Consider the following 105,605-nt stretch of genomic DNA (forward strand, 5'->3'; position numbering starts at 1 on the left):
AGGTCCTCTAGTCCACCTCCTGCCCAAGTAGGACTCCTTATACCACCATGGACAAATGGATGTCCAGTCTTCTCTTGAAAACCTCCAGTGATGGAGCACCTTGTTGATCAAAGAACCTGAACACCATTTTGGCTTCCAAATTGTTTTGGGGTTGGTTGGGTCCTTCATGGTGGACATTCTGCATGCACACACACAGCCTGCATTCAACATTTAATGCGATGCGATGCGATGCAATGCGATGCAATGCAATGCAATGCAATGCAATGATATTAATTAATATTATATTAACATAATAGTAAAAGTGCTCTGGGCTTTAGAATTCTGGCAGAAATCCCTAGGAAAGCTGGATAAAAATGCCAAAATCCAGTCTAAACATCTGGCTGACTGGGCGACAAACCATAATAGCCATGATAGCATTTCAAAATCTGCCCCTTGAATAAGAGGAAAGAACAAGAATTGCCTGCAAAACACATCAGAAGAACCAGCAATGGAGTCAGCACATGTCCTTTATTGACGAGGGTCCCCAACCTTGGCAACTTTTAAGACCTGTGGACTTCAACTCCCAGAATTCCCCAGCCAGCCATGCTGGCTGGGGAATTCTGGGAGTTGAAGTCCACAGGTCTTAAAGTTGCCAAGGTTGGGGACCCCTGCTTTACGAGGTTTCACTTCTGATCCGATGAAGGCCTCTAAGAAACACCTCTAATTTCTCCACTGTCTCATTGTTTACCGACAGGATGAGCAGACAGACACATCTTAAGACAAAGCTTGCCAAATGCAATATTTATTTATTTTTCTTAATAAGGGCTTGCATCAAAACCAAGCTTTTAAAAAGGGACGCCACAAATTCAAATGAGCTGTCAGGTTGAATTGGATCCACCGTGTTAATGAATTAAGAATGGGCTTAATTGGCTCACTCCGGCCAATTTCTCAGCTGACAGGTTGATCTTTTGTCGACTCAAAAATAGGTCTCTGCTGATTTTAACAGGGTTCGTTTTCCAAGAGAACGTGGGAAAAGCACGACCAGCATGCACAGTAATCTGGCAGAACTAAATCTTCCTTATCAGCTTCAGGCAGTCCTCGAGTTATGACAATACATTTAGTCACCATTCAAAATTCAGACGCTTGGCCACTGGCTCATATTTATGACGGTTGGAGAGTCCCAGGGTCATGCGATCCCCTTTTGCGACCTTGTGACAAGCGATTCATGCAACGGAAACTTTGGGCTCGATTGTGGTCGTAAGATGGGGACTACCTGTAGTCCCCGTTTTACGACCGTGGTTGGGGTCCGAATTTCCATTGCTGAGCCAGAGCGTTGTTAATTGAGTTGATGTCCACAAGTCACAAAAGGGCCAAGTTTGAAGTCCCCTGCCCTAAACCAATGGTTGTTTTAAGTCAAGGACTTCCTGTAATGTACAATACATCTGGTATAATGTATGCATTTATACATGTTTGGACATTACAGCATATGTTAGGTAGGAACAAAATGGCGCCCGGCAACTCCAGTGTAATCTAAAACAGTTGCTTTGGTACCCATCAAGCGCCAGACGCATCCGGGTTCTTGTAAAAATAACTTTTACCTAAAAAAAAATATCTTTAGGCAATAGCTCTTTAGCAAAGCAAGCTGTCTCTAGTATCCTAATTATTTGCAAGGAAGCTGTTTGAAAAGGGGTGGGGGGGGAAAGCATCTAGAGAGTCAAACTTGCCTTCTAGAAAATGGGCTGTTTAGTAACAGGAGACGGCAACCGTGGTGGTTTGCAAAATCCTGGCAGACATTTTGTGAATTTGCTCACTGGATGCTCTTGAAATCTGAAATGTGACCCAGCCATCCCCCCAAAAAATTACAACATGCAACTCTTTGGGCTATGCTTCTGGCTATCCCAGTTCATCCAACCCAGGAAGAAATAAAATATTCAAAATTTCTAGAGAGGTAAGTTTTGTCTACTGGAGAGTGGAAACTGACTTGATGGCCCCTGATCAATCAAATAACCATCTTTTGACAGGGAAAACTTTCTGCTCTCTTGATTTCTTTCTTTTGTACTTAATACAGTGAGTACTAGAGGTTCACATGCAGAATATTAGAAGTGAAAGCTATCAATAAATTGATTTATATTGGCTGGTGTTTCCACAGCTTCATTGCTGTTTGGGACTAGGAAAGGGGGAAAAAAACCTTTAAAGTCATCCCTTGGCTAGAAAATTACTTATCAAATCATCCAATCAAATTCCTTAATCAAGGAATGGAAGGATGGAATTGATCAAGGTGAAATTGACCAAGGGTCTGATTTTAAAGGCTGAATGATGTTTGGGAGTTTTGTTTTTGCCTATCTTTTAAAACAAACAAACAGACAAAAAAGAACTGGATCAAATCTACTTTAGAAGTCACGTTACGATTTTTGTGTTAAGGTCCGTCATCCTGACCAACAAAACCGCAAGACGTGGGCACCATTGTTTAACAATACCCAGCGGAGTTGGGAAGTTTCCTGGAGGCAGTGGTGGGAATTGCCAAAGGAAAGAAAGAAAGAAAGAAAGAAAGAAAGAAAGAAAGAAAGAAAGAAAGAAAGAAAGAAAGAAAGAAAGAAAGAAAGGAAGGAAGGAAGGAAGGAAGGGGGCTTTTTGGTTCTGCACACCCTCCTCCAACACAAGGCTGTCCTTTGAGGTCAAAAAAGTCAAGATGGTAGCTGACACCATGTCTTTTTTTTTTTTAACAAGTTTTGGTTATTTGGACAGCTAGGAGCAGGGAGAAGGTTGAAGAAAGGCAAGCATTTCCCAAAGAAAAATCCGTTTATTTTGCATTTTTCTTCCAGGAGTCCCAGCTGATTTCTCCCAGTCTCTCTCTACAATAAACCTGGAGGCAGCCCAAGCTCTCTTTTGCAGGTGAGTGGATTCCACCCTAACCCTCCCCAATCCTTGTTGAGCACTCTAACCACGATGGCAGCTCTGCTCTTAATGGGACGTGGGCCCCAACTTCGCACGGCTGGATGGGACTTCATGCCCAGAGGCAGCTGACCTCCGAAGGTCCCTTGATTTTAGAAAAGAAACAGGACAAAGATGTCACCTTTACACCCTGCTTTCTGGAGCATCTGTCCGGCCATCTGCCTGGACTTGGAGGCCCTTTGCGTAGCTCATTAATCCTCCATAAAAAAGCATGGAACTTCCCCACGCACCTTGATCTAGAGCAACGGTGCATAAAATACTATCCTCCTCCTCCTCCTAAAAAAAAAATGGAATTACGCTTTCTTAGGGACACAAGGATGCAAAGGTTTTCAAAGTGCAACCTGAAAAGCAAATGCAACTGTCACTTCCCTGCAAAGACCCGTGTTCCCTTGTTTGGCTACAGGCCCTTGAGCTTTTAATGTCTCTCCCATCCCTATCTATGCGCTTCTCACCATGGACCAGTATACGCATTTGCCTTTCTGTCACCTGGGGTTAGCCTGGAGGAGAGCATCTCTACGTCTTTGGCAGGCAGCTATGCACCAGTGTATTGCACATATGCGCGCAGTGGGGAAACCTGCTGTGTATTATTGTTCCGGGGTTGGTGTTTTTTTTTGCCCGCCACTCCTTCCAAAGATGCCAACGCTTTAAGGTGGAATTCCGAAGTTTACTGCAATAAACTCGTCCTGGGTGACTAATGAATAGAGAATGCCATTCTTCCTTTCCTTTCTTCCCTGCTGCTCGCAAGACTGGCAGCCTGAATTTAAAATAGGCATAACGGACTCCCAGGAGGAGGAAAAAAATCCCTCGTTCCCCGTGGCCTTTCAGGAAAGCAAAAACAACACTAGAATGCGCTGGTGGAAAAGAGAGAGAAATTAAAAAATAAATAAAATAAAGTTAGGTGAGGAAACCATCCCCCTTGCAGTCGGAAGATGGAGACAGGTATCTCCGGGTCAGAACTGAAGCTGCTTTTCTATAAATTCCCCCCCAGGGGGGAGGAAGCAAAAGGAAATCTGGCTTTCCAAAATGATGCAACATTTCAAAGCGGAGAGGGGGCTCTAGAGATGGCCAAACGACAACTTCCAGCAGCTCCAACAGCATGGCTGCTGGAGAGGGATGCTGGGAATTGTAGTTCAACAACTTTGAGAGGGTATCTCTCTGGGGGGAAGCTTGTTCAGACCGGGAGGTTGGGAATTTTGCAGCCGGGATGGCTTTAGAGTAGGGGTCTCCAACCTTGCCAACCTTAAAGTTTGTGGACTTCCACTCCCAGAATTCCTCAGCCAGGCATGCTGACTGGGGGATTCTGGGAGTTGAAGTCCACCCATCTTAAAGCATGGTGGCTGGGGGATTCTGGGAGCGGAAGTCCACAAGTCTTAAGGTTGCCAAAGTTGGAGACCCCGGCTTTACAGCATGTTTTGCAAACTTAGCGACTTGCTGGCTGAGGAATTCTGGGAGTTGAAGTCCACAAGTTTAAAAAAAACATCGTTTAGGAGAGATAAGTATACAAAAAAAAAAGATTAGCTGTTGCACCCTTTGCCATAAAGCAGGTTAAAGAAATAGAGGGAGATGGGAGGAAAGAAATGTGAAGGAACTTCTCAAGGACACCGAGAATAAAGCAGAAAAACAGAAGCCTCTTTTTTCAGGGAAGAAATGGCAAGTTCGATTTCGGGACTGCAATTATTGGGAGAGATGGTGGTATTGAACAAGCCGGGTTGGTCTTCTCTCCTTGTGTAACAAAGGGATCCAACTAATCCACAAGGAAAGCTGATCAATGGCTGTTAGCAGTCCTGCTAATTGCAAAGCGAGCTATTGGCAAAAGAAATGGAAAGAGGGTGAGGCTGGTAGATGGGCAACTGGATTTCCAGTCATCGTTCCCCATTGATCCTAAGATCAAGACTGGAATGAACATCCCTTCCCCTTCCTTCCTTCCTTCCTTCCTTCCTTCCTTCCTTCCTTCCTTCCTTCCCATTTCTCTTCTTCCTGCCTTTCTTCTTTTCCTTCTAATTTTTTTCTTCCTTGATCCCCTCCCTCTCTCCCCCCCCCCAGTCCATCCCCAAATTTCTCTATAAGGTACCAAAAATTATCAGAGGGAATCTGGGCAGCAAATGTTTCAGCTAGCAAATTTTGTTAAAGGCAGCTGCAGCTGACAAACTCGTATTTCTTTTCCCAAACACTGTATGTCGGAAAAGGTGTTTCCAAACTCCTCTTAATTTGGGGCTACAGTACCACTGACAAATGCAGCTCTCTTTCTACAATCTATACTATACCATACACGCATCTTGATGGCAGTTAAATTTTGATTGCCATCTCTCCCTCCCCAACTCCCGCCCCTGGCTCCTCGTTGTTATAATCTATTTTATTAAAAATAAGTGTCCAAATGTTTGCTTGCTTGAGAAGCCAAAAAGGAGGGGGGGCACTCAGGAGAGGGGAGGGAATTGACTCCAGAGCAAGAATGCATTTTTTTTTAAAAAAAAAAAAGCACATTCACCTAATCCATTTCATTTTTACTTCTTTTTTCCTCGTTCCATCTGGCCAGAAGCCCATATTAAATCAGTGCTTCTCAATTTTGGCAGCTTTAATAAGAGTAGACCTCATTTCCCAGAATTCCCCAGCCAGAATTGTAAAACAACAACAACAACAAAAAACCCATCTAATTGAATTAGGTGATGGATGAGATAATTAGATTAGCTCTTTTTTTAAAAAAAACAAACCAGCAACAACAAATTGGAGCTTCCGAGTCTGCCCATTTTCACAAGTAGAAATCCTACTAGGCTTGTTTCACAGTTGTATCCTAGTATTTCATTCCCCACCACCACCACCTCTTCTACACCACACAGGGATAACTTTAGCTGCACTGGATGTTGACAGACTGTCGCTTTAATTCTAAACTATCTTGGGGTGGGGATGTTCATCCCCTTCCACATCTTTGTCGTGGTCTATAAAGGTAGTTAATAACATCTGAAACCTGTTTCGACTCTGGTGCCCCCTGCAGGCAGTCTGAGCCTTATTTATTTATTTATTTATTTATTTATTTATTAGTTTTTATAAACCGCCCTTCTCCCGAGGGACTCGGGGCGGTGTACAGAGGAAGGTATACAGATGAACAATAAAAAGTAATAAAAACAATAGTGAAAACAAACTGGGACCCCAATTAACGCTATCATGCCAGGCCGGACTGCTGGAACAGGAAAGTTTTTAAGTCGCGACGGAAGGTACGGAGGTCGGGGGCCATCCGGATTTCGGTTGGTAAACTGTTCCAGAGGGCCGGCGCACCCACTGAGAATGCCCTCCCCCTGGGGGCCACCAGCCGACATTCCTTGAGCGGTGGCACCCTGAGGAGGCCCTCTCTGTGGGAGCGCACAGGACGGTGGGGTGCTGACATCGGCAGAAGGTGCTCCCGTAGGTAGTCCGGACCCATGCCATGTAGGGCTTTGTATGTCATTGTTAGCACCTTGAACTTCACTCGGAAGGCAACCGGAAGCCAGTGCAGCGCACGGAGGAGAGGTGTGATATGGGAGTATCGGGAGGCTCCCAAGAGTGTCCGTGCCGCCGCACTTTGCACCAGCTGAAGCTTCCGAGTGGATCTCAAGGGCAGCCCCATGTAGAGAGCGTTACAATAGTCTAGGCGAGAGGTCACAAGGGCATGGGTGACTGTACGTAAGGAATCCAGGTCTAGATAAGGCCGTAGTTGGCGAACTAGTCGAACCCGGGAGAAGGCCCCCTTGGTCACAACTCCTATGTGGTCTTCTAGGGAGAGCTGCGAGTCTAGGAGGACACCCAGGTTGCGGGCCCTATCAACAGGGGTAGTAACATGTCCCCGATGTTAAGCAATGGGACATTCTGAATATCCTGGTTTGCCGGAACGTACAGCCATTCAGTCTTGTCCGGGTTCAGTTGAAGCCTGTTCCTCCCCATCCATTCCCGGACCGCTTTCAGGCAGCGGGACATCACGTCTAGGGCATCACTGATATTGTTTGGAGTTGAGATAAAAAGCTGGGTGTCATCAGCATACTGATGGAACCCTACTCCAAAACTGCGAATGATCTCACCCAGCGGTTTCATGTAGCATGAAGGCTTGGCAAGGGTGGGGTTCATTCCCGGATTCTCTCATCCCTTGAATTCCAATGAGTTGTATGGGGGGGGGGCGGTGTTGTTGTTGTTGTTGCTTTGTTGTCATTGTGAATTTTCATCTGGAAAATTAGTGCAAGCCCGTTCGAGGGGGCTCGTTGGGAGAAACAGCCCTGATATCACTCACTTCTAATAAGCTGGCAAAGGGATGTGGTTAAGGAAAAGGCTGGGACAAGCCAGCATCAAGCCTTGATTGGGGAGCACCCTCATTTGTGTCACACCTCTCCATCTTACAATCTAGCTTTGTAGGGGAGATTCCCATTAAGTTAGCCTTGAACCCTTTGAGCAGGGGTCTTCAAACCCAAGCCCTTTTATGACTCGTGGACTTCAACTCCCAGAATTCCTCAGCCAGGCACGCTGGCTGAGGAATTCTGGGAGTTGAAGTCCACGAGTCATAAAAGGGCCACGTTTTGAAGACCCCCTGGTTTAGTGAGTGTCTGAAGTTATGACAAATTCTCTCCCCCAAAAAAAGAACTTACAACCCAGATTCAAAGTTCCAGTGTCGGGGACTGCCCCATGGATATGTGGCTGCATTTTTTGGCACTCGGCAATGGGCCCACACTTTTGACCCTTTTGCAGCATTGGCTTTGGGTTCACCCCATAGCAAACAATGGGTTTGCTTAACGGCCACCGCAAAAGAGATTGTAAAATTGGGATGTAGTCACTTGGGGATCCACTTTATGACCATCACAACCCACGACCAAACTTGTGGGCTCCATGAAAGCTGTTAAGCTGAGGATTCTCTGTACTTCTTTATAAAACGCCTGTAGTCCGTGGCTAGATTCCAACTGGTCCCCTGCAGCTTAGACAGAGGAATCAACAATTGACAGGTGATCTGATGTCCCACTTGTCTTTTTTAAACAGGTGGGACCTTGATCCCATGGGCACGGCTGCCATCTTGACTTTTTTGACCCACCGATGCCCTGGGCATACAGCCTAGAAGTTTTAAAAAACACAAAGCTGCGTCAACCAATCTTGAATCTATAGAATAGAATAGAATAGAATAGAATAGAATAGAATAGAATAGAATAGAATAGAATAGAATAGAATAGAATAGAATAGAAAAGAGAAATAAAAATAGAATATAATAGAAATAAGAATAGAATAAAATAGAGAATGGATGAGAATAGGATAGGATAGGATAGGATAGGATAGGATAGGATAGGATAGGATAGGATAGAATAGAATAGAATAGAAATAAAAATAGAATAGAAATAAGAATAGAATAGAGAATAGAATAGAAATAAGAATAGAATAGAGAATAGAATAGAAATAAGAATAGAATAGAATAGAATAGAATAGAATATAGAATAGAATAGAATAGAAATAAAAATAGAATAGAAATAAGAATAGAATAGAGAATAGAATAGAAATAAGAATAGAATAGAGAATAGAATAGAAATAAGAATAGAATAGAATAGAATAGAATAGAATATAGAATAGAATAGAATAGAATAGAGAATGGATGAGAATAGAATAGGATAGGATAGGATAGGATAGGATAGGATAGAATAGAATAGAATAGAATAGAAATAAAAATAGAATAGAAATAAGAATAGAATAGAGAATAGAATAGAAATAAGAATAGAATAGAGAATAGAATAGAAATAAGAATAGAAATAAGAATAGAAATAAGAATAGAATAGAATAGAATAGAATAGAAATAAAAATAGAATAGAATAGAATAGAATAGGAGCTGGAAGGGACCTTAGAGGTCTTCTAGTCCAGCCCCCTGCTCAAGCAGGAGAACCTATACTGTCTCAGGCAGGTGAATGTCCAGTCTCCTCTTGAAAAATCTCCAGTGACGGAGCGCCCACAGGTATCATCCCACCTGGATCAAGGTTCCCATTGGCCCAAGCCTCAATCCCACCATCCGGATGGATGGGTCATCTCAAACCAGGACCCTCTTACCCATCATCCCCCTCAAGACGCATGCATGAGAATGATTCCTATCGGTGCCGTGTTTTGCAACCCGGGGGTGGGTGGGAGGCATGGCACCCCTCCCAGCACCCCCCCTCCCGTTGCTTTCCCCCCCAACGTCCAGCAGCAACATTAACTCCCAATCTTAATACTGGCTGTAGCTTCCCCCTCCCTGGGGGGGGGGGAAGGTTAACGGAGCCATCTGGACTGCACCAAGTCTGCACTCAGCGAGGGAGGCGAGCTTCTCTTCTCTTCTCTTCTCTTCCCCCCCCCCCGCGCCACCTCCCTCCCCCTCCCAAACCTGGCTGAGCGTGGCTTGCCAAGCCGGGACACCCCACCTGGCCCGGGCATCGCCCACCTGCCGCCTCCGCCTCTCCCCTCCCGCCCCACCTGGCCTGGGAGGACCCTCCCCCATTTGCATAGAAGAGGGTGGGCTGATGCATAAAACTCCCACCCACCCACCCTTTCTCTCTCTCTTCTCTCTCTCTCTTCTCTCTCTCTCTTTCTTTCTTTCTTTCACACTCCCCCCCCCGTCGCCTCTCCCTTTCGGCGTTCCGACTGGCTCCGTCCTCCCCTCTCCGCCGCGGCCCAATGGTCTCTCCCGGGTGCTCTATTTAATCCCAGGCACTGCAGCATCCTCGGCTTTTCTGCTGGAGACCCCCCCCCCCATCACCACTTCGGCGGCGTCCTCCTTCGGGTCCGGCCCGCTTCGCGCCACTGCGGTGCCGCTTTGGAGGCGGGGTCGGGGCCAAAGGTCGAGACCCCCCCCCTTTGCTTTCTCTGCGACCCCCCTTCTTTTTTTTTCTTCCCTCCCCCCCCAACGGCGGGGAGGGGGCAAGGACGAAGTTTGCCAGCCACCCGCCAGGGGGGAGGCATCGGATTCCCCCTCTCCTCCTCCTCCTCCTCCACCCTCCATCCTCCTCCTCCTCCTCCCCGCTGCCCTCCTTTCCTTCCTTCCTCCTTTCCTCCTTTCCTTCCTTCCTTCCTTCCTTCCTTCCTTCCTTCCTTCCTTCCTTCCTTCCTTCCTTCCTTCCTTCCTTCCTTCCTTCCTTCCTTCCTTCCTTCCTTCCTTCCTCTTTTCTCCCCACCTGCCCACCATGCTGCCTCTGTGGCTCCTGGTCAGCTCGGGCTTGATCGCCGCCAGCCGTGGAAATCTCTCGCACGACCGTGAGTCCACGCCTCGGCTGGGAGATGGGTCGCGGGGAAGGAGGGAGGAGGGAGGGGGTCGTCAGTGCGGTGGGAAGGGGAGACGGAGGCGAAGTGCCCTGCAAGGCGCCGGAGGGAGGGAGCGAGCTGAGCCTGGCTGGCTGGCTGCTATTTTATTTATCCGTCGTTGCAAGGAAGCCTGGGGGGGGGGCGGCGGAGGGGTGGGTGGGTTTCCAGGCGCTCCGAGGTGGGATGTTTTGCACGGGAGGGGAAGGGGCGAGCGGCGGGTATCCCACCGGAGTCCAAAGCCAGCCGGGAAAGCCAAGCCAAGCGAAAGACTTCCTTGCAAGGCACCCAAGTCTCCTTTCCCCCCCCCCCCACACACACACCACCTCTTTCTCTCTCTCTGCTCTCTCGGGCAGGGGGAGGACCCCTCCCCACCAAGCCGCCCCCTCCCCAATCTCTAAAAGATCGATCCGGGGGAGGGGTCGCTTTAAGAAGAGCGGCAGCGCAAAAAAAAGGGGGGGTCTTCCCAAAGGGGCGTCCTGCATTTGAAATTAGGGAGCAGCCCTTGGAAAGGAAACGGCTGGCGAAGAAGGGAGGAGAGAGGGGGGGGGATTCGCTGCTGCTTGCTTGCGATGGAAGGAAGACTGGGGGGGGTGGGGAGAAGAAAGCCCCCAGGATAGCAACTCGGCTGGTTGGTGTTGATGTGTCTGACTGGGGGAGGAGGAGGAGGAGGAGGAGGAGGAGGAAGAGGAGGCGACTGCAGGAATCTTTGCCAGCTCTAATGTATGCAAACAGAGCCACCTTGGGAGGGAGCAGCCCTTAAGTGGGGGGGGGGCTGAGGGAGGAGCTGGAGGCTGCTGCTATCCTTTGCAAGGAACACAACAGGCTGGCCGTCTGGCTGGGAGGGGGGGGGGCGGCGGAGAGAAACTGGGCAACTGCTGCGGCAAGGCACCCCCCATCCGCCTGGCAAGGCTAGAAGGCAAGCAGAGCGCGGGCACTGCCATTCCCTTCTCTTGCCAAGGCGAGAGAGGTTGGCGGATGCCAGAGCAGCAATTCTCTGAAACGGCTTTTGTTTGCACAAGTGGCAGGCGTTGTTGGATGCTTTCGTGTGCCCCCCCCCCGTCCCTCCCTCCCCGAGAAGGAGGCTGGGGCAATGCTGCTGCCCAACCCTATTTAAAAAATAATAAATCTGGGTGCAGTGACCGGTTGGGTTCTTCAAGGTCTGTTGAGGTAGAAAGGTGCGTGCGTGGTGGTTGGTTTTTTGCTTTGTTGTTTGTGGGGTGTTTTTTTTTTTTGCAAGAATAAATAAAAACACATGCTTTTTGCAGTCTTGTCTGCCCCTCGAGTGGTCCTGAGCCTGGCCGTTCTCATCCTAGGTAGAGAGAAGTTAGCTTACTGCTTTTCAAGCAACGTTCTCCTTTGCCCTGTTGGAAGCGGGGGAATGCCTGGTCTGCTTGCTGTTGTGTGGACTCGCCTTGTTGCGTAAGAACCGGAAGGAGAGAATTTATATATTTGCAAACGTTCAAAGCCAAACAAACGCAGCTACTGTCAGTCGTGAAGGCCGACTTTTACAGAACGGCCTCTCTCCTGGGGGGGATGTGGGGAAGACGGCTTTTGAGAGTCTCGTGATGAAACTCTCTGGGCGATGTCCAAAAGTTGGCTTCCTTTGAAGTGGCCATGGCTGGATCCTTTCTGCAACTCTGTTCTCTAAGCCAGGGGTCCAGTTGGGTTGGGCCTTCCCCTTATAAAAACCTGTCGGGGTTGAATTACTAACCAAACACGAGCTGAAGTTACTGGACAATTCTTAGCAGCGGAGAACTTTAGAAGGTTTCTCTTGTTAGATCTGTGTCAGAGCCCTAGTTTCAGGGGTAGGCAGCCTTGGCTCTTTTATGACTGGTGGACTTCAGCTCCCAGAATTCCTGAGCCGGCACGGCTCAGCTTGGAAACCTCTCCCTTTTCCCTCAGCGTGGCTGGCTCAGGAATTCTGGGAGTTGAAGTCCACCAGTCCTAAAAGAGCCAACTACCCCTGCCCTAGTTCATCTCACGTTCTTCTGCCAAGCCTTGGGAGATGTTTGCTCAAGCTTCCCGCTCTTATTCCCTAATCTTCGGCTTCAGAGGTGGGCTGCCTTTGAACCTGGAGTCTAGCAACCAAGAGCATCAGAACCCCACTGGGTTAGGTCAAAGTCCTTGAGCCAAGCGCCACAGTAGGTCTCTTCTGTTTTCAAGCCATCTAAATTGGTGGCTTCTCTCCAGTAACATGCTAGCCGCTTCCTTGGCGTGGCCAAGTGCCCTGGTTGGAAACTTGGACCCCGTCCTCAGCTTTACTTGAGAGCAAAAAAGTTTGACATCCTACTTCCTAGGTGTGAGTACTCCAGCTGGCAAAGCCACCGCCGCCCAGAACATAACACCATGACTGTGCAGTCTTGCCATTTCCTGTCTTCTGGAGAACTCACAGGAGCAAGAGTGACGAACTTCTTTGGAACTGGAAGCAGAGAAAGGAGGCCTTTGTTTTTCCCAGGAGACCTGGGGAAGAGATCGATCAGAATAGAAGCTGGAAGGGACCTTGGAGGTCATCTAGTCCAACCCTTAGCTCAAGCAGGAGACCCTATACCATTTCAGACAAGTGGCTGTCCGGTTTTTTTCTTTAAAAACCTCCAGTGATGAAGCACCTGGGATCCTCACCAGACACTGGGACTCTCACCAGATCTTCTAATCCTAACACACACACACACACACACACACCCCAACCTTACAAAATGGGTTTTCTTCTCAGTAATGGACTACTGTACTCATAAAAAAATCTCCGTCGCAAGGAACAAGGCTGAAAGGGCATTTTTCTGGGCTCAGCTTTAGACGCTCTTGGTTTGATGCTGCTGGATGATTATCAAGTCTTTGTTGACTTCCCCAACCATTGTTGCGTCTCTTTGTCAGATGTTTGCATTGACAGACTTTGGACTTGGCAGAGAGAGGCTTGGTTCACACCACACACTTAACCAGGTCAGTGGAAAAGCTAGCGGATGCATTTGTGCAAACGTGTGGTTAGCTTTTAACCCTGGTTTTGAAATTAGTGTGTTGGGCAGGCTCAACTTCTTCAATTAGTTTATGCTTCGATAGATGGCCTGGCCGTGAAAGATGGATTAACTCAGGAACCAAGTTTGATATGCTGTCCTAACTAATGGATTACTCTAATTGCTCTGTAAGGTTCAAGAAAGGTTAAGGGAGAAATGAAGAACCTACTTGAATCGGGGTTAGAACTGTCCTGCGAACCCCTAATAGACCACTAGATGGCAGCAGAGGATATTATTTATTTTTTTGTATCTCTTTGCTGCTACCTGGGCTTCTTTCTAGTGTATTGCAGTCTGGAACAAGATAAGATTCATTTTCTAGTGAACTTAACCAGCACAGGAGATCTTGTGAATCATGGACTCTTTTGTGAGTCAGTCTTTCTCATGAAAATAACTTTTTGCTGAAGGAATGGAAAGTTTCAAATTTTCCCCACCCACATGGAATTTTATTTCGGTTTGATCACCTGGCATGCATTTTGCAAAAACTTTGATCTCAAACGTGCATGTTTTATGTGCTAGCTAGCGTGTATTTTCTGAATTAGCGTCAGTTGCCTCCTGACATTTGGGGAGGCTTTGAATCTGATGATATTCTGAATCAAAGCTGTGTAAAACTTTTCCATTTGGAAAATGGAACATTCAAGAAGAATCTAGAACCTTCCATTAGCACCGCATCAGCCCACGCATGCTGGGGCTGATCTGGTGGGTTTTTCAGACGTTTGTCCTGCATACTGGAAGTCAATACAGGTAGTCCTCGATTCATTCATTTAACGACCAAAGTTAGAACGGCATTGAAAAAAGTACCTTATGGCCGTTTTTCATACGACCATTGCAGCATCCCCAGGGTCACGTGACGCTTGGCAACTGACTCATATTTATGACGGTTGCCGTGTCTCCCAGGGTCATGTGATCCCCTTTTGCGACCTTCTAACATCGAAGTCAATGGGGGAAGCCGGATTCCTTAACCAGGTGACTAACTTATCAACTGTGCTGTTTCACTTAACAACTGTGGCATGAAAGGTCGTAAAAATGGGGCAAGGCTCCACTTAAGAACTGTCTTGCTTAGCAATGGAAATTTTGGGCTCTGTGGCGGTTGCACAGTTGAGGACTGCCTGTACCAACAGACCTCCCGAGAATGGATTGCTGAGGTTGAGAACCACCTGGATTTTTCCAGAATGTTCTCTTCCTGCGTGAGCAGGGGGCTGGACTAGAAGACCTCCACGGTCCCTTCCCTATTCTATTTATTCTATTCTATTCTATTCTATTCTATTCTATTCTATTCTATTCTATTCTATTCTATTCTATTCTATTCTATTCTATTCTATTCTATTCCATTCCATTCCATTCCATTCCATTCCATTCCATTCCATTCCATTCCATTCCTTCTATTCTATTCTATTCTATTCTATTCTATTCTATTCTATTCTATTCTATTCTATTCTATTCTATTCTATTAATAGTAAAGTTGGAAAGGACCTCGGAGGTCATCTAGTCCAACCCCCTGCTCAGGCAGGAAACCCTATACCATTTCAGACAAACGGCTGTCCAGTCTCTTCTTAAAAACTTCCAGTGTTGGAGCATTCACCACTTCTGGAGGCAGGTTGTTCCACTGGTTAATTGTTCTCACTGTCAGGAAGTTTCTCCTTATTCTATTCTATTCTGTTCATTTTACTCTATATTCTATATTCTGAGGCCTCGGATGCTTGTTTGGAGAATCCTGGTTGAAGTTAATGAAATTCATAGGTTGGCTTCTCCTGGACAGCTATTCCAGCATCACCATTCTCATTGGCCAGAGGTCTGGAGAGAGTCCTACAGAAATTGCTTGGTTGAATTACCTGCCTGTGCTTGAAATGCCATTAATTTAAATATTAATAAGGGAGTGCGTATGTATAATTTAGGCACCCACCGTGCCCTTTCTTGTTCCTTCTGTACAGCTGCCTCTTAGGCTTGCAGGAAGAGGAGACATTGGACAGACTTAGTGTTCTCTGGCATGGGGCCACCAGAGTTGAACAGAGGCTGCTAGAAAAAGGACAGAGGGATGAAAATCAGGACATTCACACGTATCCTGGGACCACCTCCTTGATAAGTGCAAGAATGGAGATTTTTCACATTTGAAAAGCAAATTTCTTTCAACAACCAATAGGAGGGGTGAAAAATCTCTGACTCTCCAATCAGAATAGAGTTGGAAGGGACCTTTGAGGTCTTCTAGTCCAACCCCACGCTCAGGCAGGAAACCCTATACCATTTCAGGCAAATGGTTATCCAGTCTTTTCTTAAAAACCTCCAGTGATGGAGCATTTGCCACTTCTGGAGGCAGGTGGTTCCGCTGATTAATTGTTCTCACCGTTAGGAAATTCCTCCTTAGTTCCAGGTTGCTTCTCTCCTTGATGAGTTTCCACCCATTATTTCTTGTCTTGCCTTCTGGTGCTCCAATGAAGGTCTTAAACCTGTTTTTCAAGCAATGTTAGACAGACAGACAGACAGACATTGACCCGGCAAAGTCACCCCACACTTGCTTCTGGCACATGGCAGAATGTTCCAGGCATTCCTTCAACATACTTACTTTCGATACAGGCTCATGCAAATGCAATGAGTTCCTGAAGCTGAACCGAGGCGGGAGGATTTTGCATCTTTAAGCGCACAGCTTCAGTCAATTTTTGAGCGCTGGGTTGCTCTGAACCAGAATTACAGAAAAGAGATGGTGGTGGTGGGAAATATTCCCCAAGTCCCTTTGCTAATCCTCTCTCCGTTCGATGCAGAATCCGCTCGGCAAAGAATGGCGGCGAGTGTCTCGTTTTCAAGAGGCCACCTGGGGACGTGAGAAGTTCTAGACTGGATCCATAGCTTGGCCGACAGGGTGATGTCAGAAAGACAGTGAGGAAGAAGGGCAGCGCATTCGGGTTCAAAACTGCCCTTTCATGCCATTGTGGTGAAATGTGTAGTTGGAGAAGGTGGGGGGGAGAGAAGAATGCCAGCAGTGGCACCATTGTTTCCTAGGAAAAGAGGGCAGCAGATTCCAGAGTGGGGCCCATAGCAAGAGACTGCACAATCAATCCTAAACTGGATGGGGGAGTAGGAAGAGATTCCCCTTGGAATCTCCTAAAGATATATTTATTATCTTAGAACAGCCTTTCTCAACGTTGGCAGCTAGAACATGGGTGGACTTCAGCTCCCAGAATTCCCCAGCCAACCATACCCAAAGTCAGCCATCTGGCTTTCCGGCCTTAAGGCAGGACTGGAACTCAGGATCCCCTGGTGATCAGCCCAAAGTCACCCATCTGACTTTCATGCCTGAGGCGGGTCTAGAACTCAACGTCTCCTGGTGATTGGCCTAAAGTCACCCGTGCTGGCTAGGGAATTCTGGGAGCTGAAGTCCACCCGTCTTCAAGCTGCCAAGGTTCAAAAACACTGTGTTACAAGCTTATAGCTTTAGCCTGGCAAGATTCAGTCTATTGTCTATAAGCGAATAAAGAACTGGACACGAGTGGATCTCACTGTGTCATCTTTGGGCTTAGACCTGACCACCTAGGCACGGAGTTTGGATGGTTCTCTCGAAAAATAACTGACACGACGCTACACTGGTTTCGTGCTTAAGGAACTATACTTACGATATAATGCTCCCCCTTACATTCGCTTGAGTCATCCCTGGCAACAGTTAGATGGATGTGCTTGGATTAAGTAGGCAGGTGGTGCTTTAGAAGATCCATTTAATGCTGGCCGGCGTATTATTGGCCTTCCGATCTTTGCTTATTTGCCTCCCAACCCCTCTCGCTCCAGTTGCCTCGTGTTCGTTCTCCCTCTCTCTCCCTCTCTGGATCCATCTGTCTTATCCATTAAGCCAGTACAGCAAGTGCCTCAATTAAGTCAGGTTTCCAAAGTTGCAGCAGAAGGCTGTGATGAGGTCACAGAACACGGAAGAGTCAAATTGTTCCTTCTTCTGAGCTGGGACCAACAGGGTCACCTTCCTGAGACATCTCGATTCTATTCTGGTGTCTCACTTCTTCTAGTTTCTAGACCTACTAGAGAGAGATTCTCGGTGATCCTGTGTTCTATCCTTGAATATTGCATGTCTCTCAACCTTAAGGATGGGTGGACAGTGTTTCTCAGCTTGAAGATGGGTGGACAGTGTTTCTCAGCCTTGAAGATGGGTGGACCTCGACTCCTAGTATTCCTCGGCCAGCTTCTGAGAGTTGAAGTCCATCCCTCTTCAAGTTGCCCAAGGCTGAGAAACACTTGTTGTGGAAGCTATGATGGGAATACGGAGCTGGGCCCAACGAAATCCTGAGACTGTAGAGTTGAGATCTTTGATGGTATCTAGTACATCTGTGAAAGATTGAGGGCAATAGAAGAAGAGAATAAGGTGGCTGAATGGAGTCACTGAAGCAGTAGGTGTGAGCTTAAATGGACTCCAGAAGATGGTAGAGGACAGGAAGGCCTGGAGGAACGTTGTCCATGGGGTAGCGATGGGTCGGACATGACTTTGCAACTCACAACAACAAGTCCATCTGTGTCATTCCATGCATGCTCTGGTCAAGATCCACAGTGCAACTATGGTACCCCCCTGACAAGTGGTCACCCAGTTTTGGCTTCTACCTGATCGATTCTTTAAAAATGGATGGTGGTGCCATCAAGTTGGATCAAACCTCTAGCAACCACAGAGTACTGCAGATTTTCCACGTGATAATCTGTCCCTGACCTGGCTTTCCGTTGGTGCCGCACAATTACTGAAGTTACACAGTACCCTTGACTTTCCTTTGTTCAATGTTCTCCATTCCTTGCTCAAAATGGACCACAGGGCTAACATTGATTTTGGGCTCTAGAAACAGTGTATCTGCGAATCGTATCAAATGCTGGAGGATCAATAATAAGGAAGGGAGCTGCTGTTAAGATTGATTGGTGGACTTTCCAAAGAGAGAGGAAGAGATTTGAAATATCACTTGGCTTTATTGATCTTCCCCCCACCCCCCGCCTTCATTCCCCGACCCATGCCTATTCCCCTGGAGACCTCCATCTACGTAGGGTTTTGTTGACTGAGCATTGGATTGGAATTCAACCCATCTAAGAGTTCAACCCAACAAGGCAACTTAGAATTATTCCCAGCCGTGAGCAGGGAATTAAACCTGAAGCGGAATCTGTGCATGTTGGAATTTAGCTTCTCCCCCTTCGTTGTCAGCTGATGAGTCCTTTGCTAGGTTTTCACATTTGTTGTACTTCAAAATGGGATGGTGTTGATGCTGTCCATTCAGCCGTGTCCCACACTCGGGCAGTTCTCTGAGCCGGCTCTCTCCACATCTTCTGATCTTGCGCTGCTGCTTCGAGTCGTTCTCTGCTCTGGCCGGCGTCGGCTTCGATGGCGTGTCCAACCACCGTGCTCTTTGCCAGCTCAATTTTCCTTTTTACCGCAAACTCTTCCCAACATAAGGGCTTCCTCCCGCGAATTCCCCCCACATGACGTGGCCGAAGTGAGCGAGAGAGGCAGTTTTGTGGTTTACTTCCCAATTTACCAGATTTCTAACCCGCCTTTCATTTAGGGGTTCAAGACATAGGGTCCCTCCTCCTATTTCCCCCCCCCAAAAAAATAGAAGCCCCGTGGGAGTAGGCTGGACTGAGAAGAAAGGTCTGACCTGGGTCTTTCCATTCCTAAGCCTTCACCGAGGTACCATCTTGACTCTCCTCCTGCCTTTCGCCAGAAGCCCTTGAGTCGATGCAGAGTTCCTAAAACGCAACCCACCACCCACCTCCGTGAAGTGTGTCTGAAGTTAAACGCCGTAATGTGGGTTAGGGTGATGGAGCCAGGAAGGGCTTCAGATGTCATGTGAGGGGTCCTTGGTGCTCTCTGAGTTTGGTTGTTTTCTTGCAGATGTTTCATGACCCAAACTAGGTAACATCATCAGTGCTAGAAGGAAGGAAGGAAGGAAGGAAGGAAGGAAGGAGGGAGGGAGGGAGGGAGGGAGGAGGAGGAGGAGGAGGAGGAGGAGGAGGAGGAGGAGGAGGAGGACGACTGTGGGGTCCTTGATGCTCTCTGAGAGTTTGGTTGTTTTCTTGCAGATGTTTCATGACCCAAACTAGGTAACATCTTCAGTGCTAGAAGGAAGGAAGGAAGGAAGGAAGGAAGGAAGGAAGGAAGGAAGGAAGGAAGGAAGGAAGGAAGGAAGGAAGGAAGGGGAGGAGGAGGGGGGAGGAGGAGGAGGAGGAGGAGGAGGAGGAGGACTGTGGGGTCCTTGATGCTCTCTGAGAGTTTGGTTGTTTTCTTGCAGATGTTTCATGACCCAAACTAGGTAACATCTTCAGTGCTAGAAGGAAGGAAGGAAGGAAGGAAGGAAGGAAGGAAGGAAGGAAGGAAGGAAGGAAGGAAGGAAGGAAGGAAGGAAGGAAGGGGAGGAGGAGGGGGAGGAGGAGGAGGAGGAGGAGGAGGAGGACTGTGGGGTCCTTGATGCTTTCTGAGTTTGGTTGTTTTCTTGCAGACATTTCATGACCCAAACTAGGTAACATCAGTACCAGATGGTGATTTGGCCCATTGCAAATGATTTCTCTCCCCTGAAGAGTAGCCTTTCCCAACCTTGGCAACCTTAAGATGGTTGGACTTCAATTCCCAGGATTCCCCAGCCAGCCTTGCTTTTATACCAAGTCCCTGCTTTCATATATTAAATAGTGCTTTAAAGACTCAGTGCTGAGACTTGGTTCAAGGAAGCTACCGTTGGACGTTGGAGTCCAATCTGATTTGCCGGCTGGATTTAAAACGTCAACACTGGATTTCTCCAGATTGATAGGAGCAACTTAGGGGCTCTTTGTAAGTTGAATAAACCTCCCTCCCCAAATCTATTCATTTGAATTCGGCTGATTTTTCTCTCTCTCAGAAGTCTGGGTTAAATTGGGATGGCGGATCTGAACTGTACGGACCGTTGAGATCAGAATTTTGCCTGATTCGGACAGCCTTGTTAAAGATGATAGACAAGTTTTCTTCACTCCTGATTCAGACAGAAATACACAGCTGGAGACCTTTTGAAAACCTCGGTGTGTGATCCCCCGGGGCCTCTCTGGAAGTTGGGACAGAATCGTAATCTTTCATGCGAAGGAAGAGGCATATTCTTAGCAGGTTGGGTGAAAAATCGTATTTTAATTGACGGCAATGGATTTTATCACTTGGCCTTACCTGCTTTGTGCACACGGCCCATGTGTGTGCAAAACAGTTGAGCATCTTGGTTTCAAATAATATCTGTTTGCAACTAAGGAACAGAGGGAACATTTATACCCATGAAAATGCAGGTTGTGGGAATGCTGTTTCGTATCTGTAACCTTTCAGAAAACACACACAGCCAGCAGCTGTCAGCTAGTAGTCTTTCGTACAGGTCATCAAACTGTATTGTATAAACCACAAGCAGACAAACTTATCTCAGGAAGCAAGGTTTAGAGCAAGCTGGCTTTTTCCGAATTTAGCCTAAAGCTGAACAAAAATTCATCTGTCTTTAGAACGTGCGAGTCCTGAATTTTTCCTGCAGTGCTATCAGATTGAAGAGTTATTGGGGAACTAAAAAACTACAACAACCCACCAACTCAGGTTGAATCCAAGCTTGGATCTAGAGAATAGTAATGATGTATAAGGGATAAAACAAGGAATATTTAGTCTAGGAGTGACATATATCTGAGCTGCAAACACCCAGACAGCCACTAGGTGGCGGCAAAGCATCACAATTCTCTACCTGCTGCTGCCCTCTTTTGGTTTTCTGGAGGATTACAACCCAGATATAATCTGCTTACTTTTGCAAATTGCCCAGGCCTGGCACTTGCCCAAGGTTGCCAGGTGCTGCCGCTGAGCCGGTCTGAAATGCAGTCCTGATATCTGTTCCAAACTATGAAGCATCCCTTTGGCTCTTTTCCTTGAGGGAAACCCTGCAAAACAAAGCAGACCCACAGTTTGAATCCATGGCTGCCGTGCTGGTAAAGGGCAGGTAACTAAGCCAAATTCCGGTCCTGGCAAGATTTGAGCAGTCCCTTTTGCACACGGGAACAAATAAAGGAGATGTGAAGACAAGGCCGCAGCACCCCATCCTGCTTTTAGCAATGAGCCCCCAATCTGGCGAGCGTGCAGAAAGTGGCAGTGAGTCACCCATACTCTACTGAGTAATTGGAATGGTAGAGCTTTGCATTAAAAAGCATTTAGGCTCTAAATATCGATCCCTTGCTGAATTTTGCTTGTTCGCAGTTACATTTATTCGGTTTGCCTTTTCCCTCCGAGGAGAACAAAAGGTCAGTAAAAAATATCACATCAACCCTGCGAGGCGGATTAGGTGGAAATCCAGCTACCAAAAAATAAAATAAAAGGCTGCAACGATCAGTGTGAAAAATGGTCATAGTTCCCACTTTTTTCCCGATGCTGTTGTAACTTCGAAATGGTCACTAAAAGAGAGGTAACAAGTCCAGGACTATTCAAGACAATTCAAGACTTACTGGCTCAAGGTTGACTCAGCCTTCCATCTTTATGAGTTCGTTGGGGGGAAGAGGCTGACTCTTATAGAGGGGTTATAACGTACTGTGAAGCGGTATATAAATCTAAGTGATATTGCTATTGGCCTTCCTTCCTTCCTTCCTTCCTTCCTTCCTTCCTTCCTTCCTTCCTTCCTTCCTTCCTTCCTTCCTTCTTTCCTTCCTTCCTTCCTTCCCAGTGATTAGAATGCAATATTGCAGGCTAACTCTGCCCACAGCCAGGAGTTCAATCCTGGCCGGCTCAAAGTCGACTCAGCCTTCCATCCTTCCGATGTTGGTAAAATGAGGACCCAGATTGTTGTTGTTGTTGTTGTTGGGGGGGGGCAAGATGCTGACTCTGTAACCTGCTTAAAGGCGGCTGTCGAGCGGTGTGAAGCAGCATATAAGTCTAAGTGCTCTTGCTACCTGCACAATAGTTGTAGGGACTATCCAGATTCTGATGCTCAGGGGGTGTCGCATTTAGAATCTATGACTGTGTTCTTTGCTGCCTGTTGTCCTTCGTCTCTGGGGGAAAGAGAAGTAACGCAGCTGTTATCTCCTGCCACTTGTGTAGGTGGTTTTACACATCTCCCCCATACATTGGGGGGGGGAAGAGGAAGCATGGGTCCTCCCGCAGAAACAGAGCAAAAAGAGACAGGCCCCTCCCTCCAAGGCCATTCACCAGCCTGCCTGGGCACTGCAGTGTTCCCTGACACGGCATTTTTGCCTGCAGCGTTCAAGGATATCGGACAAAAAGGTGGAGAAAGCCTCTTTGCTAAATAGCCGGCTTCAAAAGCAGCCACTCAGCTATCTGGCAAATCTCATTAGCATCAGCAGGTTAGGCCTCTTTCAGAAAAGCAAATAATCCACCCCATTGGCATTTGTAGAATAGGGTATATTTTGCCCGCCAGCAATTGCACACCACGTGGAGCTACAGAAGGGCTGAGTGGGAGCAGGGTTAGAGCTTAGCGGTGTGTGTGTGTGTGTGTGTGTGTGTCTGTGTGTGGGGCGGGGAGAAAGACTAAGACTGCAGTTTGGGGGTGCAGGAAGGCCAGAAAAGCTTGCAAGCACACCCGTTGGATTTATTGCACCCCGGAGAGCGAGCTGATGCGATTGGGGCAGAGGTGGTGGTGGCGGCAGCGGCGGCAGCAGGGATATGTCGTATCTGAGCTTTTGCTGTAGGCTTCCTCGTGCGGCTCCCTTCGCCAGGTTGGCTGAGACTGTCTGAAAAATTGACCCAGGCTTTGGGTTGGTGGGCTTGTAGGCCCCCTTGCATGAAAGGGAAACACAGCATGACAAACAGAAACGGATGCCTTGGCTCCGAAAAAGCATTCACCCCGGTTGGCTCTATGACATCATTGGAGGAAATCAATCAGTCTCGTTATTCCCGAATGGAGCATCGTCCGATGGCTCTCGGCTCTCCGATTGGCTGGACCATGTCATCAGCCAGAAGAACAGAGTCGGCAGGGACTTTGGAGGCCTTCTGGTCCAACCCCCTGCTGAAACAGGAGACCCTAACGCAGGTAGTCCTCAATGTTTGGCCACAATTGAGCCCCAAATTTATGTTGCTAAGCGAGACATTTGTGAAGGGATCTTTCTGGCCAGAGTTGCTATAAAGTGAATCCCTGCAGTCGTTAAGCGAGTTAAGATGGTTGGTTGTTCAGTGGATCTCCGTGGACTTGGCTTGTCAGAAGGCAATCACGTGACCCCGGGACATTGCAACTAAGCCAATTGCCAAGCATCTGAATTTGGATCACTTGACCATGGGGAGGCTGCCGTGGTCATAAGTGTGAAGGATGGTCATCAGTCATTTTTTCCAGGGCTGTTGTAACTTTGGTCACTAAATGAATTGTTGTAAGTCAAGGACTACCTGCAGTCAAATAGTTGTCCAATCCTTTCTTGAAAAAGGATTCCCACAACTTCTGAAGACAACTCATTTCCATTGATTGATTGTCCTCACTGGCAGGAGGTTTCTCCTTAGTTCCACGTTGCTTCTCTCCTTGATTAGTTTCCATCTGTTTCTTCTCGTCCTTCCCTCTGGTGCTTTGGAGAAGAGCTTGACTCCCTCCAAACAAAACCCCAATCTCTCTTCCCATCCAAATGAGATAAAACCAGCCCAAAGCACCCATTCGGGTGAAGTAAGAAGATGGATCCGAATTGTTTCAAACCCAACTGGCAAAGTTCCGTTATATTTTTAAAAAATTCAGCCGTCTTCTGAAATTTGCAAACCCTCTCATCGCTCCAAAGGCAAGCTGTTCCACCGGCTATGTCAGCAGTATGTCCTGGTTCTCTCCCCCCCACCACCACCACCCTTCTTGGCATTGTGACAGTCCATTGTGATCACTTCCTCGCCGTTTCACTCAAGTCATCACTTTCTCAACTTGTTTGCTAAAGAGATTGAGCTTGCTAACAGCAGGCCTCCATGGTCTGCCGTTCGGTGTCTGCTGATGCCGAAATTCAGGTAACGGATGAACAAGCCAGGGAGAGCATCTTTTTTTTAAAATAAATAAATAAATCCAGATTTCCCAGATCCCTCTCTCTTGTTTGCTTTGACAGAGCAGAGTTATGCAGCTATGGTAACTGAACCGGGTCCTCGTTCACACACATTCATAGCCCTCAGATCCAGTAGCAAACGATATGTGCAAAGGAAGCCTTTAAAAAAAAATTAAAAAAATATAAAATCAGGCAGCCACCCAGACAGAGACAGATGGCTCCATTCCCCCCCGGAGGCATGACAATGGAGCACACGCATTTTCTATCACCCCTGGTCAAAATGGAAAGCTTTTGTTTTTGTTGTGTTTTCAAAAAACCTTTCGAAAACCCGCCTCGGTCCAGAGAAAACAGCAGAATCCAAGCAAAGTGCACAGTTTTGGCTCACGATTATAGACGGGGCGGATTGTTAGTTGGGTTATATATATTTTTTTACATCCAAACAACCTCATTTGCACTAATATGTGGATGGGAACATTTATTCTCCAAATCACATCCTTTTTCCCCCCCCCCAAAAAAATGTTGCCATACAGTTCTTGGCTTGGGGAAAGGCGCACACAATTTTTGTATTTTAGAGGGTCGTTTTGCATACAATTTAAATGCAAATGTCGGGGCTTTTTTATTGTTTTGCAGAAAATAAAAGAGAGGGAGGAAAATGTAACTGACTTATGATTAAATGCAGGCTTTAATCTGGTGCTGTTTTTCCGTTGCTTAACGGTGCAAATGGTTGCTGAGGGTAAAGAAACTTGGAAACTTGGATCCTGCCCAGGATTGGAGAAAATTAAGTTCAGCTGTTACGTGCTTTTATCTCCATCTCTGACTGAAATTCACACCTTTCTTGGCAGGTGGAAAAAAAAAGAGCATTCTGTGTCGGTTGGTGATACGTTCTAGCCAATCGGAGAACAACTAGTGACTTTGAGGTTGCAAACTTGATATAACGTTCACATCAAATCTCGTGAGGGCGAGGCAGAAAAACCAAGAAAATGGCTTGCCTCAAGACGGGAGACAAAAATCGAAAAAAGACTCGGTAGCCTTTGTTTAATTTTTTTTAATTTTAATTCCATTTATATCCCGCCCTTCTCCGAAGACTCAGGGCGGCTTACAAGCTTAGCAGTAGCCTTCATTCTATGTATATGCCTGCTTGTTAGGGCTTTCACACACCCCCTAAGCGGCATTATTACAAAGTCAGCTTAATTGCCCCCAACAATCTGGGTCCTTGTTCAAAAGCAGTATAGCTTTGGACGGTGTTTGCTGGAGGCTGCACAAAATGGCAGCTGGCACTGTAGTGGCTGACGTCCCGTGAAAAACGGACCATTTATGAAAACATACAGGTAGTCCTCGGCTTATGACCATAATCGGGGTGAGAATTTTCACCGATGTGCAAGGCAGTTGTTCAACGAGTCGTGCCCAATCTTAACGAGCTTTTGTTGTTGTTGTTGACGTTGCCACGGATGTCAAATGAATCACACTGTGACCTCCCCATTGACTTTGCTTGTTGGAAGCTGTCTGGGAAAGTTGCAGAGGGCGATCACGTGACCCAACCCCCTGCTCAAGCCCATTTCAGACAAGTGGCTGTCCAGTCTCTTCTTTAAAAACCTCCAGTGATGGAGCACCCACAACTTCTGGTGGCAAGCTGTTCCACTGGTGAATTGTTCTCGCTGTCAGGAAATTTCTCCTTAGTTCTAAGTTGCTTCTTGATGAGTTTCCATCCGTTGCTTCTCGTCCTGCTTTCAGGCGCTTTGGAGAATTGCTTGACTCCCTCTTCTTTGGGGCAGCCCCTGAGATACTGGAACACTGATACACACACACACACACACACACCTCAGCAGCTAGGCAAGCCTCCTCTTTCCACTTGGCATCTAAACAACTCCAGGACCCAAACAGGGTTTTCTGATCCCTAGTCAATTTCAGCTGCCCGAGATGGATGATGATGCTACGTCTGGTTTGCAATAATGAGAGTCACCCTCCACCACTTATCTGGAGCAGTGTCAAGGCAATGAGATTAAGATGATGCATGAAAAGAAAGGGGAACTGTTTCTCTTCCCTCCTCATTTTGCACCAGCTAAAGCTTGTGGCTGTTTTGTTAATTGTGTTCAAGGCTCCCCGGTCCAAAGGCTTCTTCCCCTCCCTCTCCGCGCACAGCCCAGACCCCAATTTTAGAGGCATACAGTTTTTTTAAAAGAAAAGCCCCCCAAATCCTCAGCAGTGGATTGAACCATTTTAGCCTAGTCGGAGGGAGATCCGTTTTTAGAATAATTTCCCACAGGTTTAAAAGAAGTGGAAAATGACATAGAGAAATGGGTCCAATACAGGACTCTCCCTCACGTCTAGGTGTGCGTTCTGCAAGTGGACACACATAGTAACTGAAATGACTGCTTTGTTGCCTCTTCACCCATGTATCAAACATATCATCTATATCTATATATCTCTGCCGTCTATCATCTCTATATTTATATATCGATATATGTCAGAGATGTCAAACTCGCAACGTCACGTGATGTCGCGCAACGTATCGGGATGGTTTTGCCATTGCCAGCAATGGGGTGGGCGTGGCTTCCGGGTTGGCAGTTTGACACCCCTGATCTATCTATCTATCTATCTATCTATCTATCTATCTATCTATCTATCTATCTATCTATCTATCTATCATCATCTATATCTAATTTCTATCTAATTATATCATCTATCTAATTTATCTATCTAATCTATCTATCTGTCTGTCTGTCTGTCTGTCTGTCTGTCTCTCCCTATCTCTCTATATCTCTAGCAACTCTGTCTCTATATATACATCTCTATATCTCTCGGATGCGGTGGCTCAGTGGGCTAGGACGCTGAGCTTGTCAATCAGAAGGTTGGCAGTTTGGCGGGTTGAATCCTGCGCCTGTTACTCGTCCCAGCTTCTGCCAACCTAGCAGTTTGAAAGCACATAAAAATGCAAGTACAAAAATAGGGATCACTACGGTGGGAAGGTAACAGCGTTCCGTGCATCTTTGGCGTCCAGTCATGCCGGCCACATGACCACGGAGACGTCCTCGGACAAGCGCTGGCTCTTCGGCTTTGAAACGGAGATGAGCACCGGCCCCTAGAGTCAGAAACGACTAGCACGCATGTGCGGGGGAACCTTTACCTTTACCTTATATCTCTCTACTATACCAACTTTAGTCTCTCCATTTTGGCATCCCCATTATAAGAAACATCAGACCCCCTTTCAGAATCTGGTTAGCATCAGCCATGCTTCATTGAAGGAGGCTCTTAAAAATCTCCATCTATGGACCTTTGGCCTACCTTGAAGGAAGACTTTGTAAACACCCATTTGGCAGAGCGCCATTGCCCATATGGGGCTGGCCGAGGCGATGGCATTATGGATTGCATCCTCTAGGACGATAGATGCCTTGTCCTAGGCTTTCTGCCCATCTGGTAGGATTGGGCAGAGTTGATCATGAACTCTCTGGGTCTCCTTGACCAAACTATGCCATCTCTAAGGACCCAAGTATTGTGCCTCCTCCGTCGTGGCACCTGCCCAGTGGCACAACATTCCCCAGAGATCTGTTTGGCTCCTGTCCTGATGAGGATGCTCTGGAAGTCTTTAAAAACTTGGCTGTTCTCCCAGACCTTGGAGTAAGGTGTTTGTAGAGCCCTGTCAGTTGTGTTTTATGGTTGGTGAAGCATGCGTTGTCCAGATGCTTGCGCATTTCTTCATGTTGTTTCCTATTTTTTAAGTCTACACCCAGTGTCGTCGTTCTAAAAGAGAGGCAACTTTTAAATAACAATGGATGGTGGGGATGTTGATGATGAAGAAAAAGAATGAGGGGGAGGAGGAGAATGAGATGATGATGGAGGAGAAGAAAAAGATGATGGAGAAGGAGGATGAGATGATGGAGATGATGTTGGAGGAAGAGAAGATGAATGGAGGAGGAGGAGAGCATGGGGATGAGGAGGAGGAGGAGGAGAAGGAGAAGGAGGTGAAGCTGATGGAGGAGGAGGAGGAGATGGTGGAGAAGGTGGAGGAGATGATGATAATGATGGAGATCAGAAGATGGAGGAGGAGGAAGAAGAGATGAAGTGGAGGAGGAGGAGAATAAGATGAAGCTGGTGGAGGTGATGGAGGAGGAGATGATGAAGAAGAAGAATAGATGATGGAGAAGAAAAGGTTGGAGAAGGAGGAGAATGAGATGAGGATGAGGTTGGAGGAAGAGAAGATGGAGGGGGAGGAGGAAGAGGAAGAGATGAAGTGGTGGAGGAGGAGAAGGCGATGAAGCTGATGGAGGAGGAGAAAGAAAAGGAGACGATGGTGGAGGAGATGATGACGATAATGATGGAGGAGGAGACGATGAGAAGTTGATGATGGAGGAGGATTAGGAGGAGGTGAAGCCGAGGGAGGAGGACGTGATGGTGATGGTGATGACGGAGAAGAAGAAAGAAAACAAAAGTGATAAAGGAATCAGATACCCAACAATCAAACTGCCTTGTTTATTTATTTTTTTTAATCCCATTTATATCCCGCCCTTCTCCGAAGACTCAGGGCGGCTCACAAGCTTAGCAGTAGCCTTCATTCTATGTATATGCCTGCTTATTAGGGCTTTCACACAACCCCCAAGCGGCATTATTACAAAGTCAGCCTAATTGCCCCCAACAATCTGGGTCCTCATTTTACCTACCTGGGAAGGATGGAAGGCTGAGTCAACCTTGAGCCTGGTGGGACTCGAACCTGCACTAATGGCAGGCATCTGGTGTTCCATCTTCAGTTAGATCTTGGTCTTGCTTCCTTTTACCCTGAGGCATCGCCAACCTCTCGATCCTAACGTTTGTTCCGTCTTAACTCCATTCCCTTGCCTGCTGTTTCCTCCTTTTTTCGTTCTTTCTTAATTACCCCTCTTTTCAATCGTTTTAAAAGGTTGCGAACAACCCGTAACCGGAGCCACGGATTGAACTGACATCTAGGTTAAATCTGTCCCTTCTAGTACAAGGGTTTCACAAGAGATCGGCTGGCAAATTATCCCACCGGGGTGGTGGGGGGAAATCCTGGCATTGACGTTCGGGAAAGGAACTTGGGGGTTCAGCCCCCCCCTTTCCAGATAGGGTTCCTTGGGGGGGGGCGGTGTGTCGGAGCTTGAACTTCCCACGGTGCCTGGAGAGTCGATACGCTGCAAGAGGTGATGAAGGAGGAACAAATATAGCACATTTGCTTGCCGGGAATGATACTTGGCTAAAAAGCTCTGTTCCGACTGCCCCCCCCTCCCCAGTCTCCTCCCCCCTCCCCACTTCTGGCCTGCCTGGAATCAGCTTGCAATACCGCTGTGTTTTGTTCAGCTAATTGACATCAAGAAGTGTAAACACAACAGAGACTCCAGGCCAGCACAGATGATCTGCCAAGACACCACAGGCTGCTGACAGCAAAAGGGGATGGTGTTGCTCGCTCCCTGGCCTGTAGAGTCCCCAAAGGCGGAAGGGATCTCGGAGGTCATCTAGTCCATCTCCTGGAAGAGAGAGAGAGAGAGAGAGAGAGAGAGAGAGAGAGAGAGAGAGAGAGAGAGAGAGAGAGAGATGGACTTCACCTCCCAGAATTCCCCAGCCAGTATGCTTTAAGATGGGTGGACTTCAACTCCCAGAATTCTCCAGCCAGCATGCTTTAAAGTGAGGACTTCAATTCCCAGAATTCCCCAGCCAGCATGCTTTTAAGAGGGGTGGACTTCAACTCCCAGAATTCCCCAGCCAGCATGCTTTTAAGAGGGGTGGACTTCAACTCCCAGAATCCCCCAGCCAGCCTGCTTTAAGAGGGGTGGGCTTCCAGTCCCAGAATTCCCCAGCCAGCATGCTTTTAAGAGGGGTGGACTTCAGCTCCCAGAATCCCCCAGCCAGCCTGCTTTAAGACAGATCCAGAGGAGTGGCAGTTAGAACTTCTTCAAAGCTTAGAACTTGCAGGGCATAAAGGAATCCATCCCCTTTTCTCTCTTTTTTTTTAATTTTGCTTATCCCCTAACATCTGTTCAAAGATAGACTGTGAGTAAACCTGGAGGTTCCATTTAGCTCTGCCACTGAACAAACGTGGCTGATTTTCTCCCCATCTGACTCTTTGTCCTGTGGGAGCCAATAACCCTAACCGTATGTTGCCGCTGTACAATATTGGCATTCAGGAAACTCCTTGACTTAACGAGCGTTTCTTTAGTGACCCTTAGAAGTGACAACAAAGCTGAAAAAAGTGACTTGCAACCGGTCCTTGCACTTACGGCCGTCACAGCAATCCCCGCGTATTGATGACGGTTGCAGCTGGTTCTGAATCTAGCCAAGCTTTGGGCAGAATTCCCTCTTCCCCCACCCCAATTGTCCAGATTTTTTCCTCCCCCCTTTCTCCACTCCCTTCCATCTCCTAACACCTTCCGCTGGGCTGCTAATTGCCTATTGATTGCTAATTACCAGCCGGTTTCCAATCGTTTAATTCTTATAGGCCAGCATCTCTTAGCAGCTGGCGTTTTGTGCTGGGCCCTGCAGAACTGAGGAGAATTGCAGTTCTTTGCCTGGAACTTTGTAGGTGTGCAATGGCAATACTGACCCTCTCAGCTAGGTGCAATTAATTTAATTTAGTTTAGTTTATTAGACTTATATACCGCCCTTCTCCCATAGGACTCAGGGCGGTTCACAAGGTTTTTTTAAAAGAAAACAATACAACAATTACAAAAATTAAAAACAAAATGATTAAAGGTAAAGGTAAAGGTTCCCCCGCACATGCGTGCTAGTCGTTTCCGACTCTAGGGGCCGGTGCTCATCTCCGTTTCAAAGCCGAAGAGCCAGCGCTTGTCCGAGGACGTCTCCGTGGTCATGTGGCCGGCATGACTAGATGCCAAAGGCGCACGGAACGCTGTTACCTTCCCACCGGAGTGGTCCCTATTTTTCTACTTGCATTTTTACGTGCTTTCGAACTGCTAGGTTGGCAGAAGCTGGGATGAGTAACAGGCGCTCACTCTGCTACGCGGCACTCGGGATTCGACCCGCCAAACTGCCGACCTTCCGGTCGACAAGTTCAGCGTCCTAACCCACTGAGCCACAAAATGATTACATTAACCTTAAATATAAAATCCCAATGATTTCATAGCTTCCCTTCCCCCCCCCATCCTCCTTTTCCTAGGGAAAAAGTTTGGAGACCGAGCAGAATAGCAGAGTTGGAAGGGACCCTTGGGAGGTCATCTAGTCCAGCCCCCTGCTCAAGCAGGAAACCCTATACCAGCGACGGCGAACCTTTTAGAGACCGAGGGCCCAAACCGCAACCCAAAACCCACTTACGTATCGTCGGGTGCCGGCTGGGCGTGGCCCACTGGGTGAGCGTGGCTGCGGTGGTAACGGCAGACTGGGTGGGACTAAAACGTTCGATCAGTTCCAACTTTGCGAGGTCTTCCCCCCCCCCTGAGAGAAGTTGAAATTGATTGATTGAACCTTTTCTCCTTTTTTTTTTTTTTGCACACGGAGGCGGAGGCCTAAAGCGAAAAGGTTTTATAAAACCCAGCTGAAGGCCTAGGACTGGGGTGATGGCGCACGTGCCCACAGAGAGGGCTCTGCGTGCCTCCTGTTGCACGCCTGCCACAGGTTCGCCACCACGGCCCTATACCCTTCCAATCTCTTCTTGAAAACCTCCAGTGCTGGAGCACCCAGAACGTCTGAAGACGGGTTTTCCCCACTGATTAATTGTTCTGTCTGGGAATTTCTCCTTAAGGTCTAGGATGGTCTTCTGACAAGGTGAGATAAATTACCTGCCTGTTCTCTTTCTAAAAAGCTCGTTTTTATTTGCCCTCCTCTGCACTTTTTTTGCTCCACTCAGTTTTTCAGCGTGGGCCGTTTCGATCTTCTCCAGATAAAGATGCACCGGGGAATGAAATAAAATTTCCTGCCTTTAGCAGCCCAGATTTAAACACTCCGAAGATCCAGCTTGAGGATCTTCAGCCAGGCGGAGAACTGGCTGGGAAGACCGAAAAACGACGGATTATAAATTTTTGCAAGCTCCATGTGACACCACGGTCTATTTTGCAGCAGCTGCTGGCTTGCCCCCCCCCCCCGAATTGTGCCAGCTCATCATTATTATCTGTTGTGGTGGTGATGGGAAGTAATAGCATTTGGCTTAACCCTAACCCTCCAAAAAAGCAGAGAAGGGATGCAATTCTCCCCTTCTCTTTCTGACATCAGCTCCGTGCCCAGTCGAAGCCAAAACGGATAATGAAAAAGTCTCTAATCCCAGGCTGAGAAAAAGGTGGTCCCTGTCAAATTGCCTGCTGGCCAAAGCTGTGTAGAAGAATTGCAAGCATCCAATGGAGGGATTGTAGGTTGAGGAAACATCTGGAGATCTTTCAGACCGGACAGAAAAAAAGAGGCACATGTCAGAATCCATTTATATCATATTCATAAATGGAATGTTTCAAACATTATTCCATGGATTCTGCCATCTCCCGAAGAGAAGAGAATGGATGTGTATTGAACCTGTATTGAACTGGTATTAGGCATTTCAAAGGAAAGGAGAAGCCTTTTGAACTGGGGAAACAAAAGGGGGGGGCTAGCATCTGGCTTTTGTCACGGAAGAGAGCAATAAACATGAAGGGTCCTAAGTTCCTTTTTCCCACGAGATGGTTGATACGAGAGAAAGGATGGGGGACTGACCAAATGGGGTTAAGGGGGGTTAAACCGGGAACTCTTTATAAGGGTTTACTTCGTGGAATAATATTAAGTCCTGTCTCGTTTCCTACAACCAAGCATGTCATAGTAAAGATTCTTTTTGGAATAGATTTGACTCCAAGAATTTTGTCTTCCTAAGACGTGGTTTGGGGTGGGTCCTGACAGCACAAATGAAAATAGCAATAAGCCCTTAGACTTATATATTTTTTATTTTTATTTATTTATTTTAATTCCATTTATATCCCGCCCTTCTCCGAAGACTCAGGGCGGCTTACACTTCATGGTGCTTTGCACCCTGTCTAAGCGGTTTAATAGAGTCGGCCTTTTGCCCCTAACAATCCAAGTCCTCGCGATGATACGAAATTCAGGGAGTTCTCAACTTATGACCGCAGTTGAGCCCAAATTTCCTGTCGCTAAGCGAGACACCTGTTGAGGTTTTCCCACCCCCCCACCCCCATTTTGACAATCTTTCCTTCCACCGTTATTAAGCGAATCGCTACGGCTGTTAACAACACGGTTGTTAAGCGAACCTGGCTTGACTTTGCTGGTCAGAAGATGGCAAAGAGCGAATCGCGCGTCCTCAAAACACTGCAAACCATCATAAATATATGGGTCGGTTGAGTTTTGACCCTGTGACCGCGGGGATGCTGCAATGGTCCTAAGTGTGAAAAACGGTCCTAATTCACTTTTTTCCCAGTGCTGTTGTAACTTCAAACCGTCAGTAAATGAACTGTCGCACGTCGAGGACTTACCTGTATGCTTTTTCCTGCTGTTTATCTTTGCTCTCTCAGCATCCTTTCTATAATAATAATAATAATAATAATAATAATAATAATAATAATAATAATAATAATAATAATAATAATAATAATAATAAATAGTGGTGGAAGGGACCTTGGAGGTCATCTAGTCCAACCCCCTGCTCAGGCAGGAAACCCTATACCATTTCAGACAAATGGCTGTCCAGTCTCTTCTTAAAAACTTCCAGTGTTGGAGCATCCACCGCTTCTGGAGGCAGGTTGTTCCACTGGATAATTGTTCTAACTGTCAGGAAGTTTCTCCTTACTTCTAGCTTGCTTCTCTCTTTGTTTGGTTTCCATCCGTTGCTTCTTGTCCTGTCCTTCGGGTGCTTTGGAGAAGAGCTTGACTCCCTCTTCTTTGGGGCAGCCCCTGAGAGATTGGAAGGCTGCTATCATGTCACCCCTGGTCTTTCTTTTCATTAAACTAGACATCCCCAATTCCAGCAACCGTTCCTTATATGTTTTAGCCTCCAGTCCCCTGATCATCTTTGTTGTCTCTCTGGATTTCTTTTAATTTTTTTTGGCGGGGGGGTTGTTTGGGAGAAAAAAGAAACCCGGTCCAAATCCACCTCCCTGGCCTTGTCTTCTCGAAAAATAGATGTTGAAGAACGATTTAAGGAGACGCCAACGACAAAGGCACCCTCACCGGGGCACTGAGTCATTTGAATATTGTTGAACCACAAAATCAGCTGAGGCTGCAGTGTTCCGACTGGACTGGCTGCTTCTTGGCTCGGTCGGAGGGTCTCGGTCATCACGCACAACGTTTGGCAACACGGCTCTTTTCACAACGCTTCTCCGGAGACCTGAGTCCAGACTTTTGTTGTGCTGAAACCTCAGCCACGCAGGAAGGGTGGTTCAAAGCGGCTTGATTTTGCGACGGTCCAGGATTGAGGCAAAAGTCTCGGTCGCCCTCCGAGATGGAGGGGACACACACACACACACACACACACACACACACACACGCACACACACACACACGGTTTGCTATTCTGCGCCCTTTTAACCGAGGCAGATGCGAGTCTTTGAATGGTTGAGCTGGAGGATGTTTGTAGAGGAATCTGAAAATAACCTTGTTGGAAGTATAGAGGAAGAACAACAGTTTAGTCCCGGGGAGGGCATGAGAAAGACACAGCTGATTTTCCAACCTTGATTTTCTTGGGTGTAAGGGGAGACCGGGGGGGGGGGGAATCAGCTTTCAAAATCCTGCCATTGATTTATTTGTAACTTGCTTTTACTACGTTCACAATATTTTGACAGTGTTTCACAAATCTCTTGAGGAGGCAAACATATCCAGCACACTTTCCTCCCATTTTACCCACAACGACAGTCCTGTGAGGTGGGTTGGGGTGAGAGAGAGGGGCTGGCCCAACATCTCCCAGCTGGCTTTCATGGCTAAGGTGGGACTAGAACTCGCGTGTCTCCTGGTGATTGGCTCAAGTCACTCAGCCAGCTTTCATCGCTCAGGCGGAACTAGAGCTCACCGTCTCCTGGCGATCGGCCCAAAGTCACCCAGCCGGCTTTCATGACTTAAAGCAGGACTAGAACTCACTGTCTCCTGGTGGTTGGTCCAGAATCACCCAACGGACTTTCATGGCTAAGGTGGGACTAGAACTCACTGTCTCCTAGTGATTGGCCCAAAGTCAACCATCTGGCTTAAGGCAGGACTAGAACTCACTGTCTCCTAGTGATTGGCCCAAAGTCAACCATCTGGCTTAAGGCAGGACTAGAACTCATAGTCTCCTGCTTTCGGGTCTGGCACCTTAATCCTTAGGCCAGGGGTCGTCAACCTTGGCAACTCTATGACTTGTGGACTTCAACTCCCAGAATTCCACAAGTCTTAAAAGTTGCCAAGGTTGAGGACCCCTGCCTTAGACCAAACTATTGCATCTTACAAACTACAGCATTAAAGCAGAGTTCCCATAATCCTTGTGGTGCCTTTTTCCTGGCCAACCTTGAAGGGCTGGCCCCCCCATACTCCCAAATATTCAGTCTGATCTCAATCTCTGAAGTCAAATTGCTTGTGGATTGAACGTGAGCTTCTGCGCGGGTTGATCAGTTGATTTTCTGTCACTGCCTGTTCAACGACAACTCCGGGAACCTAGCGTTCCTTATTTTCACTTTTCTTCCCCGTTCTCTACTTTAGCCAAATGTTGGCGATTTCTGATGATCTCCTGTCCAGTCCAAATTCAGTTAGGGGTCTCTGCCCATTGAGGGTCAATTTCATTTACCCTGAATTGCAATTCGGTCCACTAGTCCTCAACTTTCCACCATTCGCTTAGCAACCGTTCAGAGTTACAACAGCACTTTTTTTAAAAAAAAAAAGATTTGCGAGGGGTCCTCACGCTTACAACCATTGCAGCGTCCCTGCGGTCCCGTGATCAAAAATCCGGCGCCTTGGCAACCCACAACTATTTACGAGGGTTGCAACATCCCAGACTCACAGGATATCCCAACAAGCTTCTGGATTCCCTTAATGTCCATGTGGTTCATTTTAACCACAGCACGGATTCGTTTAACAACCATTGGTAAATAAGGCCGTAAAACCGGACATGAGTCACTTAAACAATAGCCACGGGAATTCCAGTCCCCATTGCGGTCGTTGGTTGAGAACTCTCATTATAAATCCCCTCGTCCACAGCACGCGATACCTGGACATTTTCATCCTTGCGGACAACCCAATTACCAAAATCCTTGGCAGGTATGGCTGAAAAACATCTCTTAGCTGCATGCCTTCGCCCCAATCCCTTTTCTCTTATGACTGCCTGATAAATATTCACAGTGAGTCCTGCAAAGGAGTGCAAAATAGTTTAATTAAGGAAATATTGATTTCCCCCCCCCTCCCTTTCCCTTCCCACCTTACCCAGTGGTGCGCAGTACAAGAAGAGTTGCTTTAATTTGCCTGCAATGGGATTTTTTTCTGAACACTTGGTTTAACCGACCACGGAGAGATCAGGATTGGAGCAGAAATGCCAAGTATGGTATATTGTCTAGATTGCGGGAGACGCTTAAGGAATTAGCTGCTTGATAAAGGACGGCGAGCAGATCATTCCTCTTTCCGTGGCAAAAGGGGTTAACTTTTAAGATGGAGCAATCGGTTTAAGATTGTCCAATGGATTAACTAATTGGACAAAAGTGTCCCCTTTCAGACTTTTGACTGGGCATATATTTGACTGGAGATATTGGACAAGTACCTAAAATGATGTTTCTTAATCTCGGTACCTGTAAGAGGTGAAGACCAACTCCCACCCTTCCCCAGCTGTGCACGTATCTTTGAACGCTCGCTAAGCAATCAGTCGTAAATGGAGCACTATTTGTAGTGCTTTTGCCTCCCACAACATTGGTGTTTCTGAGCCTGTGTAGCTTGAAGATACATGTGGACTTCAACTCCCAGAATCCCCCAGCCTAGCTTGGCTGGCTAGGGAATTCTGGGAGCTGAAGTCAATCCGTCTTAAAGCATACTGGCTGGGGAATTCTGGGAGCTGGTCAGTCCGTCTTATAGCATACTGGCTGGGGTATTCTGGGAGTTGATGACCACCCATCTTAAAGCATGATAGCTGGGGAATTCTGGGAGTTGAAGTCCACCCATCTTAAAGCATACTGGCTGGGGAATTCTGGGAGTTGAAGTCCACCCATCTTAAAGCATACTGGCTGGGGAATTCTGGGAGTTGAAGTCCACCCATCTTAAAGCATACTGGCTGGGGAATTCTGGGAGTTGAAGTCCACCCATCTTAAAGCATACAGGCTGGGGAATTCTGGGAGCTGAAGTCAATCCGTCTTAAAGCATACTGGCTGGAGAATTCTGGGAGTTGAAGTCCACCCATCTTAAAGCATGATGGCTAGGGAATTCTGGGAGTTGATGTCCACCCATCTTAAAGCATGATGGCTGGGAATTCTGGGAGTCGAAACCAGAAACACTGGTCTAGAATCTTAACCACTGCAGCTGGCTGTTGAATTCTGGGAGCTGAAGTCCACCCATCTTAAAGCATGATGGCTGGGGAATTCTGGGAGTTGAGGTCCACATATGTTTAAGGTACCAAGGTTAAGAAACGCTGGTCTAGAATCTTAACCACCGCAGCTGGCTGTTGAATTCTGGGAGCTGAAGTAGGAAACGTCTTCCAGTTGCCAACGTTGAATAACACTGCCTTAAAGGCTAGGCCTGGATAAATTGAATTTTCCATAATTATATATTATTTTCTTCTAAACAACATCCCCGTATTGTTCTTCATTATTTTTAATGGACTGAAAATAGCTTGCGAGATTTGAAGCAGCCTAGGGGGGGTTTTAAACCTATGTTTAATTTTTTTTTTTAAAAAAAAGATATATATACAATGAGATCTATTTTACGAAACTAAGTGGGCAGGAGAGGGGTTTGTTGCCCCCCCCCAAATATCTACTAAATGCAAAAGGATGTCATTGCCGCATTTGATACCGTTTCCCTGATTTATGTCGTCTTGAAAATGATGTAGATAAAGTGCACAGACAGCATGACAATAAATTGAAATTTGATGGACGGGCGGCCTTGCCGTCTATAATCAACTTTTTCCGGCTTGGCAAGATACACAGTCAGGCGTTGCCCAGAAATTGTCATAAAGGCCCCATTTGACAGCCGTGTGCTTCTCCAAAAGAGGAGACGCGTCGCTTTGCCACAACCTCAGTTTGTGACGCCCGGGGTTTGTGCCTGCAAAGCAGCGTAAATTGATTAAGTTCTAGAACGGAGGAGAAGAGTTGAAAGGGACCTTGGAGGTCATCTAGTCCAGCCCCCTGCTCATGCAGGAGACCCTCTACCGTTTCAGACAAACGGCTGTCCAGTCTCTTCTTAAAAACTTCCAGGGTTGAAGCATTCACAACGTCTGGAGACGCGTTGTTGTGAATATAAGCTCCCCTAGCCTATTACAGTTAATCCTCCACTTACAGCGCTTCATTTAGTCACCGACATTACAACAGCACTGAAAAACAGGACTTAGGACTGTTTTTTCCATTGCAGCATCTTTTAGGATGCATTTTTAGGACAGAAATGAACCCAGCACAATTTAAACGCCGTCTAACCTGCGGCGTAGCTCGCCTTAAACATGGGCAGCTACGTTTGCCCTCACGCCCACCGGAGCAGGAAAAATGGCTGAGAAACGAGATCCGTTTTGAGGGAAAGATGTGTTATATCTATAAATTATCACCTTATGACTTGGGGCTAATTCTGTGAAAAATTAGGCTGGTGAAAAGCAAGTGATAAAAGAATAAAGGGAGCGTTGCAGATCTGGTACAAATCTCGTGGGACGGAAACACTGTGATGCAAGTTTTAAAAAAAATTAGCTGAGAAAATTCATAAAACCTGGAGGCAGAGCTGGTTGCTCAATGTATAGATAATCCTCAATTTACAACCATTCATTTAGCGGCCGTTTGAAACCACAACGTGAGTTACGACTGCTTTTCACACAGATCTGGCAGCACCACCACCACCCCGGTCACATGATCAAAAGTTGGATGCTTGGCAACTGCCTCCTGTTTATGATGGTTGCAGGGTCCCGGGGTCATAAAGCAAGCAGTCGCTAATTGAGGACTACCTGCAGTGTTTCTTCCTCCTGCTATATCAGCGTTTATGAACCTGGCCAGCTTGAAGATGTGTAGACTTCAATTCCCAGAATTCCCCAGCCACATGCTGGCTGAGGAATTCTGGGACTCGGAGTCCACACATCTTAACACGTGCTGATTGAGGAATTCTGGGAATTGAAGTCCACACATCTTCAAGTGTGCTGGCTGAGGAATTCTGGGAGTCAGAGTCCACACAACTTCACTTGTGCTGGCTGAGGAATTCTGGGAATCGAAGTCCACACATCTTCAAGTGTGCTGGCTGAGGAATTCTGGGAATCGAAGTCCACACATCTTCAAGTGTGCTGGCTGAGGAATTCTGGGAATTGGCGTCCACACATCTTCACTTGTGCTGGATGAGGAATTCTGGGAATCCAAGTCCACACATCTTCAAGTGTGCTGGCTGAGGAATTCTGGGAGTCGGAGTCCACACATCTTCACTTGTGCTGGCTGAGGAATTCTGGGAGTCGGAATCCACACATCTTCAAGTGTGCTGGCTGAGGAATTCTGGGAGTCAGAGTCCACACATCTTCACTTGTGCTGGCTGAGGAATTCTGGGAATTGGCGTCCACACATCTTCACTTGTGCTGGCTGAGGAATTCTGGGAGTCGGAGTCCACACATCTTCACTTGTGCTGGCTGAGGAATTCTGGGAGTCGGAGTCCACACATCTTCAAGTGTGCTGGCTGAGGAATTCTGGGAGTCAGAGTCCACACATCTTCACTTGTGCTGGCTGAGGAATTCTGGGAATTGGCGTCCACACATCTTCACTTGTGCTGGCTGAGGAATTCTGGGAGTCAGAGTCCACACATCTTCAAACCACCAAGGTTCAGAAACACTGCACTCTGCCATCGTGGCTCGCCATTCCAATCCAGGTTTCGGGAATAAAGCCGAGTTTGACTTAGTCACTTTGCACGTACAGGAAACCTTCAGAGGCCCCCAAGGTCCTTTAGAAACTCCGATATTTGTTGCCGTTGTCAACGGTACCTCCCCATCTCAAGTCCTTGCCGGGGGACCCCTGGGACCAACAAAGTTTGAAAAACAAGGACAGCACTGAGCTGTTGATTAAAAGAGCCAGGCGCCTGTCTATGTGGCTTTGCCTCCGTTGTCAACAGTCCTTGTGCGTTGACTAAGTTCCAAGGGTTTTCATTTTCTTGAATATCTAAAAACGGAGCTGTTGAGCAGGGATCGTATTGATGTGTCAAACACGGGATCTCTTGGGCCAAACACAGGTCTCTACATAGACTGTCACTCTTTCTTGAAGGCTTAAAATGTTCTTTATAAAGGCAGTCCTCCAGAAGAAAAGCAGGTATAGGGGGGGGGGACATGACAGCAGTATTCCAATATTTGAGGGGTACCACAAAGAAGAGGGGGGGTCAACCTATTTTCCAAAGCGCCTGAAGGCAGGACAAGAAGCAACGGATGGAAACTAATCCAGGAGAGAAGCAACCTGGAACTAAGGAGAAACTTCCTAAAAGTGAGGACAATTCACCAGTGGAACTGCTTGCCTCCAGAAGTTGTGGGTGCTCCAACACTGGAGGCTTAAGAAGAATCTGGACAGCCACTTGTCTGAAATGGTAGGATCACAGGATCACCCTCTGTAACCTTCCGACAAGCAAAGTCAGATTCGCTTAACGGCTGCTTGATTCACTGAACAACCGCAATGATTTGCTTAACAACTGTGGCGAAAAAGATGGGGCAAGCTGACTTAACAACTGCCTGGCTCAGCAATGGAAAATTTAGGGCTCAATTTAAGACACGTGTTGAGGTGAGAACTACCCGTCTCTAGCCACCTTTGCCTTCGGGTAAGTCTTTCTCCGCCCTTTTCATTTTCCCAGGGGTTTTTTTGATATGCTTTTTTTTTTGCATATCAAAAAAGTAGTACAGGATCGTGAGCTAAGGGCTCAGAGCGGTTGTATTTCTCTCCAAAGCTTCCCCAGATTAAAAAAATAAAAATAAAAATTTTGAGTTTCCATCTGGCATTCTGGCGTCTTCCCCAAGCCATGAATGTAAGCAGCTCTCCAGGGTCCTGAAAAGCCCAACGGTCTTCTGACAGCTCCCGACAGCGCCCGGCTCTCCATCTTCCACACATTGCTGTTACAATCCCACCGTCTCTCGCCAGTGGCCCATGAACTGGTGGACTTGGCTTCCCCAGCAATTCCATTAGAGCTCCCTCATTGGAGATCTAATGGGGCCATTTTTCATGTTCTCCTCCGCTTCGGGCGCTCAGCATTCATGGGCCCGATTGGCAACCTTCTGCTTCCTTACGATCTTCTCCCTCGGTTGGGCGCTTGACGGTGAAGAACACCAGTAGTGCCAGGTTGGGTCAGATCAATGGGGCCCCTGAGCTGTTGCTTTCCATCTCTTAACATCAGCCATCTGACATTCGTGAGTTCCCGGTCGTGAGACGCAACTTGCCGCATGGCCAAGGAGGACAGACAAACCTGGTCTCCATCAAGGAACTTTGATGTGGGAGAGCTGAAATCCTTCATTTAGCACTGAGGAGTTACCCTGATTCAGGAATTGGGATGGGGGGGATATCAGTCCGGTTGGAAGAAAGCACTTGGTTAAGGCATCAGGCAGGAAACAGTGAGTTCTAGTCCCGCCTTAGGTTTGAAAGCCAGCTGGGTGACTTTGGGCCAATCACCAGAAGACTAGGAGTTCTAGTCCCACCTTAGGCCTGAAAGCCAGTTCAGTGACTTTAAGCCAATCACCAGGAGACTGGGAGTTCTAGTCCCACCTTAGGCCTGAAAGCCAGAGTGACTTTAAGCCAATCACCAAAAGACTGGGAGTTCTAGTCCCGCCTTAGGCCTGAAAGCCAGCTCAGTGACTTTAAGCCAATCACCAGGAGACTGGGAGTTCTAGTCCCGCCTTAGGCCTGAAAGCCAGCTGGGTGACTTTGGGCCAATCACCAGGGGATCCTGAGTTCTAGTCCTGCCTTTGGCATGAAAGCTGGACGGGTGACCTTGGGCCAGCCCCTCTTTCTCAGCCCAACCCACCTCACAGGGTTGTTGTGGGGCAAGGAGGAGGCAGAAGGAGGATACGTTCACCCCCTTGAGTCATTTGTGAAAACAATAAGGCAGGAATAATAAAATAACATCAATGCGTTTAAAAACCTCTGATGTTCAGGGACCATTCTAGGTACATTCTCTGACCTTTGGCATTTTAACAGAAGGCCCAGAGTCCGAACAACACCCCCATCCCTCCCTCTCTCTCTCTCTCTCTCTCTCTTTCTCTCTCCAACACACACACACACACACACACACACACTTTAAAGTTAGCTATAGGATAATTTATACCATCACCTATTTAATGACTTTGACTTCTCGCGTGCTAAAAATGACGATCTTTTTTAACACTCTTGAACAGAACTGAATGGCAACCCAGTTTCTCCCCAGGATCCCAGGAGGCTGTGTGCAGGTGTCATGAGCTCACACCTGGCAACAGGTGGTTCCTGGGTTTGGTTTGGTTTTGATTTTTGTTTTCCACACACACACATATCAACCCCACAACTCTGAAAATGCCCTTCTGAGCCCAAGGAGAGCGGGAGGGGAGGAACACGATGGTTATTCTACTCCCACACTTCCCGCATCTCGTGAGAATTGAGCGGACTCCCCTCCCCCCGCCTTGCCCTTTCCATTTCGTTATTGTCGCTCCCACTCAACCATTTCCCTAGACTCCAAATAGTCCTTGACTTAGCCACGCAAGCCAGTTGGTTAAGTGAGTCCTGCAATCTTTACCACCTTCCTCTGGCCGGGATCGTTAAAACAAGTGTTAAGTGAACCGTACAGTTTTTCAGTAAGCCGACTTCCCTTGTTGACTTTGCTTGTCGGAAGCTGGCTGGGAAGATCAGAAATGGCGTTCACCCGACTGTCGGCGATACGTGCTGAGCGCAAGCACCCAAAGGTTGACCACCTGGCCGTGGAGATGCTGCGACATTTCTAACTGGAAGGATGGGTTGTGAGTCGCATGCTTCAGTGCCGCTGTAACATCAAACGGCCACTAAACGAATGGTCGCAAGTCAAGGACTCCCCATAGAGTTTTTGGCGTCGTCCCAAAGGTGCTTTTTTTTCAGGAGGCAACTGGACTTCCTTTGTTTTTCTTTGAAGACGTTTCGCTTCTCATCCGAGGAGCTTCTTCAGCTCTGACTGGACCGTGGGGAATGGAAAGGATTTATACTCCTTGCAGACTGCTGGTCGTTTGCATTCTTTGAGAGAGTCGTTGAGGCCGCTTGGATGTTTATCTCTGTCCTCAGTTATCCCAAAGGTGCTTTTTCAGGAGGCAACTGGACTTCCATTGTTTTTCTTTGAAGACATTTCGCTTCTCATCCGAGAAGCTTCTTAAGCTCTGACTGGACAGTGGGGAATGGGAGGATTTATACTCCTTGCAGACTGCTGGTCATTTGCCTTTGTTTAGAGAGCCGTTGAGGCCACTTGGATGTTTGTCCTCAGGGTCACCTGAGTGGTGCAAATGGGTGGGAAGCCTTCTTGGAACTGCTGAAAGGATTGTGTTGTAGACTGGAGATAGAGGATGCTGTATCTCCCCCCCCCCACACACACACACTGTTTGGAGAGGGGTATTCAATTTTGACCTTTGACCCCTCTTTCAAACCAGCGGTCCTCTCTGTCCAAAATGTGGACTTTGCTGTCTTCGGCATTGGTTTCTTTTTTTCCTTGTGATTGTGGGGCGTACCAACTCCAAAGGATCTCCCATTGAGTTCAATGCAGCCACCTCTCGGGCAAATGAGGACAGCACTGTAGATCTACACAACTGTTTGCCAGAGATGGCACTACTGGTCTTCATAGAGATTCGGGATGGTGTAGCTTGAGGTCTAGCTCTGTGTAAAAGAAAAATGGGAATAAACACATTTCTGCCTCCTGGCAACTCAGCTTTAAGACCCTGCATAGCAGCGATGGGGGAACGTGTGTGTGTGTGTGTGTGTGTGTGTGTGTGTGTGTGTGTGCGTGTGAACGATTTGATCTCAAGTTACTAACATCTGCTATAAATTTCCAAACATGCCTTAGCAGAGAACAGAGAATGCCACGTGGCTGTGGTTTTCTCAATACAAGCGGTCAATGGAGGAATCCAGATTTGCTTAATGACCACACGTTTCATTTAACAACTGCAGCGATTTGCTTAACAACCGGGGCCAAAAAAAGGTCATACGCTCAGACACAACTCAATAATCGCCTTTGCTTAGCAATGGAAATTTTGACCCCAACTGTGGTCAGAAATTGAGGATTATCGCTGTTGTTGTTGTTAGTTGCAAAGTTGTGTCCGACCCATCGCGACCCTATGGACAGCATTCCTCCAGGCCTTCCTGTCCTCTACCATCGTCTGGAGTCCATTTAAGCTCACGCCTCCTGCTTCGGTGACTCCATCCAGCCACCTCATTCTCCATCGTCCCCTTCTTCTCTTGCCCTCAACCTTTCCCAGCATGAGGCTCTTCTCCAGTGAGTCCTTCCTTCTCATTAGGTGGCCAAAGTATTTGAGTTTTAGCTTCAGGATCTGGCCTTCTAAAGAGCAGTCGGGGTGGATCTCCTCTAGGACTGACCGGTTTGATCGCCTTGCAGTCCAAGGGACTCGCAGGAGTCTTCTCCAGCACCAGAGTTCAAAGGCCTGTAGTCAAAGCCAAATTTTAGATGGGTCAGATGAAAGCTTTAGCGTTGTCCATGATAAGTTGTATATTTTCACAGAAAACCGGAAGCTTCAAAGAATTATCATATTCCCTTCCCTCCGTCATTTCCTCCTTGCCGGTTTCTTCCAAGTTTACTATCCTCCTTTGCAACTGTTGTTGTTTTTAATTGTTGTTGTTGTTGTTTTAAGATTCCTTTCCTACCTGTGTGATTTAACCCAGAGGTCCCCAACCTTTTGGGCACCAGGGACTGCTTTTCGTGGAGAGAGGTTTTTTCCGCGGAACGGAGAGTGTGTGAGTTTTTTTTTTATTGAAAAGTTTTACAAAAACAAAGTTTTACCCCCAAATCCCCCCCACCCCAAAACCACCCACTCCCCCCCAGAGCTAAATACAGGATTATGGTTATAATAATCAAATTCTAAATAAAAATTATGCAAATATACAATTAACCAAATTCATAATGTGCTTTAACTCCCCTTTAACATAACTACAATCAAAGTACCAATAACAATATCCCACTAAAATCTAAGCTAAATGGAACTTTTTAGTCCCATATTTGTTCTAAATATAATCTATCCATCTCCTCCAAACTGAAATATATCTTTCCTGTGAATGATCCTTCAAATACACAAAAAAATCTTAGACATCTCTGCAAGATTCAAAACTTTAGACACCCATTCTTCTATAATAAACAAACTATCCTTTTTATATTCAAATTATCTTTCTTTAACATCACAATCTACAATAATACCCCATTATCCAATGGATTCAAAATAAGACTAGCATCCCAAACCTTGTGTGGTTTTGTGTGCTGCCTGCATCCCACGGATGGGGCTTTGCTTGTTTGTGCGAACCGCTTGCTGGCGTGCCACGGCCCGGTACCGGTCCACAGACCGGAAGTTGGAGACCCTTGATTTACCCTATCTGCCTAATATATCATGATTGAGCAGTATGCCTTCCTTCAGCTATTTCCCGGTGAAGTGGCTTTCTGTTTTATGACATTTGCCTCCCCTGAGCTTAAGTAGGAGTGGATTATACCCTGGATTACGCCAATCAGAATTATGGAAGCTAAACCAGTTAGCGGTACACCAAAGCAGGGATTCAGATCCAAATCTATCTGGAGTCCCAACTGAGCAGCTGGCCTGGGATGTTCAACTGCCTTGGCAAAAAGACCCTGCTGTGTGGTTAAATGAACATTTTGTCCACGTTTGAAGACCCTCACCCAAATGGCAACCAGACCCAGGGGACAGTGCAATGCAGGGATTATTCCGTTCCACAAAATGCAAGGAATTCATTCATTCGGCCTTAAGGTCTGGCTACGCTACCTGGCTGAGATTTCTTTAAAGGTAGTCCTCTACTTACGCCCACAATTGAACCCAAAATTTACATGGCTAAGCGAGAGATTTGCTAAGTGAGTTTTGCCCCCAATTTTTTGGTCACATTCCTTAAGGGGAATCCCTCCAGTTGTTAAATTAGTAACACGGTTGTCAAGCAAATCGTGAATTTTTCCATGAACTTTGCTGGCTAAAAGGTTGCAAAGGAGGGAGGGGGGAAATCACGTGAAACTGAGTCACGCGAGTCAGTTGACAAGCATCTGAATATACATCGCCTGACCGCGGGGATGCTGCGATGGTCGTTGAGTGGGGAAAACGGTCGTAGGTCACGTTTTTTTCCCCCCCAGGGCCGTTGGAAGTCGAGGACGTACCTGTATTATCGAAAAGTGAAAAGTTGAGGTTTGCTGCAATTACCTTATTCTGCCGCACCAAAAGGAGTCGGACGTCAACATTTAATAGTAATAATAAAGTTGGAAGGGACCTTGGAGGTCATCTAGTCCAACCCCCTGCTCAGGCAGGAAAGCCTATACCAGTTCAGACAAATGGCTGTCCAGTCTCTTCCTAAAAACTCCCAGTGTTGGAGCATTCACAGCTTCTGGAGGCAGGTAGTTCCCCTGGTTAATTGTTCTCACTGTCAGGAAGTTTCTCCTTAGTTTTAGGTTGCTTCTCTCTTTGACTAGTTTCCATCCGTTACTTCTTGTCCTGCCTTCGGGTGCTTTGGAGAATAGCTTGACTGCCACTTCTTTGGGGCAGCCCCTGAGAGATCGGAATGCTGCTCTCATTTCTTTTTCTTTCTTTCTTTCTTTCTTTCTTTCTTTCTTTCTTTCTTTCTTTCTTTCTTTCTTTCTTTCCTTCCTTCCTTCCTTCCTTCCTTCCTTCCTTCCATCCTTCTTTCTTTCTTTCTTTCTTTCTTTCTTTCTTTCTTTCTTTCTTTCTTTCTTTCTTTCTTTCTTTCTTTCTTTCTCCCTTCTGCCTTACACTTCCCCCTCCCCTTCCCTTTCCCTTCTCTTTTTCAGTGTGGTTGTAACTTTGGCCACGAAATGGACAATTATAATTCGAGGACTACTTGTATTTATTTTTTCTTGAAGGGAGATAGAAGCTCCCCTTTTCCCACCAGGCAGCATCCTGGCCGAGGCATCCGACAAGCCACATCCCTGCCACTGGCCTGACCCCATTCTGTCGAGGGCCAGTGGGTTACAACTGGGGAGCTGTTTTTAATTAAACGGAGCTGGCTGTAGGGGTGGGTCTTGGCCTTCCCATCTGTTGGTTAAAGCTGTCGGCACCGCCAGGCGCAGCAGGGCGAGTGGCGGATTTAGGTCATGTCGGAGGGAAGGCAGGCAGGAAGGAAGTGGGTGAACCGGCGTTCTTCTGATCCTTCGGAGGCCTGGAAGCTGCCCCAAAGTTCTGCTGGAATTTTGCCTTCCAGCAGAAACAGGCTTACAGGCAGTCCTCGGCTTTATGTCCGCGGCAGGGAGCAGAAATCCTGTTGCCAAGCGAGGCAGTTTTTCAAGGAGCCGCGCCTCCCGAATTTGCAGCCGTTTTTTTTCCTTTTTTTTTTTTGGCCACGGCTGTTAAGCAAATCGCCGCAGTTGTTAAGTGAATCACCCGGTCGTTAAGTGGATCCTCCCTTGCCTTGGCTTGTCAGAAGCCAGCTGGCCCAAAGTCAGCCGTGGCTTAAGGCGAGACTGGAATTCACCATCTCAAAATCACCTACCCATCTTTCCCCGAAAATAAGACCAGGTCTTGTATTATTTTTTTTTTTACTCCAAGAGACGCATTAGGGCTTAATTTTCTGGTTAGGTCTTCTTTTCAGGGAAATACGGTATTCAAGGCGTCTGTCTGGCTGACCATCTTAACTGGGGCTTACTTTTAGGGTGGGGGGCTTATATTACGCGTATCCCGAAAAAAATCATGCTGGGGCTTAATTTCTGGCTGAGTCTTATTTTCGGGGAAACACATTAGCTGATTTTCATGGCTAAGGTGGGACTAGAACTCACTCTCTCCTGAAGATTGGCCCAAGATCCCCCAGCTGGCTTCCATGCCTCAGGGAGGACTTGAACTCACCGTCACCCGGTTTCTAGCACAGTGCCTTAAACCACTGGTCCAAAGTGCTCTAAAACATGCTCCAACCTTGCCCGACAAAAGGCAACCCTTGAAAATGTTAATATTACAAAGCCACGCAAAAATTTGATTTGGAGATCTGGATAGAGTTCTATCAGCCCTGCAAGTGACTTTCCAAATCAAATTGGAAAGCTTTTATTTATTTATGTATTCACTGATCATATTTATAGACCTTGTATTGCAAATCTGTATTGATCTGAGATGATTCAGGTGCTTTGTGCAAGTGAAAGGATGTGTGTGTGTGTACATACACACACACACACACACACACACACACACATATATCAGAAGGTCGGCAGTTTGGCGGGTCGAATCACGAGTGCCTCGTAACAGAGTTGAGCGCCTGTTACTCGTCCCAGCTTCTGCCAACCTAGCAGTTTGAAAGCACGTAAAAAGGCAAGTAGAAAAATAGGGACCACTCCGGTGGGAAGGTAACAGCTTTCCGTGCACCTTTGGCGTCTAGTCATGCCGGCCACATGACCACGGAGACGTCCTCGGACAAGCGCTGGCTCTTTGGCTTTAAAACGGAGATGAGCACCGGCCCCTAGAGTTGGAAACGACTAGCACGCATGTGCGGGAGAACCTTTACCTTTTTTATACATATACATATATATACATGTGTGTGTGTGTACACAAACACACACACACATATATATATATATATATATATCTCAAAAAAATAAAGGGAACACTTAAACAACACAATGTACTGTATTTAATAGTAGGATGTCTTATCTTGTGTTCCCTTTATTTTTTTGAGCAGTATATATATAAAATTATTATATATAATATTATATATAAAATATTATATATTATATATATATTCCCCTGAATCGGTTTCAAAATCTGTATCAAATGGATATGATTGGATGGCCCAATGGGAACCGAAGCTACATTTCTTTTCCAAATTGATAAAAATCAGCAAATCAGATTAGGTTAATTTCCCAAACCAAATCAGTGCCTGGAATCAGATTTGGCTCAATTCCTGGCTTGATCTGTAGCCCACTAACAGATGAGGTGCGTTCATGGTTTGGAATGGCAATTTTTTTTTCTTCCCCTTTTACATTCAACCAAGATTTGGACAACCTAGCAAAGAAAGCAAAACTTTTAGAATTTTGGCAAGCAAAGCCATCAACATTTCATAAAAGAAAGCCAGTTTGGTCTAGTGGTTAAGTCACTAGGTTACAAAGTGGGAGAAGGTGAGTTCTAGTCCCGCCTTAGGCATGAAAGCCAGCTGGGTGACTTTGAGCCAATCACCAGGAGACGATGGGTTCTAGTCCCACCTTAATCATGAAAGCTGACTGGGTGAGTTTGAGCCAATCACCAGGAGCCAGTGAGTTCTAGTCCCACCTTAAGCATGAAAGCTGACTGGGTGACTTTGAGCCAATCACCAGGAGCCAGTGAGTTCTAGTCCCACCTTAAGCATGAAAGCTGACTGGGTGACTTTGAGCCAATCACTAGGAGACAGTGAGTTCTAGTCCCACCTTAAGCATGAAAGCTGACTGGGTGACTTTGAGCCAATCACCAGGAGCTGGTGAGTTCTAGTCCCACCATGAAAGCTGACTCGGTGACTTTGAGCCAATCACCAGGAGCCGGTGAGTTCTAGTCCCACCTTAAGCATGAAAGCTGACTGGGTGACTTTGAGCCAATCACCAGGAGACGGTGAGTTCTAGTCCCACCTTAAGCATGAAAGCTGACTGGGTGACTTTGAGCCAATCACCAGGAGCTGGTGAGTTCTAGTCCCACCATGAAAGCTGACTCGGTGACTTTGAGCCAATCACCAGGAGCCGGTGAGTTCTAGTCCCACCTTAAGCATGAAAGCTGACTGGCCAATTTGCTGTGCGTATATTAAGAGGAGGAAGGTGTGTGCGATATATTCACTGCTTTGAGTTATTTGTACAAATAATAAAGGTGGAATACCAATGAATAAGTGAATAAATAAAAAATATTCAATGAGGCGGACCATTTGTCCTGGTGGAGACGGAAGAGTTGAACCCTGGATCGCTCTCATCAAGTAGAGCTGGTAAGATGGCCTCTAATGCCCCCTCGCTTATTAGAACCATGTCAGTAGAAAGCTGATTCCTGTTCCTCCCCCCCCCCTCACTGCTTCTTGATTAGTTTCATTTCTACAGCTTTATCTGGGTGTTACTTCTGGTGTTATTAGGGCTGTTAGGAAGTGTTGACCTCCACCGCAAATATGAGTCTGTGTCATGCCTTGTTTCCTGCAAATTGTTTTGTTTTTTAACTTATTATCGAAATTGGTCTGCCTTTATTTATTTATTTCCCTCCGCGCTGCGGGAACGCTGTTTTATTTTCTCCCTTTTTTTTCATTTTAATTGCCTTTGTCGTGTTAACAAGTTTTTTCCCCCAGTTGTACATGCTGCGATAACCCCCCGAGATTAAAACCACGGCAATGAATCCTGTCTTGAGGTTGGCTTTTTGGATACCCCTTTGGGATAGGCGCACAAAACCCAAGTCTTAGCTGCTGGTGGGTGCTGGAGAAAAGAGAAAGGCATCAAACCAGCATTGAAAGGACTATCCTAGCTATGGTATATCAGTGGGTGTCCAAAACAGCCAATGCCTGATTGGGTAGGACTTATGTCATGAACATTGATGACGTTAGCTAGTTGGCTAATGAAATGTCTGAAAGAAAACAACCAAGCTCAGAGAGCACCAGGGTCCCCACACTCCTCCTCCTCCTCCTTCACTTTGCAAGCCCTACTCCTAGCACTGATGATGTTACTTAGTTTGGTCATGAAACGTCTGCAAGAAAACCACCAAGCTCAGAGAACATCATGCTGGCTCAGGAATTCTGGGAGTTGGAAGTCCACGAGTCATAAAAGAGCCAAGCTTGGCTACCCCTGGGCTAGGGTCTCCTGCTTGATCAGGGGGCTGGACTAGAAGACCTCCAAGGTCCCTTCCAAGTCTTGTTATTCTGTTCTTTTGGAAGCAGCAGCAGCTTTGAACAAGACCTTTCATCAAGAGGCAGGTCCACCCAGCTGGCATCTCCCATCCCTTGTCCCATCAAAGCCGAGAAAAGGCCTCCACCTCTGATTCCATGCAATGCAGAGTCATCCGTTGACTCACTCACGCTAGCCAAGCACTTTTGAAGGAAGGCAAGGTTTTTGCGATAAAATAGATCGTACCCTTGGAAAACAGAAGCGCAGCGTAACTTGAGCTCCTGAACTGAAGGGGCAATATAAATGGACTTTAAATGAATAATATAGGAAGGTTATATGAACCTTATTATATTCTGTTCAGCTGTTGAAACAGCCTGCCTTCGAAGCAGTCTCTTTCTCCCTAGAGTCGTTTCGGCTCAGGAAGTCGTTTACCAGTTATTTTGAAAATCCTAACGATGGCGCTCGAACCAGGGACCGATGTAACGTGGGCTTCTCTAGTACAGGTAGTTCTCGACTTAACGACAGTCCAGTTAGTGAGCGTTCAAAGTTACAACAGCCCTGAAAAAAGGGGGCTTATGACCATTTCCCACACTTGCGACCGTTGCAGCATCCCCATGGCCGTGGGATCAAAATTTGGCAACTGGTTCATATTTATGACAGTTACACTGTCTCCAGGCTCGTGTGATCCCCTTCTGACAAACAAAATCAGTGGGGAAGCTGGATTCACTCAACAACTGTATTATTAATTTAACAAAAACTAGAACAGAAGAGAGAATAGAATAGAATAGAATAGAATAGAATAGAATAGAATAGAATAGAATAGAATAGAATAGAATAGAAATAATAAGAAATAAGAATGGAATGGAATGGAATAGAATAGGAATAGGATTAAAGAATAGAATAGAATAGAATAGAATAGAATAGAATAGAATAGAATAGAATAGAATAGAATAGAATAGAATAGAATAGAATAGAATAGAATAGAATAGAATAGAATAGAATAGAAAATAAAATAAAAATGGAATGGAATGGAATAGAATAGGAATAGGAATAGGATTAAAGAAAATAGATGAATAGAATAGAATAAGAATGGAATGGAATGGAATGGAATAGAATAGAATAGAATAGAATAGAATAGAATAGAATAGAATAGAATAGAATAGAATAGAATAGAATAGAATAGGAAATAAAAATGGAATGGAATGGAATAGAATAGGAATAGGAATAGGATTAAAGAAAATAGATGAATAGAATAGAATAAGAATGGAATGGAATAGAATAGAATAGAATAGAATAGAATAGAATAGAATAGAATAGAATAGAATAGAATAGAATAGAATAGAATAGAATAGAATAGAATAGAATAGAATAATAACTTTATTGTCACTTTGAATGTACACTAATCGGCGTACATCAAAATGAAGTTCCTGCAGCGATTTCATTAAAGCAAAAAACCGCAGGGATTCATTGAACAATCGCGGCAAAAAAGGCCATAAAATGGGGCAAACCCCCCTCAATGGCTGCCTCGCTTAGCCAGAGAAATTTTGAGCTCAATCGTGATCTGTATTTCCCCTTCCGTACCGTTGATAAGCCACGTCTCGGAAGCAGCCAGCACTCTTTAGAGCCCCCCAGCCATGAAGCCTCACCTTTTACTTACTCTCTTTCCTTCTGCTGCTCCGGTTGGGTGGCGGCCTTGCTGGGCTGCTGACCCTGCAGGCGTTGGAGGGGCTGCCCCTGACCCCAGCCCCACTTGCTCCTTCCTTCCTTCCTTCCTTCCTCCCTCCCTCCCTCCCTTCCTTCATTCCTTCCTTCCTTCCTCCCTCTCTCCTTTCCCCTCCTCCCTTCCTCCATCCCTTTCTCCTTCCTCCCTCATTGCCTCCCTTCTTCTGTCTTCCCCCCTCTCCCTTCCTTTCTTCTTTTTCCCACTTTCCCTCCCACCATCCTTCCTTCCTTCCTTCTTTCCTTCCTTCCTTCCTTCCTTCCTTCCTTCCTTCCTTCCTTCCTTCCTCTTTGCACACTCCCTCTCTTCCTCCTTTCTCTCTTTCCCTCCTTCCTTCTTCTTCCCACCTTCCCTCTCTTCCCCCCTTCTTCCTTTCCCTTCCTTCCTTCCCTCCCATCTTCCTCCTTCCTTCCTTCCTTCCTTCCTTCCTTCCTTCCTTCCTTCCTTCCTTCCTTCCTTCCTTCCTTCCTTCCTTCCATGTAACGTGAGGTCAAGCAGTTGCATTCATGGAGCAGGTGGCAAAAGGGATGAGTCAGCCAGGTGGTAAAGTGAAGCCTTTTCAAGGGAGGCTGTTTCCCCCCACCCTCTGTGTGTGTGTGTGTGTGTGTGTGTGTGTGTGTGTGTGTGTGTGTGAGAGAGAGAGAGAGAGAGAGAGAGAGAGAGAGAGAGAGAGAGAGAGAGAGAGAGAGAGAGAGAGAGAGCGAGCTGCTGGAATAAGTACAAGATCCTGCAGGGACCCAGGATCACACAGTCTGGCCTCAAGCAGGTGGGAACACCAAAGGAATCCAGACTTGGCAGCCCTGGGGGGGGGGGGGGGCGGGGGGGAACTATCCAGCACAGTAATTGCTTTTTTTTTCAAGCTAGCTTCAATTTTCTTGGTTCCCGTCCCTGCCAAGAAAAACCAGCTCAGCTCCTAAAACTCAGCTGCAGAAAAAGGACCTTTCGGAGGATTTGGGAGCTCTCCCACTCTGTTCTTCTCTACGGGTAGTTCTCAACTTACGACGGCAACTCAGCCCCAAATTTCCACGGCCGAGCGAGAGAGTCGTTCAGTCAGCTTTGTCCCATTTGACGACCTGTCTTGCCACAGCTGTTAAGGGGAATCTCTCTCTGCACTTGTTAAGTTGGTCACGGGGTCGTTTTTTGTGTGTGTGTTGTTGTTTTTTTTTGAAAAAACAACGATAAAAAGCTGTGGAAAAAAACGTCACTGCACTATTTGGGCAGTTTTGTTTCTTTTAACAATTATTTTGGGGGACCTTGATTGGATTTGAAAGCGTGTGGTGGTGGATTACAGGAAGGCCTCTCTATCCACCAGATAGATCAGAAATCTCAGCTGACAAGCTATAAATCACCCAGAAATCTTTTTTTTTCCCCTACACCCCCTCTGTTTTACATAAATGGCGTCCTGTTTATTCTCCGATCAGAGGTGTAAATGTCATTTTGCATACCAAGTGCCGGGTAAATTCACTGTTCATTACTTCTAATAAGAATTTATTACGTGCCTTTTCCAGGGTGTAGCAGCAATCAAAAGAAAAAAAAACCCACAGTTGTTACAAATGCTGCCCTATTAGTTCACAAAAGCCAATATTTAGAACGCAAACAAAAGGGCCATACATATTTAAAGGGAGCCTGACGATGCTGAGTGACATGCATGCATCCATAATTTATCCAAAATAAATCCCAACCAGCCTTAATAAGAGTCACATAAAACATCCCGCCCTTTACACTAACCCTAATAGAAACGAAAAGTCTTTAGCCTCCTCTTTGAAAGACATCAAATCACAGGTCCTCGACCTACGACCGCAAACGAGCCCCAAATTTCTGTCGCTAAACGAGACGGTTAAGTGAGTTTTGCCCCATTTTACAACCTCGCTCGCCACATTCGTCAAGCCAATCCCGGTTTCTTGAGTGAGTCACGTGGTCGTAAAACGAGTTTGGCTTCCCCCGTTGACTTTGCAGGTGAGAAAATCACCAAAGGGGCTCACGTGACTCTGCGACCGTCATAAATATGAGTCAGTTGCTAAGCGTCTCAGTTTTGATCGCGTGACCGCAGGGATGCTGCATATGTATGGGGAAAAAATGGTCCTGCGTCACATTTTCCCCCAGTGCCGTTATAACTTCGAGCAGCCAAACTGGGCTATCCGTTTAAGAGCAGGCCTCCAAGTTTCCTGACAGAACAATTTAACCAGTGGAACAACCTGCCACCAGAAGTTCTGGAAACGTATCCGGAGCTTGAGAGGCTGGGAAACGGAATTCCCTTTCGCCCAAAACAAGCATTAAGGGAGAACACACACACACAAAATATATATTCTTGGCATTCAAACAGCAGTCATGGAGCTGCATTTCCAGACGCAGCAGGAATAACCAGCCAGGACCAAACCCAAATTGGATTGGTTTTCATTTGCATCAGATTGGAGTTACAATTAAATATCGCTAATTCGATTTCTTTCTAGTCGCCTGTTTAATTATGTTCGCCTCTCGCAAAAAAAAATGGCCACTTCTTAACAGATTTTGCAACCTCAGGGGTGGGAAGGGATGGATGCCATCCTGGAATTTGTAGTTGTTCATTTTTAAAATAGAGAATTGTCGCCCGTACTACACACACACACACACACACACACACACACACACAAACATACACACAGAGCATCTGTTTAACATTTGCCTTCCTCCCCATCTCTTTGAGAACGCCGCAATCTGATTTGACGGTTCCCCTATCCCAGCAAATTTAAACTGATGATACGTTTGACAGGGGCTATGTCTGCGGGCAATTCCTACTTTTGGAAAACATAACTGTGTTTATCCGAGGGAAGAAAACACTTTATTTTCTAGCTGGACAGATCCAGTCAGCAACAAGAAGGAGGAGGGACATCGGAAAGCCTTGAAGTTCTCCAGAACTTTGCAGTCCAATGAGTTTTTATTTGTAGAAACCAGCAAAGAAATATACATCAAGGAGAGAAGCAACCTGGAACTAAGGAGGAATTTCCTGACAGAACAATTAATCAGTGGAACTGCCTGCCTCCAGAAGTTAGGGGTGCTCCATCACTGGAGGTTTTTTAAAAGAGACTGGACAGCCATTTGTCCAGAATGGGTATAGGTCGATCTCCTGAGCTTGAGCCGGGGGTTGGACTAGATGACCTCCAAGGTCCCATCCCCACTCTGTTCTTCTGTTCTTTCAGCCTTGCAAAATTCTTTTCAGGTAGCTCTGTTACCAAGTAGAAAGAGCTGATCTGATTGTCTGATCTATCTACTGAATCGGTTCCCATTGGATGCATTTCAATTGATTATTAAAACCATTCAGGGGGTTTGCGTGCACACACACACACACACACACACACACACACACACACACCCCTTCCCCAAAAGCAATTCTTTTACCGGATTCAGTTTGGAACGAGATTCGGCTCAATTTCCCAACTGCCTCCGATCTGAATTGATTCCAATTCACCTCCCCCTAAAAATAAATAAATAAATAAATAAATATTAGCCAAAGAGATCTTCCAAGGCTCTCTTTACCAGAAAGACTGTTATCTTTTGTCACCTTCAAGTTCTAAGCATTATCTTTTCCTTTTTTTTTTTTTTTTTTTTTGGAAAGGCATCGAGGCTAAGGGCGGGGGATTCCCGAAAAGAGAGCGTGAATAATTTGATTGAGGTATAAATGGAGGACCTGGAATGGCAAGGAGAGACTTAAGGTCAAGAAACTGCCTCCTTCCCCCCCACCACCCACTCTCCAGGGAATGAACTTAAAACAAGTTCTTGCCTCGGCTGGTGCAAAATGTCTTCGTGCTAGATCAGGCGATTCTCTTTCTGTTGCCCTGATATTTTTAGGAAATTAATGGCGATGTCTCGTCTTTCCTTCAAGGACCTTGAGAAAGATCCTCAAGGTTACCTAGAGAGCTTTGGGGCTGGCTGAGGATTTAAAACCCAAGTTTTTCTCCCTTTTGTGGGTGGACTGAACAATTTACAAGTCTCCCACCACCGTTTGTTTAGCGACCTAAGTTACCGCAGTGACTTAACGACTGTTTTTCACACTTAACAACCATTGTAGCATCTCCCCACCCCCCACCCCGGTTAAGGTGATCGAAATCCTGACACTGGGCAATGCTTCATATTTATGACGGTCGCAGGGTCCCCTTTTGCGACAAACGAAGTCAATGGGGGGGGGAAGCCAGATTCATTTAACAACCGGCTTACTAACTTAACACCTGCAGCGATTCACTTTGCACTTGTGGCAAGGTCATAAAAAGGGGCAGAAAGGTAACCTCTGTCTCACTTAGCCACGTAAATTCTGGGCTGAATTGTCGTAAACCGAGGACTGCTTGCCCCTGGCCCCGTTTGGGGAAATTGGGGTAGAAGGATAGATATTTATGTTGGATGGCTTGATTTTGGTGACGCCGGCAGAGGAAGAGGAGGTGGGCCACCTTCTTTGTCACCTCTGCTTCCCATCCTGATTTCATTTTTTCAGAGAGAGTCACAGATCAAAGAAATTTGTGCAAGCCTGTAGCTTGGTTTCCAAACTTGTTGCTGAGCACAAGTGAGTTTGTTGCGTTCCAACAAGGGTTTATCTAGGCTTAACGCCCGCCCAGCTTGTCCCGACTCCGTTCTTTGCTTGCCTGGTTTTGAATTCCTTAGCAAAACAATGCACACAACACTGCGTTGTCTTTTTGCCCTCTCTCCTCCTAACAGATGCTTTTTGTTTGTGTGTGTGTACAAATGTGCCCCAAACTGGAGGGGGATTTGTTTATTTCCGAAGGGTGGTTTGAAGGCCATGTCACAAACGCTGGAAAAGCGTGAATTCTGATCCAGGGTTGGTACAAATTGAGGGTTTGGGGATCTCTTTGAGAATCAAATCAAATCCTCCCCCGATTTCGGGACTCCGTGGACCAAAGCTTGACCCCAGAGGTCATCTATATGTTTTCGAGACTTTAGCAGACTTTGGCGCAATAATCGATTTTGTATGGAACCGAGCAGCCGGTGGCAAGTTATTGTAATATAGAGACTTCCTCAACTCACAGCCACCATCGCAAGGCATTATGCTTGGTCACGTGACCCTGGGATGCTGCAGCCGTCGCAAATACACGGCCGTTGCCAACAGCCCAAATTTTGATCATGTGACCGTGGGGATTGCTGCAGCTGTCATAAATGCGAGGAGCAGTCATGCATCCCCTTTGGCAGGGCTGCCGTACGTTCGAATGGCGGCCACTAAAGGGTTGTTAAGTCGAGACTACCTGTAACGTCGTTGACATTTGTGGCCAGGATTGTTGCCACATCACAAGCGTTGCGATGAAATCATTAACGACTCTTGCAAATTGGATCAGCTCTGCTTCAGCAGACACGGCTAAACAGCAAGGACCTCTTCTGCTCTAATTAGTGAGTTAAGACAAGTTTTAATCTTGTTTAAAATATTTAAACGCCTCCCCTTTTTAGGGGAGTGCCAACTTAAGCCCCGGAGTTAAAATGGGGTGTCAGCCTTGTGATTAAATAAAATGCCCAATGGAGAGCTGGATGAAATAAATATAACAGACTCCCCTGCAAGGCTGTTGTACCACAGGAGAAGGTTTGAACACCAAGTTATGTTACCAAAGAGCTAACATGACACCAATAGAAATTAATAGCAAGCTAATGAAATTATAAATTGTTAATTGAGAGCGATTAAAACTGGAAAATTGATCCAGGGCAATTCAGCCATAATTTTTTATGAAAAGTGGATTATTACAGGGATATGATCTGGATGAAACCGAACAGAGGCCTCTTGATTTCAGCCCCTTCCCCTCTTGGATATTGTTCCCTTACATTAATTAAGGAAGAACTGTCATCTTAGATAACATCACCTATATCGGAAGAGTAATATTTGTACTAATTAGTTAATTAATTAATTAAGCCAAACAGAGCCAGTTAATAGATTAAAAGCATTGAGGGATCCTGTAATTGATTGACTGTTAGAATAATAGCTTCCACAACGTTTTCAGCTAGGCGTACAGTTGCGAGGACTTTTATGCTATAATTATTTGTAATTTTAACAATTGGAGGGGAAAAAGGGAGAGAAAGGAAATCTTCGGGATTCAATTTATGCAAAAGCAGTGTTTGGCAGAAATGTTTGGACCGTACATCAAATGAAGACTGAAATTCTGAAAGCTTTTAATGTTTAATGAGCCTGCTACATTTCAGGCTTTTGATCCTTGGTTTTGAATTTATTTTTTACTATTAGACAGTCCTGGTTCTTTTTGCTTAATTTCCTCTCTTCATTTTTGTTCTTATGTATTGTAAAGCCTTAGTTTGAAGGAGAGGAAAAAAATGCATGTGGTTAGCCACGTTCTCCTTCTCCATCATCATTTTTATTTCAGTATTGTTATTCTTAATAATAATTTGTTGGATTAAAATAAAGCTAACTCCTGGGACTCAGGAATATTCTAAGAGGGGAGACAGGATGTCATCAGATTTTTAAGTCTTCCAAGACTTAAGAAGTGGCTGTATATCTTACAGCCAGGTAATCCTCGACTTGCAACACTTCATGTAGTGACCGTTCAAAGTTACAATGGCACTGGAAAAAGCGACTTGCAACCGTTTTTCACACTTACGACCGTGGTCAAGTGATCAAAATTCAGATGCTTTGCAACTGACTCGTATTTATGATGGTCGCAGTGTCTCCTGGAGTCATGTGATCCCTTTTCGCGACCGTTTAAACAAGCAAAATCAGTGGGAAATCTGGATTCATTTAACCATTGTCTTACTAACTTAACAACTACAGTGATTCACTTGTGGCAAGAATGGTCATAAAATGGGGGGGGGAAATCACTTAATAACTGTCTCACTTAGAAACAGAAATTTTGAGCTCAGTCGTGGTCATAAGTCAAGGACTACCTGTATATAATATTCAATCCCTTTTTTTTTTTGAAAGATTTAAAAATCTGGTGACATGAACACCAACAGAGAAATTCTCCTAGGAAAAATAATTTTGTCTTTCGGTTGTGGCAGAACTTTCAGCGGGACTTAAAGTGGAAAAGATGCTAGAGAGTCAGAACTGACCCACAAAACTGAGCTTGCTTCAGCCATATTAAAGCTCAGTCCGATCCTCTGGGATCTACTGAACTCTGGGTTGAAGAGGGTGCCTAGGGCAGATCCAAATGGTGTGATCTTCCCAAGCTGAACAGCTTTGCCCTGAAACTGCATACATGGAAATTGTGCTTTTAAAAGTGTGGCTTTGTGTGTGTGCCTCTGTGTGTGTGTGTGTGTGTGTGTGTGTGTGTGTGTGTGTGTGTTAAGGAGGAGTAGGAGTATTAGGGAACGATGTGTGCAAAACACGTCACTGTATATTAGCAAAAGTTGTAAATGATAATGACTAAGGATGATTCCCACGGAGGGCTGTCAATCAAGGATGCTATCATAGCCAAAATGTTGCCTGGCAGAAGCTGAGATTAAATGATCCGTGACGCTCCTTCCAGTGTGATTAAATTTCAGCCTGAATTTCTCTTCTTTCCTCAACTTGGTGCTCTTCAGATACCTAAAGACCACAGACACACCTACATGCACACGCACGCACACACACACACACACGAGAAGGAGAGATTGGGGACTTTAACTTGGAAATGTTGGTCTGCGAGCCCAGATTGATGGTGACAGGATGAAGAAAACAGTCACTATATAAATACAGTCCTGAAGAATTATCTTTTCAGTGGAGGAGGCCAGATGTAGCTCAGGTTTCAACTATTGGGATCTTGGTGCCCTCTGAACGCACTGTTTTCTTGCAGACGTCGCCTGACCCAACTAGGTAACAACATCAGTGTTGATGTTATTGATAGCGTTCTCACTGTTTGCAATGATCCTGTTGCCTAAGCTGGTAATGAAACGTCTGCAAGGAAACCACCAAGCTCAGACAGCACCCAGAACCCCCACAATCCCCCTCCTCCTCCTCCTCTTCTACCCGTCCTCCTTCTCCGCCACTCCACAAACCTCACTCCCTTCTAGCACTGATGATGCTGCTTAGTTGGGTCATGAGATGTCTGCAACGAAACCACCAAGCTTAGAGAACACCAAGGACTCAACAGGACACCTTCATTTCAACCCCGAGCTATCAATATTCTCTTCTATCTGTCGGGAAGCTATATCTTTTGCTGCCCCCACATTGTAGCACTGGTGTGCGTCTGTGTGTGTCTGTGTGTGTGTGTGGTTTTATTGCTTGGGCTCCATTCCTTTAGCCTAGCGTAACAAGAGTAAGAAGGATCGCACAATTGCCTTCTCCTTGATCTAAACTATCAACCACTGGGGATTTCTTTTTCCAGCACCTCTTAGCATGTGTGTGTGTGTGTGTGTGTGTGTGTTTTGCCCCTTCTGGGTTGTGTCAACAACAAAACACACCACGGTTGAGCGGGCTCTCGCCTTACCCTTGTTCCTCTCCCTCCCGCCTTATCTCGCCCAGCTTGGAGCCCCCACTGCTGAGCCTAACACACCGTATTAAAATGAAATCTTTCCTTCCCTGCCAGATGGAAACCTGGTTTTTCTGGACAAATTGGTAAGTTTATTAAAAGAGAGAGGGGGGGGGGGAAGAGAGAGAGAAAAAGAGAGAAGACGAGGTTTCTCTCCCTGTGGAGAGAGAGAGAGAGAGAGAATTGTAGCATGAAAGGGAGGATGTGTAACACACACAGACGCATACACACAAAGACATGCACACGCACAGAGACACACACTGCCTCTCTGCAGTGAAATAAGTGCACAATCACCACGCTTCACCCGGGAGTATTTCCAACAAAATTACCTTCTTTCCAAAAAAATAAAAAATAAAAAAATTCAAAAGCAGATTCTCTTTCATCAGACTGAATGAGAACGGGAGGGTGGAAAAGCCATTTCAACACCCACCCCCCATTCCTCTTCAGTGTGACAAAGGTGATGAGACTCGTCGTGGAATTTGGAGGGGATCTTAGGAGGTCATCCATTCCAGCCCCACTCAGTGAAAGAAGCATTCTCTAATATATATATATATATATATATATATATATATATATATATATATATATATATATATATATGTATGTATGTATGTATGTATGTATATGTATATGACAAATGCTTGTTAACTATTTTTAGTTAAAATTTGCACACACACACACACACACACACACACACACACACACACACACACATATATATATATATATATATATATATATATATATATATATATATATATAGATCTAGAGTCTCGGGTTTCTTCCCGCGTTCCTTTCATCTTCAGAAAGTTGTGGCGACGTTTCGACGAAATCCCATCCGTCATCATCAGGCCGGAGTGTTCCTCCTGCTGCTTCCAGGAGCAATGCGTGGTCTGGCTGTTCCTTTCCTTCCAACTGCCGGTGGGGCTGTGTTCTGACTGGGTGGAGGCGTGGCTGCTTTCTGATTGGGTGGCAGCCACGCCTCCACCCAGTCAGAACACAGCCCCACCGGCAGTTGGAAGGAAAGGAACAGCCAGACCACGCATTGCTCCTGGAAGCAGCAGGAGGAACACTCCGGCCTGATGATGACGGATGGGATTTCGTCGAAACGTCGCCACAACTTTCTGAAGATGAAAGGAACGCGGGAAGAAACCCGAGACTCTAGATCTACACATACAGACACCCGCGAGAATCTACGAAAACATATATATATATATATATATATATATATATATATATGATGTTCTGCCTTAAGGAGGTTCAAACCAATGCTCTAAATGCCAGCCTTGGTTTCAATCTGTTCTATTTTGTGAGTTCCTTCTGTTGTTAACACGAACAAATGGCAACTTCTAGAATCATGGGGCTGGAAGGGACCTCAGTGGTCCCTTTACTCCATCCTGAACAAATGGCTATCCAATCTCTTCTCAAAAGCTTCTGGTGGCAAGCTGTTCCACTGATCAATTGTTCTCACTGCCAAGAACTTTCTCCTTAGTTTCCCGGGTAGAAAATTTATTATGGGATGTGCTCCCCTTTGTGAGTTGTTGCATACCATCTTTAGATAAACGCATACAGGTCATTCTTCACTTATGACCGGAATTCCCATTGCATTCCACCCTTGCTAGGCAAGGGGGAGGCGTTAAGTGAGGTGCAAATTTTACAAATGTTTTTGCCACGGTTATTAAGCGAATTGCTGCGGTCGTTAAGTGAATCATCTGGTCATTCAGCGAATCCGGCTTCCCCCTGTTGATTTTGCTCGTCGGAAGCCTGCTGGGAAAGTTACAAAGTCACATGGCCCCAGGAATTCTGCAACCGTCATAAACAGGACCGACGATGGGTAGGAACTGGGTCTGTCTCGTTTCACGAAAAGAAGGATTTGGGGTGACACGATAGCAGCGTTGCAATATTTGAGGGGCTGCCACACACAAAAAAAAAGGGGTGGTGGTGTCCACCTGTTCTCCAAAGCACCAGAAGGCAAGGCAAGAAGCAACGGATGGAAACTCATCCAGGAGAGAAGCAACCTGGAATTGAGCAGACAGTTAGACACAATGAAATCAGCGGAACAGCTTGCCACCGGAATCTGTGGGTGCTCCAACCCTGGAGGCTTTTAAAGAAGAGACTGGACATCCGTTTGTCTGAAAGGGGACAGGGTTTCCTGCCCGAGCAGGGGGTTGGGCTAGATGACTTCCAGGGTCCCTTCCCGCTCTGGCATTCTGATTAAAAGGCACCAGCTCTCGGCGGCTTAAGCTCTCTCTTTTTAGGAGCTTTCAGGGCTCACAGCGCTGAGGGATAAAATCTGGAGCAAGGCAGCCGATGAAAGAGACCCTTGGAAGTCAATAACTCAGCCAATATCGGAAAGGCGGAGATAGAGCAAGCCAAGAAGAGACTCTGGGAAGCTCTCGTCGAAGTCTCTTAATAATGCAGGAAAGACCTTGCTTCAAGGTGACAAACTGCCCGGTCGAGCTTTTACAGGACGGGCATCATCATCTTCCTGGAAGGGGGGGGGGAAACATCCTTTGGATCTGGTTATTTCAAAATAAACCAGAGAGAGAGAGAGAGAGAGAGAGAGAGAGAGAGAGAGAGAGAGAGAGAGAGAGAGAGAGAGAGAGAGAGAGAGAGATGGAATGAAAAGAGAGAGAGAGAGAGAGAGAGAGAGAGATGGAATGAAAAGAGAGAGAGAGAGAGAGAGAGAGAGAGAGATGGAATGAAAAGAGAGAGAGAGAGAGAGAGAGAGATGGAATGAAAAAGAGAGAGAGAGAGATGAAATGAAAAGAGAGAGAGAGAGAGATGGAATGAAAAGAGAGAGAGAGAGAGGAGAGAGAGAGAGATGGAATGAAAAGATAGAGAGAGAGAGAGATGGAATGAAAAGAGAGAGAGGGGGGGGCTTATTGTTACGGTGAGAGGGAGGAAAACGGCCTCTCGCCTGGCTGAAAAGGGGACTTTTGAAAAAGGGAGAGGAAGGAGGGAAACCGGGGCTGCGGAACAGCCGGGCCCACCTCAGACCAGGAATGTAGGTTTGTTCTCTTTGTGGATGAGGGTTTGGCTATGAATTCCAGGGGGGGGAAAGGGGGGCATTTATGAGGGCTGAAGTCTGAGCTGCAGAACCTTTGGGGTTCTGGTAAAATTGGGGCACCCCCCCCCTTTTTACAAGCAGCCCTCTCAAAATAAAATTCAGATTAGCCTAGATCGGGGTCCCTCACTTTTTTGGCAGCAAGTTCTTCCTTCCTTCCTTCCTTCCTTCCTTCCTTCCTTCCTCCTTACCTCCCTCATCTTCCCTCCCTCCCTCCCTCCATGTCTTTTTTCCTTCCTCTCTTCCTCCCTCATCTTCCCCCTCTCCATATCTCTCCTTCTTTCCCCCTCCCTCCCCTGCCCTCCCTCCCTCCATGTCTTTTTTCCTTCCTTCCTTCCTTCCTTCCTTCCTTCCTTCCTTCCTTCCTCCCTCCCTCCCTCCCTCCCTCCCTCCATGTCTTTTTTCCTCTCTTCCTCCCTCCCTCCCTAATCTTTCCTTATTTCCCCTCCCTCCCCTTCCTTCCCTCCCTCCCTCCATGTCTTCCTTCCTTCCTCCCTCCCTCCCTCCCTCCCTGTAAGTTACCAAGCATCTGAATTGTGATCATAGGGATGCTGCAACGGTCATAAGTGTGAAAAACGGTCATAAGTCGCTTTTTTCCCCCAATGCCGTCGTAACTTTGAACAGTCACCAAATGAACTCTTGTGAGTCAAGGACTACCTATAGTAAGTCGGTTTCCTGGGGTTGCAGAATATATACTCAGAGCGTGAACCTCTGAGACCACTGGAAGAGTGAGAATTTGAGACTGGGGTATGCAAATGAAGGGCGGAGCTTATGCAGATGAGAGTCGAACAGGTTTCTGATGTCTCCTGAACACCATGGGGTAATCTTAACGGAGATCACACATCGGGGGCTAGAAAAAATAGCCCAGATCTGCTCTCAGCCTCTCTTGGCTTCTCGATAAGAGGTTTCAGATGAGTCCTTGAATGCAAAAAGGAAAAGGACCCAGATTGTTGGGCGCAATTAAGCTGACTTTGTAATAATGCCGCTTGGGGTGGTGGTGAAAGCCCTAATAAGCAGGCATAGACATAGAATGAAGGCTACTGCTAAGCTTGTAAGCCGCCCTGAGTCTTCGGAGAAGGGCGGGATATAAATGGAATTAAAATAAAAAATAAATAAAAATGGAACAGCTTTGAAACTGAAAAAGCCGGCCACAGAATCCACGGGAAATTAGTTATTTTTCCTACATTCCGGGTTGACTCAATTCCCCAAAAGTTTGCAAGACAAAAAAAAACAAAACAAATTTCAGGATTCGGGCTGGTGGATCAGGCAAGGGTTCAGCCATCTCATCCACATTTCTTCCTTTTATCCTTTTGAAGTCTCCCATCAGTCTTCCTTGAACTTTGCCAAGTGGCAGGCAGATGATTTTCCGTCAAGTTGCTTTTTGCCTCTGGAAGTCCCCCCCCCTACACACACACACCACCTTTTTTTTTTCCAAAGTCTGTAGCTGGGAGAAACATAAAAACATTTTCCGCCTTCCCGAAGTCTCATCCAGGGGCAAATGTTTGGCATTTATTTATTTATTATTTTTCCCTTTTTTTTTTTTTTTTTTTGGCTACCGAACAAAGAGAAACAGGTTGCAAGGATGGAGGACAAAAAATAAAATAAAAATAAAATTAAAACCAGCTTGTTCTTTTGCTGTCTGGATTGGAGGGGGGGAGAGGGCGGCCAAAAAATGAAAAGAAGGAAAACCGATCTTTTCCTTCCCTGCCACCGTGCAGATTTTCCTTGACCCGGTTTTTGGAGATAGCCACCCCTTCCTCACCATAAGCCCACCTTGTCCTCTTTTGGTTTGAGCCGGGAAGATTGACAGCTGCAGAGTGACAGGTCCTGGACGCCTTACTCTGAGCTAGGAAGAACAGTGCAAAAGCCGTCTTTTTTCCTTCCCATGGCAACTAGAACAGGGATTGACTTCTGACAGCAGAAGGTAACCGAGCTTATCACAGCGTAAGGATTAACTCTTCGGAGGACCAGAAGACGCAGAAGGAGGAAGATACTCAGCGTACCCGGCAAGACCCATTTCTCACCTGCCAGGCGGGAACAATCTCCCTTAGAAGCCTTCTCATCCCAGGGACAGCTAAAAAAGAACACAATTACTTTTGTTTCGGCTTGGGAACCTCTCTTGGGCTTTGTGCTGGAGGTGGGGGAGGGGAAGGAAGAAACTTTGATTTGGGGTTTGGCTGATTTGATAGGCTTGTGGTTAGAGAGACGGCTAGTATGTATATTGCAAGCATTTCTCGACTTTACGACCTATTCTATTCTATTCTATTCTATTCTATTCTATTCTATTCTATTCTATTCTATTCTATTCTATTCTATTCTATTCTATTCTATTCTATTCCATTCCATTCCATTCCATTCCATTCCATTCCATTCCATTCCATTCTTATTTCTTTTCTATTCCATCCCATTATTCTATCCTATCTCATTATTGTATTGTATTGTATTGTATTGTATTGTATTCTATTCTATTCTATTCTATTCTATTCTATTCTATTCTATTCTATTCTATTCTATTCTATTCTTATTTCTATTCTATTCCATCCCATTATTCTATCCTATCCCATTATTCTATTCTATTCTTACTCTACATTCTATTCTATTCTATTCTATTCTATTCTATTCTATTCTATTCTATTCTATTCTATTCTATTCTATTCTATTCTATTCTATTCTATTCTATTCTAGTGCCGTTGTAACTTTGGTCACTAAATGAACAGTTGTAAGTCGAGGGCTTACCTGTATTATCTAAAAGTAAATAATCGAGGTTTTGTGCTATTACCTTACTCTACTGCACCAAAAGGAGTCGGAAGTCAACGTTTTTCCTTTCTTTTTCCCTTCTGCCTTACACTTCCCCACCCCCCTTTCCCTTTCCCCTCCCTTATTTTCCCATTATTTTCTTTTGCATTTTAAATGTATACTTCCAAGGAGTAGGATCTGCTTTTTCTCGACCGCCGCTCGGGGGGGGGGGCTGCAGGGGAGATTGGGGGACCCCCCAGCTCTTGCTGCGGAAGCGTCCCACTAGGAACCCTTATTCCTCTGACAGTTTCGGGACCCTTCCCTACCGTGCTGGGGGTGGGGGGCGGAGGGCGGGGAGGAAGCTTCCGAAATTTAATCTAGCCGTTTGGACCCAGCCTGATCTTGCTTGCGCCCACTTGCCGGAATTCCTTGGCAAGGCCGGCCCCATCCTGCGAAGGGTTTTGGAAGCTTCCATGTGTGGCGGTTTCCAAAGGGCTGCGTCTGAATAGCAACACAGGGGCAGACAAGGGGATGGTTGTTTGTTGGAGGGGGGCGGGTGGCAGCAGCAGAAGCTCCGGGTTTGGGGACCCGGCCAAGAGACGTTTTCCAGTCCTTGAGAGGATGGGCAGCTGTGGGGGCAGAGGAGGGGGGGAACTGGGGGGCATGAGCTGCGTTTCCTGGATTAAGTAGGCGGTGCAGAATGTGCTGAGTGGAAGACGCCCCCAGCATTTTTGAACGGGGAGAGGGGGGCAATGAAATGCTTTGGCTTGGATATGTAAGGGGTCAGCTAGGAAAGGAAGCTTTTCTTGTTTTGCTCTAGCGCTGCTAAGAGTCTTGGTTCTTTTGCTGGTCACTGGTCAAATAGCTGTGGGAAGCAGAAGAAAGAGTGAGTTGGCTGGCCTCCAAAATTGACCTAAGCTTCTAGTCCTCGAGGAAGCTAAAGAGGCGGAGAGGCTGGTACTCCCCCCGCTGGTTAAAAAAAAAATTGAGTGGGTTTCAGGGATTCTCTTGGTGAGGGGGGGAAGAGTGAGTGGCTGGCATCCAAGGTTGACCTAAGCTTCTAGTCCTCAAGGAAGCTAAAGAGGCGGAGAGGCTGGCACTCCCCCCGCTGGCAAAAAAAAAATGGGTTTCAGGGATTCTCTTGGCTGGGCGGAGAGGGACCGAACGAGCTTCAAGGAGTCCCATCAAGTGACTAATCTCTCTTTTACAGGTAGCCAACCGGTGACCTCCGATGAAGTCGTGGTGGCGGGTTCCAAGGTGATCCTCTCCTGCAAGGTGGAGGATCCAGAAGATTCCTCGCTCCAGTGGTCCAATCCTGCTCAGCAGACGCTCTACTTCGGAGAGAAACGAGGTAACGCCGACGGCATCGCAGCCCAGCTTGTGTCCGCTGCCCGGCGACAGTCCCCAAATTTATTTACCATGATTTATCCGTCCCCGTCCTTAAATCCCAACGACGGGAAACGCTGTAGACTGTCAGAGGCGCCAATAACAAATGCAATTAGCTGCCAGCCAAATCCCTCTGGCTCAATTTGGAACCAGGTCCTTGCAAACCGAGCTTCTGTTGTCGCGCTTTATATTTTTGGGGCATTTGCAACCCCCTCAGTTTTCGGTGTCCAAATCTGCCTTCAAGCCCTTCTTGACGTCACGGAGGGAAAGGTAAAAATCCAGAGGCCTCTCTGAAAATCCCAGCTCTGTCAAATAAGAGGAAATAGAGCATTTGCTTCAATGGGGATTTCTCCTGCCTGGGTAAAGGAGATAAGGGACTATCTGCAAACAAACCTTAAAGATGTTGGTTTTCCCGCTCACCTGCGGTGACTCGAAATGGCCTCCCAGTGACCAGCGAAACATATTTTTTTCCCTCCTCAAGGAGAATTTATTTTCTCCACCTTGAAGCTATTAATATGCTACGAACACAAGACATTTTTATGGTGGATGTAATCTATATTTTCTCAGGATCCTCCTCCTTCTCACTACCAGGGGCGACTAACGAGTTTGAAAAGGGCCATATTTGAAACGGGAGTTTAAAAAGCAAAACGAACCATTTGCTTAAAAGAGCACGACATCGTCAGCTACTTTGAAAATCTTGGAGATTTTTGTTTCTTTGTATTTTGGGTGGCTTGGTCTAAACCGAAAACAAGATATTTTGGGGCCACACAAAGCCACCCTGATTCTTCGGAGAAGGGCGGGATATAAATGTAATAAAAATAAATAAAATAAAATAAAATAAAATAAATCTAATTGGGTTTGGTGTGAAAGGCAGATTCTCCTTTTTTAAGCACCATGAATGACAGCCGCAGATGGTCCTTGACTTGCAACCATTTCTTTAGTGGCCATTGAAAGTTACAGTGGTCCTAAAAAATGTTATTTATGACTGGTCCTCAACCTTACAACCATTGTAGCATCTCCATGGTCATGTGACCAGAATTTGGACACTTGGCAACTGAGTCCCTTCCAATTCTATTCTATTCTGTTCTATTCTATATTCTATATTCTATATTCTATTCTATTTTACATTCTATTCTATTCTATATTCTATTCTATTCTATATTCTGTTGTATTTTATTCTATTTTATATTCTATTCTATATTCTATTTTATATTCTATTCTATTCTATTCTATATTCTATTTTATATTCTATTCTATTCTATATTCTATTCTATATTCTATATTCTGTTCTGTTCTGTTCTGTTCTGTTCTGTTCTGTTGTATTCTATTCTATTCCATTCCATTCCATTCCATCCCTTCTAGCACTGATGATGTTACCTCGTTGGGTCATGAAACGTCTCCAAGAAAACCACCCAGCTCAGCGAAGCATCAAAGACACCTCATGTCAACCCTGAGCTACAAATATTCTCCTTTATTGTTTTCACTGTCTAATATTGTCTGGATTCTCGACACATTTGCCTAGTTCTTTCCCAAAAGCCAGCCCCAAATACCCCTCCATCATATTCTGTTCACTTCTATTCTGTTCTATTCTGTTCTTATTATGCATTACAGACCTGCAGCCCTGTCTGTGTGTACGCCCAAAGTTAAACAGATTAAACTTTTTTTTTCTTTTCTTCTTGCCATCCTCAAACGAAGCCAGCTCTGTGAGAAGTCCCAAACTGATAATTTTGCTCCAGGCTTGGCGTTGAGAGAGACACTTGCTGCTCTTAATTTGTTGAACTGCAGAGATGTTATCTGAATGTGATCAATGATTTATTGATGAATGATGCTCCAGCCCTATAAATCTAAGAGGAAAGCCTATTGATTTCCATACTGTAAATTCCAAGGATGTCATGTCATGTCACTCTGTTTTTAATAGTATTTACAACGTTGTGGATAGGTCGTTTTTCTTCGTTTTGATTTGGGGAGAAGTTTTTTTTTTGGGGGGGGGGGGTTTCCCTTAAATTTGGCCTTTTTGTTTCCTTCTGTCTGCAGCCAGGGATGTTGTAGCAATTCACTGAAGCCTTAGCTTGCTAGTTCCAACTTTTGTTTGTTTGTCTGAAGGCGTGAAGATGAGTGTTAGCAGGAAGGCCTTCTGCAACAGTCTTTCTCCTAAGGAAGTGTCATGCAGAAAGAGGTTGCAGTATTTTGATCTGGAATCCACGCAAATACAGGCGGTTCTGAACAATTTGCAATCTCTTTCTGATTCGTTTGCCACAAATTTCCCCTAATCACAGACTTCACGCCTTCAACTGGAGCATGCAATTCCCTCCAGCGTGTGTATTTTTTTTTACTGCCACAAATTCAGCATTCTTTGTGATTCCCTGTAATTACAGCTGTGAAATTCTCTACAGCGGTGTTTCTCCAGCTTAGCAACTTTTAACATCTCAGCCAGCCATGGGAATTCTCGGAGTCCGATGTACTAGCACTGAAATGACCACTAGATGGCAGCAAGGAGATAGTTTTCCTATCTCTTTGCTGTCCTCTAGTGGTAATCCCAAGCTTTGCCACTCCAATGCAGTGGCTTGGGAGAATTCTGGGAGTTGAAGTCTACTCATCTTAAAGTTCAGAGTTGAGAAAAGCTTGAGAAACTCGGCTTTAATGTATAAAAAGAGATTTTTTTTGCACTTTAGAGCTTTCCCTGATTTTATATTTTAGATGAGGCTTAGAATCTCGACATATACCAAATTTCCAGGATAGGGGGGGGGGAAATCTAAACTTTTTCAACTGCTGTTGAAAGCAGTAAACAAATGTCCTTGTTTTGTTCCATTTTTATAGCCTTTTATAACAAATAGCAATATGTGGTTGTATGTATTTGTTCACTGTGTTAGCTTTGTTATATGACACCCAGAGGTTTTTTTCAGTGAGATGGGTTATATAATTTAGAGATAGATAGATAGATAGATAGATAGATAGATAGATAGATGATAGATAGATAGATAGATAGATAGATAGATAGATAGATAGATAGATAGATAGATAGATAGGAGACGAAGGAAGGGAAGAAAGGAAGATTGTTTTTGATGAGATGGGCTATATAAATGATAGATAAATAGATAGACAGACAGGGGAAGAAGGAAGGAAGGAAGGAAGGAAGGAAGGAAGGAAGGAAGGAAGGAAGGAAGGAAGGAAGGAAAAAATATTATTTTTGATGCGATGGGCTATATAAATTAGATATGATAGACAGACAGACAGATAGATAGATGGATGATATGATATAGATAGATAGATGATATGATATGATAGAGATGATAGATAATGATAGATAGATAGATAGATAGATAGATAGATAGATAGATAGATGATATAGATAGATAGATGATATGATAGAGATAGATGATAGATAGATAGATAATGATAGATAGGCAGGCAGGCAGGCAGACAGGCCTAAGATGACCCCTTTGCCCCTTCTCTAACTCGCCCTGCTTCCTCCCCCCAGCGTTGCGAGACCTTCGAATCCAGCTGGAGAATTCGACAGCCAACGAGCTGAGCATCAGCATTGACAACACCACGCTGGCCGATGAGGGAGAGTACACCTGCACGATATTCACCCGGCCCGTCCGGACTGCGAAAGCGATGGTCACCGTGTTGGGTGAGGCCAAGGGGTCAGTGGCAAGCCCTGTCCGAAACAGGGGGGTCTGTTCCTGGAACATTTCAGTCTTTCTAAGTTCTTGGGGGGGGCGGCCTCCATCGGGAAAAACCCCAGTCCTTTCCTGTCTGGGAAATACAGGTAGTTCTCGACTTAGCGGCCAGAATCCAGCCCAGATTTTCCGTGGCTAAGCAAGACAGTTGTTGAGTGGCCTTTGCCTCACTTTACGACCTTTCTGGCCACCGCTGCTAAGCAAATCGTGCCGTTGTTAAGTTAGTAACGGGGTTGTGAAGTGAGTCTGGCTTCCCCGTTGACTTTGTTGGTGAGAAGGTCGCAAAAGGGGATCACGTGACCCCGGGACCCTGCAACTGTCATAAGTACATGCCAGTTGCCAAGCCTCTGAGTTATGATCATGTGACCGTGGGGATGCTGCAGCGGTTGTAAGTGTGAAAACTGGTCCCAAGTCCCTTTTTTCAGTGCTGCTGTGACTTCGGACGGTGACTAAATGAATAGTTGTAAGTCAAGGACTGCCAGAATGCTTCTGAATACAGGGACATGAGTTGCAGATTCCCAGAGAAAAAAACACGTATACTTTTGGGGGTGACTGAAATGTTCCAGGAATGGAAGACCTGTTTTGTACATCCCAAACATGAGATTATTTGTCTGAAATGTTATAGGGTTCCTTGCTTGAGCAAGGGGCTGGACTAGAAGACCTCCAAGGTCCCTTCCAGCTGTGTTATTCTATTCTATTCTATTCTTATTTCTATTTCTAATATTCATATTCATATTCTGTTCTATTCTCTCCTTATTGTATTGTATTTTATTGTATTGTATTGTATTGTATTGTATTGTATTCTATTCTATTCTTACTTCTATTTCTAATATTCATATTCATATTCTGTTCTATTCTCTCCTTATTGTATTGTATTGTATTGTATTGTATTCTATTCTATTCTATTCTATTCTATTCTATTCTATTCTATTCTATTCTATTCTATTCTATTCTATTCCATTCCATTCCATTCCATTCCATTCTATATTCTATATTCTATTCTATTCTATTCTATTCTATTCTATTCTATTCTATTCTATTCTATTCTATTCTATTCTATTCTATTCTATTCCATTCTATTCCATTCCATTCCATTCCATTCTATATTCTATTCTATATTCTATTCTATTCTATTCTATTCTATTCTATTCTATTCTATTCTATTCTATTCTATTCTATTCTATTCTATTCTATTCTATTCTATTCTATTCTATTCCATTCCATTCCATTCTATTCCATTCTATATTCTATTCTATTCTATTCTATTCTATTCTATTCTATTCTATTCTATTCTATTCTATTCTATTCTATTCTATTCTATTCCATTCCATTCCATTCCATTCCATTCCATTCTATATTCTATTCTATATTCTATTCTATTCTATTCTATTCTATTCTATTCTATTCTATTCTATTCTATTCTATTCTATTCTATTCTTATGAAAAATTTAATAAGGAGGCAGGAGAGATCTCATCCCATCCCAGAGCTAGAGTTTCACTCCAAGCTCAAAGGCATTGTCCTTTCTGGGAACAAACACTTCAAAGCGCGTCTTCTCTGGGATACTCTATGTCACTAGTCCTCATTGTCCTCTTCTCTTTCAGGAATCCCACAGAAACCCCAAATCTCGGGTTACTCAGGTCCTCTTAGGGAAGGAGACGTAGCCCTGTTGACGTGTGCCTCTTCTGGCAGTAAACCAGCTGCTCAGCTTAGATGGAATAAAGGGAATAGAGTCTTGACAGGTAAGCCACAAACATGCTAGTCAAAAACCAAAGTAGGGTGTCAGATTGGGTCATCCAGTTTGTTTCCCAGGTGTAGTCAAGGTTTTAATGAAGCTTTTGTAAAATTAAGAGCCCTACCTTTACCATTCTATATTGACTGGATTTAGCTCCGTCTTTCTTTAAAGCCTATTAAACCAGTGACCCTTAACATACAATAACCTGTGGCCAGGTTAATTATCTGTACGTCAATTATCTCTAAGTAGTGTTAAATTACATGCCAATATATAAATACTTGATTTTGTAGTTTGAGAATGTACAGCTTACCTTGCCAGGCAGAATAGAATAGAATAGAATAGAATAGAATAGAATAGAATAGAATAGAATAGAATAGAATAGAATAGAATAGAATAGAATAGAATAGAATAGAATAGAATAGGGAATAATAAGAATAGAATAGAATAGAATTAGAATTAGAATTAGAATTAGAACAGAACAGAACAGAATAGAATAGAATAGAGAATAATAGGAATAGAATGGAATGGAATGGAATGGACTAATAGAATGAAATAGAAATAAGAGTGGATATAGAATAGAATAGAATAGAATAGAATAGAATAGAATAGAATAGAATAGAATAGAATAGAATAGAATAGAATAGAATAGAATAGAATTTTAGTCATAATCCCAAACTCTTGCAGTCTTCTAAAGAAAATCGTAGACATAAACACTCAGTTCAAAATTGAGTTGTCTCAATTTTGCCTTTCCCCTTCCCCTTCATTTTTCCTTCTCCCTCCCTCTCCACCTTTCCTTTAATGTTGCGCCTTTCTAGACTGTGATCTTGAAATAATGAGGATGAATCTATGGCAGGCTACTCTGGAATATCGAGAGGGGGCAAAACCAGCTTTAAATAAATAAAAAGCCCTCTTGTAAGTGTTGATTTCTCCCCTCCGCCCCCCCCCCCCGCAATAAAAAATCAGGATCCTTGAGATGACTTTGTTGACTCGCGAGTTGAATTTTTTAGATCAGAAACTATCCACTCAGCATGTTTTTGATGCAGAATCAAACACTGTATTTACAGTATTAAGCTTGTGAATGCTAAAGCGTCCTCTTTCCGCTACGTATTCAAGATGGACAGGGATTAATATTTATATGTTATTTATATGTAAGGGTGTAGGCTTATACATGTGTTGTATATAGTATGTTTTAAATGTGTGTTTTGTGGGTGGAAACTTTTGAGAGCAAGCAACAGAATTTCATTCACGACAATAAAAATTTTATTTTTTATTTTATTTTCCTTTTTTTCTTTTTTCTTTTTTCTTATCTGTTTGGATGACCTTTTCTGTCTGAAATCATTTCATCTCCTTTTGCTGCATCCTCCTAAGCCACCAATCTTAAGTTTCTTTGTTTGTTTTTCTCTTTCTCTCCCAAACAGGCCAGTCGTTGGAAGTCTCCAAAGATGCAAACGGGAAAACGTTTACAGTCAGCAGCCAAGTAGAAATTATGGTTGGCAAAGAGGACGATGGAGCAGATGTTACGTGCACGGTGGACCACTCCTCTCTGCAAATCTTTGAGAAGTCCGCCTCGCAGCGTCTCTCCGTCTTTTGTATGTGACTCGGGAAAAGCCCGTGACTTATTTCAAAACCTTGCCGAATTAGGACAGCGTCAGTTCTGAGCCTGGCCTGTTGCTTTGATCTCCAAGCTTGTTCAATTAGGTTGCAAACATTTCATCTCCATTCGAGGGGACATCGTCCACGCGCTTCGAATTGGGCTCGTCTGTCTGAGCACTGGCCTTTGAATACCTTTTTAATGTGATGCAAATTGGTGTGGATGTTGTTGTCCGCATGTCGCTGAGTCATGGTCTGTTTTCGGGCTGTTTGACTGGCTCGTTGTTGTCGCTGGGCCACAGTCCTTGGTGTTTTAAATATCATCTGTGTGATGCCAGTGGCATTTGTTCGTTTGGTCTGGTCTGGTTTCGAGTCTGGTTTCAGGTTGTTTGTTTGGATGGCAGTTGTTGTTGGGACGTGGTCTGATTTCTTGTTGGGGTGTGTGTGATTTTTGCACAAAACAGACCATGACTCAGAAGCAACTGAACAAACGACACCATTTGCATCACACAGACGATATTTAAACACCGAAGGCTGTGGGCCCAGCAACAACAAACAACCAATCAAAGAGACCAAAGCCAGACCATGACTCAGCATTTGCATCACACAAAAAGGTATTCAAAGGCCAGTGCTCTGACAGACAAGCACAACTCAAAGCACACTGAAGAGGTCCCCCTGAATGGAGATGAAAGGTTTGCAGCCAAATCGCCAAACTCGGAGATCAAAGCAACAGCCGAATTACCAGCCCAAGCTACTAATATTCAAACACATTTCCATTCTGAGCCTTCCACACTGTTTGTCCGCCTTGGCCACTTAGAGATAGGCGGACTCCAACTCCCAGAATTGCCCCCATTTTTAATTTCCCTAAAAGGCCTTCTTGAAATAAAAATGACAAGAACTCTTGCAGCCTTCTAAAGAAAATCACACACATAAACACACAATTCAAAATTGAGTTGTCTCGTTTGCCTTTCCCCTTCCTCTTCATTTTTCCTTCTCCCTCCCTCTCTACCTTTCCTTTAATGTTGCGCCTTTCTAGACCAAGGAGTCTTCAAACGTGGCCCTTTTATGACTTGTGGACTTCAACTCCCAGAATTCCTCAGCCAGGTGTGCCTGGCTGAGCAATTCTGGCAATTGAAGTCCAGAAGTCATGAAAGGGCCAAGTTGGAAGACCCCTGTTCTAGACTGTGATCTTGAAATAACGAGGATGATTCTATGGCAGGCCACTCTGGAATACCTAGAGGGTGCAAAAGCAGCTTTTAATAAATAAAAAGAATCGCCTTGCTTTGCAGCATGTCAGCATCCCATTGATTATTATTTTTAATTAAAAATATCTTTTAAAAAGTTCAAAGAGAGAAACTGGCAAGGAAGGCTTTGATGCAGATGTCAATGGAATGACTCATCTCTGGATTAATAAACCCAATAAAGAATAATAATCAATAGTTGTCCAGCCAGATACAGGTGGTCCTTGACTTACAACCGTTCATTTAGCGACCGTTCAAAATTTCCATGGCGCTGAAAAAAGTGACTTATGACCCCTTTTCACAGTTACGACCTTTGAACCATCCCCAGGATCACATGATCAAAATCCAGATGCTGGGCAACTGACTCGTATTTATGGCGGTCTCAGCATCCCAGGATCACGTGATCCCCTTTTGCGACCTTCTGATAAGCAAAGTCAATGGGGAAGCCGGATTCACTTTACAACCAGGTGGCCATCTTATCTTAACTGCAGTGATTCACTTAATAGCTGTGGCAAGAGAGGTCATAAAATGGGGCAAAGCTCAGTCAACAAATGTCTCGCTTAGCAACAGGAATTTCAGGCTCATTCTCGTAAGTCGAGGGCCACCTATAATCTTCCTCTTTCTTCTCCTTGGTCGTCTTCTCCGCAGACAAACCAACGGCAAAAATCGAATCCAAACCGGAGCGTCCACAAGAAGGGGACAGCTTAGTGCTTCAATGCAAAGGAGAAGGGAATCCGATGTAAGTGTCCTGTCCTTTCTTAAAATGCTATTTTTCTCCAGCCTCTATCCGACCTCTTCTTCCAGTTTTGTGGCTTTTGATCTTGGAGAAAACCAAGCTTTCTTGCCTCTGCATTTCAACTTGGCTTTAGAGTAAGGTGTGTGTGTGTATGTGTGTTGCTTTTGTGTGGGTTAGATGGAGAAATGAAACCTTTTCGATTCAGCTGAAGACTGTGAGAGCCTGAAACCTTTTCAAGGACACCAGAACAGGTGTGGATTTGAAGCAGATGGTTCCCATAACAAAGTGAACTTGTTTATATGGACTAAGTAAGGCGTTGGGGGTTTAAGCTGGGAAAACTATTGTTTAAAATCTATGAATTGGTGTTGGAACCTCAGAGTTAGTTTTGTTTCGACACGCCGTGTATTCAATAAAGAGTAAGATTTTCGGAACTTGGGAATTTTATTTGGATCCTCAAGTTGGATGTTGACAGTTAAGTTGCTTTTGAAAACAGGTGGGTCTGTGTGGGACAGTTGTGATTTTGAGTTCGCAGCTTCCCACGCACGCACAGACACCCAGGAGAGGCAAACTTTGGCAGCCCACGTAAAGGAGGCTAAAATGAGGAACATTTGCATAATTGTTTTTATTTTGCGTTTTCCTTTTTGAATTTTTCTCTGCTTTGGAAGAAGAAGCATTGTTGGGAAAAGCACTTTTCTGGCTTTGGCGCTTTTCAGCCAAGCATAGCATATGTAGCTTTTTCAACGCATCATTAACCATGAGGACTGCAAACTTACTTTTAAAAAAAAAAGTCCTGGAGATCCTTTATTTTTCAGCTGCCTACATACCATGTGTGTGTGTGTGTGTGTGTGTGTGTGTGTGTGTTTTCAGTACCCTGCAAAAAATAATAAATGGTTTATGATCAAATAAAAGTCCTACAGCAGCAAAAATAAAATAAAGTAAAATTAAAAAAATAAAACTAGAAGCGAAGAAGCAGATGCAAGCATATTTTGAAGGGGGCCATGAGTGGGAATGCAGATAAAAATTAATCGTAGCCAGACCGTGGAATCAATCCTAGCTATTTTTCAGTTCTTTTATTCTTATTGTTTCTTTTAATTTTTCGGGGACAAGTTCCAAGGGGTGACTATAGAAATTGAAATGATAAAATACAAATATTCCTCAATTTATAGCCACAATTGAGCTCAAAATTGCATTATAAGTTGAGACACCGGATGACTGCAAGTGAGTTTCTGGCATTTTTTTTTTCATGCTGTGGATGTTCAGTAAATGCCATGGTGACTAAGCAGCCGATTCATTTGAATGAGTGTTTTTTTGCTGGAAATGGGCGAAACCTTGGCAAATGGTGGTCACGTGACTGCAGAACATCGTGACAGCTGTGCAGCTGACGACGTGGTCACGTGACCACAGGGGGCACCAGAACCATTTGCGACCACCAGGGGGTGCTTTACAGCAGGGGGTCTCCAACCTTGGTAATTTTTAGAGTGGTGGACTTCAACTCCCAGAATTCCACAGACAGGCGAAGTTGAGGACTTCAACTCCCAGAATTCCTCAAACAGACAGGCTGGCTGAGGAATTCTGGGAATTGAAGTCCACCACTCTTAAAGTCGCCGAGGTTGGAGACCCTCGTTTTACGGGCCCTATAGCACTTGTTCCATGCCCGTGGTAACGTCGAACCATTGCAAAATGAGTGGTTGTTAAGCGGGGACTCAACAAAGCCAAAAAAAATCAACATCTTCCCTTCTCTTTGATCCGTGGATCTGTCTGAAGTCGTTTGAGACGTCTCTCTTCTTCCTTTCCTTACAGCCCTCAGGAATATAGGTGGGAGAAGGATGGAGTTGAGGCCTTGTTAGATGCTCAGGATGACATCCTCACCTTCCCCAACCTCAACAAAAGCGACAGTGGGACTTATATTTGCTATGCTTCCAATCTTGTGGGCAGGTCTTCTGCGAAATACATCCTGTCCGTCAGCGGTAAGCCAGGTTTTGTAGCCCCTCGGCCTCTTCGTTGACTTATTAACAGAATAACAGAGTGGGAAGGGACCAGGAAGGAAGGAAGGAAGGAAGGAAGGAAGGAAGGAAGGAAGGAAGGAAGGAAGGGAGGAAGGGAGGAAGGAAGGGAGGGAATAATAGAGTTGGAAGGAACCTTGGAGGTCTTCTAGTCCAACCCAGTGCTCAAGCAGGAGACCCTACTCATGGACTATGCTGTCTCAGGAATTCTGGGAGTTGAAGTCCATGAGTCATAAAAGAGCCGAGGTTGCCTACCCCTGCCCTAGACCATTTCAAAGGGCTGTCTCTTTTTAAAAACCTTATTTTTAAAAAAGAAGGAAGGAAGGAAGGGAGGGAGGGAGGGAGGGAATAACAGAGTTGGAAGGGACCTTGGAGGTCATCTAGTCCAACCCCCTGCTCAAGCAGGAGACCCTATCCCCATTTCAGGCAAATGGCTGTCCAGTGTCTTCTTAAAACTTCCAGTGTTGGAGCATTCACCGCTTCTGGAGGCAGGTTGTTCCACTGGTTAATTGTCCTCACTTTTAGGAAGTTTCTCCTTAGCTGCAAGTTGCTTCTCTCCTTGGTTAGTTTCCATCCGTTGCTTCTTGTCCTGCCTTCGGGCGCTTTGGAGAAGAGCTTGACCCCCCCTTCTTCTTTGGGGCAGCCCCTAATCCTTAACCCTACTCCTAGGAAACGCCCTCCTCCCACGCCAGCTCCTTTCATTTACCTCAAAGGGATGTTGTGGAAATGACAGTTGTGAGGAAAGTGCCAGCCCTTATACATTCTTTTACTTATTGTCTACTACAGCCTAGTTTTCTGCAACCGAGGGACAGGCAGAAATTCACTGGGGTTGGAAAGGTCACTAACCCAAATAAACTCCATTAAAAATTAACTTCAGACAATACCAGAGTTATTAAAAATTCATCTAGAGCAATCTAATAAAAGGTCCTAATTTTGTTATGGAGATTGGCCTACCAGGGGGGGATACAAGAAAGGAGAGAGATCCATATTTGTCCTGGTTAGCAACTTTTATTGCAACAACAAACTTGGGGGGGGGGGGGAAACTAAATTAAAACCCTCAAAGAGGCATTTTAGCTCTGTAGAGTCAGGAAATGAAAATAGAAAATCTCAGAGTATTTGGTTTCTATTTCATCTTGGCCAAAAACTTGAAAATGGCCGTAATTCTTGATCAACCTTAGTTCCCAATGGAGGAAACACCCTCACTAATTTAGTGAAGTTACTACACAGCTACAAATGGTAGTTGTGCAGCTTGCCAGGCATATCACAACGCTGTGCTAACTGTTGTCGTTTTTTTGCCTACCTATCCGTTTACACGCTGAGCCTGTATTTTCTGTGTAATTCAACTCTGCTATTTGCAAAAATTTGCACCCTGGGTAACCTTTGTGGTGGTGTGTGCATTTTCTTAAAAAAAAAAAGAAACGCACAAACCTATGGTGATAATAACAATGTTTCTGGCTACGAAGAGCAATGCAGCGAACAAGCAAAGGTAGTTATGGATTAACATGGTGTTTCTCAACCCTTGACAGTTTTAAGATGTGAGGACTTTGACTCCCAGAATTCCCCCAGGTAGCGTGGCTGGCTGGGGGATTCTGGGAGTTGAAGTCCACCTATCTTAAAGCTGCCAAACTCAAGAAAAACAGGATTAAGGCACTGAGAAGACTTAGCTATTGAACTCAGTAGATAAATTTGGGCCAGTTGCTGGCTAGGCTTCCATAAGGTGGCAGCTGAAGCAAGCAAGCCATGTTCTGAGTGGCCTGTCGGGATACTCTAGCCTAGATATCCCGGCTTGCTAAGATAATTTCATAGCATCTCTAAAGACAAATGAAGTTCTTCCGGTACGTGGGTGTGAAACCCAGAAATAGCGAGCAATAAGGTAATTTTGCAGAAGGGAGAGTGAATAAACTTTGCTTTGGCCCCTGAATCTCGCATTCTGCTTCCATCCGGATAGATGCCAGTCCCATGACGCCACAAAGGAGTAGCTATCACGCCATTGTCGGGGGCGTGGTAGCCTTCGTCATCTTCTTCCTCCTTATCCTCCTCATCGTTCTGGGACACTACTTGATTCGGCACAAAGGTAAGGGCCAGGGCCAGCCCACTCCTATCCCTTCGGCCTCTCCCGTCCCATCTTCATGTGTCTTGGAGTTCCACTGTGTTGTGATTCAGGGTCAGCCTGTGGGTTCGGCAGTTGGGTCGGACGACTCAGAGGAGGAGGAGGAGGGGGGGTGTTGAAGAGCTTGCTGAGAATAATATTGAGGCTCCACAGAGCCCTCAGCCAGGCCCCTCCCACCTGGTCACGACGCAGACCCAGCTGTGTGAGCCTGACAGCGTGGATGAAGATGACCCACAGCTGGCCCTGTTCAAGGACGCCCGACGCAGGAGGCAGTCATTCAGGAGTAAACAGAGGAAGGGGCTCCTCGGAAGGAGGCAGAGAGAAGCCACGCCCTGAACTGTATAAAAGGGGGAATGCGTGGGAGGGCTGGTTTGCTGAAGGCAACCGCTTGAAAAGCTCCTGTTTCATGGTTCGTGTCTTGTTCTATTTGTTTTTGTAGCAATAAATTTGGCAGGCGTAATTCCAGCCTCTTGCCTTCTTGTAAAAAGGGGTTGTCCCTGCCTTTTCTGCAGGGCCGGTAGCAGGCTGGTACAGAACACACTGCCCCGGCTCTTCGCTGTTCTTCAGAGGCCTCGGTCAATCAGTTGCCCAGATTGGAGTCCTACAGGAAGTCCTGGACTTAACAGGCACTCATTTAGCCACCATCCGAAGTTTACAAGGGCCCTGACAGGAGTCACGGAGGGCCAGTCCTTGGGCTTACGGCCACGGCCGCAACCCCGTGGTCACCTGGCCAAAATCCAGGCGCTTGGCCTAAGACGCAGGAATAAGTTAGGGCTTCCAATGCTCCTCCGTTTTATCTGCCCGTAGAAGGAAGATTTGCAAAAAAAAAAAGTGGTCCTTTTTTACCTAGGAACTGAGGCAAATAATTCTCATTTGTCTTCCTCCGTCCCTCTTTCCCTCCCTATTTTCTTTCCTCCCTTTTTTCCCCTCTCCTTTTTATTTCCTTCTCCATCACTTTCCTTCCTTCCCTCCCTCCCTCATTTCCTCCATCTTCCTCCCTCCCTCTCTCCCTTCTTTCCTCCCTCCCTCCCATTTTCCTTCCTTTGTTCTGTATCTTCTCCCTCCCTCCCTTTCACCTTCCTTCCTCCCATTCTGCTTCCCTCCCCTTCATCTTCCTTCCTTTCTTCTCTATCACCATCCTTCCTTCCTTCTCACCCTCTCACCCTCCCTCCCTTCCTTCCTCCCTCCCTCCCTTCCTTCCTCCCGCTCTCCTTCCCTCCCCAATTTCCTTCCTTTTTTCTCTATCACCATCCTTCCTTCCTTCTCACCTTTCCTCCCCTCCATTTTCCTTCCTTTTTTCTCTATCACCATCCTTCCTTCCTTCCTTCTCTCCTTCCCTCCCCTTCATTTTCCTTCCTTTTTTCTCTATCACCATCCTTCCTTCCTTCCTTCTCACCCTCCCTCCCACACAGGTACCTACCTGACCCACGAGGCCAAAGGCTCAGACGACGCCCCGGATGCCGACACAGCCATTATCAACGCAGAGGGAGGTCAACCAGGCGGGGATGACAAGAAGGAATATTTCATCTAAGAGGGGAAGGGGTGGGGAAATGGTGGCAGGGCAGCAAGGGGGGGGGAGGAGGAGGAGGAGGAGGAGGAGGAGGGGGAAGAAAAGGAAGAAGTAGTGGCCAATTGGACCCCGGCCTCAACCATTGGATGACAACGGAACCCACCCACCCAATATGTCTGTGGCATTTCTCTCGTGCCCAGGAAAGAATTGGACGGAGAAAGGCAGGGCCGAGATTAACGGTAGACGGAGAAGGAGAAAGAGAGAGAGAGAGAAAGAAAGAAAGAGAGAAAGAAAGGAGGGGGGGCATAAAAAGATCAGCTGGCTCATGATGCTTCTTGAACTTGTATAAAACATTGCAACCACATGGGAGGGGGGGGGAACTTCCCCCCCACCTGAACATTGGGAATCCTTGGAAACCAACAAAAGCCCCCCCCCAGCTTTTCCTGCTTGCTTGTATCTACATTCCTAAGCCTGCCGAGCTCACACTAAACACACAGAGCTGAAGAATGAGTGGTAATGCTACTTTCCTTCCCTTCCCTTTCTCCTTCCTTTCTTCCTTCTGGCTTGTTTTTAGGGCTGTTGGTTTGAGGGGGGGGTGTCTCTTCCCTCCCCTCTTCTCCCCCCTCCCTTTTTTTTCTTTCCTTTTAATGCTGTGCTCTCTTTTGGACTTTCTTTCTTTCTTTCCTTCTTTCTTTCTTTCTTTCTTTCTTTCTTTCTTTCTTTCTTTCTTTCTTTCTTTCTTTCTTTCTTTCTTTCTTTCTTTCTTTCCAAAGGTCTCCCATTCCTGTCCCCTTCTGTTGTGGGCATGTCTTGATGGTTAGGGTTAGGGGGGCGTTTGAGGGATTGGATGGGTCTGCGTTCTTTAGGAGGGTCCCCGTTGTGGGCTACGGCCTCCAGGATAAAATCAGCTTGTGCAAAAAAAAAACAGAAAACCAAAATCAATAAATTGGGAGGTTAGCATACACTGCACCGGAGTGTAAAACACACCCACCCACCCCCACAGGTGCTTTGTAGGTCCTTCCTCCCATTGAGAAATCTTTTCCTTCAAATCGGATCCTGGAGGGGGTGAAGGACCAAAGAGTCCAGATGATTGAAGCGAGGAACTAAGTAAGACGCATTTGGAGAGGTCCAGGAGCTCCGTGGGCCTCCAATAACGCCACTGCTATTTGAAGAATCTTTTGTTTCTTGGGGGAGGGGTCCTCCTGGGAAAAAAAAAAGGAAGGGTCTCTGCTTTCAAAGTCTTCTTGATCTGGTGCCCCTTCCTTAAATCATCTTCAAACCACCTGGTGCTGGTTACTTGAATCCTCTTCATTCAGAAAAAAAAAATTAATCTTAGGAATTTGGAGTCTCGGTTTGGATAAATTGCTACGAGTTATTTTAAATCCTCTTAATTCTGGATAATTGGCATCAGTTCCTCGGGTCTAGTGATCCGGACGAATTAATACCCGTGATTTGGGTCCTTTTCATTCAGACAAATTACCTGAATTTCCTTGATTCAGAAAAAAAAAGGGGGTTGGGTGGGGTGGGTTGTCAAGGTAACTCAGATCCTCCTTGATATGGACAAATGAGTACCAAAATTACTCGAGTCCTCTTGATTTTGAGCACCAGTTATTCGGATCCAGGTTTTGGAGAAAGCGGTAACTGACTTGGATCCTTTTCGTTCAGACGCATTTGGTACCGGCAACTTGAGTTTTCCTGATTCGGAGCAATCGGTCCTCGTAACTCGGCTCCTTCTTGATTTGGACAAACGAGTACCAATCTCTCGAGTGATTTTTGAAGAATCGGTAATCTCTTACTTGGGTTCTCGTGATTTGGACGAATTTGGGGGTGGGGGGTCTGCACCTGGATCCGCTTACTTTGTGTGGGTACCAGCTCCCGTGGGGGGGGGAAGAGTGGGGAAAGGGCTCTGCCGGATGGGAAGTCCTTGTGAACTGATTTTATCCTTCGGTCTCGTTTCGTTGCTCTCTCTGTCCGAGAGAAGGATGTTGTTTTGTGGTCTGTGTAAACGAGGGGCGCCAGCTACCCAATTGAAGTCCCTACCCAAACCCATGGCAAAAATAATAATAATAATAATAATTGTGACAGTGTAGTTGGGTGTCGTCAAAGCTTCCCAATCATGGGAGGCGGGGATGGTGGTGGACACGGGTGTTTTAAAGGGGTCGGGAAAGAGGCCAGGGTCTTCCTCAATTTTGAGTCACACTGTGTCAGTGTACAAGGGTGTCACACCCTTCTGTGTCTTCCTTGTCGTAGAGAGGAGAAAGGACTATGGGGGGGAATCACAAATTCCAGCCCCCAAAACATCCAGTGATGGGGAGAGTTGGACCAACAGGGTTCTTGAAAGCAACAGCGTCCGCCGTAAACTCTTATTGTTCACTGCTAACTACAAGATGGGGGAGGGAGGCCACTCGGATCTCAGCCCTCCCCCTCCCCCATGAACACAATTACAAGCAAATGGCTGCCATTTTCTTTCACCTGGACAGGAAATGGCGGCGTTTGGCAAACTCACTTTTGCTCCGTTTTCTTGCAAATCCCACCTCTCGATCTCATGATGGGACCCCGGGAGGACATGTTTATGTTTACTTCACAATCAGGAAATCAGCTTGATTTTTTTTTGCGTGAAGATCAGCCCCAGAAAGTAATAAGCTTGCCAGCTGATGCGACAACAAATTGTAACCTTCGTAACAATACACTTTTTAAAAAGTAAAGCACCTACCCGACCACTTGTTCATAAAAGCCTGTATAAGTGGGGGGAGGAGGAAGGGGGGAAAAAATCACATGACTAACTGCCAGTGTTTTAAACGTTTTCACAAACGCCTCAGCGAGGGCTAGAAACATGGTGGATCTTTGCATGAAATAAAGCAACATGAACTTGAAATAATTTGCATGAAACAAAAGGGTTGGCTTTTGGCATTTTAACATCCAATCCGGCGTGAGTAAATCTGTTGCCTTAGCTTTGCGAGTTTACAACAACCGTTTAGGGTTTTTTGTTGTTGTTTTTAAACATTTAGTAGTAGGATCGGTACACAGGCAGAGAACAAAATCCTCACAATTTTTGTGTTGATTCCTAGTTTTGGCAAGATGTAACATTGGGTGGCCGGGGTGTGGGGGGGAAATCTTTCTCCAGCAGATCAATATTTTGCAGTTCTGGCTGTCCAGAACTTCATCTGGTCATTTATTTTGAATTTCTCAGGATATGATTTGAGGCCTCTGGATAGATGATTGAACAGAGCCATTCGGATGATTTGGAGAAAGGTCTTGAAAATTTGATTTGTCGGAATCCAGCTGGACATTCCCAATCCAGCCCTCCTGTTTGGAACTTCAAAGCAATGTTTCAGATCACATCCATCGGAATCGGCTCTCTGAATATTCTGATTTTTCCAATGGCACGGATTCAACAAAGTGGGTTAAACTTGATTTTCAGCGTCTCGTCTCTCTTTTCCAGAGCAATGTCCTCTTAATGGGGCCATATGGGGTGGTGTTATCCCAACTCATGGGACGCGGTGGCTCAGTGGGTTAGGACGCTGAGCTTGTCGATCAGAAGGTCGGCAGTTTGGCGGGTCGAATCCCGAGTGTCGCGTAGCAGAGTGAGTGCCCGTTACGCGTCCCAGCTTCTGCCAACCTAGCAGTTCGAAAGCACGTAAAAACGCGAGTAGAAAAATAGGGACCACTCCGGTGGGAAGGTAACAGCGTTCCGTGCGCCCTTGGCGTCCAGTCATGCCGGCCACATGACCACGGAGACGTCCTCGGACAAGCACTGGCTCTTCGGCTTTAAAACGGAGATGAGCACCGGCCCCTAGAGTCAGAAACGACTAGCACGCCTGTGCGGGGGAACCTTTACCTTTACCTATCCCAACTCACAGAGTATTTCTCCCCCTTGGCAATTTTAAGATGAGTGGGCTTACAACTCCCAGAATTCCCCTGCCAGCTTTGCTGAGAGTTGAAGTCCATCCATCTTAAACTTGCCAAGGTTGGACAGATAACTGGCCTAAAGTTTTAGCCTGATCCAACCGAAAGGATTTGTGATCAATCGGCGCAAATCCACCAGGCCTCAAATCAATACAAGAAAAGCCGACAATTGAAGTCTTCAAGGTCTTTTGTGTGCTGGAAAGAGAAACACAAGGTTACTCGTCTGTGTGTGTGTGTGTGTGTGTGTGTTGTGCGCCTCGCTTAGGGAACACCCTTGTCATCCTAATTAGAGGCGGTATTTTGACTCAGCGGGGCGAGTCGCAGTTTTAAAACCCTGGCTGTCTCTTCCCGCACGCAACAGGTGATTCCTTTGTGGATTTTCCCTCTTCAGTTGTTTGTTCATTTCGTACCCAACACCCGAACGAACAGCGAACAGCGACCGACCGACGTGCAGGGGAGGCATGGCCCTCTTCAAAGAGATCAGCCGCTTTTGCTGTTTTGAACTCTCTGCCTGTTTTAATTTCCCCGTTTTTTTCCCCTGGGTGACTCAGCCTGCCCCAATCCCCACTCCGAAAAGACGGGTTCAGCCTCAGATCTCTGTTGCATTTAAAAACCGAAGCGCATGGATTTAAATGCTTGCATGGCTTTGCCACTTAGGACACATTTTAAGAGTGACAGGCAGTTGCTTTTGCTCAAAGAAAAAAATAGATTTCAACTCCTACAGGGCTGCTTTCTTTCTTTCTTTCTTTCTTTCTTTCTTTCTTTCTTTCTTTCTTTCTTCCTTTCCTTTTTTTCTTTCTTTCTTTCTTTCTTTCATTCTTTCCTTCCTTCCTTCCTTCCTTCCCTCTCTTTCCCTTCTTCCCTCCCTCTTTCTTTCTTTCTTTCTTTCTTTCTTTCTTTCTTTCTCTCTTTCTTTCCTTTCTTTCTTTCTTTCTTTCTTTCTTTTTCTTTCTTCCTTCCTTTTTTTCTTTCTTTCTTTCTTTCTTTCTTTTTCTTCCTTCCTTCCTTCCTTCCCTCTCTCTTTCCTTTCTTCCCTCCCTCTTTCTTTCTTTCTTTCTCTTTCTTTCTTTCTTTCTTTCTTTCTTTCTCTCTCTCTTTCTTTCCTTCCTTCCTTCCTTCCTTTCTTTCTTTCTTTCTTTCTTTCTTTCTTTCTTTCTTTTCTTCTTTCTCTCTTTGTAATAAAGCTTTGCAACGGGTCCGTAAAGAGATACCGCGCCAATTGTCCCTATTATGCAAAAGGATGCCCTGCTATGGACTAGAACCTTGAGTTTTTCAGACGTGTAAATATTTGATTTCCGGAGTAAGAGAGGCCTTCTGGATTTACTTCCTCTTCTCTCTCCAAGAAATAAATGGCTTTTTATCGTCAACAACACCGCTGCAAGAATAGATAAATGAAAAAAATAATAATAATAATAATAATTCAAGGTGGCCATTGAGGGCTGTTGTTTTATTGATGGTGTTATTTGTTGCTATAATTATTGTCGTTATCATTATTGCTCTTACTGTTATAACATGCCATGATTTCAGGAGGTCGCTTTCGTGACCGATCTTGAAAAAACCACAATTCTTTTTTTTTAAAATCAATCTTTGTAGGAAATGAAGGGAACGCATGTTTCTCAAGGCTTTTTAATCCCTGTTCATTATTAGCAGAATCGAAGAAAGGAAACTGATTTGTTAAGTATTGGTCTCCGATGCAAAAGGCGATGCAAATCCTCAAAATTTGGGGGGAAGGATTTAATCTGCAACCTCCTCCCTCTAGTTTCATGGCACAGTTAAAAAAATTAAAAAAACAGAAAGACATCCATTCAGACCCCTGAAAAGGGCAAACGAGATTTAAAGGAAAGTTGGATAAAAAAGCAAGAGATAAAAAGAGAATAAGAATAAAGGGATAGATAGAAAAGGAGAATGCCCCGCCCATTTTATGCCCCGCCTGGTTTTGTCCTGGCCCCACCCACTTTGGATTCTGGTCCCTCCCACTTTGGATTCTGGCCCTGCCCTCTGCTCACTTGGATCCCACCTTCCTCCAACCTCGGAGAAAACATTCTCAACCCTCTCTGTAGAAAAAGAGCTCTCAAACACTGGCCAGGCCCAGCCATGTTCCTAGTCCTCAAGATCAACACCTTTTTTTTTTACTTTTTTTTTTTGGCCTGTTCCTCCCTTTCCTTCCCTTTGAAGCTTTTATAGGGAATCTCCTGCTTTCTTCCACCACCCCCTCCCCCCCAAACTTCACAACAGCCCTGCAAGGAAACAGTCCAGAAATCCAGAACCCAATTAAACGAATCAATTGAGCCGGAAACAGGGAAGGGAGAGGAGGCCGGAGCGTTTCCATCTTGACGTATGGTTCAAACGCAGGGACGGAATGGAGAGACAAGCTGTTAAATTGCGAAACTGCAAAGATTTATTGACCGTGGGGTTGGTTGAGTCAAGCAGGGACTCAGGCTCCACTGCCTCTCTCCACCGCCTGCCGTCCTATAGCTTAAAATAAAAATATAACCAGATCTGCAACTAATATCCCAATAACGTTGCACCGCGGCGGTCTTAGTGGCAAAGAACTCCAGAATCTAGTTACGACTCCGGGGGAACGTAAATGTGCGTTTTTAGTGAGCCAGAAAAGAACCGAGTCCCCTCCTATGTATTTTTTTTTAAAAAAATTATATAAACAGCGCATCAGCAAAAGATTGGAAACAAAAACCCAGTTCTAAGAAAGAACAGAATCCCACTCCTCATTAAAAAAAACCAACAACAAAATGTTTAAAACCCAGCTGTCTTCCAACCAGCAGGTCAGTGAACTAACATCTAAGGTGCCCATTGTGCTAAACCCAGTTAATTGTCAGCTGAGTTAAATGCCAAGGAGGGGTGCCCATTTGAGGGGATTGTGTTTGTGCCAAACCCGCCAGTCTGGTTTTAATACCTTGCCAGCCCAGAGTGGGGATTGTTTCAAGGGAAGCCTGTTGTGTCTTCCCAAAATGAGACTTGCAGAGATAAGAGATAACAAACCTAGTGACTTAACATCACTAAAATAGGAGGGGGTGGGAAACACTCCTTGCACTTTTAAAAGAAACACACACACACACACACACACACACCCTAGCATTTTTAAAAGTCTGGCTCTGATTACCCTATCGGCAAAAAAACCCCCACACACAACTGCACTTCTGCCCTTAGAGATCAAGACAGACCATCGCTTAAAGTTGCGACAAATAACAAATATGCTGTGCGAATCAGCCCTGGGAAGTGGGCGAAGGGGCTATAAAACTGCACACACACCCCTTCCCCAAGTCTGTGAGTGGTCCTCTCTCTAAATTGTCATCGGGGTAACATTCTCTCCGATGTGAAAGAGCCCCTGAGCTGTGCCGATGAAGCTCCCAAGCACCAATTGTGTGTCAGCTCATTTGTCTCCCCGGCCTCCATTTTTCGCGAGAATAATTTCGCCGCCGCCGCGAGTGGCTTGCTAAGTCTGCGTCTGTCGTGTTTTGCACCCCCATCCTCCTCTTTTCTTCCTTGGGAATAGTCACAGCCCCTCAACGGAGGGTCCACAAACCTTGAGATCCGATTCCAGAGGTTGGCTGGGCCAGGCGCCTGCATTTTATTGGGAGGGGCAAATGTTGACCCCCTGAGGACCTCTAGTTATAATAATAATAATAAAGTTGGAAGGGACCTTGGAGGTCATCTAGACCAGACCCCTGCTCAGGCAGGAAACCCTGTACCATTTCAGACAAATGGCTGTCCAGTCTCTTCTTAAAAACCTCCAGTGTTGGAGCATTCACCGCTTCTGGAGGCAAGGAGTTCCACCGGTCAATTGTTCTGTCCCTGCTTCATATTGCTTCCAATACTATCAGCCCCCCCCAGTTGTTGGTTGTTGTTTTTTTTTAAAAAAAAAACTTTATCTACCATCAAAAAGGAGCTATAGTCCTGCTGAGCGGGTACGCCAAACTTTGCACCTCTTTGCAATGAATTGTCCGTGCTATCCGCAAGGCTATTTTCTCGGCACTTTTAACACGAGCAGAGGATCTTGCCCAGAAGGACTCCGTTGCTAAATGGCAACGCACTGCTCCCGTTGCTTCCAACCCAACCGCAGCTTTTTCAGCTAATAACTGCTGTCGGAAATGTGAGTTTCCCGCACCCCTTTTTTTTTAAAAAAAAAAAAAAGGCGAGTGATATTTGAAATAAGCTGCTCTTTACTTCCACTGAAGCCATCTTTAAGAAGCCAAAGCATCCAGCAAAAGAGACTTTAGGAAGGCGATGCGTGGAAGGGAGGAATCTGGGCTGCGATTTGGGGGCGTGAGAATCGGTTGTTTCGGGTCCATTGTCGTGTCTCTGGGCAGGTTGTGCGGACGGGGCATTTTGGGCCCTCCTTGCATTTAATTTTTGCCTGCTTACCTTGCAAGGTAGTCTCTGTGCCCAGGATTTGAAAGAGACTTTAAAAGGTGGGTTAACCGGATCTGGGAACGTTCCAGTGGCGGAAAAAGTTCCACTTTTTGCAGCTAACAGACCCCTCTGCCAAAAAAACCAAAAACATAAAAAAAGCATGGAGCCAAGAAGAAAAAAAAACTGCTTAGCTTGGGAAAGCAAAGGTCTGCATTCGCGTTTTAATTTTTTATTTTTAATTGATTCTCTAGGGGCGATTGACTTTCGGCCTCCCGTTTCTCCACAAACCTTCCCGTTCGAATCGTGAGAAAAGAAGCAGAATTCCACATTGGCAAAGTGGCCGCTTTATATTTATTAATTTGTATGTCTACCCCTCCCCAATTTTCTGGTGAATTTACTTTCCTTTTGCTTGTGGTTTTCTTCTTTTAGTTCATTGCTACGGCGTTGCTTATGAAAAAGATGAAGAGGGGTTTACAAACAGGAACCCAACAGTTTAGGTCGGGGGTGTGTGTGTCTCCAAACGTGGCCACTTTCCGACTTCTGCACTTCAACTCCCAGAATTCCCCAGCCAGCCAAGTTAGTTTCTAGCTCTTCGTTGTGCACGTTCTTACTTAGAATGGCCACCAGGAGGCAGCGTGGGGTTATATAGGACAAAACCGGCCACCTACTGTCTCCTGGTGGTGGCTTGCCAATTGCAGCTCAGACCGGCAACTTTTGTCACTAAGCAACACAGTCATAAAGTTAAAAATGCTTCCTGGGGAATTCTGAAGTCCACAAGTCTTAAAAATGGCCACGTTCGGAGACCCCTTGGTTTAGCCCACTGGTTTTTACGATGGATGTTGTTATTCAACTCATGATAAGGGTGGTATCCACCATCCCACATTGGTTAGAAAAGAAAAGAAAAAAAAAACTCTGGTGGTCCGTGCTAAGGATTCTGGGAAGTCAACTCGAAATGCATTGATATAAATTGATCGGCAAGCTTCCAAGACCATGTTTCAAAGCCAGCCCGTTATGAGCCAGGTTTACACACCTACATGAAAGTAAACTCTAGTTCCAGGTCGGGTGTTTTTAAGTTTTCACAACCATCGTCCTTTCCTTCGGCACCTTGCCAACCTCAGAAATGCCTCCGGGGTTGAACTAATTCCCTTTTTTTGGGATTTTTAAAAGCTGCCTATGCATTTGTGAGAACGGGGAACATGTGTTCGATTTTCCCTCATGCATTCTATTATTTTTTTAATAAATAAAAAAATACATACAAGAAGCGCCACTTTCCGAACTTGGAAAGTTTCATTCTAGAGGAGCCAAACTCCTCGGCACGCCTGGCTGAGGAATTCTGGGAGTTGAAGTCCACAAGTCATCAAAGGGCCAAGTTTGAAGACCCCTGGCTTAGCATCTAAGCCCTGATACAAGGGGGGGAAAAAGGGGGTGGGAAGCTTAAGTGGATTGTATCTGGCTTCCTTTGGGGGGGGTCTTGACAATTTTCCCATTTGGCGGCCTCTGATTTCTCCTTGTATCCAAGGTCATTAGGCACCAATGAACATTATCTTGCCATTCCAAAACGGGGGGGGGGACCTCTTCTTGTTGGGCGGGACTATCTGGTTCCCTTTTGGCCACAAGGTCAGAGGCAAACACGGTTGACCAATAGCTAACATGGATGGTGCCTGGCTTCCTTTGGGACTTGACCATTTGCAGCCTCTGATGTCTCCTTCCCTCAAGGCGTCGATGGAGAGGCTCCATCATCCAGTCCATGGTTTGCCCCAAAGGCGTTTTTTTTCCAAAAGTTGACTGGACTTGGTCAAAGTTTGACAAAGTTTGAACTCTGCCCAACAAAGTCCAGCTGTCTTTTGAAAAAGCACCTTTGGGTCAAGGCCTTAAGACCCCCGTGGGGTGAGGAAGGCTGCCCGGCCATCCTCCTTCCCAATAGCTTTTGAGTCTCTGGGCCCAATCCACCCCACGCCTGGACGGCCAGAGAAAAAGGCCTCCGCTGGCCATACAAAGAATGGAGGGTGAGCTATCGGCCCTTCTGAAAAAACAGACCTCAGCGGTCACCATTGGTGATGGCAATTGGAGGGAAGGTGGACGTTGACCGCTACGTGAGGAACGTTATTCTGCCCTCCATATCATCCAGAGAGATAACTTCTGCTTCATTTTTCCATTTCACCCACGCTGTTTCCACCACTGCTTGCCTACAAAAGAAGTTCTCTAGAACTTCTCCAGTAACAAAGGGAAACGGTGGAGGTGGGATGGGGAGAAGCAAGCCTCCCAAATTCTGCTGCAGGCTATATTGCAGTATTTTGGACTACAATACCCCCACACATACACATACCAGCATTTTGCACCTGTTATGGGAGGCTGATGGGAATTATAATCCTCAGTAGCTGTATCTCAGCCACCTTTCACCCCCTGCTTCTATGCATAATCTTAATATAATCCTATGCATGTGAACTGCAACAGCACAGATACATACATATATATATATATATATATATATATATATATATATATATATATATATATATATATTACCACATTATGTGGCCACATAATATATATATATATATATATATATATATATATGAAATATCTTGCTGTCTAGCATCAAAAAATGCAATTATTGTCTCTCCTGGCAGCTGGCGCCCCCTACTGGAATTGGTCAAAAATGCTTCCTGATTGGAGTCAGACTCTCCGAATATTTTACCCAAAAGCCATATTTGTACTGAGCTAAAATTAAAAATAATAATAATAAAGGAAAACATGCATTACACAAACACACACAAACTCGCAATCTTCTGGGTTGGCTGTGGGGACAAGTGAGGTTGGCGGTCTCAAATTGTTGTGCTTTGTTCTTGTATGTATATAAACTTTCAGGGGTTTGTGGGGAGAAAAACAAAAATGAGTTACAGCTGATGTCAATGTTCCTTTATAACCTTTCTAAATATCCTGTGCTAATCTCAGAAGATAAACTTATAAATATATCTGGATAATACATGTGATCTTGCTGGCGTCTTTCTGCTTTCCTGTCATGGAGGGGACTTGGTGGGGTGGACCTTGAGAAGCTCCACAAGAGCGTTGGGTAGGACGGAGCACCAGGTGAGTGGACCATCTTTGAAGACCTGGATCTGGGGACAATTGATGGTCAAGACAAGCCCCACGTGCAGAGGAAGCATGGATTAAGTCCTGGAGAACATCAAAATGTTCCCCAAGACTCCTGACTTTCATCCAAACAACCATATTCCAAACAAATATATATGGGACGCGGTGGCTGAGTGGGTTAGGAGGCTGAGCTTGTCGATCAGAAGGTCGGCAGTTTGGCGGGTCGAATCCCGAGTGCCGCGTAGCAGAGTGAGCGCCTGTTACGCGTCCCAGCTTCTGCCAACCTAGCAGTTCGAAAGCACGTAAAAATGCAAGTAGAAAAATAGGGACCACTACGGTGGGAAGGTAACAGCGTTCCGTGCGCCTTTGGCGTCCAGTCATGCCGGCCACATGACCACGGAGACGTCCTCGGACAAGCGCTAGCTCTTCGGCTTTGAAACGGAGATGAGCACCGGCCCCTAGAGTCGGAAACGACTAGCACGCATGTGCGGGGGAACCTTTACCTTTTATATATATTTGTTTTCTGAGGTTTTCGCGGGTGCTTGTATAAGACACTGTGTTGTCTGGATTTCCATTTAAAAAACATTAACAATTAGTTTCTATGGCCTATAATCCCACATAATAGTTTTACTTGATTTCCTCTTTTTCCCATAATGTTCTCTTTTGCCAACCTTAATACAATTCTTGTTGTTTTGATAGATAACAATTGAGTGTGAATTTTTTTTTCTAATACTTCTACAGATAATAGTCGCATCGATATAATACTTCTTTTCTATCTAGTCATTCTGGGCTGCCTCATCATAGATCCTGTTTACAGTTCTTGTTTACATTTATTTTTCCCACAATGTTCAAGACATTCTTACTGGTTAAGATTTTCTCAAAGTTAATTGCATTTAAATATTTAAGTCTATTTTTCTCATGTAAGCCACCCCAATGCTTGGACATTTCTTAAGGAATAAATAAGACTAAAAAAAAAGAATAAGAGTAAATAAAAATAAAAAGGTAGTATACTACTTAAAATACATGTTCCCCCTAAGCTAATGCATATTTATTTCCAAAATTTTTCCATTCTTTTTTACCGTGATTAAAAATATATTTAATCTTTAATTTCATTCAACACCAAACTGCCAACAGGGAAGGATGGCTAGAATAGAATAGAATAGAATAGAATAGAATAGAATAGAATAGAATAGAATAGAATAGAATAGAATAGAATAGAATAGAATAGAATAGAAATTCAGAAGAATGGAATAGAATAGAAATTCAGAATAGAATAGAATAGAAAAGAATAGAATAGAATAGAATAGAATAGAATAGAATAGAATAGAATAGAATAGAATAGAATAGAATTTCAGAATGGAATAGAATAGAATTAGAATTAGAATTCTTTGTCGCTTTAAATGTACACTAATCAGCATACATTAAAATGAATTCTGATATTTTTCTTTGCAGGGGCTACCGCTTGTGCTTAATTTTGCAATGAAGAAGTCACATGTTGTGTTTGGGTGTGGGTGTGAGCGGTCCATTTCTCTCTTGGCTTTAGCAAGAAGCTTGCATGTGTGTTACTTGTGTGTGCACACGAGAAGGTTGCGTGTCTGAAGCCTCTCTATTTTTATTCTCTTCCAGTTTCCAACTCTGCATTATATATTTATGGATAGTTATTCTGTTGATAGCTCCTTGCTTCTTTCTTTGCAAAGGGTTTTTTTTCTTAATTTGGTGATATGGAGATGATCCCAGTTGAAAGCTGGCTTCTGCACCCTTTTTGTGCCAAAAGAGTGTACATAACTGCAGATGGCATTACAGACAAGGCTGATTCTGCACAAACACCGGCCTCAAAACATTTTTAAAAAAACAAAAAACAAATAGTAAGGTAATACACGTGCTTCCTTATTCATCTGTTAAATCAATAACAAGACAGTAGCCTTTCCTAAGGCTAAAATAAATTTAGAGAGGGAGATTTATTGAAGTGAACAAGTAGTTTCTGGCCCAGAGGCCATAGATTACACTGTGGCCTACAACGTTATTGAATGAAAAGCTAAGTTTCAATTAAAGGTTAATTGAAATTAAACTCATCACTGTTTTTCCATCCAGCTTCCTGGACCCCAGGTTAAAAATGCCTGGTCTAGCAGGAATTTTTCAAAAAGCTTTGAACAAATGCAACAAATGGGAACCAAGGAGGCATGTGTAGTCCTCGTTTAGTGACCATTTTTTAGGGCTAACCGTTTGGTTGTTAAGTGAAACGGTCGCCGCAAAAGACTTGCCATCCGACTTCAGTTTTCCTTTGTTTTGCAGACCTGCGAAAGCTCTCAAAACGCAAGGATTGGTTACAAAGTAAGGTTGCTTCTTCCTTCCCCGTTGTAAGTGTGAATAGTCACTAACTGAAGCAGTTGCTAAAGGTCTGCTCAAGGGAGGATTAAGGTCCAAGGTGGGAGGGACCCCAGCCCTTCAGGAACCAATCATATCTCTTCCCCCCTCTCGTCAATTCCTGTCAGCCATCCGAGGGTCGGCTAAAAGGCCTAGATTTAAATGATTTAAATGATTTAAATTTAAATTATTCAAGGAAAAAAAACACACAGCTGGGCTTGCCCAAAATCCCTGGATGAGATACCATACCAAGGATGTTGAGCCCATCAACATTAAATCTTTATTCCTGGAGCGCAAAAGCTGGTTTTTGTTCTGTTTTCGCTCAGATTACCCCAATGCGCCCTTAGTTTCCCAGACCAAAAGGAGACAAGAATGCTGATGTTCACATCTGGAAACTGCCTTTGGGAATTTGGACAGCTCCTTGAATGAGGCAGCCTGATTTATTTATTTTTTAGCATACCAAGATGCCGATTCTGCAGCTGGTGCCCTGAGCTGCCGGCTCCAGAGCCGTCTAGTTAATTCCCCTTATGAAGTAAAGCTCCTCTCTGCTTAAAGAGATTGTGGAATATTTCTTAATTTTCTCACCTTGGTCAAATCCTTGATGTTCCGATCGTCCGCCGAGTGTTTCTGAGTGTTCTCAAACAGCAGAACATAACAGAAGGTCTTCTAGCCCAACCTCCACCTCCGTGTGTGTGTGTGTGTGTGTGTGTGTGTGTGTGTGTGTGTGTGTCTGTGTGTGTTCATAATGAATGAATGACGAATTCATCAGATGAATTCATCAAATTCCTCCCCCCTCCCTCGGAGGCATGGAGGATTCGCTTTCTGCAGTGATCTTCATGGAGCCACGGAGTTGGACGGGGCCTCGGAGGTCATCCAATCCAACCTCCTGTTCAGTGCCAGATGCATCGGTAACCTTAGGAACGTCAGGCACAAAGGATCGATCCGGACCCTACGTTCAATCCCAGGGAAGATGCTTTGTGCTCAGGGCCATAGCCAAGAATCAACTAACGGTCAGCATTAAAGGGGTTAAGGGAATTTGAGAGGGGTTGGGCTTGAAGCATTTGTGGACACGTAAGGATTCTAGGCTGAGTCCTTCCTTGACTCCACCCTCAGACTTTGCTTCTTCTTCTTCTCCTGTGAAAACCTTTCTTACAGACGATCACCCAGATGCTGTTGCACTCTATTAAGGGAGCCGGTGTGTGTGTGTGTGTGTGTGTGTGTGTGTGTGTGTGTGTGTGTAGCCCTCAAGAAGCCTAGCTGCTTAACTCTAATGCCCCCCCAACAAAGCACCCATCCAGAGTCTCTAAACAGGCAAGAATTTGAGAGAAGACCTCCACAATATCCGTAACAAGATGCCCTCAAGGCGTTGCGTAAAGTCTACAAAGAACGCTCTTAGATTCTCTTCTCCTGTTCTTCTCTTCATCCTTCTGAATCTTGGCTTGGGGTGAAAAATAAAACGTCTGCAGAGGCCACCCTGGTCCGTGTCTTGCGCTTTGACCAGCCGGCTTTTGTGTCTCCGTTTTCTGCCTTGCCCTGCCGCCTGTGCTGTGGACGTGTCTCTGTTTTCTTCTTTGCAAAAGCAATTTCTGGCTTGGACCTTGAAGGACCTATTCTCAGCTGACAAAAGAAAAGCCGGTGTGGTCTATTAAACCCGAGACCTCTATCAATCTCCCGGGTGCTGCATTAGCGCCTGGCACGCTCCGCCTGCCCTCTTTGGCTCCGCTCGGCTGCTCGGCGTGAATTTCAACCACATCCATAATCAAACAACAGGGCCAAGAGTGGGGAGGAGGCAGTGGAACACATGGGGAGGGGGTCCTCTCCCCACAGGCAAGTCCTCGACTTACAACAGTTCATTAGGTGACCCTTCTAAACTGAGAAAAAAAATAAAAGAGAAAAAAGAAGTAGCTCAGGGTTGAAATGAGGGGTCCTTGGTGCTCTCTGAGCCTGGCAGTTTTCTTGCAGACATCTCATGACCCAACTAGGGAACATCATCAGAGCTGGAAGGAACATTTGCAGCAAACCCCACTCCCTTCTGATGATGTTACCTAGTTGGGCCATTAAAAGTCTTCAAGAAAACAACCAAGCTCAGAGAGCATCAAGGACCCCACAATCCCCATCCTCCTCTTCCTCCTCCTCCCTCTCCTCCTCTTTCTCCACAAAACGTATCCTCTTCTAGCACTGATGATGTTACCTAGTTGGGTAATGAAACGTCTGCAAGCAAACAACTCAGAGAATACCAAGGAACCCAGTTTAATGCTGGCTTGCCTTCTGGGATAAACTGCCAATTCTTCACGCCCAGGTAACCAGAGCTCCATCATCTGATCAACATGGCTGACCGACCAATAGCCTCCTTTTTTTCTAATCAACTTACCAACACATCCCCTTGCCTTCCTCTGGACCACCCACCTTCTGCCCTCCCCCCTCACCCAAAAAAAAGAGATCCCAAACCCCAACTCTTTCCAAACTATTAACATATCCTTCCTGGCTTCCTACCCGGCAAGGTTGGACGCTCTAGGCACTCAACTCCGTGGTTGCATCTCGCCCAGGGCCGCCTCCACGGCGAGTTTTATCTCTCCCAGGGCGAGGGCGAGGCAAAATCCTTGTCCTCCTGTTAAAAATAATCATCGTAATAAAGTAAAGCCCGTAAACGGTCTCTTCCCCAGCGGAAATTTTCCGTTACCTGCAAGATTGATGGCCTCGCCTCGCCTTTCCTAGACGCCATGTGAAGTTACCCATCAGTTACCGTGCTCAGAAACGCTTACCGTTTCCACTACCTGCAGGGGCTCCATCTGTCATCCACCGTAACAAAACAAGAAGGGGAATTGAAGGCAGGAATAATACGGGCAGATCATTCCGGAAAGACGAGGTACCTTTTACTCCTGCTCGTAAAGAAAACAGAACGTTGGTGGGCGCCGGAAAGACACGGCGGAAGGCACCCAGTTGAGGGAGTTCAGGACAGATAAGTCCTCGACTTACAACAGTTTGTTTCGCGGCCGTTCGAAGTTCCAACAGAGTTCCCTTTGGGAGGGAGTATCTTTTTGCTAGGATCGGGGCATGTGGCACCAAGGGGATTGGCAGTTGTCTTTCACCGGGATGGTTGCTGACCAGCTCAGCTGCTTGTGGGAATTGGGAGAGGAGCACCAAGGATTCCCTCCGCCATCTTCCCAACCAGGAAGCCTTTTTCATTAGCCCTCTGGTTCTGTGAAATGGGTTGATCGTGGCTTTTGACGATGAAAGATGATCAGCGCTTTCCATCCTACCACACCGAAAGGCCCCATTTTGAAATGTTGCTTCTTTGCCCCCCATCCACCCCATCCAGCCTGCCCTCTCTCTTGACTGAGGACCACAAAGGGGGCTATATGGATGTTACCTTGGAGTGTAATTAGCCCATTTGTCTTTGTCAGCAAGATCCTTCCTCCTTCTCCCTCGTTCCTCTCTCCTTCCTTCCTTTCCTTCCTTCCTTCCTTCCTTCCTTCCTTCCTTCCTTCCTTCCACACAGTACTTTCTCTAACATCCTTCCTTTTTTCCTCTCTCCCCTCTCTCTCTCTTTCTTCATCCATCTCTATCTTTCTCTCTCCCTCCCTCTTTCCTACACCATCTCTCACTTTCCTTTTTTCCTTCCTCTCTCCCTGTTCTCTCCCCTTTCCCTTTTCTTTCCTTCCCTTCTCCATCCCAAACCCTTCCTTCCTTCCCTCCTTCCCTACTCCATCCCAAACCCTCCCTCCCTCCCTCCCTCCCTTCCTTCCTTCCTTCCCACAATATTTTCTGTAATATCTTTCCTTTCTTCTTCTTCCTTCCTTTATCCATCCCTGTATCTATTCTTTCTCCCACACCTTCTATCAATTTCCTTCTTTCCTTCCTCTCTCCCCTTTCTCTCTCCTTCCTTCCTTCCTTCCTTCCTTCCTTCCTTCCTTCCTTCCTTCCTTCCTTCCTTCCTTCCTTCCTCTGGTCAAACAGAGCCCACAGAGGAAATCAGAAGGCTGACAACCTTAACTGCCTCGATTCCGAAAGACAATCTGTCTTTGGCTTTTCTGCACCGGAAGACAAAGAAGACGAATCTCTACATTAACCTGGCTACCTCTAAAGTTTGCCTCTCTCTTCTGATCTCTGGAAGGGGCTGGGGTGGGCAAACCAGACCCAGCCTCAGTGCCATTTCCCAAGGAGGCTCTACTCTTCCCAGGGACGGAGGAAAAACCTCAGGGTTCTCCGAACAGCCGCCCTTTGGCAGCCATGCAATGCTTCGTGATGGTGTGTGTGGGGGGGGTGTCTGCCTGTCACCTTCCTTGCCCCCATCTTCTCTGCATCCTTCAACAAGTCCCTTTTTCTGCTCTCCCCCAGGGCTGCAAGGCTCAGACAGCAAGATTTCTCCCTTGACCCTGACCCCCTCCTCCCATAATCATTGCCCTCTCCAGAGTCGCCCCCCCTCAAAAAATCCAGCCAGGAATGGGAGAGGAACTCTCCAGCTCCGGGAGTGGGGTGGGGGTCCTTGACACTAAGAAGAAACTTGCAAGCTTAAAAACAAAGAAGGGAGATAGATGACAGACAGATCGGAGATGTCAATCAAGAGAGAAGTGCTTTTCTGTTCCCCCCCAGTCTTTTATTCACCCGATTTTTATTTCCACCACTGCCCCCCACCCCCACCCCAAATTTTTCAGCAGTGTCCATGGAGGGTGGGTCTGGCTGGGATCGATAGCTCCACAGTGCCACCTGGTGGCCACTAGGCCAAGGAGTGGTGGGGGGGGGGAGAAAGACAATAAATAGCAATTAAAGCTATTTTTCGTTTTAATAAATAATAATAAGGTAAAGGTAAAGGTTCCCCCGCACATGCATGCTAGTCGTTTCCGACTCTAGGGGCCGGTGCTCATCTCCGTTTCCAAGCTGAAGAGCCGGCGCTTGTCCGAGGACGTCTCCGTGGTCATGTGGGCCGGCATGACTAGACGCCAAAGGCGCACAGAACGCAGTTACCTTCCCACCATAGCGGTCCCTATTTTTCTACTTGCATTTTTATGTGCTTTCGAACTGCTAGGTTGGCAGAAGCTGGGACGAGTAACAGGCGCTCGCTCTGCTACGCGGCACTCGGGATTCGACCCGCCAAACTGCCGACCTTCTGATCGACAAGCTCAGCGTCCTAACCCACTGAGCCACCACATCCCTTAAATAATAATAATAAACCTTTATTGTCAAAGTACAACATGTGTACATTGAGATTAGCTGAGCCTTCCCCCGAAAGAAATGGTTTTCTGGGGTGTGAAGGTGCATGGGTTTCTTTCAAATAGCTGGCCACAGGAAGGAAGAAAGAAGCTATGTACGGGTAGTCCTCAACGTACAACCACAATTCAGCCCAAAATGTCTGTCGCTAAGTGAGAAATCTGTTAAGGGACCTTTGTCCCATTTTGCGACTTTTCTTGCCACATTTGCTAAGAGAATCACCGCAGTTGTGACATTAGTAACACGGCTGTTAAGTGAATCTGGCTTTCCCCATTGACTTTGCTTGTGAAGGTCGCAAAAGGCGATTGCGGGACCCCGGGACGCTGTGACCGTCATAAATGTGAATCAGTTGCCAAGCTCTCAATTTTGATCATGTGACCCTGGGGGTGTGTGCTGCAACGGTTGTAAGTGTGAAAGAAACGATCATCATTCACTTTTTCCAGTGCCGTCGTAACTTCGAAATGTCACTAAATGAATTGTTGTAAGTCGAGGACTTGCCTGGATATAATCAGCTGGGCTAATTTCCTTGGATTTCAGCTTTAAAGCCGAAGAGCTTATTTATATTTGCTTGCAAGAGATTATGAAATGGGAGCCCATATTTTCCTTTTGGAGAGGGGAAAAAAAGAAGCTCCTAAGACATGCGGTGGGGTCTTAAGAAGAGATAAATCAGCGGAAAATCAATAATTTAGTACATTCCCCCAAAACAGGTTGGTTTGTCCCCGGAGTAATCTGTCTTAATAGTTGCTCGTGGAGATGATAAGTGATGAATAATTTAGCACAAACGCGCGCGCGCGCACACACACACACTCCGGCACTTCACTGCTGTAATTAAAGAATGTGAAACTTCGTTTGTTATACAAAATTATTGCTGAATTATTCAGATCCTGAGTAATTACTAAAACGGCGCAGGAATTCGCCGGCAGGAAAACAGGGCCCTCTGGAGGCCTCACCTGCCAGGAACTGGCAATAAAGCCAGTTGTGTTTGTGACCTGACAATGGTGAGATGCTGCTGGTGTGGTGTGGGAGGTTTCCTTGCCCCCCCCTAAAAAAAGAGACAACAAATGTGTTTTTTTTATATATACTAACATGTGACAATGAAATAAGCTTTGCAAAATAATTTGAGGAGGTTGCCTCCTATCTGCACTGGGGAAGAGTCCGTGTCTAATATAAAGGCAATGATATGATTATTAACATTAAACCAGGCACTGTGCAAATTAAATTAAAGAATGAGATACGATCTTGCGCATTGTGTCCAGGGAATAAAGTTCATTGAACATCGTAGGATAATGATGGTGATAGGGATATTGCTTCTCCTGAAGCGTTTCTCAGCCTTGGCAATTTTAAGATGGGTGGACTTCCATTCCCAGAATTCCCCAGCCAGCATGCTTTAAGATTGGTGGACTTCAATTCCCAGAATTCCCCAGCCAGCATGAAAGAAAGAAAGAAAGAAAGAAAGAAAGAAAGAAAGAAAGAAAGAAAGAAAGAAAGAAAGAAAGAAAGAGAAAGAAAGAAAGAAAGAAAGAAAGAAAGAAAGAAAGAAAGAAAGAAAGAAAGAAAGAAAGAAGAAAGAAAAGGAGAGGGAATGGGAAGGAAAGAAGGAGAGAGGGAATGGGAGGGAGGGAAGGGGAAGGAAATAGAAAGGAGAAGGAAGGGGAAGGAAGGAGAGAATTGGAAGGAGAAGAGGGAGGAAGGAAGGAAGGAAGGAAAGATGGGAGGGAGGGAGGAAGGAGAGATGGGAGGGAGGGAGGGAGGAGAGATGGGGAGGGAGGGAATGAGAGAGAGGGAGGGAAGGAAGGAAGGAAGGAAGGAAGGAAGGACAAAGAAAGAAAAGAAAGAAAGAAAAAGAAAGAAAGAAAGAAAGAAAGAAAGAAAGAAAGAAAGAAAGAAAGAAAGAAAGAAAGAGAAAGAAAGAAAGAAAGAAATTTACAAAGGTTGAGCAGTGTCAGAAAAAAAGAAATGCGATAAAAATTATCACACCAATAAGAATAAAAGCAATAAAAATCATCATGGTAATATAAGCAAAGAAGGCGGAAAGTATAATCAACAGTCAGATGAAATTGATCTTCTCCCTCTAATACTGACATATTTCTCCCCAAAAGCTCTCTAAGCGATTCAGGGCAATCAATCATTTCTGCTACAGACAGTTTCTAAATGCTCGTTGCCTTTCAGAGAGGCTCTGATGCCTGAACTGGGAGGGGACGGTCAACAGGCACCTGGTGGAGCCTCCCTGGGCAGTGACAGTCTACCTTAGAATACCAAAGGCCACAAAAAAAGAACACGGAAAGGCAATGGAGATGCAAAGATAACATGATTTTTTCTGACTGTATGTGCTGTCAAAGAGGGAAGAAGATGGCAGGTAGTCTTGGACTAACGACTGTAATTCAGCCCGTGCCGGTCGTTAAGTGGGTCATCACATAACTGACCTAATTTTTTTGCAACTGTCATTAAGCAAATCCACAGTCATTAAGAAGAACCCATTATTCACGATGGGTGTTTGGTACTGGAGTATGGTATCTTTTTGGGGGGGAAGGACCATGGGGAATTCTGGGAGTTGAAGACCACCCACCTTAAAGTTGCCAAGGTTGAGAGACCCTGATCTGTAGATAAGTCTCCTTCCACCGTCCACCTCCATCCTCTTTCCTTTGTCTTCAACACTGTTGGGTCTACACGAAGCTCCGTCTCTCTACCATATTCCTATGGAGAAGACTTGCACAGCCACACACCCTCATTAAAGAAATGGGTTGGTCTTCAAAACACCACACAAGGCACATTGTCGGTTTATTGTACCAACCTGACTTGGCTCTCTCCTGAGGAAACACTTCTATGACCTCTTTGTTGTTTTCGGCCCACTTTGAAGAAGGTTATCAAGACAGGAAGAAGGTCAAAAGTTGGGGGGGGTTGCCTGCCTTCTAAACCTTCTGGAGATATTTCCTCAAGTTCCTGCCAAATGTCCGTCTTTCTTCGCCTTCCGTTTTCCACTCAGAAGATTGAGTCCGCTTGGTGCTTCCTGTCCAAGAACACCCGCCCACCTTGCTTATCTTCCTCCCCCATCTTCCCACCCTCCCATCTTATCTATCGAGACCATTTGCCACTTCCGAAGACTGTTGGAGCTACCAGATCCCAGACGTCAGTAGAAGCCACCAGGCCGGCGTAGACATCATGGGTAACTGCATTCACGCAGTGAGTCTTTCCAAGGCTTTGGGGTCTTTTATGGTGGTGGGGTGGCCTGGGAGGAAGAGGGGGGAGGCTACTACTATTATGTGATGAAGATGAAGCTTATGACTGGCACAAGTGTTCCACAATTTATGTGCCCGACAACCGGTATGTATTTAGAAGGGTCACAGCGTCCCGTGACTCCCCTTTTGCCCCCTTTCCAGGGCCTTCCAGCCAGAAAAGTCAATCGGGGGGAGCTGGATTCGCTTAACAACCATGTGATTCACTTAACAACTGCAGTGATTCACTTAACAACCACAGCAAAAAGGTGTGGGTGAGACTTCTTAGCAACCACCTTGCTTAGGAACAGAAGTTCTGGTCCCAATTGTAGCCGTAAATTGAGGACTACCG

At 45.6% G+C, this 105,605-nt stretch overlaps 1 protein-coding gene across 1 annotated transcript; it reads left to right on the forward strand.

Annotated features, from left to right (window-relative positions):
• Positions 1-10,051: 10,051 nt before the first annotated feature.
• Positions 10,052-84,822, forward strand: CADM3 (cell adhesion molecule 3). Its single transcript, XM_083374019.1, has 9 exons — positions 10,052-10,143; positions 68,324-68,464; positions 71,978-72,130; positions 73,782-73,919; positions 75,331-75,501; positions 77,392-77,482; positions 79,280-79,446; positions 81,431-81,556; positions 83,005-84,822. The coding sequence occupies exons 1-9, from the start codon at positions 10,074-10,076 to the stop codon at positions 83,121-83,123; spliced, it is 1,176 nt and encodes a 391-aa protein (XP_083230145.1). The 5' UTR covers positions 10,052-10,073; the 3' UTR covers positions 83,124-84,822.
• The last annotated feature ends 20,783 nt before the right edge of the window (positions 84,823-105,605 follow it).

Source organism: Vipera ursinii (assembly GCF_947247035.1).
Source record: "Vipera ursinii genome assembly, chromosome: 15".
Taxonomy (NCBI): Eukaryota; Metazoa; Chordata; class Lepidosauria; order Squamata; family Viperidae; genus Vipera; species Vipera ursinii.

Excerpts from the sequence above, each read along its gene's own strand:
- CADM3 (XM_083374019.1), top strand. The coding sequence starts at position 10,074 with ATGCTGCCTCTGTGGCTCCTGGTCAGCTCGGGCTTGATCGCCGCCAGC. Across the intron at positions 10,144-68,323 it reads TGGAAATCTCTCGCACGACC|GTAGCCAACCGGTGACCTCC; the intron begins GTGAGTCCACGC and ends TCTCTTTTACAG. Across the intron at positions 72,131-73,781 it reads AGCGATGGTCACCGTGTTGG|GAATCCCACAGAAACCCCAA; the intron begins GTGAGGCCAAGG and ends CTTCTCTTTCAG.